This window comes from Euprymna scolopes, chromosome 5, assembly GCF_053919585.1.
Source record: "Euprymna scolopes isolate OS-2025 chromosome 5, ASM5391958v1, whole genome shotgun sequence".
Classification (NCBI taxonomy): domain Eukaryota; kingdom Metazoa; phylum Mollusca; class Cephalopoda; order Sepiida; family Sepiolidae; genus Euprymna; species Euprymna scolopes.
The window spans coordinates 30,142,928-30,287,106 of NC_136486.1; positions in this window are offsets into that span (position 1 = coordinate 30,142,928).

A 144,179-nucleotide genomic window follows, 5' to 3' on the forward strand; every position below is an offset into this window, starting at 1 on the left:
AAGAAAAGAAGAAAAAATATGTCGAGGTAAAACATAACAAATAGTAGATATTTATTTTTAACCTTTTTTTTTTGCTTCAGTAATTTTTGGCTATGGTGGAATCTAGTTTGGTTACATGAACAAGACTGTCATCTTATTTACCCATTTGCCTCATATTCTACAAATAGGATGAGTCTCCTGATGCAATACTCTATCTATATATGAATCAGATCGAGTATTGCTGCAAAATCTGGAGAGATGCCTCTCGAAGACTTCTCTGTTGCCCATAGTTCAAGGTTGTCTTCAAAATCTAGGGTTGATCTTGACGATTTATCATAGTCCTATTTCTACGTTAATGTTGCCACTCTCGCTCTCCCTCCCTCTCTCCCTCTCCCCTTCTCTCTCTCACTCCCTCTCTCCCTCTCCCTATCTCTCTCTCACTCTCTAGTCTACTCCATCATTATTTTCATGGTAGGAGCTCCATAGAGCTCCAACATCTAGCCCCGTCTCATTACATTCACAGAAAACCCTCCCGTTTCACTGCCAGAACACTACAAGCTTTCTCTTCTTTCTACATCAGCCTAGCATCGGGAGGAATTTCCATGGACAGAGATTCTTTGCAAGGGCCCCCTATCTGCGGAACGCATTTCATTGGGGTTTCTTCTTTGGAGGTCACAACATAGTCGTGTTCAAATCCAATGTCGACTAGTATTTGTCGAGAGATTTTTCGTAAATTATCAGTCCTAGTTCGTTACATTAATTAATTTAAAAATTATTAACACTACAATCTAAAAGGTTATGGAAACAAAAAGGTACATCCAAAAAATGTTATTTAAAAATTTGCATTTTTATTAAATGAGGCACATGATCAAAATTATCAGATCATGGGAATAAATTGTTAGATTTATGACAATTCTAATGATTTTGGTTCAGTTAGCAATCACTGTGTAAAGTGTTACCATACCTAAAGCAAGAAAACCAACCGATGTTTAGCGCTCTCGAATTCTAGGATTCCATGAGCAAGGTTTGTTACAGCGAGCGATAGCAGCTAAGATAAATCGCAGTAAGGCTGTTATTTGCAATTTTCTAAAGAATACTGAGAATTATGGAAAAGCTAAATCATTTGGTAGCCCCTCCCCCCCCAAAAAAAAAATTCTCCTGCATTGAGTAGGAGAATCAGGCGCGTTGTTATGAATGACAGAGGATTTTCTTCTAGTCAAATTGAGGCGGTTACAGATGCTGATTGCAGTCCAATAACCATCAGACGACACTTACAACAAAAAGGCATGGTTAACAACAAGCGTAAACAAATTTCTCGATTGATTCCACGTCACAAAGTGGACCGCTTAAGATTTGGTCGTCAATACCAAACCTGGGACGTTGAGAAGTGGAAGAAAGTCCTGTTTTCTGATGAGAAAAAATTCAATTTAGATGGTCCTAATGGCTTTCAGCGATATTGGAATGACAAAAACATGCCCCTTGAAATTTTTTTTCTACACACCATAGTGGTGGAGGGTCCGTAATGGTACGGAGTGCCTTTTCTTGCAGAGGGACGATGGAGCTCTAGGTGGTACGGGGTCGTCAGACAGCAGCTGATTATGTTACTATTTACAATGCCTCCTCACGGGACAGTTAGACACCAGGGTTGTTTTTAGTGTGGAGAAAGGAACAAAAATAAAAATTGTTTTAGTCGTGAAAGATTTCTTCTCCACTAACAGAGAACAAGGAACTGAAGTGCAGCATCTGAAGAATAGATACTACACGTTGATCTTGAGTTGGTTATGTTAGCATGCTACAAAAAAGCATCTTTGATGATGGAGAGTCATCGTTTGTGTGAGGATGAATGATTATTCCAACAGGATAATTCTGCAATCCACACTGCAAGACAGATCTTGAGCTTTCTACAAGAAAATGGAGTGCATCTCTTGGGACATCCTATATGTTCACCGGACTTGAACCCAATTGAAAATTTTGGGGGATGGATGACAAGAGAGGTTTATCGAAATGGCAAACAATATTAAACAAAAAATGAACTTTGTGAAGCCATCTTCAGAAACTGGAGCAGGGTCCCCCGCACCTTAATCGAAACTCTTATTTCTAGCATGCTCCAAAGAATTTTTAAAGTCATCAAAAGTAGTTGAGGTAGAACTCATTATTTAGTTTGATTGTTAAATGTTTTCATACATTTTTCATGCACTTTTTGTACAATTTAATAGAATTTTTGTCTCCAAAAGTTAAGGAACGGGCGATCATTTTCTTTTAAATGCTTCTAACTTTATCTATGAAAAAAGGGGGAAAAAATTGTTTGGTGAATTTCCCAATGTTTAATAATTGTAGTTAAATAAAATTTTATTTTTTTTTATTTTTGATTTTGAATGCATATTAGTTTTTTTACATATAAACAAATTTAATTAAATTACTGGTGTCCAAAAGTTAAGGGACAGGGAAAATTATTAATGAAAAACCAAGAATTCTGTCAGTATTTAGTGAAAAGCCACTTGTTTTCAATCACACTATGGCATCTTTTGCTGCAAGACAGAACTAATCGTTCACATGTTATAAGGGAGGTATTGTTCCAGGATTTTCTTATACATTCCCATAAATCATCAAGATTGGTGGTGGTGGTAGTGGGGGGGTTTCTGCGATCTTATCACCAATAATTTTCCAAACATTTTCAATTGGCTTAAGGTCGCGTTTCTGAGCTGGCCAATCCATAACGCAAATATTGAATCTATTTAGCTCTTCTAAAACTATTTTTGCTTTATGGCACGATGCGCCGTCTTGCATAGAAATATAATAAGAAAGATTAGGAACAACATGTTCTCTAATCAATTCTCTGTACATTCGAGCATCTACTTTTCCATGAATCCTCACAAAGGAGCCAGATTCTTTTGAAGATATCATGCCCCATACAATTATACTACCCCCTTCAAATTTTACTGTACTTTTAACGCGCTTAGGGGACAGTCTTTCTCCGTTTTTTCTTCTGAGATATTTACTATCAAATATTGAGCAGGTCTAAAAGCATTGTTTTTCGGATTATTGAAAATAGAAAAAGGTTACCATTGACTGAAAAGAAAAAAATCGGGCGGACCCCCAATAACAACTAGGAGGATAGAAAACTCACTCGTCATCTCGTTCTGATCGCTTTAAAACCGCGGCTTCGATATCTCTGGATTTTACATCCGAAACTGGACAAAAACTTTCCAGACAAACGATCTCACGAAGCTAAGTCTTTTGACAATCTGGGACGAATCCTCACTCAATACCTGAAATGTGAGACTTACATAAAATCTGCTGCCAATGTCGCTGAAAAAATTGACCATTCTAGAAAATACCGCACTTATGATGCCATCCTTTAACACTATAAGAGCCACATTCTTCCTAAGCTAAAATATTGGTATATCTTTTTTTTATTAGGGGGCGGGGCTTCCTAGATCAATCTTTCTTGTATTGGTAGTGTACAAAAACCGACTTCGAAATCTAAAAAACACTGTTAATAGTTTGTCTTTCTCTCTACGGAAAACTAAACGAAATTTCCATGAACAAAGTTTCTTTCCTAGAACTATACATCTGTTGAACACAATAACGCCAGTTGGTCTCCCATCTGAATAAACATGTTAGTTCTCAAGTTCAACGTAAAAAAGTCTTCTTCTTGGTCGGCCCACTTAAATAAAGATGTTCTTCCCAATAGCCGCCCCAATTATCACTTATGGTATTGTCTCGCCGCCCACCTCGCACTCATTTAATGGTTAACTTCTAGTCGCCTTCAAATGCTTGTAAGTAGTGATACCTTAGTAAGATAGCAGATCATTGCTATCATGCAATAAACACACGGTTAGTTTATCTTGCGGTAATCATTTGCCTGTAATGTAATGAATGAGTTAAATTATCTCCCTTGCGCTTTTTGCAACATATATATAGAAACGTTTAAATATGTGTATGTGTGTGTTCTATCATGAAAATAATCATCCACGGACGTAGTAATGACAAGACACGAAACTAGATCACAAAGATTGTGAAGCGGTGCCCTTAACCTTCACGCCATGAAATCTTCGCCGGTATAATGAGTATTTTTATGACGTAAAAAGTCGTATATCATTGAAACATGGTCGTGTTTGAATATATGGTAAAGTGGCAGTTTTCATCTATATTGTGAAAAAAAAGTTCAATTTTCATTCAGTAAATCAAAAGTTATGATAAATTTACTGGTTTTCAAAATCGTAAAAAAAAACGTAAGGCGCTAAGCGACGTTTTTTATGACTGGTTTCCATAGCAACCATGTCGCTTCAGCGAAGATTGTTGCTACCAAATAACAGCTCTCGCGAAAGGAGAAGTAACAAGTCAAACAGTGAGAATGAAAGAATGAAAGGGAGATAACTGGAGGTATTTTATTGAAAGCAGACGAATGCCGTACATTGTTATTATATATGTGATATTATGTTTATGGGGGCAAAAAATAAGACTGAAATTAAACGAAGAACAAGCTAATTTACTGGAAACCAGGAAAAGTCATTAATTACAGTAGAAAAAGGCGAGCATGAAAAGAAATATGATTAAGCTTAAACATGGAAAAGTAAAGGACTATTTGTTAAATCTGGAAAAGAAAAGGGCAAGATATTCTAGTAAAAAACATAATAAATTTATAACTTCAAATATTGAAGCATAAAGATTTTTTTAATTCAATTTATAACATTATATAATCAATTCTTAATGCTGCAATATTTAAGACATCGTTTTTTATTTGGCTAAAGAGAGGCTATGCGTCTTGGCCAAGCTCAAAATAGACTTCGTAGCCTAGTGGTGGGGAATACCCCTTTCTCTTCCCTGAACCTCCTTTCCACAGAAGAGAGCCTTTCTCTGCTTTATCGTTATTTTCATAACAAGTGCTCGTCTGAGCTCCAATCTACGGTCCCTCCTGGCTTGACTTTCACGAAAAACACTCGTCTAGCTGGAAACACTATCAATAATTTCCTCCAGTTTTTATTTATGCTTGAACCTAAACGTAGATTCCATGAACAAAACTTCTTTCTTGGAATTGCAAGCCTGTGGAGTTGTCTTCCGTTTTCCTGCTTTCCAAGTGATTACATTACGGTCGTTTTCAAGTCCAACGTAAACAAATTCTTGATGAACCATCCTCTTAAGTAACCCAATTTGCCAAATTTCCACTACTAACAATTACTATTGCATTTTTCCATTGATTACTGTACACTCATTAACCCTTATCCTCGAATGGCCTCCGGGCCTTGATAAGTGATGACTCCTTTGTAAGAAAAATCACTACTAATAATAAATTGCGTGAAACTCCATAGTGAGTAAAAAGAAAATAATATACTATCGTTGGAAAAGTATAAAAATGACCTGGCATATTGAACAGACAAATTATTCCAACAATACGGCAGGAATATCAATTGCTATCATGAAAAGTTACCATGAAGTTTAAGTCAGAATGCCGTAACCGATTTCAATATCAAGGCCTCAACTTAAAAGATTTAGAATTACTATAACAGTGGGGAGATTTGCTGTCACCCACATTTCAGGGAAACTGTTTATTTGTATAGAGACCGCTCTAGACAAGGCATAAGGCCACTTGATGTAAGGTGCTAAGTAAACAATAGTTATGAATCCCGTTAGAATCCTTGGTGAAAGAAAAAGAAGCAGAAAAAATAAGGAAGAAGAATCGGGAGACAAAAAAAGATAATAATGAAACGGAAGAAGGAAGAGGCGGAGGAAGAGGAGGAAAGAAGAGAAGGAGGATGAGGAGGAGGAGGAGAAGATGAAAAAGAAATTGTAGAAAAAAAGAAAAAGAAATGAAGAAGAAAAAAAGCAAAAAACAGAAGAAGAAGAAGAAGAAGAAGAAGAAGAAGAAAAAAGGAAAAGAAGAAGAAGAAATAAAAGGAAAAGAAGAAGAAGTTATTAGAAAGAAAACGGAATCTATAAATAGTATAACGGAATTTAAAAAGTAATTGAAGAAATCCAATGTTCTGAATATATTTCGTTGTTAAAGTAATTGATGTGAGAAAAGATGGTTCAAAAAGAACAAAGAAACAAGGAATTGTGATCATGAAGAAAAGAAACAAAAGGAAATGAAAAACGGTAATAAAAAAGAAGAAAAGAACTAAAACCGGAAGAAAAGTAAATAAAAACGAAAAAGAAACAAACGAAAAAAAGGAAAATAAGAGATAACGAGAAAGAAAAAATAAGAATGCAAAGGGATAGGCGGCGGAAATCAAAGAATTTAAGAAAGTCCTTACGACGAAAACAGGAACAAACAATGGCGTTCAATATTTGCTGGATGGGAGGGAAAATTGTCTTGCTACAAAGGAATCTTTTATTGAAACAGTATTTTTCTGTGTAGGTCAAATATTCCAACACTTGAACTTGGTTATTTCATAATATGAACTTTATTTTAGACGAAGAAATATTTTCCCATCTATCTATCTATCTATCTATCTATCTATCTGTCTGTCTGTCTGTCTCTCTCTCTCTCTCTCTCTCTCTCTCTCTCTCTCTCTCTCTCTCTCTCTCTCTCTCTCTATCCAACGTTGCATTAAACGATTTTCCCCTCTCAAATCTTTTGATAATGATACTCCCTATTTAAATCTGTTTACTCAAACTATCCCTCTTAATTCCAATAGACCAACTCTATCTCTAACACTAAGCTTCCAACCAAGGATGACAATATTACGCATTTAAAAGCGTACACGTATACCGCCGTATCGGTAATAACAATTAAGAAACATATCTCATCTCACATGTATTCTTTTAAAAGTATAAATAATAATAATAATAATAATAATAATAATAATAATAATAATAATAATAATAATAATCGTACCTCTTTAACCAATAGAATGCATCTCTTTCCTGTAACCTCTTTCTTACAGAAGAGACGTTGCGAGCCTCTCTGCGTTATCGTTATTTTTATGGCAAGTGCACGTCTGAGTTCCAATTTCTGGTTTCCCCTTTCTGAACTTTAACGAAAAACACTCGTCTAGTTGAAACCGCTATTAATAATTTCTCCCTACTCTCTATCCGTGCCTAAACCTAAACGTAGAGTCCATGAACAAAGCTTCTACAATATGATCGTCATCAAGTCTAACGTAAACAAATTCTTGTTGAACTGTCCCCTTAAGTAATCCAATTTACCAAATTTACACTATTATCGATTACTACTATATTGTCCCATTGACTACTGTACATTCATTAACCCTTACGCGAACCTTGATAATGGTGAATCCTTTGTAATATATATATATATATATATATATATATATATATATATATATATATATATATACTAGCAGGCTGCCCGGCGTTACCCAGGGAATCATTTTTGCTCCTATACGTGACGTCATACGTGACATCATACATGATGTCATCTGCTATTATATCATACATAACATATATGCTATGGCGTCATTGCGAACAAACAAACAAACAGACAGGAATACGGATTTATTATAATATATATATATATATATATATATATATATATATATATATATATCCAGAGATGCCATTGCCTGAAATCCTAAAAAGAAAGTAACCTCTCACCAAAAATATTTTTAAAAACCGTCTTATATTCCACATTCTTTTATATGTGTATCTTATATCCATGCTCTCAAATTGTTATATCTTAGTATTACGTCTTTTAAGTGACAAGCATTATACATGCGTAATAAACAACTCTATTATAAAAACAGAATACCTTATATAATGAAAAAAATATAAAAGTATGAGTAATATGTTTTCCCTGTCTGGGAAATTACCTTCCTTTTTTAAGAGGCATTGAGGATGATCTATTCGAAAGCTTTTATCCATATAAGTAAATAAACATCAAAACGTCTGTGATGTGCTGAACGTACACGTCACATCAAAGAATAGTTAGAGCGTCCATAAACATTGTTTATAAGGTCAAGAATAGAATGACTACGAGCAAAACTATTACGAGGAAGTCTGGATTGGAAGAATGAACAAAGATGTATCAAAATTGTATCAAATTCAAAATCTTAAAAGATACAAATCCATAAGAAAAATGTCAACTTAACTTGAGGTAGGCAACCAGACGATTAGAAATGCAGTTATAACACCATGTACTGCCACACCCGACAACCCGCCGCTCCTACCTTCTTCTATTTTTATTGCTGTGTCGTCATTTTCTCAAACTGGCGGATTTACAAGTAGAAAAATATGAATAAAACACAAGAAAAACACAACTCTGATTCTTCACACTTACGTCGGTTGGACTCTTGATGTTCGTGTCTACATGTTAAGGTTCCCAACTACCTTTGCTGTTGAGGCCATTTCCGTCAGTTAGTTGATCAACTCCTCTTAGTCTATTCAAGGGGTCTTGATCTGGTCTAGATCACGGTCCGTCTTAAACGGCATCCAACTCCAACTGTCTCGTGATACTTCTGAACCACGGTCTATCTTCCTCGGAAACCAAAATCGTACTGAACTTCTCGGAATCAAAGCTTTCGCTGCTGTTAAAGACCACTGACCTGTTGATCGATCGTTTCTGTTGTCACTGACTCATAGCCATTCCCCAAATCTAAAACTATCTCAGACCCATTGCTCGATATCTCTGTTACAGCCGAATTTAAACTCTATTCTTAGTTCTCTTCTGTCCATCTTGGTGAGCAGTCTCCTATCCATTATCTATTAATAAACAATTTTGTTAGTCGTTAAACTTACTTCCTTTCCTTTTGTTACCGAAATTTTGTCATTTTTATCGTAGCATTTAACGACCATAGTATCACACAGTAAAATATGCTTTGATGTACAAAATCCTACACAAGAACACGAAAACACTTTTTGACAACAATTATATATATATATACATATATATATATATATATATATATATATATATATATATATATATATATATATATATATATAGGGCGATGTAAGTGTGCTCTTAATGCAATTATGTTTTTGAGGTTAGTGTCTGTAAACGCTAGAATAAGTACATGTTTTTATTTATGGTTTTGCAGATTCTACACATTTCTTACTTCGCCAACTTTTTATAATTCATAATAATAAACTTTCTGGCATTTTTTTTTTTTTTTTTTTTTTGCAAAAATATTTCATCTCTGAATAGTTATGTAGTGGTCTCCCGCTATTCGACGAAACACACGTAAGGCGTACTACAAAGAAAATTCCAGGCATTTTAAAAATAAATAAGCAAATAAAAACTTATGAGTGTGAATCAGCTACAGGTTTTTAATTTGAAATGATAACTAATGAGATATATATATATATATATATATATATATATATATATATATATAAAATCTTGGAAGTTTATTTAACCTTCAAAACTATATAAAAATATTTTATTTTTATAATTTTATCATTCGTAGGAACAATATTTAGTCAGTGTAAGTCATTTAATCATCTGCAATCGCTGCACCAACTTGCTTTCTTGAATGCACAATAGTTCTAATGTTATTAAAGGGATCATCAATTGTCTACCATAAAACTGTTTCGGCAATATATATATATATATATATATATATATATATATATATATATATATATGAGTGGGGGGTGTCTGTGTCTGTGCGCATGTGTGTGTGTGCAGCAATAAAGTAGATGCATTTTGTCTAATAATTCTATTTTTGATTCTTCTGAATAATGATCTTCATTTTTGCCAGGAACTGGATGATATAATTGCCATATTTGTCGTAAGTCCGAGTACTTTTCAATCCGTCTGGATTCATCGTCCGGGATAGATTAATCACACTTTTTTTAACAATTTATATATATATATATATATGTGTGTGTGTGTGTGTGTGTGTGTGTGTGTGTGTGTGTGTGTGTGTGTGTGTGTGAGCGTGCATCTGTGGGTTATATTTGTATGCGGAGGATACGCCGGCGCGCCCCTGTGCACCCACATCTAACAAAAAAAAAACCACTAATGAAAATGAAAAATTATGTACAGACCCCTTGCAATGAGCTTATGCTCATGTCTATGTATAACCAGATCTACATCGAACGAAAGTATTGCGCCTATGTACCCACAAATGAACTTAGATTTAAATCTATCCAGACGAATATGTCTATACCAATAACTGTCTGTATAACTGGGTGTGTACGTGTGTGTTTGCACGCACGTGTACATCTACGTGGGCGTCCGTGTGTACACTTCGTACTGGTGTGTGTGTGCACGTGCCGATGTATGCGTGTGTGGATGTGAGAGTTTAGATGCCCGCTGCCTGCTGTCCACATAGTGTGTGAGAGCGTGCAGCTGTGTATATATGTCGATGTATGTGCTCACGAGCATTGGTATCTGCATGCGCGCACGCGCTTGAACGTATGCGTTGGGTGCTAGTATGCCTGAATCAATATGCACATATGAGCCCGTATAATCGCCTCCTTGGGGGCGGGGGCGTCGATGTATGTATGTATCTGTGTATGTGCGCATCCATGCCTACGCACGCGCACCCAATCTTAGCACCTTAAAGAAAATTTGACGCAAGCGAGAACAACGCAGGTGCCTATGCATGCAGGCGCACATATGCACATATATTTGCACGCCAGGACGGGCATGTATGTGTACCCGTGACCGTTTCTTTTAAGTATATATATCTGTGTACGTGCGCATGTGTGTACCCGTGGCCGCGACCGCTAGCTAACCCTCTCCAAACAATTAACAACAAAATAAAAACTAAAAAAAAAAAACGAATCATAGCCCCCCCCCCGCCTCCAAACATAAGCGAACAACCTATTTGTTGAGAGACATCGCGTTGTCCGTTGTCGATGCAATTACTCGATTCTATCTAATTCTGGGTTCTAGCTTTATCGTGAAGGGTGTATGTGAACGGGTATTTATATATCTATCTATAATCTCCTCTTAATGTCTAATATGTGTAGAAAAAGCGGTTCATCCTTCGTAGGGACGTGATGTCCCTCAACAAATAGGTTGTTCCGCAATCGTTTCTGGAGAGTCGGCTAATTTCAGTTAATGTCTGTAGATGTGATATCTACCGCCTGCATACCAGCAGTAACTATCTTAGTTGTATGACGCGTTGCTTGTCACATCGTAGAATGTAGAACTGGATAAACATATAAGAATTAAAAAATCGAGGCATAGCCAATAGATTGCGCCGTGGCCCATATGGTTAGGTCGTTAGTATTGCGCACTTAATGAGTGCGACGACCTGGGTTCGCGCCTATGTCGGAGCACGGCACTGATGAGATGCAGTACATCGGAACCCACTTTGGGTCTGGGGTTGTCTGTTTTCGATGCGATTGCTCGATTCTATTTAATTCTGGGTTCTAGCTTTATCGTGAAAAGTTTACGTGAACGGATATATATATATATATATATATATATATATATATGGAGAGAGAGAGAGACATGCAGACAGATATAAATACGTAGAGAGAGGAGGAAAGTGAGAAATATATTAATAAATAGCGTATCAGTTTCGGTTTCTACATGGTATTTAACATGGCAAATCTCATTGAATTTGAAACTCAGCATCACCAATCCTATAGTCTGTGACGATATCCATGATACCAGTTGCACCCCTCTCACAATTTTTAATTAAACAGCAAATCATAAGCTTACAACTACTATTCTAATTTTTTTGATTAGTTGCTCTGTGCTTTTATCTTTATTGATGATGACCATCATGATGATGATGATAATGATGATGCTGATGTCCGTGTCGATATCGTTTTCCTCCTGATCCTGTTGATCCGCAATAAGTCTGTGTGTGGGTGGCTATAAATCGCGCATGCGTGTTGTTTCACTCGGCTCGCAAAGTGGTCCTCAAGTTTGTTTACCGCTGCGCATCAAGTGGGTGGGCGTCTATGAGCGAACGGTTGTGTTAGCTAGCCTTCAAGTGCAACCGATCGCATTAATGTCACTTATCGGGTGGATGTCGCTAGAATGAGCTCGTGTGACCGTGCTCTAGCGCCCGAGACGTGCGGGGGTGGATAATCAACAGTGTATTTTGTACAAAGTAGGAAAGAAAACACATACCTAAACAATTACACTCGTATACATTCGAAATATGTGAAAAATCGTAATAAATGGCCAAAGAATAGATACAGCTTTTGGATGAACTAAACATGTCCAATCTTTGGAACAAATATTCGTATTAATTGCATTCTTCGGATTACTGTTCTCATCTTGAGTGTTCTTTGGACAAGGTTCCGATCGATGTAATTACCGACCTTATTCGGGTGAATCTTGTCAAATTCGGGAACATTCAGGAGGAACTAGGGAACTGAGGAATCTTCTGCCTGTGGATTTTATTAAACGTGTATAGCACGCTTTCGGTTCGTTGTATATATATATATATATATATATATATATATATATATATATATATATATATATATGTTTTATTTTTTATTGCCGTTTTTTTTCTGTTTGGTTACATATGTTTCGGATGTTGGACCATGTTTACGATCCAACAGCCTCATAAGACCTTACAGAAACGGTTGTTAGTATTTGGAAGACGTGTTTTAGAGGAAGTACGAGAAAGAAAAAAGGGGGTAAGAGATAATAAGGGCATGGGAGACACGTAACGAAAATATTTAAGTTTTGAAGGTTAAAATACATTAGATTATCGTGTGTGGGGGGGGTAGCAGATTCAGGAAGGCGTGGGTGGAGATATATGGATATAAGGAGGGGGAGGGGGAGAGAGGATAGTAAAAAATTGGGGGGTAAGGTTGGGAGGAGGGAGGAATTTCAATTTTTAGGTTTTTAGAGTTTTGACTGCTTTTGGTTGTTTAGCCAGGTATATGAAATAGATGAGAGAGAGAGAGAGAGAAGGAGAGGGAGAGTGAGAGAAAGGGTTTGTGTAAGTGTCAATATGTGTTTGACAAGTAAAAGGTTCCAGTTAGAATGTTCGTATTCGCTATGAGTCGACTCGTTCATGTTAGTTGACAATGAGTTGTTTTTAGGTAGTTAAACAACACACGTGCAAATACGCATACATACAGACACATACATATGTACATTTCTACACATCAACATACAGACACATACGCACATAGCACTACACATATATATAAACAATGTATATGCAGACATGCATGCATCTATATGCAGACATACACACACATAAACACAACTCCTATACACATATACATACTCATATATATACACATATACATATATATATACACCCACACACCTACATATATATATATACGTGGAGATATAGATTTCCAGTAAGATATGGATGTACATACGTACATGCATACACACACATGTACCCATGTACACGTATACACATACAATTATATAAGTATATATATTCATAAAAAATATGAATATACAGACGTATTTGCGCGTGCGTTGGCGTATGTATTAACCCTTAACTACCTAAAACAACTCATTGTCAACTAAAATGAACGAGTCGACTTATAGCGACTACGAACAGTCTAAATGGAACCTTTTACTTGTCAAACACATGACACTTACACAAACCCCCTCTCTCTATCTGTCTCTCTCTCTCTCTCTCTCATCTACTTCACATACCAGGCTAAACAACCAAAAACAATCAAAACATTAAGACCTAAAAATTGAAACTCCTCCCCCTCCTCATATATATATATATATATATATATATATATATATATATATATATATATATATATATGTACTCCGATATACGGTGACCCGGAGATTTATGGTGACCCTGGGATACGGATTTTACGGTTACTATGCGGCATACGTTTTTCTGACCCCTGGTTACGGTATTTGCACCGCCTTACAGTGTTATTTACAATGTTATTTGATTATTTACATGTCTATTTTACACTGTACTGTATTTTGTTAATTATCTTATTTTTAATATTTACTGTATAGAATTTTGCTTAGGTCTGAGCATACGGCGATTTTACCTTATGATCCCAACTCCGGGATGGATTAATGCCGTATTCCGGGGTTATACTCTCTCTCTCTCTCTCTCTCTCTCTCTCTCTCTATATATATATATATATATATATATATATATATATATATATATATATACTTCATTTACATATATATATATATATATACTTCATTTTCATTAAAATTAATATACGAAAGCATAGATTTATGCGTAAACTTTAAGTATTTACTTCAAAAGTGCTCAATACGTAGGTAGAGCTAGTTAGTAATTTTTAAAATATATATGGTGATTAAGCTACACTGAATATTCTGCGTTTCATCCACTATAGGATTCGTCAGGCTTATGCGCGAATTCGGTGGTTGTTTCTTGTATTATATATGTTTAGGATTTTAGTTAGCCAATCAGCTTTCTAGTATCCACCGCGCCCCTTCCTATCAGCCAATGGGCATGCATTTTATCGAACAAAGAATCTGTTTTAGAACTAGGTTAGTGGTTTAAGGTAGACGTTTTCCTCCCTTATATATATATATATATATATATATATATATATATATACATATGTGTACACACATACATGCATACATACATACATATATATATACATATATGTGTGATCCTTTGTGTATATTTATGTTTATTTATTTATTTGTTTGTTTTCTATTGGTTTTGTTAGTTTTAAAGCTATTTTGTGTCGCTATCCTAGAGTAAGCAATACAAAATAGCTTTAAAACTAACAAAAACAATAGAAAACAAACAAATAAATAAATAAACATGAATATACATAAACGATCACACATATATGTATATATATATATACATATATATATATATATATATGTGTGTACATGTATGTGTGTACACATATGTATATTTATATATATGATAAAAAAGGGAGAAAAACGTCTACCTTAAACCACTAACCTAGTTCTAAAACAGATCCTTTGTTCGATAAAATGCATGCCCATTAGCTGATAGGAAGGGGCGCGGTAGATACTAGAAAGCTGATTGGCTAACTAAAATCCTCAACATATATAAAAACAAGAAACAACCACAGAATTCGCGCATAAGCCTGACGAATCCTATAGTGGATGAAACGCAGAATATTCAGTGTAGCTTAATCGCCATATATATTTTATAAATTACTATATATATATATATCAAACATGTATTAAACATATATGTGTGTGTGTGTGTGTGTGCGTGTGTTAAACATGTATTAAACAGCTGTACTGTTTTTAAATCTCCGAAACAGCTACATGGTAAGCAGCTGATGATCCCCGGTTTCTATTTACAACATTTTCGTTAAGGTTTTCTCTTTTCATCCTCAGGTAGTTAAATCCTATTTTAAAATTGAAGACTTTTGCGAAACCGGATTATGCAAATGCTAAGTCTATTTCTATTTAACAATTTTAGTTAATTCCTTTTTTTTTCTTTCTTCCTTCATCCTTATATAAATGAATTCTCTTTTGGTCATTACAGACATTTAAGAAGTCAGATTATTTAGGTGCTAAGTTTGCGATAGGTTAAAGTTTAAATATTTTTTTCCTTCCGGAGAAATTAAACTGCAGTCTTTATTTTTATTTTTGCATTTTTTTTTTTATTCAAAGCTTCTTTATAATATATATATATATATATATATATATATATATATATATATATATATATATATATATATATAGAGAGAGAGAGAGAGAGAGAGATATTACATTTTGAAAGAAAGAAAGTGTAAGATGAATAACACATTGTTTTGTCATCTATTTGTATATGCTCTGCAGTTACATTCATGTAGGTTTTGGTATTATGTTTTGGGATAGATATTTTAGACTATTCACACTAGTTTTCTCATTTTGGACACCATTCTCATAACATTTCGGTTGATGTAATCTCTGAACTTCTTCAGGTGCATCTTATCGAATTTGAGAATCCGTACAGAATTTTGAACGTAATGTTCTGCCTGAAAGTCCATACTGACTTCCGAGTTAGACTCGCCTGAAGAAAGTCAAAGTCTACGTCAACTGATTTGTTGAAAGAATAATATTGAAGATGAGAACAGTAGTCCAAATATACAAGGTTTTTACTAATTTATCTTTTTTGTTTAATAAATCACTACGACAAAATTATTACTTTTATTTATATATATATATATATATATATATATATATATATGTATATATTCCAAGACGCTATTCATCTTACCATTTCTACAGTTTGTACATTTACAATAAATTGTAAGATGAATAACACCTTAGAATTTAGAAATATAGCTGTTTTGTCATCTATTTGTATATATTCTGTACTTACATTTAACATACATTGGACTTCATAAATAAAAGGATTGGTATAAATAAAGGATGAGATACAATTGAAAAAATATATTTTTACATGAACATATATATATATATATATATATATATATATATATATATATATATATATATATATACAGTCATATCTTGCTACGATGTGATGACCGTTTCAATCATATTTGATTTCATTTCTTTGTGTGTGTTTGTGTTTTACATTTCCCTACCAAACTACTCTCTCAATTTTCAGTCTACAGACTCGAGATTTGACATAAGGTGTATTGAGATTCGGAAAATCTTTCTAATTGGTTTTCGGCCAGAAATTGGGCTGTCAAGGGGTCAAAGTTAAACGATTTACTATTTGAAAAATCTACCAAACTCTTCCGCCAATTTTTAAGCTAAACACTTGGAATTTTAGATGATGGTTACCTGGACATGAGACAAACTTTTTACTATATATATATATATATATATATATATATATATATATATATATATATATATATATGCACAGAAAGTTATGAATAGTTCATAGGGCCCGAGCTGAACTGCTAGTATATATATATATATATATATATATATATATATATATATATATATATATATATATATATATATATATATTGAGAAAAATAGAAAAACCGATGGAAATTATTAAAATAATCAATGTTTCGTCCTTATTTCAGAGGACATCTTCAGGATATTGAAGTAAACATGCAAGAAAAGAAAAACTCATAGATCGTACGAAAAAGAGAACAGTTTTTGAATCCTATCCATGTCAGGAAGGACAAACATATGTGTGCGTATGGGAAGGTTGGATGTTTAATGTCTATATATACACTTTTAAAAATGCGTTAAATAAATATGTACACTTTTTTTTCTGTAAACTTATATATATTTTTTCTGTAAACTTTATATATATATATATATATATGTATATATATAGGAATAAAGAATACAGAGAGGTGTATATATATATATATATATATATATATATATATATATATATATATATATATATATATATATTAAATTTAAAATGTTGAAGTAAATATTAATATTTATTTTTAGCCATGGAAAAATTTTGTGGTAAATTTACACCCTCCCGATGTAAACGCCAAATCGAACTTTGAACTTGTAATCTCTTATTATCTGCATTAACTGCGTGTCCCAGTAGTCTAGTAGAAATTTTCACAAGAACCAAAGATCGATCGATTTGATCATTCTTACACCAAGTCAGCGAATATACACATACAAACACTGTAGATTTATTGATTTTACCAATTTTTAGGTTAATTTCCTGGATTGAATATTATTGTTTTATTATTAATATCATTTATTTAGATCTAGATGGACAACAATTTAAGTAATTATGTTTTTGGATGTTTTTTTTTTTTTTTTTTTTTTCATCTTTATTTTTTCAAGCATCACTTTCCTTCGAACTTTGTAGTTTTCAATTTGTTGCGCTAACAAACAACTTATGAATATTTTAGCTACTTTATTTGAAGAATAAATTCAGAGTTATGAAACTATGGAATAAGGAAATACCTCTCTGTATTCTTTATTCCTATTTACAATGCCTCCCCACGGGACAGAGTTAGACACCAGGGTCGTTTTTTAACGTGGAGAAAAGGAACAAAAATTAAAATTGTCCCAGTCGTGAAGGATTTCCCCTCCACTGACAGAGAACAAGAAATTGAAGAGGAACATCTGAAGAACAGATGGTATTTATTTGCTCCCCCACTGAGCAAATTAGGCACAAGGCCGTTTTTAATGTGAGGTAAAAACCAGCTCCCCTAAAAGGGGTCACTCTGGTTCCCAAAAATAATAATTGTCCCAGTATAGAGGGTTTCCCCTCCATTGACTGGTACAAATTATCTTAAGTGCAGCATCTGCCGGAACAGATACTACACTTTGATCTTGTCCCGAAGGCCAAAACTTATTCTTTATTTGTATTTCTTGTTCACCAACAATAATTTTGTAATTGTTAATTTGAATAATTTAATGGTCCCATCTCTCTCTCTCTCTCTCTCTCTCTCTCTGACTCTCTCTCTCTCTGTATCTCTCTCTCTCTCTCTGTATCTCTCTCTCTAACTCTCTCTGTATCTCTCTCTAACTCTCTCTCTCTCTCTCTCTCTCTCTCTCTCTCTCTCTCTCTCTCTCTGGCGGTAGCTTATTCTGTAATTGTTAATTTGAATACTTTAATGGTCCCATCTCTCTCTCTCTCTCTGTCTCTCTGTCTCTAACTCTCTCTGTCTCTCTGTCTCTCTCTCTCTCTAACTCTCTCTTTGTATCTCTCTCTTCCTCTCTCTCTCTCTCTCTCTCTCTCTCTCTCTCTCTCTCTCTCTCTGGCGGTAGCTTATATAGCGGATCAGACAAGAAAAGCGTATTGTCTTGAAAGATTCCTCTTGGATGTAGGGTTTTTTTATTCCCCCATTGTTGTGGTTTAGTGACATGATTATTTGCCACATCTAAATGTGGACAGCCATTATTTTCTCGGTTTTCCTGTGTCTCTGAACAGTTTTTTATATGATATGATGAGCGGGGAGATCCAACGTTGCCCGATCAACGAATGTTTCAAACTTCCATATTTTTATTGTCATCAAAATCGGTGAAATCGTCATTTTTTTTTTCAATCAAATAAATTAATTGCCTGCTCTAGTTGGAACTATGGGAAGAAGCTTTACATGCCTTACTTAGTCCATAATACATTGTAGTTTTCATTGCACTGTAGAGAAACTACTGTCGATTTTATCAAATTATTTTTATATATAATGGCTTCAATTAAAGTTTTAAATACAAAAATCAAGTATCATGCTTCAATTTTGTTCTAAGCAGAAACATTCATTTTAAACGCGCCTCAGTCGTACTAAAGAACATACTGTTATATGCCCGGCCTTTCCGCTTTTGTAGTTATAATGACTTAAATTTACGCTTAAAACGAAAGAGTCAAGTATTATGGTTCAATTATGCTTTAAAGAGACGCATTCATTTCGAACACGCATCTGTCATATAAAAAAGCCTGTTGTTTATATACTGGGCGTTTCTGCTTTTGTGGTAATACAATTTCTCAAATGCACTCGTGATGTTGGCTTGTGTAAGGTGTTAACTTTTTTTTTTTTAACATTGCCTGTTCTTTATTTTATCAGATTATTTCGATTATCGATTATCGATACTTATCTTTTTTTTAATTCCGATATAAAATCTATCTAAGAACACTGCCAGTCACATAAAGTACCTTCGACTGAACTTTCATAAAAATCGGTTCAGCCGTTTTCGAGTCCATAGAGAACGCTCTCTCTCTCACACACACACACACACAAACACAAACACACAGACAAACAATCACACAGACGAACAAACACACAGACAAACAAACACACAGACAAACAATCACACAGACAAACAAACACACAGACAAACAATCACACAGACAAACAAACACACAGACAAACACACAGACAAACAATCACACAGACAAACAAACACACAGACAAAGTTCCTTTTATAAAATAGTAAAGATAGAGATTGTCGGCCAACATGTTATATGGTAATTATTTCCGGCTCGCTTTTACATATTTCCGTTTTTACGATAATTCAGAATTAGATATTTTATCTATCCTAACGGCATACACGAGTAAGAACAACTCTTCAAACAAAGAGGGAAAGAAATTGTTTGATGTCGTGCCAACAAAGTTAAAGCTTTCAACAAACCGAAATAGAGAATAAAGAAAAATCCAGATGCAATCATTAATATGTACAACATTTGTTAGACCAAGGTTGCGTGAGTCGAAATGCTCATCATTTACCGTTTCAGTTATTCAAGGCATAAAGGCATTCACAGCAAACACTGGTTTTTCTATCATATCGAAAAAAAAAAGCCTGTTTCTCCATCCATGTGCCCAGTATAAGGCAGAATTTTAATAGACGGATATTTTGCCAGGATAACATGCCTCTGGAATGCATTGCCATTAGACAGCTTTCCTCTTGATTATAATTTTTTTGTCTTCATATCCAATGTTAACAAATACTTGTCATAACCCGTACCGTGAATAAGAAGTTCATATCATTGATGAATGCTTCCATGGTTGTCTATATTTTTCAACTGACAATCATTTCAGAAACCCTTATCCTCCAATAGCTGTTCGTCTTAATAAGCAGGTAATAATAATGATGATAATAATAATTATGATGATAATAATGATAATAATAATGATAATAACAATAATGACGATAATAATAATAATAATAATAATAATAATGATAATAATACTGATAATGATAACAATAATAATAACAATAATGATAATGTCGATAATAATAATGATAATAATGATAATAATAATAATGATAATAATAATTATAATAATAACAATAATAATAATGATAATAATAATGATAATAATAACAATAATAATAATGATAATGATGATGATAATAATGATAATAATAATAATAATGATAATAATAACAGCAATAACAGCAATAATAATATTAATAATAATAATAATAATAATAATAATAATAATAATAATAATAATCAACAAAAGAGAATAGACTCGTAATGGAATGCTATTATAGAAGTCATCCTGAATATAAATATGGAGGTTATCGGAAACGAATGAAAGAACTATTGGACCTCTCCAGTGACCATCAAGCGACAGAACTAAGAATTGCGAACCAAGCAAGACTGATACTCAAGAGAGGTTGGCTCTCTAAACTAGAACTATAAGAAATTCAGAGAAACATAAATGATGAAACTGAACACGAAACACTCCCCAACGGAACTTCCCGTAGAAAAAAACCCACAAGTTGAAGCCTCACCAATAAAAACACCAAAGGCCCAAGAACTACGAAGACCGAAGACGACTAACGTTGAGACCGAGAACAATGAAGCAGAACTAACAGAGAATGAAGCAAATGAAATAAATAAAATAACATAGTTCATGAACGAGGGAAAAACAAAACTTCCGTCGTTAAATAACCAAGATCAGAATAAATTAAAAACAAGAACAGAGAAGGTTAACAAGCTCATCCCACACATCCCAACAAACACAATCACAGACTTAAACAACCTAATTTACGCAGGCGCCAAAATGGTAAGTATGAATCTCAAATCAGAAAAACAACCGGGGGCAAGCGGACCAACAAAACCTGGATGGGAAATAAGACTAGAAACCAAAATACAGAAACATAAAAAAGAATCCAAAATGATCAACAGGAAAAAAAAATGTGGAGAAAACGGATTATTGGAAATGTAACTGACAGGGAGAGGCTAAACAAGAAACCTGAAGAACTGGACCAAAAAATAAAAGCAAAAGAAGCGAGATTGAGACGATATAGAACAATGCAAACAAAACAGAACATTTGAAACTTATGAACGCCAATTCTACCAAAATGTGAATGGAGGAAAAACAAAAAAAGACCAACCAAATCCGACAGAAGCAAAACTCTACTGGAGTAAAATATAGGAAGAGCGACGAGATCACAATAGAAATGCCGACTGGCTGAAAGACATGAAAGAAGAGTTACAACAAATAGAAGAAGGAACAGTGAATGAAATCAGCAAGTAACCCCTAAAGAAAACCATAGGAAAAATGGTTAACTGGACAGCACCAGGACACGACGGGATACATGCATACTGGTTCAAAAAATTCACAACCTTACACGAAAGGCTAGCCCAAAACCTGAGAAGTTGTATACAGGAAGCAAACGTGCCAGAGTGGGTGACAAAAGGTAGAACCACACAGCTACAGAAGGACACGGAGAAAGGAACCGTCCCCAGCAACTATAGGCCAATCACGTGCCTACCCACCATGTGGAAGATACTGACAGCACAGCTGGGGGAACAAATCTACCACTCCCTGAATAACCGTGGACTCATCCCCGAGGAACAGAAAGGACGCCAAAAAGGGAAAGAGGAACACATGATCTGCTATATGTTGATCAAAAGATCCTAAAGGAGGTAAAAAGGAAGAGGAAAAATTTAGCCATGACATGGATAAACTACAAAAAAGCGTACGACAGGATCCGCCAAGCATGGATAATAGAATGCCTAAAAATTTATAAAATACCAAGTGGGATCACCAATATAATAGAAAATGCAATGAAAACATGGAGACTAGAACTGACAGCTGATGGACAACATATAACAGGCTCATTATCACCATTACTGTTCATCATAACCATGATGCCCTTGAATAGTATTCTGAGAAAGTGCAAAGCCGGATACAAGTTCCTCAATACAGAGGAAAAAATGAACCACCTGATGTACATGGCCGGTCTGAAACTTTTTTGCAAGGGCCGAAAAGGAGCTAGAGACACTAATTAACACTACCAGGATCTTCAACCAAGATATCCAAATGGAATTTGGAATAGAAAAGTGCACACTACTAGTTATAAAAAAGGAAAAACTGGAAACGACAGAAGGCATGGAACTACCCAACCAAACAGAAATGAGAGCACTATGAGAACAACACGCCTATAAATACTTGGGAATTCTGGAAGCGGACACTATCAGAGCAACAGAAATGAAAGAGAAAATTGGAAAGGAATACCTCAGGAGAACAAGAAAACTCCTGGAAACGAAATTATATAGAAGAAGCCTAATAAAATGTATAAATACATGGGCAGAATCACTAGTAAGATACTCTGGACCGTTTATACGATGGACAAAAAAAGAACTGAGACAGCTCGACCAGAAAACCAGGAAACTCATGACCATACATAATGCACTACATCAAAAGGACTACATTGACAGACTCTACGTGAAAAGGAAAGACGGCGGGAGAGGACTGATCTGTATAGAAGAGTGTGTGAAGGACACAAAAAAAAGAACTAGAAAAATACATAATGCAAAACACTGAAAGGATAATTATGACACGGAGAAAAACAACAAAACAAAAAATAAAGAGACAAAAGACAAAACGAGAAAGGAGAAATGGGAAGAGAAACAACTCCACAGAAGATTCATAAGAATGACAAAAGATGAGAATACCGAAAACACCGGGACATGAATGCGAAAAGGGCATATAAACCGAGAAACTGAATCTCTAATAACTACAGCACAAGATAACTCGATACGAACCAACCATATACAAAGCAAGGATCGATAAAACACAAGAAAACAGCAAATAGTACGGATAATAGAAGGAGCCCTAGGAACAATTCCGAAAAACTTCGAAAAAAGAATGGCAGAAATTGGAATCAGAATAATAACTGCAAAAGTACAACGCCTAATGATAATGAAAACGGCTGAAATGTTAAGGAAAACCCTAGAATGTGGGGAATAACACGAGACAATATAACAAAGAAACGTTACAGGGAATGAAGAACGCCGAAGCTACATATCTACAAGTTCTACACCACCATCATTCATCCCCCTATTGTCTCATCATTGCCCCCCCCCAATAGAAAAGTGATACCAAAGGGCTGAGAAGGGTCAAGGAGGATGAAAAAACCGAGGAGAGAGCGCTGGCCAGACCTCCGCTGGACAAGCGCGAAGAGAGCTGGGATCTTAGTGCCACTCAAATTCCAGTATAAACCAATGGCCACTACAAGCGAGAAATCAATGGTATGCGGCTGTTGCGATGACGCAAATTTATTTGCAAATACTATCGAAGGAGGTGGAGAGAGCTGTACGTCTGGGGAGACTTGTTGTCACTCAGCTTCCAGAGAATACAACAGGTCTCCAAACCGATCGTTTGCTGACTTCTGTGAAAGCTCCATGTGAGGCAATAATAATGATAATAATAATGATAATAATAACAATAATACCAATGATAATAATAATAATTATAATAATAATAATAATTATAATAATAATTATGATAATAATAATGATAATAATAATAACAATAATAATAATGATGATAATAATATTTTTCGTAATTCTTGGATATGTTACTAATTTCGACAATATTTTTTTTTATAATTTAAACCAACGTTGTCGCCCAACCTTACTAAAATAATAACTTTGATGCATTTGCTGGGCTGATTATTTCATTACACACACTAATCAATTAACCTCCATTTCATCATTTTTCATAATTCTTGGGTATGTTACTAATTTCGACAATCATTTTTCATAATTTATACCCACATTATCGCCCCTCCTTAATAAAATAATAACTTTGAAATATTGTGTGGGCTTATTATTTTATTACAAACATAAATCACATTTAAGAATTTTTCATAATTCTTAAATATGCTACTTATTTCGACAATCATTTTTCATCATTTTAACCAACATTTTCGCCCTTCCCTCTTTACTAAATAATAACTTTGATATATTGCCTAGGCTGATTATTTCCTTAGAAACACACCAATCAATTATCTAATATTTCATCATTTTTTCGTACTTCTTGGATATGTTACTAATTTCGACAATAATTTTTCATAATTTAAGCCCTCCTTATCTCCTTTCCCTTTACTTATATAATAACTTTGATATATTGTCTAGGCTGATTATTTTATTATAAACACACCAATCAATTAAATCAAATTTCGTAATTTTTCGTAATTCTTGGATATGTTACTAATTTCGTCAATAATTTTTTATAATTTAAACCATTCTCGTCGCCCTCTCTTACTAAAAAATTACTTTGATATATTGTCTGGCCTGATTATTTCATAAAAAACACAACTATCAATTAACTCACACTTAATCATTTTTCTTAATTTTTGGATATGTTACTCATTTCGACAATTATTTTTAATATTTTAACCCACATTGTCAATCTCCTACTACTAAAATAATAACTTTGATATATTATCTGGGATGATTATTTCATTTCAAACACACCAATCAATTAACTCACATTTTGTCATTTTTCATAATTCTTGGATATGTTACTAATGTCGACAATCATTTTTCATCATTTTAACCCACATCATCGACCCACTTACTAAAATAATAACTTTGATTTATTGTCTAGTCTGATTATTTCATTGCAAACACACTAATGCATTAAATAACATATTACATTTTTCATAATTCTTGGATATGTTACTAATTTTGACAATAATTTTCATAACTTTAACCCTCTGTGTCGCCTGCCCTTACTTAAATAATAACTTTGATACATTGCTTGGGTTGGTTATTTCACTACAAACAAATCAATCAATTCTGGGTATTCTCATAGTATATATGTTTCACCTATCTTATCCAATCTTAGGTGACGCCGCATATTCTGCTAATATATATCATTCACCTATCTCATTCGATCCCGGGCGACGCTGGGTATTTTGCTACTATATGTTTTCCACCTATCTCATTCAATAGTGGGCGACGCTTTCTGATAGTATATATTTGCATATCTCATTCAATCCCGGGACTGACTTCATATCCGCCACCCCACTGTTGAAAATATACATTAAATAAAGTAATGTTTTAATCGTAAACTGTTTCAGCCATTTTCGGGACTGACTTTATATCCCCAACCCACTGCTAAAAATATACATGAAATAATTTAATGTCTAAATAGTAAACTGTTTCAGCCATTTCCGGGACCGACTTTATATCCAAAACCCATTGCTAAAAATATACATGAAATAATGTAATGTCTAAATAGTAAACTGTTTCAGCCATTTCTGGAACTGACTTATAATCCCCAACCCACTGTTGAAAATATACATGAAATAAAGTAATGTATAAATCGTAAACTGTTCAGCCATTTCCGGGACAGACTTCTTATCTCCCACCCTACTGTTAAAAATATACATTAAATAAAGTAATGTCCAAAACGTAAATGGTTGCAGCCATTTCCGGAACCGACTTCATATTTCCCACCCCAATGTTAAAAATACACATTAAATAAAGTGATGTGTAATGCGTAAATGGTTTCCACCCATTTTCGGGACTGATTTAATATTCCCCACCCCACTGTTAAAAATATATATGAAATAAAGTAATGTTTAAATCGTAAACGGTTTGAGTAATTTCCGGGACTGACTTCATATCCCGTAACCAACTGCTTAAAATATACTTGAAATAAAGTCATGTTTAAATCATAAACTGTTTCAGCAGCTTTTCGAAAATAATACATAATAAAAACATTAACACGGTTATTGATTAGGCAACCATTGCTTCAACACAAATTTCTTAGTGTAGTATCAGTTTCAGCATTCCAGTGACTTAAATCCCTCCTTTTTTGGTCTTGGCTAATGGAGGAGAAATCCTTCAATACTGATACAATTTATATTTTTGTTATTGACCAGAGTGCCCCTTTTGGGGAGCTGGTTTCCCCCTAAATTCATAATCGACCTCATGTCCAATTCCGCCCTTGTGGGGAGGCAAGTAAACAAACAAAAAAGCACTGTGGAGTTTTCACGGTGGTTTTATCTTACAACTACAGAGTGGAACGATAAATTTGTCACTCAAAGAAAACAAGACTATAATTTTTATATTAAAACTTTTATAGAAAAATCAAATCAGGTAACTTGATCATATAGTAGAGCTTAATCTATTCAATGTACTTGCGTTCAGCTTCAATCACCGTCTCTATATGGATCCAGAACTGGGAGCATGCCTTTTCACAAGTGTAGGCGGGAGATCGGCGAATATTCGGTGGATGGCGGCGATCAGGCTGGCTTTGGTGTTGTCGAAGATCATATTCGTAATGTTCTCGATGTATGATCAAACGAAGCAGTCAAGTGAATTCAGATCGGGAAAATAGGAGTCCAGTAAGAGAAGGTTACTAAGTCGTAGCACCTCTTTCTAAAGCCAAGCCTTAGTTTCTTTGGACTTGCATCGAGTCCTGCTGCCACATCCAGGGTTTGCCAGCAGCCGCGTAATTGTACCAGTGGAATCACCACTCTTCAGTACATCCGGGTACTTTTAAGCCGACTTCGAAACGTTTGGTGGCATGATGTGGCCCTCACTTAAAACTACACCAAAGACCATAACCGTGACCGAAAACTTCGTTGAACTGTGCCCGCAATCGTGCAACCGTCCGGATTTGCATTTTGGGGGTGCTGGCAATGATACTGTTGTCGCAAAATGGATCAACAGAGAGCATGATTTGTACAGCGGCGCATCTCCGATCTCGCTCGATGAACATTGTGTCACTTTCACACATGATAGAAGGCTCGTAGGATTTGTACGCAACTAACCAACTAGTAGATGATCTGTGATAAAAAAAAAGAAAACCGGTTTTAATCAAAGGGAAATGAAATCATGTCACCTTTTCTAGGGCAACAATTTTATCGTTTAACCCTGTACAACTAATAATGACTCATTTGAAAAGAAGTAGAAAGGAAATTGTGTAGCATACATACAAGAATGATGAAAAATAAAACGATAAAAGAAAAAAATGCTAATAAAATTATAATATTAATAAGAACGACGCGGAAAGATATATATATATATATATATATATATATATATATATATATATATATATATACATATAACAAATGACAAAAGTCTTCATCTTAGTTTCCTGATGTTGACCATCTTAAAATTAATTCCTTTAAGTACGTTTACATTCACAATTCTTGACAGCACCTGTTTCGTAGCGCAAAATCATTCATTTAATTATTATTTCAATCAATGAATCTATTCTGCTCTAAACTCCTCAACATAAATAGCACCTATCAAAAAAAAAAACTTGGAATATAGACTTTTGTCATTTATTTGTTACATGCTCTGTAATTATATTGAGCTTTATAAATTAAAGATTTCGTATTAATAAAAGGTGAAATATAATTGGAAAAAACATATTTGTATAGAAATATATATATACATGCATATACATATATATATGTATATATACATATATATACATGTATATATATACATATATATATATATGTATATATATATGAATATGTACTTCAGCTAGTATATATATATATATTCATATATATGTATACTAACTGAAGTACGCGGCGTTGCCAGGTTGTATATATATTTTAATATTCAGTCCTCATATGTAATTATCTAATTGATTAAACGAAACATTAACTCATAATGGCTTCTTGTTCCACATCCCCAATAAGGAAGGGGCAGTAGATGCGTTTTATTTTATAGGGGTCTCGCTAGTAGCCCTTATCCTTTTTCTCGTCTAATCTGTTACTTCTTTTTTGTAAATATAATATAAGAATTTCAATTATTATTTCATATTATAATGCATATCTGAAAATTGTTAAATCTCCTTTTCTTTTAACTATTTAATGTACAATACATATAAAGATGACATTAGCAATCTATTCTGTTAATGAAATAATTAAAATTTAGTTTCAAGCAGTTCATATCTGAACACCGGTAAACGTACCCCTAACAGGTGTGTAAATGTAGGACTTTAATGCGTGAGCAACGAACATGCAACTGGCCTTGAGAAAAGCAATATCTGAAGATTAAGTCAAACAAATTTGAGGCTTTGTCCTTAGGCTTTATTTATAGACATGGAAAAACTCATTTTTTATTGAGAATTGTAAACACTTGAACTGAAATGGCATGTCAGAACGAATAAGGAATATCCGAGAAATTGACACTATTTCATCCTTAAATTTTCCAGTTATTATTATGGTTCACAGAAAATTAATTTTCAAAGAATTTATTACTAACCACGTGCCATTACGCAGTTTATGGGGATCAGCATTTCTTAATAATATAAATGGAGCTTGTTTCTTTCAATATCAGGTTCGGATGTGGTATTTTAGGCGGTTGTAGTGAATTATACAGAAAATTCTACTGCCTGATCTTCGGTAATAACACAATCAAATGATCGATAACTCTTGTAAAAGATTAAAATTATCAACAGCATCATTTCTAGGGGCGAATATTGCCATTTCACGAAGCCATCGAACATTGCAGTAATTTAGAGCAATATCTGGGAAAACCTTAGTCATCATGCTAACAATTGGATTTACAGTCTGGATACAGGGTAATTTGTGCAATTGAATATCTCTATTCAATGTTATTGATCCAATGCTGCAAAGTGATGTTCAAATAAGTGTCCTCATAATAATATTCTCCAAACTGAAAACCAACAACGTGGTTACCACGTAGTATTGCAGAAGTGCCGATTTTTCTGATCACATTTTAAATGGTAAGAAAGAAATCTGGAAGAAGAAAGGACAGCAGCATTTTATTCACTAGATAAACTACTTATTGCAGACTATGACGTTCTGTTAGACCTATCTCTCTGCTTTAACATTTTAAGATCCCTTATAGTAATGTCATAATTAAATATTAATAATGTAATTTAAAATAATAGAATTATACTTACACAATGTTAATGACTTGGCAACTGCCGCTTGGCACTTCTACCTGCGCTTATAAAATTTATTGTTTTTGAGCAAATTCAAATTTGATTGAATTTCGTTTAAAAATAATGATTATGTTTGAACGATTGCTTTCGTGTCAACCTCTGATTGGTGGATTTCAATCTCGTGGCGGTTTTTGGATTTTAAATGTCGACTTGAAAACGTTTGCGGGTATGCTGCCAACGAATATCACAGTTAAATTTGGGGCTGATAAGTTGTTTTAAAACATAAGTTGAGAAAACATATGATATCCAACGTAAAAGCTAATGTGATCCATGGCAGCCATTTTGTTTTAACAATCGAGTAATATGTAATGGGCATGCGTGTAACTGAAGCAGACGAAAACGAAAATATTTTTTAATCTTCCCTAATGGAAAAAATGGGGTGCTTATTCCGAAAGCTGTTCTTAACATAAGGAGGTTGGGGGTGTTTATTGCGAAAGTCATTCTTAACATGGAGAGATTAAGGGCGTTTATTCCGAAAGCCGTTCTTAATATTAGGAGGGTGGAGTGTTTATTTCGAAAGCCATTACGCATGCGCATTAGTAATTCTTCGATTGTGAAAAAAATTGTTGCCAGGGATTACATTAGTTTTTACGTTGGACAATAAATATTTTCATATCTGCTAAACTACTTATCAGCCCCAAATTAAACTGTCATATCCGTTGTAAGCATAATCGAAAACTTATAAAAGTCGAAATTTCCGATATGAACGGTGAGTTGTAGTTAATGGGGAAAAATACCTAAAATTTCGTATTTTAGTCAGAGAGACCAATTATTTAAAAAGTTTTATTGAGATTAATATTTGTTTTCTCAAAATTTAATGATTATTTATTTATGTTTTTTAATGACGAAAATTTCTATTTTTTTTTAAATAAACCCTTATTTTGTGTTGTCATAATTTTCTTTAAAACATTTGAATTAGTAAATGTGTAAGGAAAACTTTTTGAAAAACAACACACGCATTCTAAAACTTTAGAATTTTCGTTTGAAATTAATATTTGTTTATATAGTCGATAAATGAATAAAGACGAAAACATATACAGTGAGTTCTTCGTTTTATTTCTTTACAAAAACGGGAAGGATAAATTATTTCTAGAAAAAGAGCGAAGTTATTTAAAGTAAAGGAAAAGCTATTTACAGAAACTAAAATAATCTAAAAGGAACGAGGATACTAATTTAATTTAAAGAAAAATAACACCAGTAAAGTTAGGCTAAACTATAAATATTACCAATTTTAGAATCTCGAGCAATATTTACGTATTACTTGGAAAAAAAGAAAAGAAACGCAGAAATCTGACATTAGCTCCAGTAAGCTTTTCTATCAAAGCTGTACTTAGAATTTGTTCCCTATCGTAGAAGATTTACTTTATAAAAAAAAAAAATTTTCATTGAATTTTGTCTTCGTTCGTGAAGGATTTCTGGCAAAAAATAATTGTCAAAAATATTTATCGTCTAAAAGACAGTTAAAAATTCATAAGAAATTAAAAGATAAGTTTTATTTTCCAAGCCTGTAAACAAATTTTTATTTTGCTTGCCGTAAAATATTTAAAATCATACAGATATTCATAATTAATAATGGCAAAATGAGGTTTTTTTATTTAAATAACTTGGTGCCATCAGCTAGAATTGAAACCAAAACATTTAACGGTCCAACAGCGTTCTCTACCGATGTTGTTATGGTAACATATTAACACACTTGAAGAAAGCAATTTTCTGTGAACATACGCAGAAAGCAGTAAAAACCTGTCGGCCAGTGGAAATGAACATTTCTCATTTCAACTTGCCGATATATGTCTGTACGCGTTAGTCATCAATCCAAACAAAGATTTTACTCGATATAAACACTCCTTGGTATATAATTACTATTCTCTTTTAATTCCAGTGGTATGTGACCAGTCGTTTAAGAGTTAACCTGTTAATCCAGTACCTTTACCATTCCACCATTCGTCCGTGCATGGCGTATTGTTGCCACATCTGGGCTGGTGCATCTACTACTAGTTTCTCCCTCTCAGATAAAGTCCAAAAAAGAGTTGTCAATCTAATCAGTCCCACTTTATCAACTATGTGTTCTGATGAACTCGTTTCACTTGTACCCCCTCGATGTACATATCCGCGACAAATCCGCTTAGTAATAAGATCTCACCCCTTCACTGTTGTTGTCCCTAAAAAAGCTTCTGTTCTAATAGTTTCTTCCCTCGAGCAGCTAGACTTTGGAATTCCCTTCCTACTGCCTGCTTCCCTGGCTATACTGATATGCAGAAGTTTAAATGTAACATAAACAAATATCTTGTTAATCTTGACATGGCCCACAATAGAAGCCCCTTTACGTCCAAGTGGCGATATGCTTTCTAAGGGGTGAACATGAGTAAAAAAGAAAATATTAACACACGCACACACATACATCCACTGTTTTATATATATATATATATGTGTGTGTGTGTGTGTGTGTGTGTGTGTGTGTGTGTGTGTGTGTGTGTGTGTGTGAAATCAAAAAGAAAAATAAGAAAAATGTAAGATGGTGAAATGGAGGAGAAGAACATGATGATGATGATGATGATGATGATGATGATGATGATGATGATGATGATGATGAAAGAGTAGGAGGAGAAATGGAAAAATGGAGAAATTGGAAGCGAGAGTAACCGCGAAGAAGAATAACAACAACAATATATGAAAAAGAAAAAACGAAGGAAGAAAAATGATGATGATGATAATGATGATGGAAGAAGAAGAAGAAGAAGAAGAAGAAGAAGAAGAAGAAGATACGAATGAAAGAAACGTAGTCGGATGAGGCAAAGAAGAACAAAGATGTCTGTATAAAGAAGGAGAAAAAGAACGAAGAAATTGGAAACACAAAAAGTAGAAGAATAAATAATATGTAGAAGAACCATAAGAATAACAAGATATAAGAAAGAAAAAAACAGGAAGCAAAGGTAAAAAAAAAATCAGAAGAAATAAAAAATGGATGAAAAAAGAAATATGAAGAATAAAATAGATAAAAGAAGAAAAATAAGAAAAAAAACGAAAGAGAGAAAAAAGAAAGAAAGAAAGAAAAGAAAGAAAGTTTAGTATTTAAAGGTACTTAGATGAATAGCTCATTAAATCCCACGCAGAAGACGACAGGTAATTCTTCTTAAAAACAAAACTCCTACGCGTAAAAGACGATCGCCGCCATTGTTGTGTCTTCACTTTAGCCATTTATGGAATCAATGGAAAGTCAAAAAGAAAAAGAAAGTTCAAGTTGTGTTTGTTAGTGGTTAATGGCTGAAGAAAAGCGGACATTTGTCAAGCATGGCCGCCTAGGTAATACTACGCCTCCCATCACTCTCTCTCTCTCTCTCTCTCTCTCTCACACACACACACACACACTTTCTCGCTCTCTCACACGCACACACACTCTTTCTTTCTCTCTCTATTTACCTATCTATTTGTCCATCTATTATTCATCTATTTTCTTTACCCCTCTCTTTCTCCCTATCCACCTTTCCTTCTCTCTTTCTCGCGCTTTATCTTTCCATTACCTATCTCTTCCTCTCTATATCTAGCTTTCACCCTATTTTTCATTCTCTCTACATCTATCTATCTATCTATCTATCTATCTATCTGTCTGTCTATCTATCTATCTATCTATCTACTTGTGTATCTATCTATATAATAAACCTTTCTTCTCTATTTATCTAAGTATCTAGCCCTCACTATTTAGCTCTCCTCCTCTTTATCTATCTATCACACTTTCTCACTGTCTTTCTTTTTCTTCCCCTGCTTTCTGTCTCTCTCTCTCTCTATCTATCTATCTATCTATCTATGTGTCTATCTATCTTTAAAATTCCATGCATCTCTTTTACTTTCTCTCCCTCTCTTTCTCTCGGTCTATTTACTTATCTATTTATCCATACAACAATCGAAAGAAAGAAAAAGAAAACGAGAGAGAGAGAGAGGGGGAGAGAGAGAGAGTCTTTACTTAGGTAAATAAGTGGGCAGCTATGGTCCACGATTTCCGGCAAAAAGAATTCCATACAACCCACGTGTTTTTACCCCACCCACATTCAACAATAAAACAACAACTGTAAACGTGTCAGCACGAGACAGTCAACTGTTTCAAATTGTTTTGCTCTCCTTTTATTATTCTTTCCCATGAAGGAGTTCCAAACATTCAATAAAATCCGCTTATTATAATCACAGCTATTGTTATCAATATGTGTTTGTCGCAAAAATTATCGATTAAATATCTTTCTTTTCAAATCGAAATTTTATATTTCTCAGCATACACAATATACCCATCAAATATTATTTGTTGCTGAATCAAATATTATTTGTTGCTGAATCAAATATTATTTGTTGCTGAAAATACGGGGTGGAACGATAAAGTTGTCGCCGTAAAGAAAACAACACTACAGCTTTATTTTTATTAAATAACTTTTTTTTTAATCAATTTTCACCCCAAACAAGGGACAGTGCCACTTTAAAGTAGGGGGCTACTATCGGGGACATAAATTTCAGGGGCATTATGAAGGGCGACAATATCTAAAGGAACACTATTTGGGACAATATCTAAAGAAACACTATTTGGGACCATATCTAAAAGAACACTATTTGGGACCATATCTAAATGAACACTATTTGGAGCCATATCTAAAAGAACACTATTTGGGGCCATATCTAAAGGAACACTATTTGGGACCATATCTAAATGAACACTATTTGGAGCCATATCTAAATGAACACTATTTGGGGCAATATCTAAAGGAACACTATTTGGAGCCATATCTAAATGAACACTATTTGGGACCATATCTAAAGGAACACTATTTGGAACCATATCTAAATGAACACTATTTGGGGCCATATCTAAAGGAACACTATTTGGGAGAATATCTAGAGGAACACTATTTGGGACCATATCTAAAAGAACACTATTTGGGGCCATATCTAAAGGAACACTATTTGGGACAATATCTAAAGAAACACTATTTGGGACCATATCTAAAAGAACACTATTTGGGGCCATATCTAAAGTAACACGATTTGGGACATTATCTAAGAGAAATACTATTTGGGACCATATCTGAGGAAACACTATTTGGGACCATATCTAAAGGGACACTATTTGGGACAATATCTAAAGGAACACTATTTGGGACCATATCTAAAAGAAACACTATTTGGGACAATATCCAAAGGAACACTATTTGGGACAATATCTAAAAGAACATTATTTGGGGTCATATCTAAAGGAACTCAGTTTAGGACCATATCTAAAAGAACACTATTTGGGGCCATATCTAAAGGATCACTATTTGGAGCCATATCTAAATGAACACTATTTGGGACCATATCTAAAGGAACACTATTTGGAACCATATCTAAATGAACACTATTTGGGGCCATATCTAAAGGAACACTATTTGGGAGAATATCTAAAGAAACACTATTTGGGACCATATCTAAAGGAACACTATTTGGGGCCATATCTAAAGGAACACTATTTGGGACCATATCTAAAGGAACACTATTTGGGGCCATATCTAAAGGAACACTATTTGGGACAAAATCTAGAGGAACACTATTTGGGGCAATATCTAAATGAACACTATTTAGGGCTATATCTAAAGGAACACTATTTAGGACAATATCTAAAGGAACACTATTTGGGACCATATCTAAAGGAACAATATTTGGGACAATATCTAAAGGAACACTATTTGGGACAATATCTAAAGGACCATTATTTGGGGCCATATCTAAAGGAACACTATTTGGGACAATATCTAAAGGAACACTATTTGGGCCATATCTAAAGGAACACTATTTGGGACAATATCTAAAGGAATACTATTTGGGCCATATCTAAAAGAAACATTATTTGGGACAATATCTAAAGGAACACTATTTGGGACAATATCTTAAGGAACACTATTTGGGAAAATATCTAAAGGAACACTATTTGGGACAATATCTAAAAAAATACTATTTGGGGCCATATCTAAAGTAACACGATTTGGGACAATATCTAAGAGAAATACTATTTGGGACCATATCTTAAGAAACACTATTTGGGACCATATCTAAAGGGACACTATTTGGGACAATATATAAAGAAACACTATTTGGGACCATATCTAAAGGGACACTATTTGGGACAATATCCAAAGGAACACTATTTGGGACAATATCTAAAAGAACATTATTTGGGGTCATATCTAAAGGAACTCAGTTTGGGACCATATCTAAAAGAACACTATTAGGGGCCATATCTAAAGGAACACTATTTGGGACCATATCTAAAGGAACACTATTTGGGGCCATATATAAAGGAACACTATTTGGGACAATATCTAAAGGAACACTATTTGGGACCATATCTAAAAGAACACTATTTGGGGCCATATCTAAAGGAACACTATTTGGGACCATATCAAAAGAAACACTATTTGGGACCATATCTAAAAGAACACTATTTGGGGCCATATCCAAAGGAACACTATTTTGGACAATATCTAAAGAAACACTATTTGGGACCATATCTAAAAGAACACTATTTGGGGCCATATATAAAGGAACACTATTTGGGGCCATATCTAAATGAACACTATTTGGTGCCATATCTAAAGGAACACTATTTAGGCAAATATCTAAAGGAACACTATTTGGGACCATTTCTAAAGGAACAATATTTGGGACAATATCTAAATGGACACTATTTGGGCCATATCTAAAGGAACACTATTTGGGACAATATCTAAAAGAAACACTTTTTGGGACAATATCTAAAGGAACGCTATTTGGGACAATATCTAAAGGAACACTATTTGGGACAATATCTAAAGAAACACTTTTTGGGACAATATCTAAAGGAACGCTATTTGGGACAATATCTAAAGGAACACTATTTGGGACAATATCTAAAGAAACACTTTTTGGGACAATATCTAAAGGAACGCTATTTGGGACAATATCTAAAAGAACACTATTTGGGGCCATATCTAAAGGAACACGATTTGGGACAATATCTAAGAGAAATACTATTTGGGACCATATCTTAAGAAACACTATTTGGGACCATATCTAAAAGGACACTATTTGGGACTATATCTAAAGGAACACTATTTGGGACCATATCTAAAAGAAACACTATTTGGGACAATATCCAAAGGAACACTATTTGGGACAATATCTAAAAGAACATTATTTGGGGTCATATCTAAAGGAACTCAGTTTGGGACCATATCTAAAAGAACACTATTTGGGGCCATATATAAAGGAACACGATTTGGGACCATATCAAAAACACACACTATTTGGGACCATATCTTAAGAAACACTATTTGGGACCATATCTAAAGGAACACGATTTGGGACAATATCTAAAACAAACGCTATTTGGGACCATATCTAAAGAAACACTATTTGGGACCATATCTAAAGAAACACTATTTGGGGCCATATCTAAAGAAACACTATTTGGGACCATATCTAAAGGAACACTATTTGGGGCCATATCTAAAGGAACACGATTTGGGACAATATCTAAAACAAACACTATTTGGGACCATATCTAAAGAAACACTATTATGGACCATATCTAAAGAAACACTATTTGGGGCCATATCTAAAGGAACACGATTTGGGACAATATCTAAGAGAAATACTATTTGGGACAATATCTAAAGAAACACTATTTGGGACCATATCTAAAAGAACACTATTTGGGGCCATATCTAAAGTAACACGATTTGGGACAATATCTAAGAGAAATACTATTTGGGACCATATCTTAAGAAACACTATTTGGGACCATATCTAAAGGGACACTATTTGGGACAATATCTAAAGGAACACTATTTGGGACACTATCTAAAAGAAACACTATTTGGGACAATATCCAAAGGAACACTATTTGGGACAATATCTAAAAGAACATTATTTGGGGTCATATCTAAAGGAACTCAGTTTGGGACCATATCTAAAAGAACACTATTGCGGGCCATATCTAAAGGATCACTATTTGGAGCCATATCTAAATGAACACTATTTGGGACCATATCTAAAGGAACACTATTTGGAACCATATCTAAATGAACACTATTTGGGGCCATATCTAAAGGAACACTATTTGGGAGAATATCTAAAGAAACACTATTTGGGACCATATCTAAAGGAACACTATTTGGGGCCATATCTAAAGGAACACTATTTGGGACCATATCTAAAGGAACACTATTTGGGGCCATATCTAAAAGAACACTATTTGGGACAAAATCTAGAGGAACACTATTTGGGGCAATATCTAAATGAACACTATTTAGGGCTATATCTAAAGGAACACTATTTAGGACAATATCTAAAGAAACACTATTTGGGACCATATCTAAAGGAACAATATTTGGGACAATATCTAAAGGAACACTATTTGGGACAATATCTAAAGGACCATTATTTGGGGCCATATCTAAAGGAACACTATTTGGGACAATATCTAAAGGAACACTATTTGGGCCATATCTAAAGGAACACTATTTGGGACAATATCTAAAGGAATACTATTTGGGCCATATCTAAAAGAAACATTATTTGGGACAATATCTAAAGGAACACTATTTGGGACAATATCTAAAGGAACACTATTTGGGAAAATATCTAAAGGAACACTATTTGGGACAATATCTAAAGGAACACTATTTGGGACAATATCTAAAAAAATACTATTTGGGGCCATATCTAAAGTAACACGATTTGGGACAATATCTAAGAGAAATACTATTTGGGACCATATCTTAAGAAACACTATTTGGGACCATATCTAAAGGGACACTATTTGGGACAATATCTAAAGGAACACTATTTGGGACCATATCTAAAAGAAACACTATTTGGGACCATATCTAAAGGAACACGATTTGGGACAATATCTAAAACAAACGCTATTTGGGACCATATCTAAAGAAACACTATTTGGGACCATATCTAAAGGAACACTATTTGGGGCCATATCTAAAGGAACACGATTTGGGACAATATCTAAAACAAACACTATTTGGGACCATATCTAAAGAAACACTATTTGGGACCATATCTAAAGAAACACTATTTGGGGCCATATCTAAAGGAACACGATTTGGGACAATATCTAAGAGAAATACTATTTGGGACAATATCTAAAGAAACACTATTTGGGACCATATCTAAAAGAACACTATTTGGGGCCATATCTAAAGTAACACCATTTGGGACAATATCTAAGAGAAATACTATTTGGGACCATATCTTAAGAAACACTATTTGGGACCATATCTAAAGGGACACTATTTGGGACAATATCTAAAGGAACACTATTTGGGACCATATCTAAAAGAAACACTATTTGGGACAATATCCAAAGGAACACTATTTGGGACAATATCTAAAAGAACATTATTTGGGGTCATATCTAAAGGAACTCAGTTTGGGACCATATCTAAAAGAACACTATTTGGGGCCATATCTAAAGGATCACTATTTGGAGCCATATCTAAATGAACACTATTTGGGACCATATCTAAAGGAACACTATTTGGAACCATATCTAAATGAACACTATTTGGGGCCATATCTAAAGGAACACTATTTGGGAGAATATCTAAAGGAACACTATTTGGGGCCATATCTAAAGGAACACTATTTGGGACCATATCTAAAGGAACACTATTTGGGGCCATATCTAAAGGAACACTATTTGGGACAAAATCTAGAGGAACACTATTTGGGGCAATATCTAAATGAACACTATTTAGGGCTATATCTAAAGGAACACTATTTAGGACAATATCTAAAGGAACACTATTTGGGACCATATCTAAAGGAACAATATTTGGGACAATATCTAAAGGAACACTATTTGGGACAATATCTAAAGGACCATTATTTGGGGCCATATCTAAAGGAACACTATTTGGGACAATATCTAAAGGAACACTATTTGGGCCATATCTAAAGGAACACTATTTGGGACAATATCTAAAGGAATACTATTTGGGCCATATCTAAAAGAAACATTATTTGGGACAATATCTAAAGGAACACTATTTGGGACAATATCTAAAGGAACACTATTTGGGAAAATATCTAAAGGAACACTATTTGGGACAATATCTAAAGGAACACTATTTGGGACAATATCTAAAAAAATACTATTTGGGGCCATATCTAAAGTAACACGATTTGGGACAATATCTAAGAGAAATACTATTTGGGACCATATCTTAAGAAACACTATTTGGGACCATATCTAAAGGGACACTATTTGGGACAATATCTAAAGGAACACTATTTGGGACCATATCTAAAAGAAACACTATTTGGGACAATATCCAAAGGAACACTATTTGGGACAATATCTAAAAGAACATTATTTGGGGTCATATCTAAAGGAACTCAGTTTGGGACCATATCTAAAAGAACACTATTTGGGGCCATATCTAAAGGAACACTATTTGGGACCATATCTAAAGGAACACTATTTGGGGCCATATATAAAGGAACACTATTTGGGACAATATCTAAAGGAACACTATTTGGGACCATATCTAAAAGAACACTATTTGGGGCCATATCTAAAGGAACACTATTTGGGACCATATCAAAAGAAACACTATTTGGGACCATATCTAAAAGAACATTATTTGGGGCCATATCCAAAGGAACACTATTTTGGACAATATCTAAAGAAACACTATTTGGGACCATATCTAAAAGAACACTATTTGGGGCCATATATAAAGGAACACTATTTGGGGCCATATCTAAATGAACACTATTTGGTGCCATATCTAAAGGAACGCTATTTAGGCAAATATCTAAAGGAACACTATTTGGGACCATTTCTAAAGGAACAATATTTGGGACAATATCTAAAGGAACACTATTTGGGCCATATCTAAAGGAACACTATTTGGGACAATATCTAAAAGAAACACTTTTTGGGACAATATCTAAAGGAACGCTACTTGGGACAATATCTAAAGGAACACTATTTGGGACAATATCTAAAGAAACACTTTTTGGGACAATATCTAAAGGAACACTATTTGGGACAATATCTAAAGGAACACTATTTGGGACAATATCTAAAAAAATACTATTTGGGGCCATATCTAAAGGAACACGATTTGGGACAATATCTAAGAGAAATACTATTTGGGACCATATCTTAAGAAACACTATTTGGGACCATATCTAAAAGGACACTATTTGGGACTATATCTAAAGGAACACTATTTGGGGCAATATCTAAAAGAAACACTATTTGCGACCATATATAAAGGAACACTATTTGGGACCATATCTTAAGGAACAGTATTTGGGGCCATATCTAAAGGAACACTATTTGGGACAATATCTAAGGAACACTATTTGAGACCACATATAAAAGAACACTATTTGGGACAATATCTAAAGGAACACTATTTGGGACCATATCTAAAAGAACACTATTTGGAACAATATCTAAAGGAACACTATTTGGGATCATATCTAAAAGAACACTATTTGGGACAATATCTAAAGGAACACTATTTGGGACCATATCTAAAGGAACACTATTTGGGGTAATATCTAAAAGAAACACTATTTGGGACCATATCTAAAGGAACACTATTTGGGACCATATCTTTAGGAACAGTATTTGGGACCATATCTAATTGAACACTATTTTTTTTCTCTTTTTTTTTATAAAGGCATCACCACATTATCAAGGCCCAGAGGCCACTCAAGGATAAGGGTTAAAGAGTGTACAGTAGAAATTGGACAATATAGTAATCATTAGTAATGAAAATTTGGTAAATTTAATAACTTATATGGAACGGCTCATCAAGAACTTATTTACTTTAGACTTGGACACAACCATATTGTAGTCAGCCGGAAAGCAGGAAAACGGAAGACAATTCCACAGGCGTGCAGTTCTAAGAAAGAAGCTTTGTTCATGGAATCTACGTTTAGGTTTAGGCACAGATAAAGAGTGGGGGAAATTATTGATAGTGTTTACAGCTAGACGAGTGTTTCCTGTGAAAGTTTGGCGAGGGGGGACCATAGATTGAAGCTCAGTTGAACACTTTCCATGAAAATAACGATACATCAGAGACAAACTCGCAACATCTCTTCTGTGAGATAGAGGTTGCAAGGAGGAGAAAAGGACATCTCCTACGAGGCTACGAAGTCTATTTTGACCTCTATCAAGGCAGGACAAGTCCTTTCTATCAGCTCCTGCCCAGATGTGGCAACAGTATTCCATCCTTGGACGTACCTGGCTCTTATATAGGTAGAGAATAGCATCAGCAGTGAGATATCTACTGGATCGATAGAAAGATCCCACCATTTTTCCAGCGGCCTTGGCAACAGATTTGATATACGTGTTCCATTTAAGATCAGGAGAAATGGTCAAGCCCAGAAGCTTGTCAAAACTTGAGGCCTCCTGAAGACGAGAGCCATTCATTTCAATTGATGACAAATGTGAATTAGAATGTTGATGATGTAAAGAGAGAAGCTTGGTTTTAGATGCATTAAAAGTAACCAACCACTCCTTTCCCCATTGTACTACGTGCTCAAGATCAGAGGAGAGAAAATTGGAGAGAACTTGGTCGTTTACTGTCTTAGATGTGGTACCATAAATGGTAGTGTCGTCAGCATAAATGTCTACAAATGATACCATATCTAAATGAACAATATTTGGGCAATATCTAAATGAAAACTATTTGGGGCCATATCTAAAGGAACACTATTTGGGACCATATCTACAGGAACACTATTTGGGGGCATATCTAAAGGAACACTATTTGGGGCCATATCTAAAGGAACACTATTTGGGACCATATCTAAATGAACACTATTTGGGACCATATCTAAAGGAACACTATTTGGGCCATATCTAAAGGAACACTATTTGGGACCATATCTAAAGGAATACTATTTGGGGCCATATCTAAAGGAACACTATTTGGGACCATATCTAAAGGAACACTATTTTGGGGCATATCTAAAGGAAAACTATTTGGGGCCATATCTAAAGGAACACTGTTTGGGGGCATATGTAAAGGAACACTATTTGGGACAATGTATAAAGGAACACTATTTGGGACAATATCTAAAGAAACACTATTTGGGACAATATCTAAAGGAACACTATTTGGGGCCATATCTAAAGAAACACTATTTAGGACAATATCTAAAGGAACACTATTTGGGACCATATCTAATGGAACACTATTTGGGCCATATCTAAAGGAACACTATTTGGGGGCATATCTAAAGGAACACTATTTGGGGCCATATCTAAAGGAACACTATTTGGGGGCCATATCTTAAGGAACACTATTTGGGACCATATTTAAAGGAAAACTATTTGGGACCATATCTAAAAGAACACTTTTTGGGACAATATCTAAAGGCACATTATTTGACACCATATCTAAAAGAAACACTATTTTGGGGCATATCTAAAGGAACACTATTTGGGGCCATATCTAAAGGAACACTATTTGGGACAATATCTAAATGAAACACAATTTGGGACCATATCTAAAGAAACACTATTTGGGACAATATCTAAAAGAACACTATTTGGGACAATATCTAAAGGAACACTATTTGGGACCATATCTAAAAGAACACTATTTGGGACAATATCTTAAGGAACACTATTTGGGACCATATCTAAAAGAACACTATTTGGGACAATATCTAAGGAACACTATTTGAGACCATATATAAAAGAACACTATTTGGGACAATATCTAAAGGAACACTATTTGGACCATATCTAAAAGAACACTATTTGGGACAATATCTAAAGGAACACTATTTGGGATCATATCTAAAAGAACACTATTTGGGACAATATCTAAAGGAACACTATTTGAGACCATATCTAAAGGAACACTATTTGGGACAATATCTAAAGGAAAACTTTTTGGGACCATATCTAAAAGAACACTATTTGGGACCATATCTAAATGAACACTATTTGGGACCATATCTAAAGGAACACTATTTGGGACAATATCTAAAGGAACACTATTTTAGACAATATCTAAAGGAACACTATTTGAGACCATATCTAAAAGAACACTATTTGGGACAATATCTAAAGGAACACTATTTGAGACCATATCTAAATGAACACTATTTGGGACAATATCTAACGGAACACTATTTTAGACCATATCTAAAAGAACACTATTTGGGACAATATCTAAAGGAACACTATTTGAGACCATATCTTAATAAACACTATTTGGGACAATATGTAAAGGAACACTATTTGGGACCATATCTAAAAGAACACTATTTGGGACAATATCTAAAGGAACACTATTTGAGACCATATTTAAATGAACACTATTTGGGACCATATCTAAAGAAACACTATTGAGACCACATCTTAAAGAACACTATTTGGGACAATATCTAAAGGAACACTATTTGGGACCATATCTAAAAGAACACTATTTGGGACCATATCTAAAGGAACACTATTTGGGACAATATCTAAAGGAACACTATTTGAGACCATATTTAAATGAACACTATTTGGGACCATATCTAAAGGAACACTATTGAGACCACATCTTAAAGAACACTATTTGGGACAATATCTAAAGGAACACTATTTGGGACAATATCTAAAAGAACACTATTTGGGACCATATCTAAAGGAACACTATTTGGGACCATATCTAAAGGAACACTATTTGGGACAATATCTAAAGGAACACTATTTGAGACCATATCTAAATGAACACTATTTGGTACAATATCTAAAGGAACACTATTTGTGACCATACTAAAGAAACACTATTTGGGGCAATATCTAAAGGAACACTATTTTGGGCAATATCTAAAAGAAACACTATTTGGGACCATATCTAAAGGAACACAATGTTGGACCATATCTTAAGGAACAGTATTTGGGACCATATCTAAAGGAACACTATTTGGGCCCATATCTAAAGGAACACTATTTGGGACCATATCTAAAGGAACACTATTTGGGCCATACATAAAGGAACACTATTTGGGACCATATCTAAAGGAACACTATTTGGGGCCGTATCTACAGGAACACTTTTTGGGGCCATATCTAAAGAAACACTATTTGGGACCATATCTAATGGAACACTATTTGGGGCCATATCTAAAGAAACACTACTTGGGACCATATCTAAAGGAACACTATTTGGGACCATATCTAAAGAAACACTCTTTGGGACAATATCTAAAGGAACACTATTTGGGACCATATCTAATGGAACACTATTTTGGCCATATCTAAATGAACACTATTTGGGGCCATATCTAAAGGATCAGTAGTAGGACCATATCAAAAGGAACACTATTTGGGACCATATCTAAAGGAATAGTATTTGGGACAATATCTAAAGGAACACTATTTGGGGCCATATCTAAAGGAACACTATTTGGGGCCATATCTTTAGGAACACTATTTGAGACCATATCTTAAGGAACACTATTTGAGACCATATCTTTAGGAACACTATTTGGGACCATATCTAAAGGAACACTATTTGAGACCATATCTAAAAGAACACTATTTGAGGCCATATCTGAAGGAACACTATTTGAGACCATATCTAAAGGAACACTAGTTGGTACCATATCTAAAGGAACACTATTTGGGACCATATCTAAAGGAACACTATTTGGGACAATATCTAAAGGAACACTATTTGGCGCTATATCTAAAGGAACACTATTTTGGACAAAGATATCTGTTCACATTTAAATTAAACTTCTACATGTTAGTATATTCAAAGGAGACAAGGAGAAAATTCCGAAGTGTAATAGTCCAAGAGAAGAAGCTGTTATAATAAGAAGGCGTTCCTGCATCTAAGGGATTCTCTACGGTTAAGTGGTGGGATTTTGCTGCTAGACTTGTTTTTCTGTGTATGGACGTCGAAGAGATAGAAGTGTAATAAGTTCGTCAAAGCCCATTACATTAAAGTACTTGTGATGCAAACACGGGAATGCAACATTTCGGTGATGGGACAGAGGTTGAAGTTTGGTTGATAGTTAAGAATCTATAAGATTGGAAACTCATTTTTTAATTCTGCTTAAGAAATATAAACTAGTGGTAGATACATCAGCCCAAATGTGCCAAGAATGCTCTATGCATGGGCGAATCATGTCTTTGTAGATATGCAGGATACTCTCAGATGATGTGATCAGACGAACATCACAATTATTTGGGGGGGGGGTTCTATGTTTCTTAGTTTATATTATTAAACGCTGTGATACATTAAAATTATATTCATGTATTTGCAGTTTAGCCCGGCTTTGCTCGGGCCTTATATACTGTTCACAACTTTATGTGCATATATATATATATATATATATATATATATATATATATATATATATATATATATATATATTAAAAAGTTTGTCTCATGTCCAAGTAACCTACATCTAAAATTTAAAGTGTTTAGACCCAAAATTGGTGGAGGAGTTTTGAAGAATCTGCAAAGGTCAACTCTGTAAACTTTGACTTCTTGTTAAATTTCCGTCCAAAAACTGATTAAAAAACTTGCTGCATGTCTGAATACCATTTATGTAAATTTTCAAATGTTTAGACCAAAACTTGGCTGAATAGTTTGCTAGAAACCGCAGAAGTCAAATATTTATGAAGTTGACCTCAATTTTGACCCCATAACTTTTATTTTTTGGTCTCAAATCAAATTAAATAGTTTGTCCTATTTTCAAGTAACCTACATCCAAAATTGTAAGTGTTTAGACCCAAAATCGACGGAGGAGTTTGGTAGAGTTCTCAAAAATGAAGTCGTTGAACCTTGACCCCTTGACAGCCCAATTTCTGTCCGAAAACCGATTAAAAAAGATTCTCCTAAATCTCAATACCCCTTATGTCAAATCTCCAGTCTGTAGGCTGAAAATTGACAGAGTAGTTTGGTAGGGAAATGTACACACACAGAAACACGCATACACAGAAACAATATCACTTTTATAGATATATAGATATATTCATATATTGGATTTAAATGTCGTATAAGGATAACAAGATGAATGAAACCATAATTGCGGAACGTGTAAGCATAAGACTTTAGTAAACTATTAATATAGGTTAAGTTATAGGTTGAATTTATTATATATTGTCATTATAACTATAATATATATTTATGTGTACTATATATGTCTTTTATGTATGCAACACTCAATGCTTGTGTTTATGTGTGTATGTGTGATATTTATATGTTCTTATATCCTCTTCCTCTTCCCTGCAAACTCTTTCCCACAGAAGAGACGTTACGAGCCTGCCTTTGCTCTCTCGTTATTTTCATGGGAAGGGCTTGACTGAACTCTAGTCTATGGTCCCCCTTGCCAAACTATCACAAAACACCCGACTAGCTACAACCACTAGATACGATTTCCCCCACTCTCTGTATATTCATACATCTAAACCCATATTCCATGAACAAATCTGTCCCAGAATTAACCGCCTGTGGAAAACTGCTCTGCTGTCTTTCCCGTCGGAATACAACATGGTAGACTTCAAATCCAATGTAAACAAGTTTTTATTGAGCCGTCCCTATAAATAACCAAATACTACCCAATTTACACCATCAACGATTATTACACTACCATCTGACATGCAATACCCTTTTTCCTCGAGTGGTTTTCCGACATTGATAAGTGGTCCCAATTAAAAAAAATGTTATATAATCTACATAAAATCTAAAAGTGTATTCTTATGTACAATTTTCTTGAGTTAATCTAGTTTCTCGGAAAACGCCAGGATACAAGTAGCTAGTAAAGTATAAAAAGCAACAACTTAATTTTTACATTTTTCCAAACAGATTGAGAATAATCTTATCTTCCATATATATAAAAGGCAAAATGGGCGCAAGAGTCGGTGTATGTCCACGAAAGGCTTTTCAGGTCGGGGTTCCGTTGTCGGTTAAATTTCTCCAGAAGTTTTCCTATACGTCTGAGATATTTGAGATTCGCAAACGGACACAGTTCTTTCTTTTTTTTTTTTTTTTTTTTGATCGAGTTAAAAAAAAATCCCACCGTGCAGTAGTCTGGGGTGTTTGCTTGTCTTTTTCGTGTAATAAAGTGAAACTATTCAAATGCAAACGACAGAAAACAGGATTGGCCACCGGCTAGGTTTAAAAACATCAGCTAAGATATTGGAGTTTTTTATGTTCTTTTCCTCTGTGGCGTTATAGGTTCGAGCCTGCCTACTGCCACTTTTTTTAACATCTCTCTCTCTCTCTCTCTCTCTCTCTCTCTCTCTCTCTCCACCCGGGCTGCCTACGGTTGTATTAATACCACTCCACACTCGGACACCCCCGCTATAACACCTCTTTCCACCCAGGCTATCTACTGTTGTTTTGATTTTCTCTCTATCTCACATCTCCACGCCCGGAAAATGCTGAGTACCCTCGCCAGTCTAATATATAAAAGGCAAAATGTGTCTGTGTGTGTGTTTGTATGTCTCTCAATAACTTCTGATAAAGGCGTCGGAACATGACAAAATCGGTATCGTTTTAAAGCAGGTTTCCCGGACAACAAATATCGAAAAATTGGCCAAAAACATTAATTCCTTCAACCTCAACTCAGCCGTTTTTCACATGGAGGAGTAGCTTTTTTTTGTCGACATTTTTTCAGGTCATCGTCTCCTTTCGATTGACTACTCTTAATTCCAGTGCTCGCGACTTCCGGTTTCGCAATGGACGCATCAGCTAAGGTTAGTTTTTTCCCATCTTTTTCCCTCCTTCGCGTTATGGGTTTGAGCCTGACTGCCTACTACTATTATTTTTTTAACACCTCTCTCCATCCGGGCGTCCTACTCTTGTTTTGCATTCCCTTCACCTCTCCACATCCCCGCTACTACCACTTTTTTAACACTTCTCTCCACCCGGGTAGCCTACTAGGGTTCCTTACTACAACAGCTCTCTACATCCGGACAACGCCAGATACGCCCACTAGTCTATTATATAAAGGAGGCTGTGTGTTTTATATGTCTACTGAAAACTTTCGTTCAGCACATCGGCCCAAGTGAAAACCAGTATCATCTGAAAGAGCAATCTCTCAGACGCATATGAGAACCAGAAAATAAAAAGATTAATTCTGTGGTATAAACTGGGCCGTTTATTTGGAAGAGGTCAATTTTTGCGTCGCATTTTTTGCAAGTCTCGCACACGTACCAAATTGAAATTATGTTTAAAAACGTTATTTTGTAGCGTCATGACGTCACAAGCATTCGTGGTACGATGGGCAAAGGCGTTTGCCAGTGCATTTTCCCCTTCTTTCCGTCTTTTTAAAAAAATATTTCCGTCGTACAGGCGCTCGCTGCTATTTTTATTGAAAGATAAGTTTTTTAATTCATTTATTTACTTTTTAGAGAGGGGACAAAAAAGCTGATTCTCTTCGTATCCCTTTTGCCGAAATATTTGGTGGGGAGCTTGTCATGTACTTCTTCTTTTGGGGGAGATTCCGTTCTTTTATTTTTGAAATTGTTGTGGGGGTATCAATGAAAGTGCTCAATATCCTTAGTGTAGCAGCTATGTCCAAACTAAACTTCATATCTACCCGGACAACGCCGGGCATCCATGCTAGATTATATATAAAAGTCAATCAGATTTCTCAAGTCATGCCTGAGATTACCATCACCATAGCATATATGAGGAAGAAAAAGAAGAAGAAAGAGAAAAACAAAGAAAAAACAAACAAACAAAAACAAAAGAACAAACAAATTTCCTGAAGATGAATATTTTACTAATCGAAAATTTCAAAGAAAAAAATTCAATTTTATTTTTTATAAATAATAATATTTAATAAAAAAAAAAAAAAACAATTTCACACTCTTCCGGGTTTTTAACCGTTAAATTTTAACTTGTTATCGAGTGTTTCAAACAGTGAATTCGTTTTTATAAAAGTCAGAATTTGGACGCTGTCTATTTAAAGAAAGGTAAGATAATCTCCATAAAATCCGAATCCGTATTCGAATTAAATGAATTATCGAAGACAATAGGAGTATTACCGAATATTTTGGGTTTGTTTTGGAAACATTGTATTATTAAGTTTGGGATTATATGAGGGCAAACCCTTTCTAACACATTCTATTTTAATGTAAAGAAAGTGTTAAATTATGGATGGAAGGCAATAAAAATCGACACGATTCTTTTACATGAAGGGGCTATGGGAGCTTGACCTCGTTTAACATTTTATCTATAACGAAAGATACTTTATATGTAAATATGGGGAAATTTTGTAAAGCTTACTTCGTACATATATTTTCTTCATAACTTATTGCTTAGATCTGCGCACATACTGAGCATTGTTGAAGTAAATACTGAACTACACACACACACACACACACACACACACACATACATAAATTACATTATGCCACGGTGATAACACAACTATCGTGTCGGTCAAAATATAACCCCGTCGGATGATTTATACTTCCAGTTATAATGGCAACCAGATCTTAAAAAACTCTGGCTTCCAATGAGACAGGAAGTATAGGTCACCCAATGAGGTCATATTATGAGCGAACCGATAGCTATGTTATCATCGTGACATAAAATAATTTGTTTACTAAACAGTAATTGCTCTTTTTTATTGAGCACTCTCAATAACCTCGTTATATTGTTTTCTTTAGCTTTTTTTTTTTTTTTTTTTTTTTTGCTTAGTCATTCTTACAAAAATATATACCCGTCACCAGCGGTGAAATTTCTATCGCATAAATATAAAATTGTGGCTTTTATAAATAAATATTTGATAAAATTTATTTCATAATAATGAAGTTATACTCCATTTACCAGGCTAGAAAAACATCTCAGCCATGTCAACATCCTATATCTCAACAAAACAATCATTCGCCCAGGTATCGCGTATTGGTTTCACACCTGGACTGGTAGGTCAACAACTAATTTATCATTCTCAGACAAGATCAAAAACAGAGTCTCTAATCTAATAGGTATCTCATTGTTTATCAAGCTCTAACCCGTGTCACATCACCGCAATGTTTCACCCTTGTTTTGTTTTATAAACATTACAATGAAATGTGCTCCGATGAACATCATTCACTTATGCCCGTATATAATTACCCCCGATCAACTGAACAAAAGCCAAATCGCCATTAATTTCCTATAAAGATTCCGAGATACCCCTGTTCATCTTTGATAGCTTATTTCATCGGACAGCTATCTTTCGGAATTCTCTCCCTTTTCCCTATTTCCCCGACTGTAAATAAAATCTAATGCGAACAATAATCTCGCTACAACACTCGCTAACTAGGATGCCTCTATAAATACGGCATTTAATTCACTGTAGCCCCTTTCCTCTCAGCAGCACTGTGTCTTCTTTCGGATGCAAGTTCGTTCGTCATTCGGAATGAGGAAAACAATCTGATAATTCTAGGGCTGATGGGTTACACACACATTTGAGATTTGCTTAAAAGGAAGCTGGTTTTCCAGCAAGTCAGCCTCACTGTCTCGTCCTAACCAGCCTGATCCAGCAGCAGGACAGGGTCGAGACAGTTGGCGGTTCGGTCGGATGCAAGAGCTATTGGAAGTGTCGACTCACTACTATATATAGCGCCTTGTTTTTACAACGGTCATCCATCTAATACTGGGCAGGCTCAACGTTGCTTAACTTCGGTGATCTAACCGAGAATCACTGTGTCAACACGATTATGCCGTGTATTATTAGTATATTATTGAGATAAATATTAGTAAAACTAATATAAGAATGAGGGTCGTTCCAAGAGTAAAACCTCCATTTTTTTACGCAAAAAGTTAAAGAGGTGCGAAGACGGAAGTGGTACCATTTACAAGAGCGATCTTTTTAGCTCCATAATATATTTTTCTACATTATCACAACCATTATCAATACACTTTTGCTGGCGATAAACGATGGCTGTGTATGGGCGTCTGGGGCGCGTTTTGTCATACAAGGGTCGTTCCAAATGTAAAGCCTCCTATTTTTAGCCTAAAAATTTGAAGAGTCTCGAAGACAAGAGTGGCACCATTAAAACGTGTAGATCTAGAATGTATTTTTCTACATAGTCAGCACCATTTTCAATTCAATTTTGACAGCAATTCAATGACGCATGTCCATGACAGGGTTTGCATTTTTAGACCATTAAACCGTCAATATCTGCAACAGAGCGATGAATCAGGTCATGATCAAAGTCATCATGGTAATGCTAATTCGCATCCCATTCTGATCTTTTTTTTATTACATTTTCACCCCAAACAAGGCACACTGCAACTGTGGTGTAGGGGGCTACTATCAGGAGCAGCAACTACTGGGGCACTATGTTGGGATTTGGGCAGCAAGGTGTCGGTTCACGTTACACTTGAACTTCTGCATGTCAGTACAGTTAGGGAAGCAGGGACCTAGAATGGAATTCCAGAGTCTAGCGGTTCTGGGGAAGAAACTAATGGAGTAGAACTATCTTTTACATCTAGGGATCTCTACTGTGTGGGGGTGGGATTTAGCTGCCTGTCGGGTTTGTCGAGGGTGTCTACGTCGTGGGGGCACAAGTGTCTGCAGTTCGTCAGAGCATTCACCATTAAAATACTTGTAGAACAGGCAGAGGGATGCAACGTTTCGTCGATGGGACAGAGGCTGAAGCTTAGACGCCAGTTCAGGGCCTATCAGATTGGTGACTCTCCTTTGAACCTTGTCTAGGAGCTAGAGACTAGTAACAGATGCATCAGCCCAAATGTGACAGCAATACTCCATACATGGGCAAATGGTGGCCTTATAGAAGTACAGGATACTTTCAGGTGTCAGTAGTTTTCTAGCACGGTAGAGAGAGCCTACCTTCTTCGCAGCGGCTCTGGCAATGTTTTCAATATAATTGTTCTAACTCATGTTTCCTGTGAACGTTAGGCCAAGCAGTTTGAAAGATATACTCTCAGACAGGGAGTCACTGGCCATTGCTATTGGTGGTAGAGAAGGTTTCTTGTAATTATTGAAGGAAACCAGTTTAGTCTTGGCAGCATTGAATGTGACCATCCATTTTTGTCCCCATTCCACTACAGATTGGAGGTCATCCTCTAGTGTATTTGCCATTTCTTTAGTTATGTGTTCATTTGTTTTCCTGTCATGCCTGTTATAGAGAGTGCATATATGCCTATCTCAGAGGCAGTATTGTCGGGAAGGTCATTAATAAACATTAGGAACAACAGAGGTCCAAGGATAGACCCCTGAGGCACTCCGGCATTTATATCACACTGTTTAGATGTGCGACCGTCGAGGACAACCTGGATTTTTCTCTTATCTAAGAAGGATTTAATTATGTTAAATATTCTACCAGTGATACCGTATGATTTAATTTTCCTGAGGAGACCCTCATGCCATACCCTGTCAAAAATGTTGGCGAAATAAAAAATAGGAGGCACTATATTTTGAACACCTCTCGTGTATTACTGCACACTATGTGTACTCTAAAACCAACGTGTACTTGCTTTTTATCAATTATTCAACGTTTTGTTATAGGTCCATTTACTCTGATTTTACTATCTTTAGAAATGCAAGAGATTCTCAAATCTTAATCGAGATTTTCTCGTCGGATAAAAGCAGAGAAAAATGTGATTAAAGTGGAAGCCGCTTCGTTTTCAGACAAATCGCTCGACGCGTAGGAATATCAATTTTCGGGCGGAGTTCGAAGTCTTCTAAAAAGGTTCTGGTCTGATAGTGAGATCAAGAGTCGGCTTGATAACGACGCTGATATTAAAACGGTCTCTTCCGCCGGGAATAAAATGTGCATTCTTTGGATACCTCCGATAAAAATGTCAACTCCAACCATTTTTATTATTGTTCATTTTATATATATATATATATATATATATATATATATATATATATATATATATATATATATATATACACACAGGGTGTCCACAAAGTCTAGCTGCAGTATCTACAGGGTACCCCAAAAGTCTGGCTACATAATCTACAGGTACTCACAAAGTATGGCTGTATAATATATATATATATATATATATATATATATATGTATATATATATATATATATATACTTCATTTAATCACATAAATTAATATACGAAAGTATAATTTTATGCGTAAAATTTAAGTATGTACTTCAATAGTGCTCAATACATTGGTAGAGCTAGGTAGTAAGTTATAAAAAATATCTGGCAATTAAGTTACACAGAATATTCCGCATTACATCCACGCTAGGATTCGTCAGACTTAGCGTGGATGAAACGCGGAATGTGTAGCTTAATTTCCATATATATTTTTATAACTTACTACTATATATATATGTGTGTGTGTGTGTGTGTGTGTGTGTGTGTGTGTGTGTGTGTGTGTGTGTGTGTGTGTGTGTGTGTGTGTGTGTGTGTAAAGAGAGAGGGAGAGAGAGAGAGAATAAAAATCTTGACATTGAAAAGTTAATCAAATTAAAAAAAAAACTTCATACACCTGTAAGGACTGTATACAAAATTTTAATTAATCGACAAGGAGTACAAAAAAACAATATATATATATATATATATATATATATATATATATATATATATATAAAGCTGAATGTGTGTGAGTGTGTGTGAGTGTGTGGTCACGACTAGGCTTCTATATGGTTGACTATTTTAAAAAACTGATTACATATAATGATAGATGTATAGAGACACAGCAATGGGTATGTTTGATCTGGCAGAACGGTGGTTCATTAAAATCTTGGGTCTGCGTTCGCGCCTGGTTCACAAAGTATGGAAATAAAAAATTTTAAAATGAAAAAAAAGACGTTTACAAGTGTTTTTGATATAGATGTACATAAGAATACCTTGATAAGTATGTTTTAACTTAAATAGACATGGTATAATAAAATTGTGGGGTCTGCGTTCGGTCCTGGCCTCCATAGAATGGAAACAGACACAGACTTTAATAAAGACTTTTCATATCTATCTGCGTAAGTATATTTTATAATTATGTTTCAGTTTGAAGAAATATGGTATACTAAAATTATGGGGTGTTCGTTCGAGCCTGACCTCCATAGAATGGAAATATGTCACCAAGTTTAAGAAGGTTTTTTTTTAATATTGTGATAAGTGTTTCGGTGTGAACAGGTATGGTATAATAAATTATGGGGTATATCTATTTTATTTTTACTTTCATCATATTTTGATTTGGTTTTGATACCCCCAAATTCGAAGCTATCTCTTTACAACCCTACCTTTTCATAACCTATCATACTTTCAGAAATAGAGTCCATTTTCTGTAGGCTGTTTTTGAACCCAGTCAACGACGGGTACTTTTGCTAGTATATATATATATATATATATATATATATATATATATATATATATATATATATATATATATATACAGAGAGAGAGGGGTAGAGAGAGAGAGAGAGAGAGAGAGAGAGACCAAAATTAAATGAGATACTGAACTACCGTCGGATTACAGATTGTATAATACTGTAAAGATAAAGTCCAAATAGATATTAGTATCAATTTAATACGATTCAAAGAAACTGAAAAAGGTTAAATTAGATAGAATTACAACAAAATTTGTTTAACGAAAGATTATAATTAATTATTAAAATCTTTTTCTTTAATTCATGGATTTTCAAGGAATGGCTCATCTCATCACAGGAAATGTGAATAAAAAATTCAAATTTAATTTTCAATTTATGTGCTAATAATAAAAAAAATAATAATATTTTATCCGATGAGATGAGTTATTTATTGCAAATAAATAAATTAAGGAAATAAACTTTTAAAATTATGTGTATTCATTTGTCAAACAATAAATTTTGTTGTATTTCTACATAACTTAATTCAAAATTTCCATTTATATATGTATATATATTATATATAAGCATATATATATATATATATATACATGTAGATGTATCATATAAGAATACGTGTATACATATATATAGATATAAATGTATATGTATACATATATAGAGATAGATAGATATATAGATAAGTGAAAATTCTGTGTGTGTGTGTGTTAGTGTACATTTCCCTACCAAACTACTCCGTAAATTTTCAGTCTACAGCCTCGAGATTTGATATAACGGTTTTTGAGATTAGGGAAAATCTTTTTAATCGGTTTTCGGATAAAAATTTGTCTGTCAAAGCGTCAAAGTTCTACAATTTGACTTTTGAAAACTACCAACTTTCTCCGCTAATTTTTGGTTTAAATTTTTGAAATTTTAGATGTAGGTTACTTGGACATGGATCTAACTTTTTTATTTGATTTGAACCAAAAAACAATAAATGTTAAGGGGTCGAAATTGTGGTCAAATTCTTTTTTTAATCTTACATTTGCTGTCTCTCCATATATTACTCAGCCAATTTTTGCTCTAAACATTTGAAATTTTACATAAAGTGTATTCAGACATAGGGTAAGCTGTTTAATCGATTTTTGACCTAAATTTCGGCTGCCAAGAGGTCAAAGTTCAAAGGTCTCTAGCAAATTATTCGGCTAATTTTGTGTCTAAACATTTGAAATTTTACATAAAGAGTATTCAGACGTGTGAATTTTAAGGGAGGGCGAAACCTTTCTAAATTCCATAGCCATCACAACATTCCCTGCTTCAGACTCCCCACAAAGTATGCCTGCCCTCATACGCAGTTATTCGCCTCTAAATCTGTCACTAATCTGATTGAATGACCATTTTAGCTGTGCTTAAAGTCGTGTGCGAAATGGGACAGGCGTTTTTCTCCTCATCCACGGTTACCAGGAAAACCGTCTGCCAGCGTCCCTCGAGATGACGGAAACTTTATCTCCGTGAATAATTAAAAAAAAATAAGTTAATCGCAGGGTTGACTCAATCTGCAATATCACAGCATTTTTAACCATTTTTGGTTTATTTGACAAAATATTTCGTGACATCCTATGCGGGGATAATTCACTTGTATACAATCAAATACCTATAAAAATCCGCAAATTTTCCTACAACATTCATAAAGTAGCTGACTTATCAATCACTCTCTCTATCTAATACTCTACTCTCTCTCTCTCTATCTCTCTCTCGCCTCTATATTTCTCTCGCTTACTTCCTCGCTCTCCCTCTCTATCTCTCCTTTCCTCTTTTTCTTACTACTGCTTTCTACCTCTTCTCTCCTCTATCTCTCCCTTTTTTCTTCTATTCCAAACTCTTTCTATCTCTCCTTCTCTTTCTCTCTCTATCGCTCTCTTGTTTTTCTCTATATATTTCTGTTTTAATTTTTGTTTCCTTTTCTTTTTTCTTCGCATTATTTCTCTCTCTCTCTCTCTCTCTCTCTCTCTCCATATATATATATATATATATATATATATATATATAAAACTACTTCATTTATTCACATAAATTTAATATACGAAAGTATAGATTTATGCGTAAACTTTAAGTATTTACTTCAAGAGTGCTCAATACGTAGGTAGAGCTAGTTAGTAATTTCTAAAATATATATGGCGATTAAGCTACACTGAATATTCTGCGTTTCATCCAACTATAAGATTCGTCAGGCTTATGCGCATAAGCCTGACGAATCCTATAGTTGGATGAAACGCAGAATATTCAGTGTAGCTTAATCGCCATATATATTTTATAAATTACTATATATATATATATATATATATATATATATATATATGTGTGTGTGTGTGTGTGTGTGTGTGTGTGTGTGTGTGTGTGTACAAAGGATAAACGATAAAAAATTGTGAAATTATAAATCAGTTAAATGAAGTTTAACCAGGTTAATACCAGAGTGCTCAATACTGAAGTAGAACAGGTTATACTCTCTTTTTAGTTTTACATAGTCTGATGTTATTGTTTTCCAGAGGCATAGTGTATGTATATATATATATGTATATACATATATATATATATGTATGTATGTGTGTGTATAATATATATATATATGTATATATATATATATGATTATTCATAATTATAATTATTTCTGCCCCTTTAACACACATATTTCTAAACTGTTGAGCACTGTTTTTGAATGAAAAATCGGTCACTGTCCCTACGTAGGAGATCGTGACCTGCACTCAATCGACCACTGTAGATCGACATTTAATAACGTTTACGCCTTTTTAACTGTTAAATTCGTTTGAATATCGTTGCGGTTAATGTTGACCATGTTGTTATGTACATTGCTAATGGGGACAGAGATGGCTTCGTTGCGTGGTTCGAATCCTCTAATCAGTGGCAATCGTACGTTTTTACGTCTTGCTGTCTTTGAATACAATCCTCTATTTTATAATAAATGTACATCGTATTAGTCGGAGTTTTTATTTTCAGTGTTAGTTTTACAACGTTTCAGTCGGTGTAACCTCAAATCTTCTTCAGGTGCATCTTGTCGAACTCGGGAACCTTTCTGGTGAACTGGTGGGTTTTCACAGAAGATATATATATATATATATATATATATATATATATATATATATATATATATATATATATATATATATATATATATATATATACTGTTTTAACAAAAACCAGGACTTCAAGAAATGGGTTCATAGCAACAAAAAGTGTATTTCATTGTTTCAAGACCATTTGGACAAATGCAAACATTATGTCGTTTGAAAACTTTCCCAAGCACAGTCTTTCTTCAGACTTATTAAATAAAAAACACTTTAATAATAAAGCATTAAGGAAAAGAAACATATATATATATATAGTAGTAAATTATGAAAATATATATGGTAACAGGAAATAATACACACACATGTATGGCTATATATACCCCTTTCTTTCCCCCCTCTCTATCTCTCTCTCTCTCTCTCTCTATTGCTCCTTCTCACTTCTACATTTATTTTTTATCCTGGGTGTAACTATATTATCTTTATCAATTATACCATTATGCTACCCTTTCATGCTCAATTAGTTTGAGAATAATGAATAATCTTTTGATGCTCAAATAAGAAGATAGTGTATTATCTGTTATTATGATACGATCATTCTAGGCATTAGATTTCCTGTTATACTTTAGAGGATACTGAAGAATTCATTCTGTTTTCATGATAACATTCTTTTCGACATTACCTCCTCATATTGTTAGGTAAACACCGGGCAACGCCGGGTATATAGCATTTATTCAGTTATCGGTTTATCTATGTATGTATCTGTACGTCTAATTGTCTATCTATTTAGTGAAGTAAACAACAGAGTTGAATCGCAGTGCAGAAAGGGTCAAAAAGTAATGTGATTGAGCTCAAATCTCTGGTCCACCCCTCGCCAACCTTTCACAAAAAAAAACACCTGTCTCGCTGAAACCACTGTCAAAAATTTTCCCCACTCTGTGCCAAAATCAAAACGTAGATTCCATGAACAACGCTTCTTTCTTAGAAGTGCACGCCTGTGGAACTCTCTTCCGTTTGCCTGTTTCCCACCTGACTAAAACTTGGATGTCTTCAAGTCTAACATAAACAAATTCCTGATGAACCGCCCCCTTAAGTAAGACACTTTATCAAATCTCCAATACTAACGATTACTACGATACTATCCCATTGATTACTGTACACGCAATAGCACTTATCCCCGATTGGCTTCCGGGCCTTGATAAGTGGTGACTACCATGAGAAAAAAAACTGGGTTACCGTTAAGTTGCACCGGAAGGTATGCATACGCATCTGATGTGTCAACTGTTCTGGTTTGAAGAAGCCAAGTTAAATGTAGGAGTAGGTTTTTGAGACGCCAAAGAGACTAGATGGGGGGGGCGACGGTTTCTGAACGAATGCAGAGAAACCACAAGCGAACGATTGTCATTTACTACAGTTTCTGCTGTGACGAAATGCTTGGGAGGGGATAAATAATATATAAACTTACAGCGTCTTGTGTCTGTCTCGCAAGACGTTTGCGAATTCTCCTCAGAAGGAGCAGCAGAAGACACGTTTCATGTACTATAAATGTACTGTGAACTATATGTGTGTGTCAGGACTAGGGTTGTGGCACGAGAATATTCTTTAAATTATTTTGACGCTCAAGTATATATCAGTTAATATCTTATACGTTTTTAGATAGAGTGATGTGGTTCTCGATTGATTAACTGTTCCTAACTGTCTCAGGTATATACTCGAGAGTCCAAACAATGATAAGAATATTCTCGTCATAGCCCTAGTTCTGACACACAGGCGCATCTACTAGCTGATAAAAAATAATTTAAAAAGACACGAAAGACACGAGAATAACAGTTAAATAAAGTAGTTAAATACACAAACAGATACGAACGAGATATTATATATAACAATTTGTGGCGAGCAGTGTAGTTCATATTCGCTCGTCACAAAAGTGACCGTTTGCTCTGTACTAAGTTTTTTTACGAGTTAAATACATATAAAAGGCACTTTGTGTTTATATGTGCGCGTATGTGCGCGTGCGCGTGTGTGTATGTCCTATGGACCCCAAACGGCAGGGCCGATTCTTTTGAAATTTCACATAAATATACTTTTTGTGTCTGGTAGTGTTATTTGAGAGATTTTGTATCAAAATACTCCCGATATGTTTCGAAAATCGATACTCGAAAAAAAAACATTAAAGTTTAAATTTTGACTAACATTAACACTTTTATACACCTTAACATCATAAGTGCCTTTATGATTTTTTATCACGGCACAAGCAGAAGGACTCGTTATATTAAATCAACAGTATGTGCTTAGATAAGAAGTTCGAAATGAACGTTTCTGTTTAGAGCATAGCTTATCGATAATACTTGATTTCTTGCATTTTAAACATTAATTCAAGATATATTAAAATAATTTTATAAAATGAGCAGTACGCTCTCTACAGTCCAATGTATTTTGAACTAAGTCACTGCGGGGATACATGTGAAGGTTCCTTCCGGTGCACTGCGGTAAGTTCCTGACTAGAGCAAGCAATAGATCGATTTGATTGACGAGTGGGCAATTTCACCGAATTCAATGACAAAAAATGTATCGGGCGTGTGGAACATTTGTTGATCCTCATTCAATCTCGGGCAATGTCAGGTGTCCCTGCAAATATTCAAATAAATATAACCAATATTTATTTACTACTAAAACAATAGTCAGCTACATATTTGTCAAATTAATAAAACGAACGTCATTTTCTGAAAAGTATTTTTTTAAATTGTAATATTTTTTAGTCGATGAGATAAGGTAAATTTATTTTAAAACAATTCATGTTCAAATAAGTAAAGTCGAATTATTTACGTCTTTTGGGAAGGAGTCAATATAGTATATGTCATTCGTAATATATACTCATCATCATATCCTATGAATCCGAGGGTTCTATATTTGGCATTGGTTTCTGTTGTGGAGACGCCTACTAATTAACATAGGTGGGTGAGTGAGATATATAAAGGTATCAATCACCAATACCGGGGGAGTCCGGCAACGACCATCAAATAGGCAAGACGCTTATGCTGCCTCCAGTAAGACATGCAACACGCCACCTGCCGGAATATCTCCAACTGAAGTATATCTGAAGACATGTAAATATGTATATAACTTTTCTTCCTAATATATTATTGTATACCTTTACTTTCGTGTTCTTGTTAATTATTTGTGCAGACACAACAGTGGCGACGGGAATTCGAAAAAAGACTTGCGCGGGATAAAAGCTACTATTAAAACACAACAGCGACGTCGAGAATTCGAAAAAAGACTTACGCAGGATAAAATCCACTATTAAACACAACAGTGGCCTCGAGAATTCGAAAAAAGACTTACGCGGGAAAATCCACTACTAAATTCAACAGTGGTCTAATAAAAATACGTACTCGAGAAAGATTGAAAAAAAAACGTATTCGAAGGAAAAAAAACTACTGTCTGAACATAACAGTAACAACGAGGATTTTGAAAAAGATTTACTCGAGAATTCACTGTAGACACAGCGACAGTATTCGAAAAATAGTTTACGCGGAAAGTTATCACGATCGAAAAAAAAAAACAAAAGAAACACAAATGAAAGTAACTACAAAATTGTCGAACGAGTTATTCAAACACTGGATACTTGAAAGCAAAATACCAATAACCATTTCAAAGTGACTACGAAAGTCAACGGAAAATAAAAAGTTTTTCGCTAGTACACCGTGAACTAAATTATGCAAATTGTCTTGAAGGAGAAAAATGATATTTTTTCAGCTGTACTAAGAAAGGTTTTTTTTTTGTACATAATCAAAGCTTAGCGGATTAAGAGAAACAAATAAAATACGATTTTTTTTGTTATCCGTCAATAGAAAAAGGGAAAAAGAAACGTTCAACGCAGAAAATAAAATATCGATAGAATTCGGTTGACACAATAAAAAGAAAAAAAGCGAACCTAAAAAACGGTTGTTCTTAGTTATTGTAAAAAGTGAATTGGTAAAATAGACTGATTTTTCTAATCTTTGAAAAAAAAAACCAAGATGGAGGAATTTGCTAAAATAATGACACAGTTCATGCAGAATCAGCAGATCTTACAAAAAGGACAGCAAACGCTATACGCAGAAAGAGACGAAAGACAAAATGAACGACTCATAAAATGCCTAGAAAGGCAGGAAGAAAGGTTCGCGCAGATGCAACTTGAACAGAAAAAACTATTAGAAAGATTAACAGCTAATTCCATACAAGAAAGTAATACAACCTTCTCCAACACAACAATTGTTAACAGCATAGATGTGTTCACATACGTACCAGAAGAGGATAAAACTTTTGATGCATACTTCAAGAGGTATGAAGATATTTTCGAAACAGACTGCGAAAACTGGCCAAATGGAAAGAAAGTAAGTTTATTACTTCGAAAGCTTGGTACCAGTGAACATTGCAAATTTGTTGATTTCATATTGCCAAGGAGAACGAATCAGTTAGATTTCGCTTAGACCGTAAAGCTTCTTAAGGAGTTATTCGAACCGAACATGTCTCTTTTCCACAAGAGATGGTCATGTATGAATCTTAAGAAAACTGATGAGCAGGACTACCTGACATGGCGTCAGTAGTAAATAAAAACTGCGACAACTTCAAATTATCGGAACTGACGGTGGACGATTTCAAATGCTTAATCTTTGCATAGGGTCTAGTATCCACAAAAAATTCAGTGATCCGAAGAGGCGTTCTCTCAGAAGTAGAGGCAGAACAAGGCCTGGCATTGCAGAAATTAGCAGAAGATTGCCAAAGGGCAGTATCACTAAAAAAAGATTCCAGGGATATAGAAGAAGCAGGAGTGGCGTACATTAGGAAGATTAAAAAACCTGTCAGAAACTCAGGACAAAGAAATTTTAAGACTAGGCAAAATTCAAAAAAATATCCAAATTATAAATACTCAAATTATAAAAAATACAGAAAACGAAATTACGATAATAATCAAAGGAATTATAAAAAGACAGTATCAGATAATAATTACAGAAGATGTGATAAAAAAACATTTGGAAAAGATTGTCCTTACAAAGATATCAGGTGCTACAATTGCGATAAAGTTGGACATAAGAGTGTTTGCTGCAGAACAAAAAATAGAGTACACCAAATGAGAACAAACGACAAAGGGAAAAATCATTTACGAAAATATGTATCAGTAAATATTTTCGACAAACAGGTGAAATTTTAGCTTGACTCTGGATCGGATTTGTCCTTGATAAACGCCAACACTTGGAAAAAGCTGGGTAAACCGACTCTTCAAAAGTCAAGTAAAGGTGCACGAACAGTGACAGGAGACGAAATAAAATTCGAAGGAGAGGTCATCCTGTCCATTAATTTAAATGGCACGACGAAGAAATTGAAAATCTTCGTAATTAAAGAAAGCAAGAACTTATTGGGAATTGATTGGATTGAAAAATTCAATCTTTGGGAAAAAACAATGAACGCTTTTTGTAGAAAAATAACCAGTTGCACCCCAACATCAGAAAATATCAAAAACGATCGAAAAAAGAAATTCCCAGAAATATTTACTACTGGACTGGGAAGATGCAATAAATTTAAGGCTTCGTTCAAGCTAAAAAAAAAGATGCAACACCGGTGTTTAAGAAAAAACGGAACGTACCGTTCGCCGGTTTAGACAAAATAAACAGCGAGCTAGATAGACTCGAAAACCAGGCAGCTTATCAAAAATCGAAACTAGTGTCTGAGCAGCCCCTACGGTTTACGTAAAAAAAAAATCAGGAGAAATTCAGGACACTACTTCCGGCAGAAAAGGCTCACTCTCAAATAGAAAAAGAGGGTTGAAGCATCATTTTCGCGGTGATGAAATTCCACCGTTACTTGTACGGGAGACACTTTATACTGGAAACAGATCACATGCCCCTAGTGACAATCTTCGGCTAAAAAAGGGCTTGCCAGTACATACGGCAAATCGCCTACTCCGTTGGGGTACGATTTTGCTAAATTATGACTTTCAAATAAAACATCTGGATTCGAAAAAAATAGGTTATGCGGATGGCCTGTCAAGGCTTATACCGAAAATGGAGGAAACCCTTGAGTCAGTAATTGCAGCTATACGTTCCAATTATGAGGGAAAAAAAACATGGTAGTGAATATAATAAAAGAATTACCAGTCACGTTAACCGATATAAAAAGGAAGGTTGAAAATGACGATGTCATCACAGACATTAAGAAAAAAAATAAGGGAAAATGATGAAAAAACGCAAAGCATATTTTCTGTATGCAATGATGTTTTGTTATATAGTGAAAGAGTTGTTATTCTGAAAACCTTGCAGAAAAAAGGGACACCCGGGTATAAATAGGATGAAGGCACTTATGCGGAGTTACGTTACTGGCGTAACATGGATGTGGATATTGCACTAATAGTAAACAAGTGTAAATGTTGTGCGTTAGCCGCAAAGGCACCACTGATAGACCATAAACCTTGGAAAATCTGACCATCCATGGTCACGCATTTATATAGACTTTTCTGGACCGACCGAAGGACAATACTACCTAATCGTAGTAGATAGTTTTTCCAGATGACCTGAAGTAAAGCGTTTACAAAACCCGACGACAAATAACACACATTTTCTGCATGAAATATTTGCACGGTTTGGTGTACCAGACATTATAGTCATCGATAACGGAACACAATTTAAATCAAGTGATTTCAAGGACTTTTGTGACACTTTTCGGGTAAAACATATAACTACACCACCGTTCCAACCTGGATCAAATGGATTAGCGGAAAGATTCGTAGACACGATAAAACGTGCACGTAGAAAATCAATAGGGACCCCGACGGATAAAGCATTACAACAATTCCTGCAAATACACAGGATAACTAAGAACCCAAATACACCGTCGAAATCATCGCCAGCAGAATTAATATTTGCTAGAAAAATAAAATCACCATTTGATAAATTGATACCAAAGCAAGCAATCGTCCATCAAACTACGCACACATCACGTAAAAGGTTTAAACCTGGTGATCGTGTATATTTTAAATGTATGAATAATATTTCATATTCGGAGTTTGGTACGGTAGATAAACGTATCGGCGACTTGGTCTAAATGATAAAAGGTCCAAAAGGGATACGCAAAAGACAACAAAATCAATTGAGAAAACGTCATATAAAAGACAACGAACATGACAAACCTGATGAAAAGGAAGATCCAATTGATATACTATACGAAGCGTTTGATATCGAACCACCACAAACTATGCCCGAACGGAGAAGATCGGGAAGGAAAAGAAAGTTTACAGAACCAATTATAATGAACGCCAAGAGGAAAAGATATTGAAATATGCACGACTTCAAATCTTGGGAGAGGGGTGTTGTGGAGACGCCTACTAACTAACATAGGCGGGTGAGTGAGATATATAAAGGTATCAATCACCAATACCGGGGGAGTCCGGCAACGATCGTCAAATAGGCAAGACGCTTATGCTGCCTCCAGTAAGACATGCAACACGCCACCTGCCGGAATATCTCCAACTGAAGTATATCTGAAGACATGTAAATATATATATATAACTTTTCTTCCTAATATATTATTGTATACCTTTACTTTCGTGTTCTTGTTAATTATTTGTGCAAACACAACAGTTTCCCCGATATTTTTCTAGTCGGAATTCTTTCTATTAAGCCATCGGTAGGGACCACGTGAATGTTACCGCCATCCTAAATGAAAGTGATTTTGGGGGGAATCAACTTGATTTGAACTTGAAACCCTCATATCGTTAGTTCATGTCATTAACCAGTCATCACATTTCGTATTATATATTAGGTTGGTGCAAAAAGAAATGTCGCTTTTGTCGTTCAACTTATATATTACAATAGAAAAATGCGAGCATGAAAAATAATATGGTTAAGCTTAAACGTGGAAAAGTAAAGAACTAGTTGTTAAAACTGGAAAAGAAAATGACAAGATATTCTATTAAAAAATATAATAAATTTTTAACTTAAAATATTGCAGCATTAAGAATTGATTATATAATATTATAAAATGATTTTTTTAAAAAGATTCTTAATGCTGCAATATTTTAAATTATAAATCATTATATTTTTTACTAGAATATTTTGTCCTTTTCTTTTCTAGTTTTAAAAACTAGTCCTTTACTTTTGCGTGTTTAAGCTGAACCATACTACTTTCTATGCTCGCATTTTTCTATTATAATCCATGATTTTTCCAGGCTTCCACTTGTTTAAATTCAGTCTTATTTTTGCCCCCATAAACATAACATACACATATTTAATAATAATGTATGCTACTCGTCTGCTTTCAATAAAATCGTCCCAATTTTCTCTTTCATTTTTTTCATTCTATCTGTTCCACTTGTTACTTCTCTTTTCGTGAGAGCGGTGAATTGGCAGCAACAGTAGTCGCTGAAGCGACGTGGTTGCTATGGAAACCAGTCATAAAAACGTCGCTCACCTCCTTACGTTTTTTTACGATTTTGAGCACCAATAAATTCATTATAACTTTTGTTATACTGAACGAAAATTGAATTTTTTTTTTTTTACAATATAGCTGAGAAGGTGAGCTATGAACTGTAATCATTGATTGAAATTTGGTCGGTGAAGCTTTAAAGCAGTTCTAAATGAGTAAAATTGCCACTTAACCATATATTTAAACACTACCGGGTTTGAATGATAAAAAACGGCATTATTTTTGCACCAACCTAATACTAGAAAAATGCTGGTAATATTAATTATGTAATAAGTAAAATTTCATAAAATCAGATACATATTTGTGTACGATGGCAAAAAAATAGACTTTTTCAAAAATAATAAAGCGATCTTTTATGATTTTAAAGAAACATCGAAATATATTTGCCCTCGAACTTTGGAACAACCACATGCTTACCGTTTTCCTTTATAATATTATCTACTCTTTTATTTTCTGAAGCCAGAAATTCTATGTAGAAACAGATTGTAAAGACCAATGCTTAACAGCTTTCTCCATATTTAGAGATTGAAAAGGACAAAATGGCCGGTGAATGCAGTCTGGGCTAGGGTAAGGGTAATCAATGATTGCGGCACCTTATGGCTCTCGTAGCATAACATCATCATCATTGCTGCGGCAGACACCCAGACGCAGGGGTGGGGGCTGGAGGGGGGAGCGGTCGCCGAAGCCGTTATTGAGGCTAATCTGGAAACAATGACCGCACGCGTTACTACCGCATCGTCCGCCGTGCTAACCTTCCTTCAACCTCGCTCGAAATAAGACAAACAGATTGGTCCGGATTTTACGGTACCGAACTAGGATCGTCTGATCGCCTGTCTCTTGTGCCAATGACAATTCATTGCGCTGTTCAATAAATAGATTCCGCATCACAACTTCTTTTTTTATTTTCTGGTTGAGAGCACGTGAGTTGATTTAAGGAACGGACAGCATTGTCGGTTCATATGAACTTTTATTCGTGTTGATACATCTAAAAAAATATGAGTATCCATAACCTAAAGGTGGTGTCTGACCGTCTGTCTTTTACGTCACTATGTCTTGCTGTCTCGGAATACAATCATCTATAATATAAATCTCACCTGTCTGTTTAAATGTATGTATGTATGTATGTATGTTTTCCTAAAAATCACCACTTATCAAGGCCCAAAGGCCACTCAAGAATAAGGGTTAAAGAGTGTAATTGGACAATATAGTAATCGTTAGTAATAAAAATTTGGTAAATTTGTTAACTTAAGTGGAACGGCTCATCAAGAATTTGTTTAAGTTGGACTTGAAGACAGTTGGAAAGCCGGCACCCGCAAGACAGTTCGACAGGTGTGCAGTTCTAAGAAAGAGACTTTGTTCATGGAATCTACGTTTAGGTTTAGGCACAGATAAAAAATGGGGGAAATTATTGATAGTGTTTTCAGTTAGACGAGTGTTTCTCATGAGAGTTCGGCGAGGGGGGGGACAATAGATTGGAGCACAGACGAGCACTTGCCATGAAAATAACGATAAAGCAGAAACAGACTCGCAACATCTCCTATGAGAAAGAGGTTGAAGAGAAGAGAAAAAGCATCCACTGCTAGGCTACGAAGTCTATTTTGAACTCTATCCAGGCAGGATAAGTCCTTTCTAGCAGCTCCTGCCCAGATGTGGCAACAGTACTCCATTCTTGGACGTACCTGACTCTCATATAAGTAGAGAATTGCATCAGCAATGAGATATCTACTGGATCGATAGAAGGATCCCACCATTTTTCCAGCAACCTTGGCAACGGATTTGATGTATGGGTTCCATTTCAGATCAGGAGTAAAGGTCAAGCCCAGAAGCTTGTCAAAACATGAAGCTTCTCCTAGACGAGAGCCAGTCATTTCAATTGGTGCCAGATTGGGATCAGAGCGATGATGATGTATAGATTTATTTCCCAAACTTCGTGTCACTTCAATCTGTACCCTTGTCAAGATCATTACTAGCTGCATGTTGATGGGTCCTACCCTTCCCGAATTTACCCTGTTAATAGACATGGGCATAGAACGCGGTGGATCTAGAAGAGTAAGCGTCCACCATAACGCTGCTATTCAACAAGTAGTATCACTACCAGTTTACATCATCGAAAAATGTAGCGATTTAACGTATTTTAAATTTCTTTTTACGTGTGTTTTTCCACAAATCCAAATTTGAGGTGCTCACGCATAAGAGAGACTGGTATGCTCTTAACCTATGTTATTAACTATATTACGAAAGATAAATGGGGGGAAGGAATCAAGAATCGAGATCTTAGGGAGGCATTTAGTTTTCTTTTTGGCAATTTCACTTCAAACAAGGCACAGTGCCATTTTGATGTAGATGACTACTATCTGGGACATAACGTGCAGGGATACTATGTAAGAAGTTGAGCATCAAGATGTTTGTTTACATTATATTTTAACTTCTGCATGTCAGTACAGTCAGGGAAGCAGGGACACGGAAGTGAAGTTCAAGTCTAGCAGTTCGAGGGAAGAAACTATTAAAGTAGAAGGCTTCCTGGTATCTAGAGATCTATACAGTGTAGGGGTGGGATTTAGGTGTTTGTCGAGCTTGTCGAGGGTATTTACCTCGGAGCACCTACCATTAAAATACTTGTAAAACAGGCAGAGATGCGACATTTCGTCGATTTGGTGATTATCAAAGTTTTCTTTTCGCTTATTTATTGGCGATGTGTCCCGCGAAACTCCTATTGATAGACTGCTTTCAAATTCACATTTCTTTATCAACATCGTCTTTCTGTTTTACTCTACTCTGACCTCTTTAACCTCACGTGAAATCTCTTCCCGTTCATCTTTCGTGTGAACTCGTTTATTCTCCAAAATTCGTGTCACTTCGATTTGTACTTAGTTCGACCCTTGTCAAAATCAACACTAGCTGATGTAAACGCTGTGTGACAGAGCCATCCACTGCGTAACACAAACAGATGATCTGTTTCTGAGAACAGCTTTGCTTTTTTTCTTCTTTCTTTTTTTTTTTTTACACGGTGGTCACCACTTATCAAGGCCCGGAAGCCACTCAGGGATAAGGGTTATTGCAAGTACAGTACGTTAGTGTGGAGATTTGATGAAGTGTTTACTTAAGGGGGGTTCATTAGGAATTTGTTAACGTTGGACTTGAAGACATCCAAGTTGTAGTCAGGTGGGAAGCAAGCAGACGGAACAGAAGATGATCATATATTTTTGACAATGAGAACACATAACTTTTCGAGTTGGTGAAGTACCATGATGATGCAAAGATTTATTTCTCAAACTTCGTGTCACTTCAATCTGTACTAGTTGCGTGTTGATGAGCCCTACCTTTCCCAAATAGACATGGGCATAGATATTTTTTAATGAAATGCACGTTGAACAAGTGTTCATTATTCAAAAATGCCTCCCTAAGATCTCGGTCCGCAGGTTTGGTGTACCACGTGTACAAACAATCAATCTTTGTCCATTTACTTGACTCGAGTAAAGTCAATAAATAAAATGGCAGTTTGTATACGATTAATCGTCTACAATAAATTGTTTCTGATAGATATTGCATTTCGGTATTAAATACCATGAAAAGAGTTGATATGCCGCAAAACAGATAAACAAAGTACTCAAACAAATATGTGCGTGTATATTCATATTTGTGTGTGTATTAAAAACTTATGTGTTGTTGTTGGCGAGAATAACAGCTTATAAATGTCATATTATAGCGACTGACTTCCTATAGGATGATAGAGTTAAATCCCTTACGTGCATTACTTTGCCGGACATATTTTAATAAATTTATTTATTTATAGATAAAATGTATCCATGTAGATCTGTGTCACGGTATTTACCACTGTTTAGCATAGTTGTGTTCCGTAAGGTTCGAACCCACGACTAAATTTATAGAGCTTGAAATTTTTCCTGTGAATTACGAAGCCCTGTCTGGATTGTTTACGCTTTTTTATCGGTTAAATATAAAGTTATGTCTTCTTGTTTTTTGTTTGTTTTTCTTTTGTTTTTGTTTTTTGTTTTTTTTTCATGTACGTATGCATACGCGTGACAATAACAAGATGTCTTAAATAGATTTTAATGTTCGCTAAGAACGTTAACAGAAGCAATATATAAAGATACGTGTTGGTCTGTGATAAGAGAGCTGGATAGCACGAGTCGCAGATTGTAATTCATTTCACAGCTCGGCGTCTTTGTAAGCTAAGAAAAAGAATATAAGAATTTAAAACAACAAAAAAATAGACAGCTTTTCTGGAGTTTCATTTTGCATTCCATTTTTATTTCCTTCGTTACTATATTAAAGTTGAACGTCAGTTTGTTATTTAAATGCTCCAAAACTACTCAAGAGAAGTTATTGGAGAGAAACCTCGTTCATGGAAGTTCTGTTCAGTTATAGATATAGAAAAGTTAAAGATCTTGCTGTGAGTGTTTTACTGGAGTGACCAGAGATTGGGTTTCAGTCGGGCAGCGACTATGAAAATTACAATAGAGTAGAGAAAGAATGAATGGCTTTCGTCCTAGGAAAATGTTGCCAAGATTGCTGGGAAAATAACTGGATCATTGTACCGCTACTGCCGATGCAATTCAATATCTAAGAGCTAAATGCGCCCTAAAATAGAATACTGTTGCCATATCTGGTCAGTAGCTGCTCGGCTACCCTATTCTGCCTTGATAGAGTTCCAAATCGGCTTCGAAACATAGAAAGCGATGCCCTTTTCTTCCCCCTGCAACCTCTTTCCCACAGAAGAGACGTTGCAAGCTTGTCTCTGCGCTATCGTTATTTTCATGAAAAGTGCTCGTCTGATATCCAATCTATGGCCCCCCCCTTGCCAAACTTGCTACGAGCGGCCCTTGTTCAGATGCAACGAAATTGATGAGAATCTTTTTTTTTTTCTGAAAAACAAATGGACATAGTGTGATGTAATTTATGCAAGCTGTGGATGAAGATTAAAATATGATGAAGAAGAAAATCAGATTAGTTTATTATCTATATCATGACTTCCCAACCTTATTCAAGTTGTGAACGTCTTCAGAGTTGTTTTATTATATGTGGACGCCATATATACATATCTAATTTTTTAAATCAAATACTACTAATAAATTATTATTAATATATACCCAAGATGATTATTACTGGTGCTACCGGATCAGGTTGTCTGAAGGTACTGGCTTTCTGACTTAAAATATACCAAACATTCTTCTTATTTCCATTTACAAAACCGACCATGTTCTGCAAAGTCAAAAACAAAGGCAACACTTTTCTGTTAAATTAATCCTAACCCTAAAAAAGTTGATATGTCGTAAAACCGAATGTTCTGTTGTGTGTATATGAATATGTCCCATAACGACGTACATGTTGAATAGTCGAAACAGTTGTAGACAACAGTTATTTTAACAGGTGAAAATAAACAAACACACAGCTGGAAATATACGAACATTTATTTTCTTGATTCCAGTCGGCATCTTCAGAGATTACGGCGTCTTCCAATTTCGTTCGACTGTCTGAGAAAACGCCGCTCCCTGCGTCGTGGAGAGACCCCCTCTTGTCCGTTCTCTCTGATGTTCAGCTAACGACTGACTAGAATCTCCCCAAATCTACATCTCATCACGTGTCTAAGACCCCAACCGCTGACGTAACATTAATCTGGTTATTTGTTTATCCAAACCAAAAATTATGTTTTCCTTTATTTTCTAAAATCACATTTTTTTTTTTGGCATTTGTTTATTATTTAGTTGTCAATCACATTTTCCCAATCGGGAAATGTTTATTTTTCTAATCATAATAATCGATCCAGCAACCCGTCGTTGCTCAAATCAAATAATAATAATAATAATAATAATAATAATAATAATAATTTGACCCTTGACACTGACTGCCACAGTTAACACAGATACTACGCTATGATCACAGCCAAAGGGTCACAACGTTACACATACAGTCAAACCAAATAATATGAATAAATATTTAGAGTTACAAAGATCCTGGGTTTGGTATTAAATGATTCAAAAAACGGTTGATATGTCGTAAAATAAAACAACCAAACCAAACCAAACCAAACACTATGGATAAATGTTTGAAGATATAAACAATTTTTTTGTATTTATTATTAGATTCAGTGGTAAATAACCAAATATGCTTTAAAACAATGCAACTAAAACAAACACAATGAATAAATATTTGAAGATATATAAAAAACTTATAGCAAAAATACAATGTTTTCGAATTTACTCGATTCGGCATTTAATGACTCCAAAAGGGTTGATATGTCGTAAAATAAAACAACCAAAACTGTCCAATCTATTCGTGAACATAAAGTTCATTTACAGTTGATTAAAGTGTCATAAATGACATGCAAATCCTGGCAAACAATAAGTGCTATTTTAGCTAATAAATACTAAGGATTAAGTGCTACATACGCAGTGATCGTACGTCTAGCAACGTCGCTCTACAATCAATACTAACCAAAGAAGGCCAGTTTAAATAAATCACATATTATTCTATTATTGTTATACTGTCAATGTACTAGCAGAACCTGTAGGAATTCTACGGAATGAGAAATATGTTTAATCAACAATATGTTTGATACAGTTTTAATATTTCTAGATGGCACAAAAAATTATGTTTTTTCCGACAGAAAACAAATAACAAATACGAATTTATTGACAATAAAAATTAGTTTGGACAGAAAAATCAATAACACAGAGCAAATATGAGTTTATTAACATTTCTATGAAAATAGTGTCTAATGTATTTTAAATGTAGAACTGACTCAAATGAGATAAATTAATAAGAAATAAGAAATACTCAGAAAATAATATTGTTTTTAAAATATTCAAAACAAATAACAAAATCACATTTTAAGAGACAATCTTTACTTTATTCTTTCAGTTAAACACCTATTCGCGGATAACATTCTTCGTTTTTATTTTCTTTAATTTTTTTGCGTTGCCATTTTTTTTTCGAATGTTCCCTTTTTACCTTACGGTTTGCTGACTTCTTTTTTCAGTAAAAAAACCGCTGTACGTCGAAATTATTACGAGTTCCTGTCTGACACTATTTCAACAATGACCATTGTCACCCCCCACTCTTTCACCAGTCGGTTGAGGACGATCGTCGACCTCGGAACCTTTCCACTGCCGGTGATAATTCTTGGCCGTCTAAAGGTACTGGTATGGGGAAGTGACCGAATTATCGGTTGATCGTCTAGTTATATATCCTGAACCAATTCGTCGTCGAAAGAGAGCCGTGGATTTTTTTGTGTAGTAAAAGAAAAAAAACGGGATAAAACGATTCTGCACCAAATATATATTAACAAAAAAAAACAGTACAGTTCTTATAATTCTTTCAGAGTCCTGAAGGAAGCGATGTGTTATTATGCTAAGAATCTGGTCGAAGGCATCAGCTTGTAACCTTGTGGAGTGTCGGTCTCTGGGTATCTGAAGAAATGCGTCAAGTCAAGAGTCAACTCTGCTTTGACTGTGTTCCTCTCTGCGCATCTCTTCTCCAAGAAATGCCTGCACATTCTCTCAATTATATCGCCCTCTGAACATCACGCGGATATTTTTTTCTTTTTTGTTTAGAAATTCAATTCTCAGTCCATAATCTAAATTATCATTTAAAAAAATAACACAATGGCTCGCTTCAAATATCTGATCGAACTCAAATAAACAGTTAGTAAATACAGTTTTTATTAACCTTTAACACACAGAGTTCTTAGGTTTCTTAAATAAACAACTTGATACCAAGTGGTTTTGCCTTTCTTCCTAACGAGGGGGGCATCAACCTACTCACACCCTTACTTCGTTACAACCATATATTATTATAATGATATTCGAAAACGAGGTCACAAAAAAAGAAGGTCACTCACATTCTTGCCCGTGGTTACCAGATTGGCCTTTTTTTTAAAAGCTAAATCTCGCGAATTTGGTCTGTTTTGAAACAGTTTGGCTTTCAAAAATTGTAGTTGGCCTTTTTCAAATCGTAATATGCAGCCTATCTAAGAAATGGACAAATAGAATATTGTGTGGATTTACAATATAATTTTTATTAACATTATTAGTTATACAGCTTAAAGCTTTTACAATAATAATGATCTTGAAAGATCCGATTAAAGTCGAATTTTTTTAACGAAATTCCAGCTTGGATATTTCTCGAATTTTATGTATGGATCTGAGTTCCTTTGATAATAGTAATAACCATGCAACATTTCAGCCTAAATAGATTTAAAGCAATTAACGTTTCCTTATCGTCGGAAATGTTCGTGCGATATGAAGAAGTAAGTCTCAAATGAGAGTTTAACCCACCCTTACGTTGTCATACGTAAATATGCCGTTTTGACATATTACGAGGTGCATTCAATAAGTTTCCAGACTTTTTGTACAAGCATCTAATATTGTCGTAGACTCTTGAAAATTCAGTATGTTAATACTATACATCTTATGACCAATTTGTATGATTTCAGGTTCAAATGAACAGCTAAAGTAAGAATTGGAATGCACCTTACTTAAGTCTGATTGTTACAGCTGGTGACTTTCAAAAATGCAATCTGGACGACTTGTCCTCCGTCTGACAATTCAGAATAAGGATATGTAATAAAATTATGTTTTAAACATGGAAAGAACGCCACAGAAACTTATGGAATGCTTCAGACTGCTTTTGGACAATCGTATGAATCGAGCATCTGGTTTTGAGTGGTATAAGAGATTCAAGAAAGGCAGGGACTCTGTGAGGGATAATAAAAGGTGTGGAATGAATAGTCAGAATAGCAGAGTTGATTGGCCAAATAAAGAATTTCATACATGAGGACATGCGTGTGTCTATAAAGACAATAAGTGCACAGTTTGATGTCAGTGTGGGAACTATTTACGAGGAATTGAAGATTGGGAGGTTTGCGCAGAGTTCGTCCATGCTTGTCACAGACTATTTAACCAAGATGGGCATCAAAACAGTTCCTCTCCTCCCTATAGTCCAGACTTCTCCCTGTGACTTTTGGTTATTCTCTAAGTCCAAGGAAAACCTTATGAGACAATTGAGAAGATGAAAGAGGCTGTGATAAGAGTTATTGACACGCTCACACAAGAGGACTTCTATAGAGTCTTTCAGGGGTAGTTTGGAACGGTACAACAATTGCATTGCAGCCGGGTAGCATTACTTCGAAGGGGACTAGGGTTTTTATGTGTGTACTATTAATAAAAGTGCTCACACAGAAAAAGTCTGGAAACTTATTGAAGGCACCTCGTATTTTTTTTTTATATTTACTATGTAATTATGTACCCAATTAACCCTTATCCTCGAGTGGCTGCCGGGCCTTGATAAGTGGTGATTCCTATGTAAAAAAAAAAAAATTCTAGAATTGTGCAAATGCCCTAGACGATCTTACTACTATATCTTTCCGCACAAAACGTCATCATTTTAAAAATCTGTATCGTTTTTCAGTACTACATACAACGTATAATTGCAAAACATTCTCAGACTCTCAGAGATTTCTTCATGCTGCGTACGGTCTCACAGAAGTTGGAAATTATGTGGATCAATGATGTCAGAAAGCGAATACATCTTGGATATGATTTTATTTTAACATTAAAATCCTTCTCGCTAGTCAAAGGTCACTTCATAATTTCATGTAATATTATGCTATTTCGTTTATTTTATTGAATCTTACAAACGGTGTAGGACACCCACAGCATCGACCTTTTTCCTTATTTCTCAATAACACTCTCGTTTAAAGTACACGAATAATTTCCATCTCGGGGTAATAGGAAAGGAGATGCTTGTTAATTTCAATGCATCTAATATCAATCTATCTTTTCATCATCAACGCTCTTACCTCCGTCTGACATAAATTGATGAATGATTCTCATCTTAGGGAGGTTCCATGATTTGACAAGCTTCTGAGACTGACCTTTACTCCTGAGCTGAAATCGAACACGTACATCAAATTCGTTGCCGAGATATTTGGGAATATAGTGGGATCATTCTTCCGCTCTAGTAGATATCTCACTGCCGATGCAATTCTCTACCTGTATAAGAGCCAAGCATGTCCTACGATGGAGTACTGTTGCCACATCTGGGTAGGGGCTGCTAGAAGTCCCTTATCCTGCCTTGACAGAGTTCAAAATTGAATTCGTAGCCTAGTAGATGAGTTCCTTTTCTCTTCCCTGCAACGTCTTTCCCACAGAAGAGACGTTGCGACCTGCCCCTGCTTTATCGTTATTTTCATGGCAAGTGCTCGTCTGAACTCCAATCTGTGGTCCCCCCCCCCGTTCCAAACTTTCACAAAAACACTCGTTCAACTAAAACCACTATCAATTATTCCCCCGCTCTTTATAAGTGCCTAAACCTAAACATAATTTTCATGAACAAATTTTCTTTCTTAGAACTGCACGTCTGTGGAACTCTCTTCCGTATACCTGCTTTCTATATGATCGTCTTGAAGTCCAACGTGAACAAGTTCTTGATGAGCCGTCCCCTTAAGTAATCCACTACTAACGATTACTATTGTCCCATTGATTACAGTGCACTCATTAACTCTTATCCTCGAATGGCCTCCGGCCATTGATAAGTGGCACTCGTTTGTAAAAATAAAAAAGTAATAATTTACCGAACAGCTTCACATTTTCTTCCAAATATTAAAATCACGATATAATGCTACTAGACCTTTTCTATTGCATTTTCACCCCCACCCCCACCCCCAAACAAGGCAAAGTGACATTCTGATGAAGTGGGCTACTATCTGGAACATAATTTGCAGGGATACTATGTAAGGAATTGAGCAGTAAGATGTCTGTGTATATTACACTTGAACGTCTGCGTGGCAGTATAGTTAGGGAAGCAGGGATCGGGGGGGTGTTCAAAGTCTAGCAACTCTAGGGAGTAAACGAATAGAGTAGTATTTATCACCCTACCACGCCTATACAGTAGAGATCCCCCGTGCGGGGATTGAACAAAGAAGCCAACAAACGATAAAAAGAGGCCAAAAATCAAATCGATATATTTCTTAAAGTGAGAACGTGTGTATGTGAGGACAACTCTCAACCTATATACTCAACGAAACTTTGATCTACAGATTTGAAATTTGGTATATAGGGTATTCAGATGTGTGGAAAACTTTTAAATCAGTTTTCATCCGAAAAAAAAACGGGCAGCTAAGGAGTCAAAATTGAAAAATTGGTACGTGGAGGGAGGTTATCAAATTTTTATGTTTATCCACTGTTTTACGACTGCGCATGCGCGAATCTTTCACATGGCAGCCTTTTTATGTTATTAAAACGTAGGTTTGAAAGCACTTTCTAAAGGTCGTGGCAAGGTGGCCTAATGGCTATCATACTTTTCTTACTATCTTTAGGTTTTAATCTGATTTCAAAAAAATAGTTTCGAAAAACATAATACTCTCATGCACATGTCTCAGTTTGTTTCCATTTATTGTACTTCATTTTTAAAGGAATTTAATACAGGGCAACGCCGGGTACATCTGCTAGTATACAATAAAAAAAAATCAGGTTTATCTTGGAGTGGCATTCCAAAAGTAATACCGGGGATTTAGCAGAGAAGCCAACAGAGAAAATGTGTAAAAAATTTCAAATATACAATAAATAAATGTTCCTATTTACAATGCCTCCCCACGGGACAGAGTTAGACACCAGGGTCGTTTTTTAATGTGGAGAAAAGGAACAAAAATAAAAATTATCTCAGTCGTGAAAAATTTCTCCTCCACTAACAGAGAACAAGAAATTGAAGTGTAGCATCTGAAGAACAGATGGTATTTATTTGCTCCCCCACCGAGCAAATTAGGCACAAGGCCGATTTTTAATGTGAGAGGTGAAGGGAGGGGGAAGGGAAAAAGGGGACCAGCTCCCGAGAGGTGGGAAATGGGAGCTGGTTAATGGTCAGGCATGTGGGGTTGCCCCCACATCTGGTCTTTGCTAGTCATAGCTAGTCATAGCTTGCAGCATCTGCCGGAACAGATACTACACTTTGATCTTGGCCCACAGTCAAGAAAACCTACTTTTGTACCTACCTGGCTCACTGTTTTGCGTTTCAAAGTAGTGTTAAATGCTCTTTTTAATCTCAAATATTCCTTTTTTATGAGCTAACGAACAATATGGCCGCACGTTTGTTTTCAATAGAGAAGACTCAGTGTCGCCATCTTGTTTGCAAAGCAGCTTGTAAAAACAGAATATTTGAGATTAAATAAAAAATGCCTTTAAAACTACTTTAAAACTACTTTAAAACACTAACAAAATGAGCCAGGTCTGTACAAAAGTAATTTTTATTAACTACGATAACATTTATTTATTGTATATTTGAATATTTATGCACATTTTATATGTTAGCTTCTCTGTTAAATCTCCGATATTACTTTTGGAATGCCTCTTCGAGATAAACCTGATTTTTATAAGAAATCTACGTAGACAATTGTTTCACCAAACGAGCAATGAACTCAGATTAACTAAATTTATCGGTGAATCATTCGCAATGAAAATTTCATGACATAGTCCTCTCATACTGGACATAGGTTGATCAACTAAGATTTTAGGACAAAAAGGTAGAATAAAAACAAATAACGATCAAACTTAGATTAAATGTATGTGTTTTGTTAATACAAGATTCAAAAAGTCTTTCTTTGCAATACCACTCATGCCATGATCATTGTTACAGTAAAGTGCTTCATTTTAAATTAATACGACCATAAATATTGTATTATGAATAAGTGCTGGATATTTTAATCTATTTCACCGTGACTGTCATCTCTGTTTTTCTATAGATTTTGATGACTGACTCCTGACAATATAAAGACGTCCTCTCAACCGATTTAACAATCAAAAGCTGTTTGATTTAAAGATTGTTCCGGTTCATTCCAGCTTTTAGTTCAATCAATCTTATTCTCGTTTGCTTAGTTATTGCGGTGACGAAGTATCGAATCAGGAATGCTTAATACTTGTCTGCTTCAAAATCGTTAAATTTGGAATTTTGAATTCCAATATCAACAATATAAACAATGGATTTTTCATTATTATTTTGGCGATTATGAACGTATAAGAGAAGAAGACATTTTTGTCTGATGAGATTTTAGTTATTATTAACTATTAATTAAAACATTGTCATGCCAGTGTAGCAAAGTTGCACATATATATATATATATATATATATATATAATAAATGACAAAAATTTATATTCCAAAATTCATGATGTTGACCATCTTATAATTTATTCCTTTAAATCAGTCGATTTATACAATTCTTGACAGTATCTGTTTCGTAGCGCAAAATCAATCACTTAATAGAATATGGTGTAATGGAAAAATATAAAGGTAACTGAAGCTTCTCTTCCATGTCAAATAACATTTCAAGTCCTTTTGACGGATTGATTGTTGCTATTTCTTCTAATGAGTTAAGGGCATAATAGATTCACTAATTGATATAATAATAAATTGATTGATTTGCGCTACGAAACAGATACTGTCAAGAATTGTATAAATCGACTGATTTAACGGAATAAATTATAAGATGGTCAACATCATGAATTTTGGAATATTAATTTTTGTCATTTATTCTATATATTGCTCTGTAATCACATTGAGCTTCTTATATAAGGATTGATATATAATAGGAAAATATATTTCTACAGAAATATATGTGTGTGTGTGTGTTTAAGGGAAAAATATGCTTATTCAATTATATTTCATTTTTATTAATATCAATCCTTTAATTTGTGAAGCTCGATGTAACTAATGAGCATGTACAAATAAATGACAAAAAGTCTATATTCCAAATTCAAAGATATTGTCAATCTTACCGTTTATTTATTTCAGCATGTTAAATGTTCAATTATTATGTCAATTTTTAAATTTATTCAGCCCTGACTCATGAAAAGAAAAGGAATGTGGCTATGATTACAAAATCCGAAAAAATCGGAAGAGCAATATGACGTAACCTTCCCAGGGAACGGTTAAGCTCCCCACGGAGAGGGACGTCAAGGCTCCCGAAATACCGGAGAAGCCGGGCAGATATGATTTGTTTTATTCTTTAATTATCATTGGTGTGCCTTGGTGACGGCAAAAGACCTTGCTGAGAGAAAGATTAGATTTGTGATTTTCAGTGTTATGAAAATCGACCACAATATCATTTTGTTTTTTTTGTAAATGGTACTCCGAACAAGGAATGACTCAGGGTTCAAGACCAAGGATGTTTATAGTTTGAGTACAATGCGCACGATCCTGAGGGTCGCGGGGAATGACCTTTCGGGCATGAGAAGGCTTGCAGATCAACAGGTGCACTCGAGGAGGAGAAGACTTCCCCTAGAATGATGTAACTGGATACAATTGGTCCATGGAGAACCAAGGTCTCACCCCTCCCCTGAGTATATTAACGGGGCGCAGTACCGAAACCGTCAGTTGGAGCAGATTTAGAGCAGTTAAAGCTGAATTTAGAGTCCAAGATGTTGAGAGTCTGAGACTGTATCTAAACTTGTAAAGAGTCGCCACACCCTTTCTTCCCGCATAAGTCCTACTCCGATACCAAGGGAAATCTACCTATCGACTCAGTGGCGTCTGTCAAAATCAACATTGAACTATGGATAATTGTATATAAATATGTATTTGTAAATTTTATATTGAATTTAATCGGTAGAATAGAGTACCGAGTTGTTTTTTTTCTTTTGTGTGCATGAAATTGCTTTTCTTCTAGCGCGACAGATCGACGAAGCGGCGATAAATCGACCCGATTGTGAAATTAAGATCGACCAAATGGATTGGCGGGTCCTGCCACACTAAGACACCTTGATGACCTGCGAAGGACGGGTTACAGTAATTGTAATTGTGTTTTGTTTTAGTTATGTCATCTTTGATTCTTAATGTAAAGTCATCACCGTTATACCAACGTATTAAGTTGACAAGAATGTTCTTGCGGAATTTATAATTTTGATTTCAAATAATATATTTTCAAATAAGTTTCCCTTATAATACCTTTACTTTATATATCATTTTTAAGAGCGATCTTCGCTCTGATCTGATCGTTTAAATTACAATCGCTTTAAAACTATTATGTCTTCTTTTTTTTTTCAGAAAATTGTATACAAGATAGGAAAAAACAAATATCGCACAATTTTCTTATTTCAATTCAAGCTACGCACGCCGGAAAGCTGCCAAAAGAGCTCGCGATATCAACAAAGCATTTGACCCAGTAACACTACTGAACGCACAGCACAATGGTGGTTTACCATACATTAGTTATCCCAGTTTATTAAATAGATTCATACGATTAGAATTAAAGATTCGGTGCCGATCCTGTTATTATTATATTTAGGGTCATTTTAGCTTAATATTTAACCCCTACCATCTATTCGTTATATTTATTTAATGATTTAATTCTTTAATATTATTTTTTAATTAATATGAGTTTACTAAATAGATACATCCCATTTCAAATAAAGATTTAATTGCCATCATTCTATTATTACATTCGGCTTACTAATGTGGCTTATTCGTACTTTACATTTCAACTTCATCCGACCTTGTTATTATTTTATCTTATTTTGTTTTTTTATTTATTTTTATTATTTTTTTCTCTTAGAATTAATTTACGCATCACATCAGGTTTTAGTCGGGACAGAATATATCTAAATGTATGCAAATAATTTTGAATTACCTCCTGTTGTTTGTTGAGTAGACTTTATTTAGATATGATTATATGATATGATTCTAGAGGGTAAATGTTGCAACGACCAGACGTGTGTATTGGCTAGCACTTCCTAGTATAAACCATTTCAATTTGTATTTAATGTTATTTAACTCTCAGTTCACTTATCCATTTTCCTAATGATGTTGTTTTCTCATTAGTATTTACAATAGTTATTTATTTAAATGGTTATTGAATATGTCTTTGAATCGGCACTGTTGACCAAATATATGTCCTGGTTTTGTTATTATTACTGGCTTCACATAAATATATTATATTAGAAATGAGACATTTATCTTCCAGGGGACATTGGGCCATATTCCTACAGTTAAAAAGTTATTTCAAAGTTTAGTGTTTTCATTTCATTCTTCTGATGACTCACGGCTGAACAGATTCAAATATTGACATAATAATTAAAAGAATGATTTTTCGCTAGGAAACAGGTGCTGGCAAGAATTGAACATTTTACGTGCTGAAACAAATAAGCTGTAAGATGGCCATCTTGAGATTTGAATATAGACATTTTGCCATTTATATATATATATATATGTGTGTGTATGTGTGTGTATAATTATAAAACTGAAATGACCTTGTAACGAGTGATGTAACACACTTACCGGTTTAAGACATCCGGTTGCGCATGCACGCATAAAAATTAACCCATAACAACGTAAACAAATAAACACAAATCGCTTCTTTTGCAGATTTTGACATGCGTACTGACATATTAACGTTATTATTTCGAAATTATTATTTAACATGAGAAGAGTGAGGGTGTTTTGCAACTATTCTTTATTACAACTATACTGTCGCTATTTTCTTACAACTAAACACCTTTAACCCGTTGACAAACATAAGAACAATTGTAGTAAAGCCAAGACTACTAATACTACTACTACTACTACTACTCTCTATCCGTCCCTTTTCCTTCCTTCTTTTTTTATTTTTTGTTTACATTTCTAGATACAAAATAGTTGTGTGAGAAGGTGAATTCATTGACACATTTACTAATCTGTTTCAATATTAGTTTTATTTTATTTTAGTTATTTATGTGTTATTTTTTTGCTTCAGGTTTTATTTTTTTTTTAGATTTTAAGTTTCTATAACTTGGTTGAAGGATTCCAATATGGGTTTTTCATTCATATGTTTCTCATCGGTAGGTTCATGTGCGTTTTTGCTGTTAAATGATTTTCGTCGGCGTTCGATTCGTAGGAAAATCATGTTTAATTTTCGATTTTTGAGAGATTATTCGGAAAAATAGGTAACTTTACACGAATAGGGATTTTTTTCATGTTTGAGCGATCCGTCCGTGATTTTTCATTTTAATATACTTTCATAGAAATGTTTCTGTTATGTCAAAAACAAACTATTTTCTTTACCTCACAAGTGTCACGCTCATACATAAATTCCATAACTAATATAACATACTGACCCAACAGGTCACGAGTAATCTAGTATATATATATATATATATATATATATATATATATATATATATATATTAAGTTATAAAAATATAATAAAAAAATTCGTCAGGCTTATGCCTGACGAATCCTAGCGTAGATGAAACGCGGAGATTCTGTGTAGCTTAATTGACATATATATTTTTATAACTTACTACCTAGCTCTACCTACGTATTGAGCACTGCTGAAGTAAATACTTAAAGTTTACGCATAAAATTTAGATTTATTTTATGTAATATACATTCTGCTGCACTTTTTAAAAAAATAATTGAAAATGTTATATCTACATCATTAATTGCACGATGAAAGATAATGTTTCTAAATTGCAACAAAATGTACATTACATAAAATAAATCTAAGGTAATTTTTTGATTCAATTTAAATTAAATTTTTATACCTTACTTTGTAAAATTCATAAAAGTGAACTTTGAAGATAAATGAATTTCAAATTGAATCTTGTACCTTTATCTTTAAAGTCTATAGCAAAAACATTTTGTTCAACAATTTTCATGCCTTGGATGAAATCCTTTTCTAACTTGTATCTTATCTTTTTAAGATTATATTTTAAAACTCTCCTTCTCTCTATTTCAGTTTGTATTTCTCCTCACACCACAACTCATTTTTAACCCCCTCTTTGTAATAACTCTAAATAATGAGAAAATCTGAATTTTTTAACTTAAATTTTAAAATAACTTTTTTAGATTAAATGTTTTAAACTTCTTTCAGAATAGAAAATCTTTAAAATTTAATAAGGAACATATTTCATATAGGTTTCATTAACAAATATTCAGTACATAACGAGAAAAATAGAGATGAAATTTTCAAAAGGAGTGTATAACTGGTTACGGTCAATAGTAGTCCTCGCCATCCAAAGTCTTTGTTATTGTTATTCTATTATTATTATTATTATTATCATTATTATTATCATTATTATTATTATTATTATTATTATTATTATTATTTAAAACATTTTGTGTCCTGCTCTTTCACGCGAGGACTAATATTTCGTATATTAATTTATGTGATTACAGTGCTGTCAAAAAACTTAAATTTAAGTTTAATTGATGTTAACTGTTTAAACATCCTATCCCCCATTTGATTCGTTTTTTTACTCCTCTTTAATTTTACCTGTTCATATTTGACGTTTAAATAAAGTATCCTAATGTTTACGCCAATTAAAAAAAAAATAGCTTCAAATCGAGAAGGCAAAAAGAATCTCCACAGCAACAAATGAGCTTAAAACCAGCTTAAAATATCCACATTTTAGTATATCTGATCGTAATTGTTGTTCATGGTTTATACAAAGTAACATTTAGTCCATATACCTCGAATCTCTCTTAATGATCCTCAGGAGCTCATTAATCTCCACCGTTCTGGTTTATCCAATCGAGAAATCGTCCGCAGATTGAAATGAGATGAGAAAACGGTACGAATAACTGTGCAAAAAAACACCAAAACACCGGCAGTGTTCGTGATGACCCTAAATCTGGTCGTCCTAGAGTTACTTCTTACTAGAAATACAATCCTATCAAGATTCGCACTCTCGGAAACAGATTTGAAACGACTCCCCAAATCCAACAACAGTGCAATCTTGTTAAAAAGTGCTTTCTTTCTACAGTTAAGAACATATTGAAAGAAATTTAATTTGCGAGGCTGTGCTCCGAGACGCAAGCCAGTGATTTCTGTAAAGAAGAGAAAGCACCGTTTGAACTTCGTCAGATGCAATGAAGATCATGACTCTTCATATTAGTCGAAAGTGATTTTTAACAACGAAAGCAATTACAATAATCTAGGCTATGATGGTAGGTAGTACATCTGTCAAAGGAAAGACGACGTATTTAATCATGGGTGCACAGTTTCAGCGCTGCAAGGTGGTGGAGGTAAAGTTTTGGTGTGAGGCGTTATTAGTGCCAATGATTCAGAGGCTATAGGTCGTTTGCAAGATCGAATTAATTCGACCAAGTACATTAATATATTGACTGACCATTTTCTACCCTACTTTGGCCTGAATTTAGATAACAATCCCATCTTCATGTAGGATAATGCTCCCATTCACGCAGCTGGAAATCTCAAGAGGTTCCTTGAAGAGCATGATATTCCGTATTTGGATTGGCCTGCACAATCTCCAGACTTCAATTCTCTGGAAGAACTTTGGACAAAACTTAATGAAAAGTGGGACGCCCTTTCACCGGAGTATTGCCGCAATAACCTTCTTAGTGACATGCAATATGATTTCCCTTCTGCTAGATCTACGGCAGATGTGCCAACAGTTATATCTCATAGAATTAGCGAATCTCTCAACGGTGGCTTTCTTTTCAGGGCAATTGTTCTTGACATATCAAAGGCCTTTGATAGGGTACGGCATGAATGTCTACAATATCTCCAGCTACGGTATAGCTTGAAATGTCTTCTCAATTATTAAATTATTTCTCTCTGATAGGTTCATAAAATTAGTGGTTGATGGACGGAAATCAGAAGCTCACAGTATATTAATGTATCAAGTAAAGCATATTGTTACTGGTTCGTAAGGGGCTACTATTTAGAGTCATGTCAATAAGCGGTAATTGTGGGGAGTTGGGTCGAAAATATATGGACACATTACATTTAAATGTATGCATGTCCGTACATGCAAAGGAACCCGGGGAAGAATTCCAAAGTCTACCAGTTTGAGGAAGGAAACTATTACAGTAGAAGGCTTTTCCGACATCTAGTGAGCTCAACAGTGAAGGGGTGGGATTTTGCTGATTGTCGAGTCGGTCGTTAGTATATACGTCGAAGGGGTTACAAGTGTTATAAGTTAATCAATTCACATTTTTAAGTACTTGTATAACAGGCACAGGGATACAAAACTTCGGTGATGGGACAGAGGTTAGAGCTTGAAAGATAGTGCGGGACCTATTAGATTAGAGACACTTTTAGGAGAGAGATACTAGTGGTAGATGCATCACCTCAGATGTGACAACAATACTCTGCGCATGGGTGAATGGAAGCTTTGTATAGGTATAGCGTAATTTCAGGCGGGATTAATTTTTCTAGCAGGGTAAGGCAAGCCAATTCTCTTTGCAACAGTCTTAGCAATATCGTCAGTGTATTTATTTCAACTCTTGTTGTTTGAGAATGTTAAACTGGACGATTTCAACAATTAGCTCCCAGGCATAGTGCCATTTCTCATAGTAGTCGGTGGTTGAATTCACAGTTGTCTACTCTTTCTTAAATTTGTATTTTGCTGCTGGAATATTTTCACTTTTATACACAGTAATTGATGACTTCCCAAATTTTTGGTTTGTATTGGTTTTTTGTAAGGAAAAAAGTTGTCTCATAAAAGATTATCCCCCTTGGATGAGAAGTCGGTATTCGATGTATAACTATAAATAGTTTTTTTTTTTATGTTTTTAAAAACTGTTAGAGATTATCCAGAATCACCCTTATATCAAAAGATATAAATAAAGGAAAATGTTTATGATGCATTTATCTGTGCTAGAACGAAAAATAATCACATTCCAAAAATCACGTAAATTGATCAGGTAGATAACGAAAAAATTTGTTAAACGATTTTAGGCGATTAATGGGAAATCGTAGCCATATCAAGGCTGATTTCGCAAATATTACTTATTGTGGAGTAATCTGACCTTGTTTTTCAATTTTCAAAAATTTGATTTTTTTTAGTAAAAACTAAAGCTACTTCCATCAATTTACGTAATTTTTGAAATATGACATTTTCGCTCCGTCGCAAGTATACACATTTGTGTGCGTGTGCGCGTGTGTGCGTGCGTGTGTGTGTGTGTGTGTGCGCGCGCGCGTATGTGTGTGCGCGCGCGTGTGTGTGTTTTAAGAAAAAGTAAATTCTAAGCAATGACCGAACTGTTAACTAGTTATTTACTTTTTAGCTGATTTCAAGACTTGTAACAAATCCAAAATCTAGATGGAGTATTCTGGCTGGGTAATAAAAATACCCAAGAAAGCTCGGTAGGCATTTCCCAGAAGCGGTACCTCAGGCGATCAACAATAAAAGACTCCTCCTAAAATAGAAGAGAATACACGTCCAAGGACCAAATCGACTGTACATGATACATCACGACAAAAGAGAAACCTGGCCTGTCAATCCAGCCGTTGGTTTGTCAAAATGATTTACAAGAAGGATACTCGGTTTGTATGAAATTCGCTGCTGGAACAAACGGTGACAGCCATTGTTCGCTGAATAAAGCTTTGTAAGCAATATGGCGATCTGGTATTTTTCTTGGATTGCTGTTTTCTGTTTGTTCAGTTGCTGTAGTTTTTTAAAATCTTTTTATTTTAATTTGTTTGTGGATGGATATGTCGAAAATAGTTTGTACTTGGTGACTCTATGTTGATTCCACAAAACGCGAACATCGAATTAAGTTCGTTTTGTTTCGAGAGAAAAAAAAAACCACACACGCATACACACAAATACACAAACAAACAGAACGACCCAAGAAAAATTGTAAAATTTAAAACGTGGTTTGAAAAAACGACGACCACTCCTTTGCTCGTTTTGAGAGAAAATCGAAAAAAAAATATCGCTATGAGTAGGAGGAGAAAGGGGAGCGAAAAGAAGAAAAAGAAGAAGAAGAAGAAGAAGAAGAAAGAAAGAAAGAAAAAGGAGAAGGAGAAAAAGAGGAAGAAGAAAAAGAAGAAGAAAAAGAAGAAAGAAAGACGAAAAAGAAAGAAAAGAAGAGGAAGAAGAAGAAGAAGAAGAAGAAGAAGAAGAAGAAGAAGAAGAAGAAGAAGAAGAAGAAGAAGAAGAAAGAAACAAGAGAAAGAAGAATAAAGAAAAAGGAGAAGGAGAAAAAGAAGAAGAAGGAGAAAAAGAAAAATAATAAAGAGTGAAAGAAAGAGAAGAAGAGGAAGAAGGAGGAGGAGGAGAAAAACAAAAAAAGAAGAAAGAAAGAAGAAAAAAGAAGAAGAAATAGAAGAAGAAAAAGAAGAAGAAGAAAAAGAAGAAGAGCAGACATTCTAAAGATGCATTTAATTAATTTGCGCGTGACACAGCGAAGGACAGATTAATTGACATGTACTTTTATATCAATGGACGCAGCTCAAGTTCTTAAGCTAGACTTCAGTTTATTTCATATTTAAACGTGACAGACGAACGAAATAATGATTCACATTCAAGTGTTACAGAATAATTAAATCATATTCCAAATTTACGCGTGACAGAGTGACGAAATTCTACTTAATATTATAAAAGTATATTATAAGATGTAAGCGTGACAGAATGATGAATTCTATTTCAAATGTAAACATGATCTACTAATGAACACTTCAACCATAAACGTATATAGCATCACATCCGCATCCTTCAACTCACCGGAAAGTATGATTTTAACATTTAGTATGACAAGCCAGTGGACGGAGTTACAAACAGAGCGATAAACGGAGCAAAGGACAGCACCTCTAAAGAACAACACTTTTTTACGTAATTGGAAATTAGTTCTTCACATCCACAGATGAAACTTTTGTCTTCGCTGGGCTAGTTAGAACTAGTGATGTGTAAAGCTGGCCCAAACATACAGTACAACGAAGTGCGCATCAGTTCAACTAATCCAACGATGCCAACGTTCTCTTCTTCTGTCCACGCGTTACCAACTAAGTTAAGCCACCTAACCGGTATTTTATTACTGAGCCTCCTATTACAGTCCACAAAATTCCCAAGATGGTAGAGGAAGGCAATGTTTTTTCTTTTGACAGGTACACGTCTCTCTCTCTCTCTCTCTCTCTCTCTCTCTCTCTCTCTCTCTCTCTGTATCTATCTATCTATCTTTCGCTCTCTCTCTCTCTCTCTTATTCTCTCTCTACGTATTTATGTTTATGTCAATTAATCTACACAGAGGCGTTCGCGTTTCATCTCCAGTGGAAATGTGTCACAACATATAGTCAGATATTTACGTTAATGAAACTAATATATAACAATAATTATTAATTATAGAGCAATATTATATAAATACAGCAAGGATTCGCTGGATTTTAACCAATAAATGCAAACCTTATTGGATTACTATATACACACAGGCGCACGCACACACGCACACACACACACACACACACACACACACACATGCATACATAATGAAAATCCATTGAATTTCCCATCGAAATCATTTGTCGATGTTTTATTGTCAACTCAACCTTTGCGTTCTTTAATCTTGGTCTTTCTCCATTACAAAAGAAGAAACACATAATGAAAGAATAAGACCAGGCTCTGTCTGCATTAGCATTGATATTGCAATCTGACAGAATGACGACAATCCAACAAAGTCTGGTAGCGTCGTGAGATGATGTTGGGGCGCGCTCGGCTTATGGTAATGATGCTTCCGCCTCCAAGCCATGTCTGAGCCCAAAGTCACCATCTCATTAAGGATTTGTTGAGAGCAATGCTGCTGTACAAGCAACAACTAGAGGATTATATAATAAAAAGAAAACACAAACGTAGTTTTCTGCATCTCTAAGCATATATCTATACAATTCTAAAATTCTGTAGACTGTCCGGGTTTTCTTCCTTGCTTGCTTGCTTGAATCTTGTCTTGACGATCGGGCGATTCCATCTTTTAAAAAATGGATGATAGGTTAATTTAAAATTAACGGTCTACAGAGTTTTAGAATTATAGGTTAATGGATGATGATGGAGAACTGTATATTTTAGTTTCGATTTTAGATGATGGCACCCAAGTCATATATATATATATATATATATATATATATATATATAAATATATATATATATATATATATAGTTTTGATATCACTAGTGCAATATAATAAGCAATAAAGAATTGTCTCTATAAAAATAAATGGGTAATTTGCAGGAATAAAAATATCATATTTAAGCGTATCTTATCACCGGGCATATATATAAGAAAAAAGAAAAAAAAATTAACTATAAATTAAAATTTACAATTAAATTTATTATTCGACAGAATACTCCATAAACAATTCAAAGAACGCCACTCTTGCTATTCTTTTCGTCAAAGCGTACAGTAAGAAATTAGCCAATTATAATTGTGGCAAAGCTAGAATTTGCTGGTTGATGCATTAGATGAAACAAGAATTTATGATAAATTGGTTGGGATTAATACATGTATATATATAAATATCAATATTTATATATAAAGTTCACCTTCGATTATATCGAGTAAACACGTCATTTCCGCTGTATTGAGCGTTTGTATATATATATATATATATATATATATATATATATATATATATATAAAGAGAGAGAGAGAGAGATTCGTATTCCTGTCTGTTTTTGTTTTTTTGTTTACAATTTGTTTAATATATACAAAAGATCCGCTACTTTACTCTCTCCTTTATTTCTATATATAGTATGATTCTTGCAAAATATACACTTAAGAGACCACCTCATTTACATACTGCATTGAGGAAAATCGATTTTACTAAATAGCGGTATGTCAGTTAATGTGTTTAGAGAGAGAACTTTTTTTAAGTGTTCTATTTAAAATTGTTATTCAATAAACTTTAAATAGCAATTTAATTGATAATATATTAAATTTAATTTATTTGGAATTATTATTTCCAACATCGACTTTTTTTAAAGACGTAAAGTTCTCTCCCACCAGAAACTTCGAAACATAATAAACTCTTCACCAAGTAAAATAATTTTGTAATTTCAATAAGTTTCTAGCTTGACAAAATAATTTCGTGTTAACTGAAAAATGTTTTTTTTTTATTGTTGTTGTTCTAAATATTAAAACAAAAAAAATACGAATAAACTGAAAAAATTTAATTTGTTGGTTTTAATATTCTTGAAACGGCTATACAGAAACTTTGACCGCTTCGAATTCAAACTTCAGCCACACTTTTTAGAAACAAAAAAGCCCCCTCGACTCAAAAAAAAAGCAAATCGGAAAAGCCCCCCCCCCTCTAAAAAAATTCCTTTATTTACGAAAAAAAAAGCCAGTGAAAAAAGTGCCTTTACAAACAATAAACAATAAAAATAATGTTTGGCTAATTTTTTACGGTCGTTCGGGCACTCGCTGCTATTCTTATTGAAACAAAAGTTGTGTTGATTTATTTTTATTTATTTATTTATTTATTGGGGGACTTTTTTAACGCACGGACAATAAAAAGTGCTCAATATTCGGAGAATAGTTTCTTCTCTTTGTATACCTTCTACCCAAATAGGGTATCACGTATTTCTTTTTTGAACGATTACATTTACATGTTTTTATCCGTTCTTTTATTTTTGAAATTGTTGCCCATGAGGAAAATGATTAATATCCTTAGGTATGGTCAAACAGAACTTCATGTCAACCCGGGGAATGCCAGGTACTCATGCTAGTATATATATATATAATCATTAATATAATTATTATTATTTTATATCTTGTTTATATCGTCATATGTCATATAATGGTTTCTAGGTTTCTGCGTGCAACGGAAGCGGTGCATTCCGCGGTATGCAACGGCTGGCTGTTTCCATTCCATTGGAATATTTTTGGAGGGTATGAAACTATCTATACTGACGTGTAACCATTCAGATGAGGTAACCCAACGGGCAACATTTTTCGATTATTGAAAGCCTTATTACTTCAAATTCAATATAACAAATCACATAGAATGTTGATAGCTATACTTGTTTTTCTTCCAATATTTCGTGAAAAAAAACTCCTCATCAAAACAATTTCAGAATTATTATTAGGATACTTTTATATAAAGAGTTATTTTTATTCATATTTGTCAGGAGACTCTTGCGCAAACTAGCGTGGTTGTAGGTGGAGATGTCACACTTAGTACTGTATTAGACCGAGAACAAGGACGATAATGCAAGTCATTAAGTAAGGATTGAACTCGCAAGTCCTGGTATGTTAACCTAGTTTGTCATCCATTGCACTATGTACTGATCATCTATATATTAATATCGTAGTACTATTGAAGTACTCCTCATTATAAATTATTCGATCGGGAGCTCCTATTCATTAAAGAGTAGGATAGAAGTTGATAACAGACTACAAACATTAAATTAGTAATTAGATACTCTAAGTTAATGTCCTAAGCATGTATTCACTTTCTCTCCGACTTTTCAATGGGATCTCCCGATTACCGAAGACGCAATATAAAAAGTATATTTTTTAAATAAAAAAAATGTGAATGCGTTTGGGCCGTGCGTGAAACTAAAATATACCTTTTTGGTCTTCTAGCTAGGATCCAAGGAAAGTATATGTTCTGTGTAAAGATGGTATAATGATATCGTGGGATTTTTGTTCCTGTCGGCGTCCATACAATAGAAATATGCTACACACTCTTATAAGGATATTGGAGATGAACCGTAATAACCAGATTCTGACCCACATTAACCAGATTATTTAGATAAATACGTTTATAGTTTTTTACAAAAGGGCTACTTGGTCTTTTGGCCAAGATCAAAGTGTACTCGCTTCCAGGTATTTTCAGCTGGACCGATGGACCGGTCCGCATTCTCGGTGTCTGGTTTGGACCGGGACTTCAGCTGGAAAAGAATTGGTCGGAAGTACAGTCTAAGGTCAAATCGTCAGTAAAGACTTGGATTGGAAGGAAATTGTCCTTGAAGGGTCGGGCGGAGGCGTGTGCTACATACGTCTTTCCGCTCATCCTTTACCGTTTGTCTGTACTTCCTCTCCCTGCAGAACGACTAACCCGCTTACAAGGGCGCCTCGATTCACTTTTGTGGAACGAGGGTAAGCATTATGTCTGCAGAGAGGTCTGTGTTCAAAATCCGAGCGAGGGAGGCCTGGGTCAGCCCAGTCTCTTGTGTCATAGAAACGCCGAGAGATTGGCTTTCCTGGGTCGTTCGCTTGAAGGAGACGCTCCTTGGGTCCCTGTGGTTGAGAACTCGTTTCCCAATCTCAAACCCAACCCTTCGGTAGAAGGTCGTCGTAGACCGAAGGGGGAGTCCAAGTTCTTCTCCGAATGCCGAACCGCTCTTAGAGCTTTGCCGGGGACCAATGTCCTCGATCAGCCAAGGAAGAAACTGTATCGGGATTTAGTGGAGGGGACCGCGAAGGATCCACTTTGTAGGCGGATGGGATGGTCGATGGAGGTTGTCCGTTCTCAATGGCGTTGGGCGCCGGGACGGGAGATTCTGAATAACTCGGAATTCTCCCTGACTTGGCGACTGGTCCGAAATGCGCTGCCCCTCTTCGACGTACTTTTCCGGTATAAAGAACATACCAGCCGCTTCTGTCTGTGCTGTGACGAACGCGAGCCCGAAACAATCGAGCACGCGTTTTTTAGTTGCAGCCGGATACAGCCCCTATTAAGGTACGTCGAGGGGGTAACAGCTCGCATCGATGCCGAGTGTCTGCTCGATCTCGACGTAGGAACTTTTGTGTACAACATGGAGCCGCCGTTCCCCAGGGAGGAAAGTTTGGTTTTCCTGGCGATCCTAGCAGTAGCGCGTATGACCATTTGGATCGCGCGCCTCAAGTTGGTCCACGAAGGGACATCTGTTCCTGATCGGGATCTGATCGTTTACTTTAAACATTTGCTTAAAGTAAAGATCAGATGCGATTGGAAGAGGTTGCCTAGAGTGGAATTTGACAAGAGGTGGGTGCACAGCACTAGTTTGTGCATCCGTCGAGGAGCCAAGTTTCAATACGTGTTCCCTCCTTAGGCATGGCATGGGCGGTGCTGGGTCCTACGGAACCCATCCCGCCTAGGTTAGCATTATAAGTTCAGTAAAGTAACTCTTGACTGGTGGTACAAATGAGATCCTGTTCCTGATTTTATTTTTTGGTATTAGAGAACCTCTGAGTCTGCCCAACCCCCCTGCTCCTCATCTTTATTTTCTGATGCCCCCGGTCATCCCCCTACTCAGAGGTCACCTTCCTACCCCCTCCATCCGTTGCTTTATTTTCTCCCACCTCCATTAAGGCGACTTCCCCAAACCCCATTAGGGATGCTCTGCTTGTTTTCGGTTCCCCGGAAAACAGTGGGGGATCTAGCCACATAGAATAGTACAGGGGGGTCTTACTAACAACACATTAGTGGTTTTTTTTTTTTTTTTTTTTTTTTTTTCTTTATTTTTGAAATGAACACTTTCATTAGTTTTTTCCCACTCCACGAACATTTTCTGCCAATTAATTCAAGAACTCTTTCTAATGAAATCGAACTTTATTTTCTCACACATACACACACACAAAAAAAAAAAAAAAAAAAAAAAAAAAATGCACACACAACATACAGAAATGAATATACAAATTGTACATAGTTAAATTTTACATTGAACGCTGGGGTTATTAGTTAGATTAGGATCCACAGAGTGATTGAGGTATTTTGGTAAATGTTGCCAGTCAAGAGTAAGACTTCAAAGTCTCATCTGTTACATAGTCAAAAAGACCCTGTACCCTCCCCCTCCCAATTTCTTGTAGGGCCTTGTGCCTAATTTTGTTGAATTGAATTTTTTGTACGTTTTTTATGTTCAATTTTTTCTTTCTCAATAAAATATATAAACAAGATCAAAGTGTAGTATCTGTTCTCTCAGTTACTAAACTTTCCGCCACCGGGCTTTCGGGCTAGGTTAAGGTGTTTTCATACTAACTTTCGTTAGCAAGGACCGACCCCCTCCTTTGGGGAGTCAGGACCTAAAGGACCGACTCCACATTTGTGGGAGCTTGGACCCGGAAACCGATCCCCTTTTTTGGGAGACTGGAATCTCGGGACCAGCACCACTAGCTGGTAGTTGAGACCTGCTTTTGTTGTTTTTGTTTTGCATGCGTTTTTTCTTCGTTCCGGTCTCTTCCCTCTAGAGACAGGGGATGGTCTAATTTCTCCACACTTAATTGCCTGAGCAGCACTCTGACCTGCCAGGCCCAAACTTTGTCTATCTTCGCTGCTCTCCCAGTGGATCGAGCAGACAGGGTTCTCTTTCTCGCTTCCGTTGGGGTAAGTTAGTGGGTAGGGTGACGTGGGGTAGGGCGGGTGCTTCGTTTCTGCTCCCCTCTGTGGGCAGGGATGCCTATCCCCTCTCTCTCTTAATTGCGACGCGGCACTCTGACCCGCTAGCACCCACTGCGTCTTTCTTCTCTGCTCTCCCCCCTCACGGGGGGATCTGAGCTGCTAACCCGACATCCCCGTGAGGGGAAGTCAAAAACTCTAATTTCTTCAAAGTCCGCTCCTCCCCCTCCATTCCCCTGGGTTTTCTTTTCCCCCACTACACTTTGGTCCGCGCCAGCGGCCAGTGCAACCGCCACGATGCCAGGCAGGAGGGGTACGTCACCCCAAATGCGCAGCATCTCAACTGCTAACGACTCCCTATGTGAGGGAGCTGATGCATCTCCCGGCGAGACGGCGCCAGGAAACAAGGTAGGGCCCCGGCGCGCGGCGACCTTGGAAGAAAGCGGGAGGGTAGGGCCGCAGCCCGCGGCGACCCCCCGAAAAGCACCTGCAACCGCTCCCCACGAGGGCAACCCAGCGGAAAAAGCTGCCGTTAAGTCACTAGCTGGGGAAAGTGCAGAACCCAGCCAACCAGCTGCACCCCAGGACGGCAGAACCAAGGGAGGAAGACCGGGGAACCCATCCCCCGCTCCCTCAAAGGGCGACTCCCCAACAGAAAAGGAGGAAAACAGCACCGCGGACCAAACCGAGGCGCTGGATGAAGACGTAATAGCCTCCATCTGCTCACTATTTGGCGGGGAAGACAGTGATTGGCCCCCCAACACTCCCCAAGAGGACCAAATACGGAAAAGGGGTGACTCTCCGGCCAGTGGTAACAAAAGCAAGCTGGAAGGAGAGACACCCTTGACAGTACCCACCAAGGCTCCAGCTGGGAACACGGCACCAGAAGGGGAGACACCTCCATCCCCCAAGGGGACAGCCACCCAGCAAAGAAAGAAAATAAGAAAGGACAGCGGCCCGGAGAGCAAACCAAGCCAGGACGAAACAACGCCAAGGACACAATGGCCTACTTTGCCTGGTAACGGCCCAGTTCCGAAACCAAAAATGCCCATAACAGGAGAGAGCCCCACAACACCAGCTACGCCCCCCAACCCGAGTCCAGCTGACACCCACCAGGATGGAGGACCGGCATGGGGCCCCAAAGAGCAGCAAGGGAAGTTGACGCCCGAAGACTACAGAGCACTCTTCGACTCCACTTACAAGGAGTATACCCAGGGGAACAACATCCAACCCCTCCCGGGTCAAGTGGAAGTTCTGGAGAAAAGAGTGCTCTCGCTGATAACTTCAGACACCAAGACAAGGGGTCTGACGGGCGTCAACAAGGACACTATGATGAACGTGTTGCTGGAGCAGAACATTCCCGCCAACTACATCTGTAGAAGGAGTTACGCACAGTGGGATGTTCTGCTCCCCACCTCCGAAGACGCAGTCAGGCTGTCCAGGACCTGCCATCAGAGCAGGAACATAAAGCTCCAACCCATCTATATGAACAAGAGGAGAGCAAATGTTTCTGCTCTAAACGTCCCCTGTTATATGGAGGCCAAACAACTGGGGGCTATCCTAAGCCAGTATGGAGACGTAGAGGAAGTCACCCCGGTCCGCGGATTAAGAAACATCATGACCGGGGACTACAAAGTACAGATGGTCCTGGACAAGGCTGGATTCTACGCCATCCCAGCCACACTCAAGTTCGGAGAGTGGACACTCTCCCTTATAGTGGAAGGGAGGAGGCCTCATTGCTGGCTGTGCACACAACAAGGGCATATGGCGAAGGACTGTCCAAAGAGAAATGGAGGAAAGAAGCCCACAAAAGCAGCGGGAACAAGCGTGACAACAAATCAAGCCGCTGCTCCCGCGCCGGCCGCAAATCCTCCAGAGGCACCGACAGGCTGGGTGACGGTTGTAAAGAAAGGCAAGATCAACAAACAGCCATCCTTGCAGACAGTCACCCAAGACCAAGAACAACCGAAGAGCGAGACGGAGATAATGGACACACAGACACCCTCCTCCTCAAACAAGAGGAAACTACCAGAATCTGAGGAGGAGGCCGCGTCAGAGGCAGAGGAAGAGACAACAACAGTCTCTATGGCCCTGAGCGCAACAGAGATCAGGAGGGCCAGGAGGAGGAAAAGCCGCAAGACACGCGCAAACTCTCCTACCCCCACTGAGACTGAGAAGGACTCCCTCGCAACAACAACACAGGATGAGCCCCCTGTGATCCCAACACCCCAGCAACCCGAACAACCTTCCCCCTCTCCTATAAAGGCCCCAAGAAACTCTTCCCGCCCCTCATCCCGTGACAGGAGCCAAAAAGAAGAAAACGAGCAGGCTACCCCCTCCCCAAGCGCTCAGCCTCCCCATCAACCAAAAGAGGTCCCCTCCCCCACTCCCAAAGTCCGCACTGAACGGACCAAAAAGCTCCCCTTTCTGCCAGGAAGCAGGATTTGTGAAACAGACCCTCTCCAACCGGCTCCGGACCTTAAAGGACAACAGAAGGTCCGGTACAATAAACTCAAAAACTTTGAAAAAGTCGGTGGAGACCTAGTAACAGACCCCACTAAATTCAAGGACGCTCCCTTGTTGACCACTTTCGTTAGGGTCAACAAGGACGGTAGGACTGGAGGAATGTGGGCAATGATTAAGGCAGCGAAGAATGCGATCCCAGGCCAGCAGCTGGTGGATAGGGACCATCCTTCACTGACCAACATTTTCTTTAAATGTGAGGGTAGAATCCCCATGTATGTACACCCATCGCTATACAGGGCACTCAAACTAACCTTCCCCCTGGACGTGGGGGGCGTGGCCAAGGATGGATCACCTTCATCGGATTTACTTACCGGCAGCCTTGGCCAGGCCTGCCATGTCCTCACTGCCCAGGATTTCAGACCCGTCTGTGACAGTGCTTGAGGTAAGTGATCATGTCTTTGAACTTGGCTACATTGAATGTGAGGGGCATCAGGTGTCGAAGCAAGGCCTCGCGCGTTGTGAGAGACTTGGTGTCCCTCAAGGTAGATATTGCCGCTATCCAGGAGACCCACTTTGTTTGTGACGCGGATTGTCAGGTGCTGGTAAACGATTACGATGTCTACTCAGCATATGGCAATACCTATAGTCGTGGAATCTCCTTGCTAGTGAGTCGCACCCTGTCAGCGTCGGTGAATGTTGTTCACGCAGGCGAGGACGGGCGGGCGCTTGTTGTTGATGTTGCTGTTAATTGTAGTGTTTTTCGGATTGTTGCTGTTTATGCTCCCAATGCTGCTGTAGAGAGGGCAACCTTTTTTCGACGGTTGGAGGGCTTCTTAGTGGATCCGAAACGGTTAGTTTTAATGGGGGATTGGAATGCAATCCTTGATCCCAAAATAGATAAGGTCGGGGGGACTAGCGGGTCGGCGTGGTGTGACAGCAGTCTGTCTGACCTGATGGCCTCGTGCGATCTCGTCGACAGATTTCGTCTGGATCATCCGGGGCGGGAGATGTGGACGTGGCATCCTGTAGTGCCTTCCCATCCAAGCACTTACTTGGATCGGATGTTAGTTAGAAGAGGCGATGTAGACTTCCTATCTTGCCCCACGTTCCACTTGCTAGGACACTCGGACCATAAACTTGTTATGGCCCGTTTGAGCTTAAGCGCTAGGCCTAAACTGGCCGGATACTGGAAGTTCAACAGCACCTTGTTGGAGCTGGAGGACTACCGGTTGAAGGTCACTGAGCTAATTCAGCGGGCTTTAGTGGGGGCGGTTACAGGGAGTAAGTGGTGGGTTAGTCTCAAGGCCAAAATTAGGCGCTTCTCTGTCCAGTATAGCCAACGCCTCGCGATAGATAAGGCTAAGGCAAAGAAGCGTTTAGAGGATAAGCTGACCCGGGCGGTGGAGGGGGGGACCCCCTAGAGTTAGCACTAGCTAAACAAGATCTCAACCGCTTGGCTAGCGAGCGGTATGAAGGTCAAGTAGTAAGGGCTAGGTTAAAGAAAGTTTCTAACGAGGCTGTGAATGTTGACGCTGTTGAGCGTAAGGCTGCTTTAAGGCGCGGTTCGGATGGGTACATTCGTAAAGTACATAACCTGGAAGGACACCCCTTAGTATCGACTCGGGAGATCTGCGAGGGGTTTCGGGAGCATCTATCGGTGCGCTTCACCCAACTACCCGGACTCAGGGTTGATGAGTTTGGCAGCTATTTGGCTGACTCGCCCCGCCTCACGGCGGCTCGGGCGGCTAGCTGTGATGGTCTTATTACTGAACATGAGGTCATTACTGCGTTGAAGCAGGTCGGCTATAACAAATCCCCGGGGCTTGATGGTTTACCCTACGAGTTTTACTTGAGGCTGTCGCCCATGTTGGTCCCTATTCTGAAGGATATGTTCAACCATTGGTTTGCCCAGGGTTCCATCCCTGGACAGGTGACCAAGGGTGTGATCACATTGCTGAGGAAAGGTCAACGGCATGGTGGGAGGGAAAACTTTGATGATTTTAGGCCCTTGACTCTGCTAAACACAGAGTTAAAGATTTTGGCAAAGATTCTTGCGAATCGCTTGCAGGTTGTCATCACTGACTTGATCGAACCGGACCAGACTTATGCTGTGAAGGGGAGATCGATTCAAGACAATTTGCACTTGATACGCTCGATCATAGAGGGGACAGAAGACGACGCCGAAGCCGCGCTGATCAGTTTGGATCAGTCCAAGGCATTCGATAGGGTCGACCATCGGTTCCTAGGATCTGTGCTAGAGGCCGCCGGATTTAATCCGGACTTCCGCAAGTGGATCTTTGTTCTGTATGACAGGCCGACGGTAGCGGTGCAGATCAACGGTAAGCTGTCGGAGTCATTCGCTGTCTCTCGGTCGGTGCGACAGGGTTGTCCGCTGTCGCCTCTGTTGTATGTCCTGGCGTTGGAACCCCTCCTTCGCAAGTTAAGGGACGAGGCGGCTACACCAGTCCTGCGCGGAATAGCTCTCCCTGGAGGCACACGAGCCAGGGTTTCCGCGTTCGCCGATGACGTCACCGTGTTCGTGTCTTGCCTCACGGACGTTCAAGCGGTGGTCGAGGCGCTCGCTCGATACGAAGAAGTAACAGGGGCCATCTTCAACCGTAGCAAGTCTGTTGGCCTGCAGTTGGGGGCCTGGACCAGGGTAAACTCGCTTCCAGGTATTTTCAGCTGGACCGATGGACCGGTCCGCATTCTCGGTGTCTGGTTTGGACCGGGACTTCAGCTGGAAAAGAATTGGTCGGAAGTACAGTCTAAGGTCAAATCGTCAGTAAAGACTTGGATTGGAAGGAAATTGTCCTTGAAGGGTCGGGCGGAGGCGTGTGCTACATACGTCTTTCCGCTCATCCTTTACCGTTTGTCTGTACTTCCTCTCCCTGCAGAACGACTAACCCGCTTACAAGGGCGCCTCGATTCACTTTTGTGGAACGAGGGTAAGCATTATGTCTGCAGAGAGGTCTGTGTTCAAAATCCGAGCGAGGGAGGCCTGGGTCAGCCCAGTCTCTTGTGTCATAGAAACGCCGAGAGATTGGCTTTCCTGGGTCGTTCGCTTGAAGGAGACGCTCCTTGGGTCCCTGTGGTTGAGAACTCGTTTCCCAATCTCAAACCCAACCCTTCGGTAGAAGGTCGTCGTAGACCGAAGGGGGAGTCCAAGTTCTTCTCCGAATGCCGAACCGCTCTTAGAGCTTTGCCGGGGACCAATGTCCTCGATCAGCCAAGGAAGAAACTGTATCGGGATTTAGTGGAGGGGACCGCGAAGGATCCACTTTGTAGGCGGATGGGATGGTCGATGGAGGTTGTCCGTTCTCAATGGCGTTGGGCGCCGGGACGGGAGATTCTGAATAACTCGGAATTCTCCCTGACTTGGCGACTGGTCCGAAATGCGCTGCCCCTCTTCGACGTACTTTTCCGGTATAAAGAACATACCAGCCGCTTCTGTCTGTGCTGTGACGAACGCGAGCCCGAAACAATCGAGCACGCGTTTTTTAGTTGCAGCCGGATACAGCCCCTATTAAGGTACGTCGAGGGGGTAACAGCTCGCATCGATGCCGAGTGTCTGCTCGATCTCGACGTAGGAACTTTTGTGTACAACATGGAGCCGCCGTTCCCCAGGGAGGAAAGTTTGGTTTTCCTGGCGATCCTAGCAGTAGCGCGTATGACCATTTGGATCGCGCGCCTCAAGTTGGTCCACGAAGGGACATCTGTTCCTGATCGGGATCTGATCGTTTACTTTAAACATTTGCTTAAAGTAAAGATCAGATGCGATTGGAAGAGGTTGCCTAGAGTGGAATTTGACAAGAGGTGGGTGCACAGCACTAGTTTGTGCATCCGTCGAGGAGCCAAGTTTCAATACGTGTTCCCTCCTTAGGCATGGCATGGGCGGTGCTGGGTCCTACGGAACCCATCCCGCCTAGGTTAGCATTATAAGTTCAGTAAAGTAACTCTTGACTGGTGGTACAAATGAGATCCTGTTCCTGATTTTATTTTTTGGTATTAGAGAACCTCTGAGTCTGCCCAACCCCCCTGCTCCTCATCTTTATTTTCTGATGCCCCCGGTCATCCCCCTACTCAGAGGTCACCTTCCTACCCCCTCCATCCGTTGCTTTATTTTCTCCCACCTCCATTAAGGCGACTTCCCCAAACCCCATTAGGGATGCTCTGCTTGTTTTCGGTTCCCCGGAAAACAGTGGGGGATCTAGCCACATAGAATAGTACAGGGGGGTCTTACTAACAACACATTAGTGGTTTTTTTTTTTTTTTTTTTTTTTTTCTTTATTTTTGAAATGAACACTTTCATTAGTTTTTTCCCACTCCACGAACATTTTCTGCCAATTAATTCAAGAACTCTTTCTAATGAAATCGAACTTTATTTTCTCACACATACACACACACAAAAAAAAAAAAAAAAAAAAAAAAAAAATGCACACACAACATACAGAAATGAATATACAAATTGTACATAGTTAAATTTTACATTGAACGCTGGGGTTATTAGTTAGATTAGGATCCACAGAGTGATTGAGGTATTTTGGTAAATGTTGCCAGTCAAGAGTAAGACTTCAAAGTCTCATCTGTTACATAGTCAAAAAGACCCTGTACCCTCCCCCTCCCAATTTCTTGTAGGGCCTTGTGCCTAATTTTGTTGAATTGAATTTTTTGTACGTTTTTTATGTTCAATTTTTTCTTTCTCAATAAAATATATAAACAAGATCAAAGTGTAGTATCTGTTCTCTCAGTTACTAAACTTTCCGCCACCGGGCTTTCGGGCTAGGTTAAGGTGTTTTCATACTAACTTTCGTTAGCAAGGACCGACCCCCTCCTTTGGGGAGTCAGGACCTAAAGGACCGACTCCACATTTGTGGGAGCTTGGACCCGGAAACCGATCCCCTTTTTTGGGAGACTGGAATCTCGGGACCAGCACCACTAGCTGGTAGTTGAGACCTGCTTTTGTTGTTTTTGTTTTGCATGCGTTTTTTCTTCGTTCCGGTCTCTTCCCTCTAGAGACAGGGGATGGTCTAATTTCTCCACACTTAATTGCCTGAGCAGCACTCTGACCTGCCAGGCCCAAACTTTGTCTATCTTCGCTGCTCTCCCAGTGGATCGAGCAGACAGGGTTCTCTTTCTCGCTTCCGTTGGGGTAAGTTAGTGGGTAGGGTGACGTGGGGTAGGGCGGGTGCTTCGTTTCTGCTCCCCTCTGTGGGCAGGGATGCCTATCCCCTCTCTCTCTTAATTGCGACGCGGCACTCTGACCCGCTAGCACCCACTGCGTCTTTCTTCTCTGCTCTCCCCCCTCACGGGGGGATCTGAGCTGCTTACCCGACATCCCCGTGAGGGGAAGTCAAAAACTCTAATTTCTTCAAAGTCCGCTCCTCCCCCTCCATTCCCCTGGGTTTTCTTTTCCCCCACTACACTTTGGTCCGCGCCAGCGGCCAGTGCAACCGCCACGATGCCAGGCAGGAGGGGTACGTCACCCCAAATGCGCAGCATCTCAACTGCTAACGACTCCCTATGTGAGGGAGCTGATGCATCTCCCGGCGAGACGGCGCCAGGAAACAAGGTAGGGCCCCGGCGCGCGGCGACCTTGGAAGAAAGCGGGAGGGTAGGGCCGCAGCCCGCGGCGACCCCCCGAAAAGCACCTGTAACCGCTCCCCACGAGGGCAACCCAGCGGAAAAAGCTGCCGTTAAGTCACTAGCTGGGGAAAGTGCAGAACCCAGCCAACCAGCTGCACCCCAGGACGGCAGAACCAAGGGAGGAAGACCGGGGAACCCATCCCCCGCTCCCTCAAAGGGCGACTCCCCAACAGAAAAGGAGGAAAACAGCACCGCGGACCAAACCGAGGCGCTGGATGAAGACGTAATAGCCTCCATCTGCTCACTATTTGGCGGGGAAGACAGTGATTGGCCCCCCAACACTCCCCAAGAGGACCAAATACGGAAAAGGGGTGACTCTCCGGCCAGTGGTAACAAAAGCAAGCTGGAAGGAGAGACACCCTTGACAGTACCCACCAAGGCTCCAGCTGGGAACACGGCACCAGAAGGGGAGACACCTCCATCCCCCAAGGGGACAGCCACCCAGCAAAGAAAGAAAATAAGAAAGGACAGCGGCCCGGAGAGCAAACCAAGCCAGGACGAAACAACGCCAAGGACACAATGGCCTACTTTGCCTGGTAACGGCCCAGTTCCGAAACCAAAAATGCCCATAACAGGAGAGAGCCCCACAACACCAGCTACGCCCCCCAACCCGAGTCCAGCTGACACCCACCAGGATGGAGGACCGGCATGGGGCCCCAAAGAGCAGCAAGGGAAGTTGACGCCCGAAGACTACAGAGCACTCTTCGACTCCACTTACAAGGAGTATACCCAGGGGAACAACATCCAACCCCTCCCGGGTCAAGTGGAAGTTCTGGAGAAAAGAGTGCTCTCGCTGATAACTTCAGACACCAAGACAAGGGGTCTGACGGGCGTCAACAAGGACACCATGATGAACGTGTTGCTGGAGCAGAACATTCCCGCCAACTACATCTGTAGAAGGAGTTACGCACAGTGGGATGTTCTGCTCCCCACCTCCGAAGACGCAGTCAGGCTGTCCAGGACCTGCCATCAGAGCAGGAACATAAAGCTCCAACCCATCTATATGAACAAGAGGAGAGCAAATGTTTCTGCTCTAAACGTCCCCTGCTATATGGAGGCCAAACAACTGGGGGCTATCCTAAGCCAGTATGGAGACGTAGAGGAAGTCACCCCGGTCCGCGGATTAAGAAACATCATGACCGGGGACTACAAAGTACAGATGGTCCTGGACAAGGCTGGATTCTACGCCATCCCAGCCACACTCAAGTTCGGAGAGTGGACACTCTCCCTTATAGTGGAAGGGAGGAGGCCTCATTGCTGGCTGTGTACACAACAAGGGCATATGGCGAAGGACTGTCCAAAGAGGAATGGAGGGAAGAAGCCCACAAAAGCGGCGGGAACAAGCGTGACAACAAATCAAGCCGCTGCTCCCGCGCCGGCCGCAAATCCTCCAGAGGCACCGACAGGCTGGGTGACGGTCGTAAAGAAAGGCAAGATCAACAAACAGCCATCCTTGCAGACAGTCACCCAAGACCAAGAACAACCGAAGAGCGAGACGGAGAAAATGGACACACAGACACCCTCCTCCTCAAACAAGAGGAAACTACCAGAATCTGAGGAGGAGGCTGCGTCAGAGGCAGAGGAAGAGACAACAACAGTCTCTATGGCCCTGAGCGCAACAGAGATCAGGAGGGCCAGGAGGAGGAAAAGCCGCAAGACACTCGCAAACCCTCCTACCCCCACTGAGACTGAGAAGGACTCCCTCGCAACAACAACACAGGATGAGCCCCCTGTGATCCCAACACCCCAGCAACCCGAACAACCTTCCCCCTCTCCTATAAAGGCCCCAAGAAACTCTTCCCGCCCCTCATCCCGTGACAGGAGCCAAAAAGAAGAAAACGAGCAAGCTACCCCCTCCCCAAGCGCTCAGCCTCCCCATCAACCAAAAGAGGTCCCCTCCCCCACTCCCAAAGTCCGCACTGAACGGACCAAAAAGCTCCCCTTCCTGCCAGGAAGCAGGATTTGTGAAACAGACCCTCTCCAACCGGCTCCGGACCTTAAAGGACAACAGAAGGTCCGGTACAATAAACTCAAAAACTTTGAAAAAGTCGGTGGAGACCTAGTAACAGACCCCACTAAATTCAAGGACGCTCCCTTGTTGACCACTTTCGTTAGGGTCAACAAGGACGGTAGGACTGGAGGAATGTGGGCAATGATTAAGGCAGCGAAGAATGCGATCCCAGGCCAGCAGCTGGTGGATAGGGACCATCCTTCACTGACCAACATTTTCTTTAAATGTGAGGGTAGAATCCCCATGTATGTACACCCATCGCTATACAGGGCACTCAAACTAACCTTCCCCCTGGACGTGGGGGGCGTGGCCAAGGATGGATCACCTTCATCGGATTTACTTACCGGCAGCCTTGGCCAGGCCTGCCATGTCCTCACTGCCCAGGATTTCAGACCCGTCTGTGACAGTGCTTGAGGTAAGTGATCATGTCTTTGAACTTGGCTACATTGAATGTGAGGGGCATCAGGTGTCGAAGCAAGGCCTCGCGCGTTGTGAGAGACTTGGTGTCCCTCAAGGTAGATATTGCCGCTATCCAGGAGACCCACTTTGTTTGTGACGCGGATTGTCAGGTGCTGGTAAACGATTACGATGTCTACTCAGCATATGGCAATACCTATAGTCGTGGAATCTCCTTGCTAGTGAGTCGCACCCTGTCAGCGTCGGTGAATGTTGTTCACGCAGGCGAGGACGGGCGGGCGCTTGTTGTTGATGTTGCTGTTAATTGTAGTGTTTTTCGGATTGTTGCTGTTTATGCTCCCAATGCTGCTGTAGAGAGGGCAACCTTTTTTCGACGGTTGGAGGGCTTCTTAGTGGATCCGGAACGGTTAGTTTTAATGGGGGATTGGAATGCAATCCTTGATCCCAAAATAGATAAGGTCGGGGGGACTAGCGGGTCGGCGTGGTGTGACAGCAGTCTGTCTGACCTGATGGCCTCGTGCGATCTCGTCGACAGATTTCGTCTGGATCATCCGGGGCGGGAGATGTGGACGTGGCATCCTGTAGTGCCTTCCCATCCAAGCACTTACTTGGATCGGATGTTAGTTAGAAGAGGCGATGTAGACTTCCTATCTTGCCCCACGTTCCACTTGCTAGGACACTCGGACCATAAACTTGTTATGGCCCGTTTGAGCTTAAGCGCTAGGCCTAAACTGGCCGGATACTGGAAGTTCAACAGCACCTTGTTGGAGCTGGAGGACTACCGGTTGAAGGTCACTGAGCTAATTCAGCGGGCTTTAGTGGGGGCGGTTACAGGGAGTAAGTGGTGGGTTAGTCTCAAGGCCAAAATTAGGCGCTTCTCTGTCCAGTATAGCCAACGCCTCGCGATAGATAAGGCTAAGGCAAAGAAGCGTTTAGAGGATAAGCTGACCCGGGCGGTGGAGGGGGGGGACCCCCTAGAGTTAGCACTAGCTAAACAAGATCTCAACCGCTTGGCTAGCGAGCGGTATGAAGGTCAAGTAGTTAGGGCTAGGTTAAAGAAAGTTTCTAACGAGGCTGTGAATGTTGACGCTGTTGAGCGTAAGGCTGCTTTAAGGCGCGGTTCGGATGGGTACATTCGTAAAGTACATAACCTGGAAGGACACCCCTTAGTATCGACTCGGGAGATCTGCGAGGGGTTTCGGGAGCATCTATCGGTGCGCTTCACCCAACTACCCGGACTCAGGGTTGATGAGTTTGGCAGCTATTTGGCTGACTCGCCCCGCCTCACGGCGGCTCGGGCGGCTAGCTGTGATGGTCTTATTACTGAACATGAGGTCATTACTGCGTTGAAGCAGGTCGGCTATAACAAATCCCCGGGGCTTGATGGTTTACCCTACGAGTTTTACTTGAGGCTGTCGCCCATGTTGGTCCCTATTCTGAAGGATATGTTCAACCATTGGTTTGCCCAGGGTTCCATCCCTGGACAGGTGACCAAGGGTGTGATCACATTGCTGAGGAAAGGTCAACGGCATGGTGGGAGGGAAAACTTTGATGATTTTAGGCCCTTGACTCTGCTAAACACAGAGTTAAAGATTTTGGCAAAGATTCTTGCGAATCGCTTGCAGGTTGTCATCACTGACTTGATCGCACCGGACCAGACTTATGCTGTGAAGGGGAGATCGATTCAAGACAATTTGCACTTGATACGCTCGATCATAGAGGGGACAGAAGACGACGCCGAAGCCGCGCTGATCAGTTTGGATCAGTCCAAGGCATTCGATAGGGTCGACCATCGGTTCCTAGGATCTGTGCTAGAGGCCGCCGGATTTAATCCGGACTTCCGCAAGTGGATCTTTGTTCTGTATGACAGGCCGACGGTAGCGGTGCAGATCAACGGTAAGCTGTCGGAGTCATTCGCTGTCTCTCGGTCGGTGCGACAGGGTTGTCCGCTGTCGCCTCTGTTGTATGTCCTGGCGTTGGAACCCCTCCTTCGCAAGTTAAGGGACGAGGCGGCTACACCAGTCCTGCGCGGAATAGCTCTCCCTGGAGGCACACGAGCCAGGGTTTCCGCGTTCGCCGATGACGTCACCGTGTTCGTGTCTTGCCTCACGGACGTTCAAGCGGTGGTCGAGGCGCTCGCTCGATACGAAGAAGTAACAGGGGCCATCTTCAACCGTAGCAAGTCTGTTGGCCTGCGGTTGGGGGCCTGGACCGGGGTAAACTCGCTTCCAGGTATTTTCAGCTGGACCGATGGACCGGTCCGCATTCTCGGTGTCTGGTTTGGACCGGGACTTCAGCTGGAAAAGAATTGGTCGGAAGTACAGTCTAAGGTCAAATCGTCAGTAAAGACTTGGATTGGAAGGAAATTGTCCTTGAAGGGTCGGGCGGAGGCGTGTGCTACATACGTCTTTCCGCTCATCCTTTACCGTTTGTCTGTACTTCCTCTCCCTGCAGAACGACTAACCCGCTTACAAGGGCGCCTCGATTCACTTTTGTGGAACGAGGGTAAGCATTATGTCTGCAGAGAGGTCTGTGTTCAAAATCCGAGCGAGGGAGGCCTGGGTCAGCCCAGTCTCTTGTGTCATAGAAACGCCGAGAGATTGGCTTTCCTGGGTCGTTCGCTTGAAGGAGACGCTCCTTGGGTCCCTGTGGTTGAGAACTCGTTTCCCAACCTCAAACCCAACCCTTCGGTAGAAGGTCGTCGTAGACCGAAGGGGGAGTCCAAGTTCTTCTCCGAATGCCGAACCGCTCTTAGAGCTTTGCCGGGGACCAATGTCCTCGATCAGCCAAGGAAGAAACTGTATCGGGATTTAGTGGAGGGGACCGCGAAGGATCCACTTTGTAGGCGGATGGGATGGTCGATGGAGGTTGTCCGTTCTCAATGGCGTTGGGCGCCGGGACGGGAGATTCTGAATAACTCGGAATTCTCCCTGACTTGGCGACTGGTCCGAAATGCGCTGCCCCTCTTCGACGTACTTTTCCGGTATAAAGAACATACCAGCCGCTTCTGTCCGTGCTGTGACGAACGCGAGCCCGAAACAATCGAGCACGCGTTTTTTAGCTGCAGCCGGATACAGCCCCTATTAAGGTACGTCGAGGGGGTAACAGCTCGCATCGATGCCGAGTGTCTGCTCGATCTCGACGTAGGAACTTTTGTGTACAACATGGAGCCGCCGTTCCCCAGGGAGGAAAGTTTGGTTTTCCTGGCGATCCTAGCAGTAGCGCGCATGACCATTTGGATCGCGCGCCTCAAGTTGGTCCACGAAGGGACATCTGTTCCTGATCGGGATCTGATCGTTTACTTTAAACATTTGCTTAAAGTAAAGATCAGATGCGATTGGAAGAGGTTGCCTAGAGTGGAATTTGACAAGAGGTGGGTGCACAGCACTAGTTTGTGCATCCGTCGAGGAGCCAAGTTTCAATACGTGTTCCCTCCTTAGGCATGGCATGGGCGGTGCTGGGTCCTACGGAACCCATCCCGCCTAGGTTAGCATTATAAGTTCAGTAAAGTAACTCTTGACTGGTGGTACAAATGAGATCCTGTTCCTGATTTTATTTTTTGGTATTAGAGAACCTCTGAGTCTGCCCAATCCCCCTGCTCCTCATCTTTATTTTCTGATGCCCCCGATCATCCCCCTACTCAGAGGTCACCTTCCTACCCCCTCCATCCGTTGCTTTATTTTCTCCCACCTCCATTAAGGCGACTTCCCCAAACCCCATTAGGGATGCTCTGCTTGTTTTCGGTTCCCCGGAAAACAGTGGGGGATCTAGCCACATAGAATAGTACAGGGGGGGGTCTTACTAACAACACATTAGTAGATTTTCCTTATTTTTTAAATGAACATTTTCATTAGTTTTTTCCCACTCCACGAACAGTTTATGCCAATTAATTCAAGAACTCTTTCTAATGAAATCGAACTTTATTTTCTCACACATACACACACACAAAAAAAAAAAAAAAAAAAAAAAAAAAAAAAATGCACACACAACATACAGAAATGAATATACAAATTGTACATAGTTAAATTTTACATTGAACGCTGGGGTTATTAGTTAGATTAGGATCCACAGAGTGATTGAGGTATTTTGGTAAATGTTGCCAGTCAAGAGTAAGACTTCAAAGTCTCATCTGTTACGTAGTCAAAAAGACCCTGTACCCTCCCCCTCCCAAATTCTTGTAGGGCCTTGTGCCTAATTTTGTTGAATTGTATTTTTTGTACGTTTTTTATGTTCAATTTTTTCTTTCTCAATAAAATATATAAACAAGATCAAAGTGTAGTATCTGTTCTCTCAGTTACTAAACTTTCCGCCACCGGGCTTTCGGGCTAGGTTAAGGTGTTTTCATACTAACTTTCGTTAGCAAGGACCGACCCCCTCCTTTGGGGAGTCAGGACCTAAAGGACCGACTCCACATTTGTGGGAGCTTGGACCCGGAAACCGATCCCCTTTTTTGGGAGACTGGAATCTCGGGACCAGCACCACTAGCTGGTAGTTGAGACCTGCTTTTGTTGTTTTTGTTTTGCATGCGTTCTTTCTTCGTTCCGGTCTCTTCCCTCTAGAGACAGGGGATGGTCTAATTTCTCCACACTTAATTGCCTGAGCAGCACTCTGACCTGCCAGGCCCAAACTTTGTCTATCTTCGCTGCTCTCCCAGTGGATCGAGCAGACAGGGTTCTCTTTCTCGCTTCCGTTGGGGTAAGTTAGTGGGTAGGGTGACGTGGGGTAGGGCGGGTGCTTCGTTTCTGCTCCCCTCTGTGGGCAGGGATGCCTATCCCCTCTCTCTCTTAATTGCGACGCGGCACTCTGACCCGCTAGCACCCACTGCGTCTTTCTTCTCTGCTCTCCCCCCTCACGGGGGGATCTGAGCTGCTAACCCGACATCCCCGTGAGGGGAAGTCAAAAACTCTAATTTCTTCAAAGTCCGCTCCTCCCCCTCCTCCCCCTCTATTCCCCTGGGTTTTCTTTTCCCCCACTACACTTTGGTCCGCGCCAGCGGCCAGTGCAACCGCCACGATGCCAGGCAGGAGGGGTACGTCACCCCAAATGCGCAGCATCTCAACTGCTAACGACTCCCTATGTGAGGGAGCTGATGCATCTCCCGGCGAGACGGCGCCAGGAAACAAGGTAGGGCCCCGGCGCGCGGCGACCTTGGAAGAAAGCGGGAGGGTAGGGCCGCAGCCCGCGGCGACCCCCCGAAAAGCACCTGCAACCGCTCCCCACGAGGGCAACCCAGCGGAAAAAGCTGCCGTTAAGTCACTAGCTGGGGAAAGTGCAGAACCCAGCCAACCAGCTGCACCCCAGGACGGCAGAACCAAGGGAGGAAGACCGGGGAACCCATCCCCCGCTCCCCCAAAGGGCGACTCCCCAACAGAAAAGGAGGAAAACAGCACCGCGGACCAAACCGAGGCGCTGGATGAAGACGTAATAGCCTCCATCTGCTCACTATTCGGCGGGGAAGACAGTGATTGGCCCCCCAACACTCCCCAAGAGGACCAAATACGGAAAAGGGGTGACTCTCCGGCCAGTGGTAACAAAAGCAAGTTGGAAGGAGAGACACCCTTGACAGTACCCACCAAGGCTCCAGCTGGGAACACGGCACCAGAAGGGGAGACACCTCCATCCCCCAAGGGGACAGCCACCCAGCAAAGGAAGAAAATAAGAAAGGGGAGCGGCCCGGACAGCAAAACAAACCAGGACGAAACAACGCCAAAGACACAATGGCCTACTTTGCCTGGTAACGGCCCCGTTCCGAAACCAAAAATGCCCATAACAATGGAGAGCCCCACAACACCAGCTACGCCCCCCAACCCGAGTCCAGTTGACACCCACCAGGATGGAGGACCGGCATGGGGCCCCAAAGAGCAGCAAGGGAAGTTGACGCCCGAAGACTACAGAGCACTCTTCGACTCAACTTACAAGGAGTATACCCAGGGGAACAACATCCAACCCCTCCCGGGTCAAGTGGAAGTTCTGGAGAAAAGAGTGCTCTCGCTGATAACTTCAGACACCAAGACAAGGGGTCTGACGGGCGTCAACAAGGACACCATGATGAACGTGTTGCTGGAGCAGAACATTCCCGCCAACTACATCTGTAGAAGGAGTTACGCACAGTGGGATGTTCTGCTCCCCACCTCCGAAGACGCAGTCAGGCTGTCCAGGACCTGCCATCAGAGCAGGAACATAAAGCTCCAACCCATCTATATGAACAAGAGGAGAGCAAATGTTTCTGCTCTAAACGTCCCCTGCTATATGGAGGCCAAACAACTGGGGGCTATCCTAAGCCAGTATGGAGACGTAGAGGAAGTCACCCCGGTCCGCGGATTAAGAAACATCATGACCGGGGACTACAAAGTACAGATGGTCCTGGACAAGGCTGGATTCTACGCCATCCCAGCCACACTCAAGTTCGGAGAGTGGACACTCTCCCTTATAGTGGAAGGGAGGAGGCCTCATTGCTGGCTGTGCACACAACAAGGGCATATGGCGAGGGACTGTCCAAAGAGGAACGGAGGGAAGAAGCCCACAAAAGCGGCGGGAACAAGCGTGACAACAAATCAAGCCGCTGCTCCCGCGCCGGCCGCAAATCCTCCAGAGGCACCGACAGGCTGGGTGACGGTCGTAAAGAAAGGCAAGATCAACAAACAGCCATCCTTGCAGACAGTCACCCAAGACCAAGAACAACCGAAGAGCGAGACGGAGAAAATGGACACACAGACACCCTCCTCCTCAAACAAGAGGAAACTACCAGAATCTGAGGAGGAGGCCGCGTCAGAGGCAGAGGAAGAGACAACAACAGTCTCTATGGCCCTGAGCGCAACAGAGATCAGGAGGGCCAGGAGGAGGAAAAGCCGCAAGACACGCGCAAACCCTCCTACCCCCACTGAGACTGAGGACTCCCTCGCAACAACAACACAGGATGAGCCCCCTGTGATCCCAACACCCCAGCAACCCGAACAACCTTCCCCCTCTCCTATAAAGGCCCCAAGAAACTCTTCCCGCCCCTCATCCCGTGACAGGAGCCAAAAAGAAGAAAACGAGCAGGCTACCCCCTCCCCAAGCGCTCAGCCTCCCCATCAACCAAAAGAGGTCCCCTCCCCCACTCCCAAAGTCCGCACTGAACGGACCAAAAAGCTCCCCTTTCTGCCAGGAAGCAGGATTTGTGAAACAGACCCTCTCCAACCGGCTCCGGACCTTAAAGGACAACAGAAGGTCCGGTACAATAAACTCAAAAACTTTGAAAAAGTCGGTGGAGACCTAGTAACAGACCCCACTAAATTCAAGGACGCTCCCTTGTTGACCACTTTCGTTAGGGTCAACAAGGACGGTAGGACTGGAGGAATGTGGGCAATGATTAAGGCAGCGAAGAATGCGATCCCAGGCCAGCAGCTGGTGGATAGGGACCATCCTTCACTGACCAACATTTTCTTTAAATGTGAGGGTAGAATCCCCATGTATGTACACCCATCGCTATACAGGGCACTCAAACTAACCTTCCCCCTGGACGTGGGGGGCGTGGCCAAGGATGGATCACCTTCATCAGATTTACTTACCGGCAGCCTTGGCCAGGCCTGCCATGTCCTCACTGCCCAGGATTTCAGACCCGTCTGTGACAGTGCTTGAGGTAAGTGATCATGTCTTTGAACTTGGCTACATTGAATGTGAGGGGCATCAGGTGTCGAAGCAAGGCCTCGCGCGTTGTGAGAGACTTGGTGTCCCTCAAGGTAGATATTGCCGCTATCCAGGAGACCCACTTTGTTTGTGACGGGGATTGTCAGGTGCTGGTAAACGATTACGATGTCTACTCAGCATATGGCAATACCTATAGTCGTGGAATCTCCTTGCTAGTGAGTCGCACCCTGTCAGCGTCGGTGAATGTTGTTCACGCAGGCGAGGACGGGCGGGCGCTTGTTGTTGATGTTGCTGTTAATTGTAGTGTTTTTCGGATTGTTGCTGTTTATGCTCCCAATGCTGCTGTAGAGAGGGCAACCTTTTTTCGACGGTTGGAGGGCTTCTTAGTGGATCCGGAACGGTTAGTTTTAATGGGGGATTGGAATGCAATCCTTGATCCCAAAATAGATAAGGTCGGGGGGACTAGCGGGTCGGCGTGGTGTGACAGCAGTCTGTCTGACCTGATGGCCTCGTGCGATCTCGTCGACAGATTTCGTCTGGATCATCCGGGGCGGGAGATGTGGACGTGGCATCCTGTAGTGCCTTCCCATCCAAGCACTTACTTGGATCGGATGTTAGTTAGAAGAGGCGATGTAGACTTCCTATCTTGCCCCACGTTCCACTTGCTAGGACACTCGGACCATAAACTTGTTATGGCCCGTTTGAGCTTAAGCGCTAGGCCTAAACTGGCCGGATACTGGAAGTTCAACAGCACCTTGTTGGAGCTGGAGGACTACCGGTTGAAGGTCACTGAGCTAATTCAGCGGGCTTTAGTGGGGGCGGTTACAGGGAGTAAGTGGTGGGTTAGTCTCAAGGCCAAAATTAGGCGCTTCTCTGTCCAGTATAGCCAACGCCTCGCGATAGATAAGGCTAAGGCAAAGAAGCGTTTAGAGGATAAGCTGACCCGGGCGGTGGAGGGGGGAGACCCCCTAGAGTTAGCACTAGCTAAACAAGATCTCAACCGCTTGGCTAGCGAGCGGTATGAAGGTCAAGTAGTTAGGGCTAGGTTAAAGAAAGTTTCTAACGAGGCTGTGAATGTTGACGCTGTTGAGCGTAAGGCTGCTTTAAGGCGCGGTTCGGATGGGTACATTCGTAAAGTACATAACCTGGAAGGACACCCCTTAGTATCGACTCGGGAGATCTGCGAGGGGTTTCGGGAGCATCTATCGGTGCGCTTCACCCAACTACCCGGACTCAGGGTTGATGAGTTTGGCAGCTATTTGGCTGACTCGCCCCGCCTCACGGCGGCTCGGGCGGCTAGCTGTGATGGTCTTATTACTGAACATGAGGTCATTACTGCGTTGAAGCAGGTCGGCTATAACAAATCCCCGGGGCTTGATGGTTTACCCTACGAGTTTTACTTGAGGCTGTCGCCCATGTTGGTCCCTATTCTGAAGGATATGTTCAACCATTGGTTTGCCCAGGGTTCCATCCCTGGACAGGTGACCAAGGGTGTGATCACATTGCTGAGGAAAGGTCAACGGCATGGTGGGAGGGAAAACTTTGATGATTTTAGGCCCTTGACTCTGCTAAACACAGAGTTAAAGATTTTGGCAAAGATTCTTGCGAATCGCTTGCAGGTTGTCATCACTGACTTGATCGAACCGGACCAGACTTATGCTGTGAAGGGGAGATCGATTCAAGACAATTTGCACTTGATACGCTCGATCATAGAGGGGACAGAAGACGACGCCGAAGCCGCGCTGATCAGTTTGGATCAGTCCAAGGCATTCGATAGGGTCGACCATCGGTTCCTAGGATCTGTGCTAGAGGCCGCCGGATTTAATCCGGACTTCCGCAAGTGGATCTTTGTTCTGTATGACAGGCCGACGGTAGCGGTGCAGATCAACGGTAAGCTGTCGGAGTCATTCGCTGTCTCTCGGTCGGTGCGACAGGGTTGTCCGCTGTCGCCTCTGTTGTATGTCCTGGCGTTGGAACCCCTCCTTCGCAAGTTAAGGGACGAGGCGGCTACACCAGTCCTGCGCGGAATAGCTCTCCCTGGAGGCACACGAGCCAGGGTTTCCGCGTTCGCCGATGACGTCACCGTGTTCGTGTCTTGCCTCACGGACGTTCAAGCGGTGGTCGAGGCGCTCGCTCGATACGAAGAAGTAACAGGGGCCATCTTCAACCGTAGCAAGTCTGTTGGCCTGCGGTTGGGGGCCTGGACCGGGGTAAACTCGCTTCCAGGTATTTTCAGCTGGACCGATGGACCGGTCCGCATTCTCGGTGTCTGGTTTGGACCGGGACTTCAGCTGGAAAAGAATTGGTCGGAAGTACAGTCTAAGGTCAAATCGTCAGTAAAGACTTGGATTGGAAGGAAATTGTCCTTGAAGGGTCGGGCGGAGGCGTGTGCTACATACGTCTTTCCGCTCATCCTTTACCGTTTGTCTGTACTTCCTCTCCCTGCAGAACGACTAACCCGCTTACAAGGGCGCCTCGATTCACTTTTGTGGAACGAGGGTAAGCATTATGTCTGCAGAGAGGTCTGTGTTCAAAATCCGAGCGAGGGAGGCCTGGGTCAGCCCAGTCTCTTGTGTCATAGAAACGCCGAGAGATTGGCTTTCCTGGGTCGTTCGCTTGAAGGAGACGCTCCTTGGGTCCCTGTGGTTGAGAACTCGTTTCCCAACCTCAAACCCAACCCTTCGGTAGAAGGTCGTCGTAGACCGAAGGGGGAGTCCAAGTTCTTCTCCGAATGCCGAACCGCTCTTAGAGCTTTGCCGGGGACCAATGTCCTCGATCAGCCAAGGAAGAAACTGTATCGGGATTTAGTGGAGGGGACCGCGAAGGATCCACTTTGTAGGCGGATGGGATGGTCGATGGAGGTTGTCCGTTCTCAATGGCGTTGGGCGCCGGGACGGGAGATTCTGAATAACTCGGAATTCTCCCTGACTTGGCGACTGGTCCGAAATGCGCTGCCCCTCTTCGACGTACTTTTCCGGTATAAAGAACATACCAGCCGCTTCTGTCCGTGCTGTGACGAACGCGAGCCCGAAATAATCGAGCACGCATTTTTTAGTTGCAGCCGGATACAGCCCCTATTAAGGTACGTCGAGGGGGTAACAGCTCGCATCGATGCCGAGTGTCTGCTCGATCTCGACGTAGGAACTTTTGTGTACAACATGGAGCCGCCGTTCCCCAGGGAGGAAAGTTTGGTTTTCCTGGCGATCCTAGCAGTAGCGCGCATGACCATTTGGATCGCGCGCCTCAAGTTGGTCCACGAAGGGACATCTGTTCCTGATCGGGATCTGATCGTTTACTTTAAACATTTGCTTAAAGTAAAGATCAGATGCGATTGGAAGAGGTTGCCTAGAGTGGAATTTGACAAGAGGTGGGTGCACAGCACTAGTTTGTGCATCCGTCGAGGAGCCAAGTTTCAATACGTGTTCCCTTCTTAGGCATGGCATGGGCGGTGCTGGGTCCTACGGAACCCATCCCGCCTAGGTTAGCATTATAAGTTCAGTAAAGTAACTCTTGACTGGTGGTACAAATGAGATCCTGTTCCTGATTTTATTTTTTGGTATTAGAGAACCTCTGAGTCTGCCCAACCCCCCCTGCTCCTCATCTTTATTTTCTGATGCCCCCGATCATCCCCCTACTCAGAGGTCACCTTCCTACCCCCTCCATCCGTTGCTTTATTTTCTCCCACCTCCATTAAGGCGACTTCCCCAAACCCCATTAGGGATGCTCTGCTTGTTTTCGGTTCCCCGGAAAACAGTGGGGGATCTAGCCACATAGAATAGTACAGGGGGGGTCTTACTAACAACACATTAGTAGATTTTCCTTATTTTTGAAATGAACATTTTCATTAGTTTTTTTTTCCCACTCCACGAACATTTTATGCCAATTAATTCAAGAACTCTTTCTAATGAAATCGAACTTTATTTTCTCACACATACACACACACACAAAAAAAAAAAAAAAAAAAAAAATGCACACACAACATACAGAAATGAATATACAAATTGTACATAGTTAAATTTTACATTGAACGCTGGGGTTATTAGTTAGATTAGGATCCACAGAGTGATTGAGGTATTTTGGTAAATGTTGCCAGTCAAGAGTAAGACTTCAAAGTCTCATCTGTTACATAGTCAAAAAGACCCTGTACCCTCCCCCTCCCAATTTCTTGTAGGGCCTTGTGCCTAATTTTGTTGAATTGAATTTTTTGTACGTTTTTTTTTTTTTATGTTCAATTTTTTCTTTCTCAATAAAATATATAAACAAGATCAAAGTGTAGTATCTGTTCTCTCAGTTACTAAACTTGACCCACCACCGGGCTTTCGGGCTAGGTTAAGGTGTTTTTTCGTACTAACCTTTGTTAGTTAGGACCGACCCCCTCCTTTGGGGAGTCAGGACCTAGAGGACCGACTCCACATTTGTGGGAGCTTGGACCCGGAAACCGATCCCCTCTTTTGGGAGACTGGAATCTCGGGACCAACACCACTATCGCTGGTAGTTGAGACCTTCTTTTTTCATTTGTTGTTTTTGCATGTTGTTTTTTCTTCGTTTCGGTCTCACTTCTCGAGACTGGGATGGTCTAATTTCTCAACACTTAATTGCCTGAGCAGCACTCTGACCTGCCAGGCCCAAACTTTGTCTATCTTCGCTGCTCTCCCAGTGGATCGAGCAGACAGGGTTCTCTTTCTCGCTTCCGTTGGGGTAAGTTAGTGGGTAGGGTGACGTGGGGTAGGGCGGGTGCTTCGTTTCTGCTCCCCTCTGTGGGCAGGGATGCCTATCCCCTCTCTCTCTTAATTGCGACGCGGCACTCTGACCCGCTAGCACCCACTGCGTCTTTCTTCTCTGCTCTCCCCCCTCGCGGGGGGATCTGAGCTGCTAACCCGACATCCCCGTGAGGGGAAGTCAAAAACTCTAATTTCTTCAAAGTCCGCTCCTCCCCCTCCTCCCCCTCCATTCCCCTGGGTTTTCTTTTCCCCTCACTACACTTTGGTCCGCGCCAGCGGCCAGTGCAACCGCCACGATGCCAGGCAGGAGGGGTACGTCACCCCAAATGCGCAGCATCTCAACTGCTAACGACTCCCTATGTGAGGGAGCTGATGCATCTCCCGGCGAGACGGCGCCAGGAAACAAGGTAGGGCCCAGGCGCGCGGCGACCTTGGAAGAAAGCGGGAGGGTAGGGCCGCAGCCCGCGGCGACCCCCCGAAAAGCACCTGCAACCGCTCCCCACGAGGGCAACCCAGCGGAAAAAGCTGCCGTTAAGTCAATAGCTGGGGAAAGTGCAGAACCCAGCCAACCAGCTGCACCCCAGGACGGCAAAACCAAGGGAGGAAGACCGGGGAACCCATCCCCCGCTCCCCCAAAGGGCGACTCCCCAACAGAAAAGGAGGAAATCAGCACCGCGGACCAAACCGAGGCGCTGGATGAAGACGTAATAGCCTCCATCTGCTCACTATTCGGCGGGGAAGACAGTGATTGGCCCCCCAACACTCCCCAAGAGGACCAAATACGGAAAAGGGTTGACTCTCCGGCCAGTAGTAACAAAAGCAAGCTGGAAGGAGAGACACCCTTGACAGTACCCACCAAGGCTCCAGCTGGGAACACGGCACCAGAAGGGGAGACACCTCCATCCCCCAAGGGGACAGCCACCCAGCAAAGAAAGAAAATAAGAAAGGGGAGCGGCCCGGAGAGCAAACCAAGCCAGGACGAAACAACGCCAAGGACACAATGGCCTACTTTGCCTGGTAACGGCCCAGTTCCGAAGCCAAAAATGCCCATAACAGGAGAGAGCCCCAAATCACCAGCTACGCCTCCCAACCCGAGTCCAGCTGACACCCACCAGGATGGAGGACCGGCATGGGGCCCCAAAGAGCAGCAAGGGAAGTTGACGCCCGAAGACTACAGAGCACTCTTCGACTCCACTTACAAGGAGTATACCCAGGGGAACAACATCCAACCCCTCCAGGGTCAAGTGGAAGTTCTGGAGAAAAGAGTGCTCTCGCTGATAACTTCAGACTCCAAGACAAGAGGTCTGACGGGCGTCAACAAGGACACCATGATGAACGTGTTGCTGGAGCAGAACATTCCCGCCAACTACATCTGTAGAAGGAGTTACGCACAGTGGGATGTTCTGCTCCCCACCTCCGAAGACGCAGTCAGGCTGTCCAGGACCTGCCATCAGAGCAGGAACATAAAGCTCCAACCCATCTATATGAACAAGAGGAGAGCAAATGTTTCTGCTCTAAACGTCCCCTGCTATATGGAGGCCAAACAACTGGGGGCTATCCTAAGCCAGTATGGGGACGTAGAGGAAGTCACCCCGGTCCGCGGATTAAGAAACATCATGACCGGGGACTACAAAGTACAGATGGTCCTGGACAAGGCTGGATTCTACGCCATCCCAGCCACACTCAAGTTCGGAGAGTGGACACTCTCCCTTATAGTGGAAGGGAGGAGGCCCCATTGCTGGCTGTGCACACAACAAGGGCATATGGCGAAGGACTGTCCAAAGAGGAATGGAGGGAAGAAGCCCACAAAAGCGGCGGGAACAAGCGTGACAACAAATCAAGCCGCTGCTCCCGCGCCGGCCGCAAATCCTCCAGAGGCACCAACAGGCTGGGTGACAGTCGTAAAGAAAGGCAAGACCAACAAACAGCCATTCTTGCAGACAGTCACCCAAGACCAAGAACAACCGAAGAGCGAGACGGAGAAGATGGACACACAGACACCCTCCTCCTCAAACAAGAGGAAACTACCAGAATCTGAGGAGGAGGCCGCGTCAGAGGCAGAGGAAGAGACAACAACAGTCTCTATGGCCCTGAGCGCAACAGAGATCAGGAGGGCCAGGAGGAGGAAAAGCCGCAAGACACGCGCAAACCCTCCTACCCCCACTGAGACTGAGAAGGACTCCCTCGCAACAACAACACAGGATGAGCCCCCTGTGATCCCAACACCCCAGCAACCCGAACAACCTTCCCCCTCTCCTATAAAGGCCCCAAGAAACTCTTCCCGCCCCTCATCCCGTGACAGGAGCCAAAAAGAAGAAAACGAGCAGGCTACCCCCTCCCCAAGCGCTCAGCCTCCCCATCAACCAAAAGAGGTCCCCTCCCCCACTCCCAAAGTCCGCACTGAACGGACCAAAAAGCTCCCCTTCCTGCCAGGAAGCAGGATTTGTGAAACAGACCCTCTCCAACCGGCTCCGGACCTTAAAGGACAACAGAAGGTCCGGTACAATAAACTCAAAAACTTTGAAAAAGTCGGTGGAGACCTAGTAACAGACCCCACTAAATTCAAGGACGCTCCCTTGTTGACCACTTTCGTTAGGGTCGACAAGGACGCTAGGACTGGAGGAATGTGGGCAATGATTAAGGCAGCGAAGAATGCGATCCCAGGCCAGCAGCTGGTGGATAGGGACCATCCTTCGCTGACCAACATTTTCTTTAAATGTGAGGGTAGAATCCCCATGTATGTACACCCATCGCTATACAGGGCACTCAAACTAACCTTCCCCCTGGACGTGGGGGGCGTGGCCAAGGATGGATCACCTTCATCGGATTTACTTACCGGCAGCCTTGGCCAGGCCTGCCATGTCCTCACTGCCCAGGATTTCAGACCCGTCTGTGACAGTGCTTGAGGTAAGTGATCATGTCTTTGAACTTGGCTACATTGAATGTGAGGGGCATCAGGTGTCGAAGCAAGGCCTCGCGCGTTGTGAGAGACTTGGTGTCCCTCAAGGTAGATATTGCCGCTATCCAGGAGACCCACTTTGTTTGTGACGCGGATTGTCAGGTGTTGGTAAACGATTACGATGTCTACTCAGCATATGGCAATACCTATAGTCGTGGAATCTCCTTGCTAGTGAGTCGCACCCTGTCAGCGTCGGTGAATGTTGTTCACGCAGGCGAGGACGGGCGGGCGCTTGTTGTTGATGTTGCTGTTAATTGTAGTGTTTTTCGGATTGTTGCTGTGTATGCTCCCAATGCTGCTGTAGAGAGGGCAACCTTTTTTCGACGGTTGGAGGGCTTCTTAGTGGATCCGGAACGGTTAGTTTTAATGGGGGATTGGAATGCAATCCTTGATCCCAAAATAGATAAGGTCGGGGGGACTAGCGGGTCGGCGTGGTGTGACAGCAGTCTGTCTGACCTGATGGCCTCGTGCGATCTCGTCGACAGATTTCGTCTGGATCATCCTGGGCGGGAGATGTGGACGTGGCATCCTGTAGTGCCTTCCCATCCAAGCACTTACTTGGATCGGATGTTAGTTAGAAGAGGCGATGTAGACTTCCTATCTTGCCCCACGTTCCACTTGCTAGGACACTCGGACCATAAACTTGTTATGGCCCGTTTGAGCTTAAGTGCTAGGCCTAAACTGGCCGGATACTGGAAGTTCAACAGCACCTTGTTGGAGCTGGAGGACTACCGGTTGAAGGTCACTGAGCTAATTCAGCGGGCTTTAGTGGGGGCGGTTACAGGGAGTAAGTGGTGGGTTAGTCTCAAGGCCAAAATTAGGCGCTTCTCTGTCCAGTATAGCCAACGCCTCGCGATAGATAAGGCTAAGGCAAAGAAGCGTTTAGAGGATAAGCTGACCCGGGCGGTGGAGGGGGGAGACCCCCTAGAGTTAGCACTAGCTAAACAAGATCTCAACCGCTTGGCTAGCGAGCGGTATGAAGGTCAAGTAGTTAGGGCTAGGTTAAAGAAAGTTTCTAACGAGGCTGTGAATGTTGACGCTGTTGAGCGTAAGGCTGCTTTAAGGCGCGGTTCGGATGGGTACATTCGTAAAGTACATAACCTGGAAGGACACCCCTTAGTATCGACTCGGGAGATCTGCGAGGGGTTTCGGGAGCATCTATCGGTGCGCTTCACCCAACTACCCGGACTCAGGGTTGATGAGTTTGGCAGCTATTTGGCTGACTCGCCCCGCCTCACGGCGGCTCGGGCGGCTAGCTGTGATGGCCTTATTACTGAACATGAGGTCATTACTGCGTTGAAGCAGGTCGGCTATAACAAATCCCCGGGGCTTGATGGTCTACCCTACGAGTTTTACTTGAGGCTGTCGCCCATGTTGGTCCCTATTCTGAAGGATATGTTCAACCATTGGTTTGCCCAGGGTTCCATCCCTGGACAGGTGACCAAAGGTGTGATCACATTGCTGAGGAAAGGTCAACGGCATGGTGGGAGGGAAAACTTTGATGATTTTAGGCCCTTGACTCTGCTAAACACAGAGTTAAAGATTTTGGCAAAGATTCTTGCGAATCGCTTGCAGGTTGTCATCACTGACTTGATCGAACCGGACCAGACTTATGCTGTGAAGGGGAGATCGATTCAAGACAATTTGCACTTGATACGCTCGATCATAGAGGGGACAGAAGACGACGCCGAAGCCGCGCTGATCAGTTTGGATCAGTCCAAGGCATTCGATTGGGTCGACCATCGGTTCCTAGGATCTGTGCTAGAGGCCGCCGGATTTAATCCGGACTTCCGCAAGTGGATCTTTGTTCTGTATGACAGGCCAACGGTAGCGGTGCAGATCAACGGTAAGCTGTCGGAGTCATTCGCTGTCTCTCGGTCGGTGCGACAGGGTTGTCCGCTGTCGCCTCTGTTGTATGTCCTGGCGTTGGAACCCCTCCTTCGCAAGTTAAGGGACGAGGCGGCTACACCAGTCCTGCGCGGAATAGCTCTCCCTGGAGGCACACGAGCCAGGGTTTCCGCGTTCGCCGATGACGTCACCGTGTTCGTGTCTTGCCTCACGGACGTTCAAGCGGTGGTCGAGGCGCTCGCTCGATACGAAGAAGTAACAGGGGCCATCTTCAACCGTAGCAAGTCTGTTGGCCTGCGGTTGGGGGCCTGGACCGGGGTAAACTCGCTTCCAGGTATTTTCAGCTGGACCGATGGACCGGTCCGCATTCTCGGTGTCTGGTTTGGACCGGGACTTCAGCTGGAAAAGAATTGGTCGGAAGTACAGTCTAAGGTCAAATCGTCAGTAAAGACTTGGATTGGAAGGAAATTGTCCTTGAAGGGTCGGGCGGAGGCGTGTGCTACATACGTCTTTCCGCTCATCCTTTACCGTTTGTCTGTACTTCCTCTCCCTGCAGAACGACTAACCCGCTTACAAGGGCGCCTCGATTCACTTTTGTGGAACGAGGGTAAGCATTATGTCTGCAGAGAGGTCTGTGTTCAAAATCCGAGCGAGGGAGGCCTGGGTCAGCCCAGTCTCTTGTGTCATAGAAACGCCGAGAGATTGGCTTTCCTGGGTCGTTCGCTTGAAGGAGACGCTCCTTGGGTCCCTGTGGTTGAGAACTCGTTTCCCAACCTCAAACCCAACCCTTCGGTAGAAGGTCGTCGTAGACCGAAGGGGGAGTCCAAGTTCTTCTCCGAATGCCGAACCGCTCTTAGAGCTTTGCCGGGGACCAATGTCCTCGATCAGCCAAGGAAGAAACTGTATCGGGATTTAGTGGAGGGGACCGCGAAGGATCCACTTTGTAGGCGGATGGGATGGTCGATGGAGGTTGTCCGTTCTCAATGGCGTTGGGCGCCGGGACGGGAGATTCTGAATAACTCGGAATTCTCCCTGACTTGGCGACTGGTCCGAAATGCGCTGCCCCTCTTCGACGTACTTTTCCGGTATAAAGAACATACCAGCCGCTTCTGTCCGTGCTGTGACGAACGCGAGCCCGAAACAATCGAGCACGCATTTTTTAGTTGCAGCCGGATACAGCCCCTATTAAGGTACGTCGAGGGGGTAACAGCTCGCATCGATGCCGAGTGTCTGCTCGATCTCGACGTAGGAACTTTTGTGTACAACATGGAGCCGCCGTTCCCCAGGGAGGAAAGTTTGGTTTTCCTGGCGATCCTAGCAGTAGCGCGCATGACCATTTGGATCGCGCGCCTCAAGTTGGTCCACGAAGGGACATCTGTTCCTGATCGGGATCTGATCGTTTACTTTAAACATTTGCTTAAAGTAAAGATCAGATGCGATTGGAAGAGGTTGCCTAGAGTGGAATTTGACAAGAGGTGGGTGCACAGCACTAGTTTGTGCATCCGTCGAGGAGCCAAGTTTCAATACGTGTTCCCTCCTTAGGCATGGCATGGGCGGTGCTGGGTCCTACGGAACCCATCCCGCCTAGGTTAGCATTATAAGTTCAGTAAAGTAACTCTTGACTGGTGGTACAAATGAGATCCTGTTCCTGATTTTATTTTTTGGTATTAGAGAACCTCTGAGTCTGCCCAACCCCCCCTGCTCCTCATCTTTATTTTCTGATGCCCCCGATCATCCCCCTACTCAGAGGTCACCTTCCTACCCCCTCCATCCGTTGCTTTATTTTCTCCCACCTCCATTAAGGCGACTTCCCCAAACCCCATTAGGGATGCTCTGCTTGTTTTCGGTTCCCCGGAAAACAGTGGGGGATCTAGCCACATAGAATAGTACAGGGGGGGGTCTTACTAACAACACATTAGTAGATTTTCCTTATTTTTGAAATGAACATTTTCATTAGTTTTTTCCCACTCCACGAACATTTTATGCCAATTAATTCAAGAACTCTTTCTAATGAAATCGAACTTTATTTTCTCACACATACACACACACACAAAAAAAAAAAAAAAAAAAAAAAAAAATGCACACACAACATACAGAAATGAATATACAAATTGTACATAGTTAAATTTTACATTGAACGCTGGGGTTATTAGTTAGATTAGGATCCACAGAGTGATTGAGGTATTTTGGTAAATGTTGCCAGTCAAGAGTAAGACTTCAAAGTCTCATCTGTTACGTAGTCAAAAAGACCCTGTACCCTCCCCCTCCCAATTTCTTGTAGGGCCTTGTGCCTAATTTTGTTGAATTGAATTTTTTGTACGTTTTTTATGTTCAATTTTTTCTTTCTCAATAAAATATATAAACAAGATCAAAGTGTAGTATTTGCTCCGGCAGATACTGCAAGCAAAGACCACGTGTGGAGGCAACCCCACATATAAGACCTTGGTCAATGTCGGGGCAACCCTATATACCAATTGTCACTATCCAGCTCCCCTACTCCCCGGAGAGCTGGTCCCCATTTCCCTTCACTCCTCACATTAAAAATCGGCCTTGTGCCTACTTTGCTCGGTGGGGGAGCAAATAAATACCAGCCTTTTTGGCCAAGATCAAAGTGTAGTATCTGTTCTTCGGATGCTGCACTTCCATTTCTTGTTCTCTTTCGATGGAGGATCAGTCCTTCACGACTGAGACAATTTTTTTTTACTTTTTTAACTTTTCTCCACGTTAAAAAACGACCCTAGTGTCTAACTCTATCCCGTGGGGAGGCATAGTAAATAGGTACAATAATACTGCGGGGTCTCGATTCACGCTGAATGTCCACAGAATGCCCAGCAGCAATATATTCCATATGAAATATGTCACTGTGGAATTTCCGCAGGGTCCGCTAGTTTTATTAATCATTAAAAAAATGAATGAATAATTACAACGATATAAAAACTATTAAAAGAAATCAATTGATTGCGCATTCTCTGTTATTTATTTCCCAGTTCACAGTTGTTTTTCTCCTGCCTCGACTTATTTTACGCGCTGACGTCGGCAACATTGAATAATTATTTCTCTTTGTCGAAACAATCCAATTTTTGCGTACTTTTTCACTCCTTGAATCCGTACTTAACGCACTGCCCAAGTATGTATAGATTTGCTCGTTTTTATGTAATTATTATTTTTTTTAATTTTCGTTTTTATTGCTTTGTTTTACTTCGATTTTTAAACATTTTTCTAGCGTTTAATTTTCGCTTTTGTCTTCGCCATTTTTAATGTTTTTTTTTTTTTTTTTTCTTCCGATCTGTTTAAATTTTTTTTATATTTATTGTCTTAAGAAGCCAGTGCAATTTTATTTTCAAATATTCTCTCTCTCTCTCTCTCTCTCTCTCTCTCTCTCTCTCTCTCTCTCTCTCTCTCTCTCTCTCTTGCACACACACACCGCACATACACACACACACACACACACACACACACACTTTCCCTCTTGTCCTCTTTCTTTTTTCTATTTCCTTCTATTTTTCTCTCTTTGCTTTTCTGTCTTTCTTTTTCTCATCCTCTCTCTTTCTGTCATCCTCCCTCTCTCTTTTCTCTCTCTATCCCTACTTCCCTCTCTCCCTCAAGTTCACTCTTTACTATGGAATCTTACGTACAAAGATTATTCCCTTTACAATTTCGTCTCTCTTTTTCTCTTTCCCTCGTTCCTTTCCTCTCTCCCAATCACCATCATCCCCTCTGTTTCCGTCGTTTTTTTTTTATCTCAGCCACCTTATTTCTCTCCTCTCGGTATCTCTCTCTCTCTCTCTCTCTCTCTCTCTATATATATATATATATATATATATATATATATATATATATATATATACATATAATTCTTTTCCTCACGGTTACGCATTATTTCTTATATCCATGTTTTTATATTCACACATTTCGTTCCCTTTAAGTTTCACCTTCTCAAGGGGCTTTTTACAATCGAATTATTGCCAAAAACCTGTCTGAAATTTAAGTGCCAGTAAACCTCCCCAAAATTCCAGTACTCTTCGTGCCCTTTCAGTGGTATTCCGAGTGGTGTTCTCCTTCCTCGGTCCTTTCGTCCTCGTTACACGATCATTTTGTGTGAGACCAACCTATGTTGCTATCTCAAACCATTTCCGATAAAAAAAACAAACCAAAATACAATTAAATACCATCCTTTTTGTCCGCTGGACTAAATAAATGATTATCATATCAATTATAAATATGTTCGATGCCACAGAATTCGCTAAAAGAATCATTGTAAAGTAAAACAAAATAAATAATCCGAATTTAAGGGAGCTCTTCGGTATTTCCATCTTTTCAGACACTTCATGATAATTTCCTGTGACACCATATGATACTGATGATGCCACATGCAAGAACCACGATGGTGTTGTCGTCATCATCATCATCATCATCATCATCATCATCATCATCGCCATCATCATCATCATCATCATCATCGCCATCATCATCATCATTATCATCACTGTCATCGTAGTCCTCATCAACATGTCGTCATCATCATCATCATCATCATCATCATCATCATCATCATCATCATCATCATTTCCTACATTGTTATTATTATCATCATCATTATTACCACTGGGAGTTCTCACACAGTTCATCATCAGAGATCGTTTACCCACAACAACCGGTAATGTTCCCTGGAGTCTGGGTGACAACACGTTTTCCCATATTTTTTTTTACTTGGAAGTTATCTTTTATCAAGGCCCATAGGCTCGAGGATAGGGGTTAATGAATGTTACGTGGTAGTGTACTCTTCGTTTATGGTGTAAATTGGGTAGAATTTGATTATTTATGGTGGCGGCACAACAAAAACTTGTTTACATTGGATTTGAAGTCTAGCATGTTGTAGGAAGCGGGAAGCAGGACAGTGGAACAGTGTTTCACAGGCGGGCAGTTCTAGGAAAAAGCTTTGTTTATAGAATCTGCGTAAAGATTTAAGCACAGATGGAGGGTAGTGAAAACCGTTTATAGTAGATGATGACGATGATTCACTGGACAAAGCAGGGGAGTGTAGGGCGGTAGCTCTAGATATATCTAAGGCTTTTGACAGGGTATGGCATGAAGGTCTTCTCAAGAAAATCAGATCATACGGTATCACTTGAAGAATACTTAACATAATTAAATCCTTCTTAGATAAGAGAAAAATCCAGATTGTCCTCGACGGTTATACATCTAAACAATATGATATAAATGCGGGAGTGCCTCAAGGGTCTATCCTTTGACCTCTATTATTCCTAATATTCATCAATTACTTTCCTGGCAAAATTGTCTGTGAGATGGGTATATATGCTGATGACACCACTCTCTATAACAGACACAACAGGAAAACAAATGAAAACATATCTAAAGAAATGGCAAAAACACTAGAGGACGACCTCCAATCCGTAGTGGAATGGGGGCAAAAATGGATGGTCACATTCAATGCTGCCAAGACTAAACTTGTTTCCTTCAATAATTACAAGAAACCATCTCTACCACCAATAGCAATGGCCAAAGACTCTTTTAAACTCCTCGGCCTAACGTTCACAGTAAACATGAGTTGGACCAATTACATTGAGAGCACTGCCAGGACCACTGCTAAGAAGGTAGGTTCTCTCGACATTCCAGTTTTTTTTTTCCAGTGGGCTTTCTACTTCTTACCAGTAGACATTCAATTTAATTCTAGTAGACATTCAAGTTGATTCTAGTAGGCGTTAAAATTCTCTCTTGTAAGCTTTCAAGTTCTCGCCAGTAAGCATTCAAATTCTCTCTAATAGGCATTAAATTTCTCTTCGGTTCATATGTAAATTCACTCATCTATGAATTAAATCTAAATTTGGTATTTTACCACCGAAACATCTTTTGTCATAGTCTCAATCTATAACAGTCAGTCAATACAATAAAGCTCATGCTAAAAGTGTTAACAGTTACTGAGCGTGAAAGTCGCTTTCGTTCTACGTTTTCTATAATGTATTATCATGATATAATATTGTAGATTAACACCGAATGTTTCCTTTTCAATATACTACTTTAGTATGCACTCGACCCTTAAAAGCAACATAACCTATTCGTTTACGAGCATGTTGTTGTGTAATATAATGCTGCTATTTTATGCCGGTTCAGCCAAGCAAGTCATGTATTCAAAAGGAAACAATATTTGTGTCACCAAATCACGCCACGCCCTTGTCACCGTGATTTCTTTCTTGATCGCACGAGCTGAACACTTTCTTTCCCTTTACATGCGTGAGAGTTTCACATTCTTTGCCGTGTAGTTGATTACGTGACAATTTCATAAAGGTTTAGTGCTACTATTTTCTTTCTTATTTTTATTGTGTTTATACAATTTTCACCCCAAACAAAGCATAGTACGACTTTGATGTAGGGGGCTACTATCGGGAACATCTGCAGGAGTACTATATAGGGAGTTAAGCAGCGAGATGGCTGTTTACATTACACTTGCACTTCTGCATGTCAGTACAGTTGGGGAAACAAGAACCCAGAAGGGAGTCCCAGATTCTAGCAGTTCTGGGGAAGAAACTATTAGAAGAGAAGGCTTTCTTACATCTGACGATCTCTACTGTGTAGGGGTGGGATTTTGCTGATTGTCGGTTTTTTTTTAAGTATTTACGTCGAAAGGGTACAAGGGCTTTTAGTTCCTCAGCGCATCCGCCATTAAAATACTTGTAGGACAGGCAGAGGGATGCAATGATCCGTCGATGGACCAGAGGTTTAAGCTTGGATGACCGTTCAGGACCTATCAGGTTAGCGACTCTCTTCTGAACCCTGTCCAGGAGCGAGAGACTAGTAGCAGGTGCACCAACCCAAATGTAACAACAATACTCCATACATGGGCGAATGGTGACCTTGTAGAGGCACATGATACTTTCAGGCGTAAGTAACTTTCTAGCACGGTAAAGAGAGCCCACCTTCGTCGCGGCGGCGCTGGCAACGCTCTCAATGTATCTGTTCTAGTTCATGTTCCATGTGAACGTTAAGCGAAGGAGTTTGAAAGAAGTACTTTTATATAATGTATCTTTAGCCATAACTATTAGTGGTTGAGAAGGTTTCTTGTAATTATCGAAGGAAACAAGCCTAGTCTTGGCAGCATTGAATGTGACCGTCCATTTTTGTCCCCATTCCACTACAGATTGGAGGCCTTCCTCTAGTTTTTCTGTCATTTCCTTGTTCATATGTTTTCCTTTCGTGCCTGTTATAGAGCGTCGTATCATCAGCAAATATACCCATCTCAGAAGCAATTTCATCATGGAGGTCATTTATGAATATTAGGAATAATAAAGGGTCGAGGATAGACCACTGAGATACTTTTATACGCATTTATATCATAATGTTTAGATGTACGACCGTCCGCGCAACCGGGATTCTTCTTATATAAGAAGGATTTAATCATGGTGAGTACTCGTCCGGTGATACCGTAGGATCTGATTTTTCCGAGAAGACCATCGTGCTATACACTTTCAAAAACCCTAGACATATCTATGGCTACCGCTCTACTCTCCCCTGCTTTGTCCAGTGTATGGTATACACGTTCAGAGATTTTTTTTTTTTTAATCTACAGGGATCGGATGCTCTCGTTCTCAGACATGACTTAGTAGAAATCCTAAGTCATTCGCCAATGTATTCTTAGTATAATCCGCACTGAGGATTGAACCATCAAATTCCGGAAGTACTTTATCCACCACGTCATTGGTTCTTGCGGACAATTCTAGTATGAATTTTAGGAATCTTACACCTATGTTTATTTTTAGATCTACAATCTCATTACTTTTATTTCGCTTTCATGTACTATATATTATGTATATCACTACAGATTACTATATATGTACAGAGTGAAACTATATGTTTGTCATTCTAAAGAAAAATACAGCTTTATTTTAAAACTTGTATTGAAACAATCCATTCAAATAACTTGATTATGTAGTGGAGCTGACATCTATCTAATGTAGCCTCCTTCAGCTTCAATCACGGCATCGATACGGATCTGTAACTGAGTGGATGCCTTTTCCACCAGCGCCGGCAAAAGTTCAACAAATACTCCGCGGATGGCGGTGATCAGGCTGGCTTTGTTGTTGTGGGAGGTCATGTTGGTGATGTTCTCAATATATGACCAAACGAATAGTCCAGCAGGTTCAGGTTAGGAGAGGATGGGGAAGCAGTGAGTGAAGGATACAAAGTCGTAGCTTTACTAATAAAACCAAGCATGGGTCGCTTTGGACTTGTAGGTCGGCACCGAGTCTTGCTGCCACGTCCAGGGTCTGCAAACGGCCACCAGATTGCTCCAAAGAATCACCATACTCTTCAGCACATCCAGGTACACTTTGGTGTTGGCTTTCAAACCGACTTTGAAGATGTGAAATGGCACGATGTGGGCCTCACTTGAAACCACACTAAATACCATAAACGTTGCCGGAAACTTCATTGAGCTATGCCCTCAAGCGTTGGACCGTTCGGGTTTGCATTTTGGGTATAAGTTGTACATCGGTGCATCTCCGATGTCGCTCGTTAAACATTGTGTCACTTTCAGGCATGATAGAAAGCTTATGTCGCTCTTGGGATTTGTATACATCTGGCCAACTAGTCGATGGTCTGCAACAAAAAAAGAAAACTGGTTTTCATCAAACTGAAATGAAATCATGTTGTCTTTTCTAGGGGGATAATTTTATCGTTCCACCCTATATACACACACACACACACACACACACACACACACGTATATATATAATTATTTTTTCTTATATTGTATTCTATCCAGTTATGACTAAGGGAATACGAGCATGTTACCTTCCTAGATAAAATTAAGGGTCCCACTCGAAATACCGATTTCCAAGATTGACAAAAAGATTACCGAGTTCGACACTACACTTGAAGAAGTTCAGAAATTACTCCGAATAATCCAAATAATACAAATTATCAATCCTCATCTCAAACAGTCAATAACTTATCTTGACTCCAAACAAGGCATATTAATATACATATTACATGTATATAAGGTATATTACCACTTGGACGAAAGGGGCTACTCATTCGGAGCATATCTAAGAAAGATTAGGATGTTGGTTTACGTTGTATTTGAACTTCTGCATGTCAGTACAGTTTGGGAAGCAGGTAGCAGGAAGGGAATTCCAAAGTCTAGCTGTTCTAGGGAAGAAGCTATTTGAGTAGAAAACATTAGGGACCTCAACTGTAAAATGGTGTGATTTTGTTGCCAAGTGAGTTTGTCGGGGATGTGTACGTCGAGGGGGCACAAGTGCTAAGAGTTCATCAGAGCGCATTCCATTAAAATATTTGTAAAACAGGCACAGGGATGCAACATTGTGGCGATGGGACAAGGATTGGAACCTAATTGACAATGTGGGATATATTAGATTGAAGACCCTTATCCAAGAAGGAGAGACTATTGGTAGAGGCACCAGCACAGATGTGGCAACAATACTTCACACATGGGCGAATGGTGGCCTTACAGATTTACAGGATACTTTCAGATGTGAGCAGTTTTCTAGCACGATAGAGGGAGCCCACGTTCCTTGCAGCAGCCTCCGTAATGTCCTCAAGGTATTTATTCCAGTTTATATCGCCCGTGAATGTTAAGCCGGGGAGTTTGAAGGAAGAATTCTCGGGTACGGAGTTATTTTTCGTGGTTATCAGTGGTTGGAGAGGCTTCTTGTAAGTATTAAAGGAGAGCAGCTTTGTCTTACTCGCATTAAATATCACTATTAATTTACATCTCCATTCGACTAAGGGCTGGGTATCATTTTCAAAAGATTAACCCCTTTTCTTGGATTTTTGTACATCCGTTCTTGACTCATTCATGTTATAGAGCATTGTATCGTCAGCAAATATACCCATCTTGGACACAATATTATTGGGTAGGTCATTGATGAATATCGGGAATAATAATGGTTCAAGGATCGCCCTCTGAGGCACTCCCGCATTAATGTTATGCGACTTGAATGAACTTCTATCAATGACAACCTGGATGGTCTAAGAAGGATGTAATTATGTCTAGTATTCGTCCAATTATATCGTATGATTTGATTTTCATTAGCAGCCCTTCATGCCAGACTTAGTGAAAGGACTTGGCTACACTCGCCTTATCCAGTGCATGGTATATGCGTTCAGAGATGGCTGTTAAACTATCTACAGTAGAATGAGATTTCATAAAGCCATACTGTTTGTCAGAAAGATTGGCTTTTGCAAGGCGGTGGACTAGTGAGTCATTAATTAGCGTCCTAAATATTTTAGCGAAGAGGGGAAGGATATTTACAGGGCGATAATTGAGGGAGTCGGTTCCTTCGCTAGAATTCTTGTACACTGGTACTACAGAGGCTACATTCCAGTTATTAGGAAAGCAGGATTCAGCAAGGCATTTGTTGTAGAGTTTGGAAAATACGGTATCTAGCTCAGCTACGCATTTCTTAATTAGTATAGCAGGGATGAAATCAGACCCACACGCCTTGGCGGTGCCCAAGTTTTTTATGACATCGTGGACATGAGAAGGATATGATTTTCAGATCCGCATAGGGAAATTTGGGAGGGAGTTGTTTGTTGGCTCTATGGTAGAGTTGGTGGCGAACCGCCAAGCAAGCAGTTTTCCCTTTTCAGTTGTCGTGCATGCGACCTTCTGGTTGTTGGATAATTGGGGGAATAATTGATTGTTCTTTATTTACTATTGAAAATTTTCCAGAAATCGCGAATTTCTATCTTCTTCGATTTCATGCCTTCCCTGGTTATTTCAGCATGCCTTCTTTTGGCTTTGGTTATTACTGTCTTACAATAGTCTCTAGCATCTATAAATTTTTGCCTATTTTATTTGACTTATGACATACAAGTGGGCAGAGTGCATGCTGTCTTTGTGAAATGTCAGCTGAACAATCTGTACTGAACCATGGGGGGTGAGTGGGTCTTGCTATTATACTTCCGTGTGAGGACATATGCTTCAATGCCCGCTTTGCACTATTCAGTTGTCTTATTGGCACACTGTTCAGCAGGAAGAGAGAAGATATTGGTCCATGGTGTATCTCTGATATGTTCTCTGATGGTTTCTCAATCAGCCTTTTGTAGAACCTTGTCGTTTTGAGCAATGGCTTCTCGCCTTGGAGATTGGATTTGAGTGCGATTTCTACTAGCACCGCTTGGTGATCTGCGTTTTATTGGTTACACAATCCTCAGATACTGTGGTAAGGTATAAGTTTAAAAGTTAAGTTTGCTGGTGGTCCCTATCTGGACTACAACTTGGATGTGTTCAAGTCCAACGTTAACAAATTCCTAATGAACCGCCCCCTTAAGTAAACACTTCATCAAATCTCCACACTAACGTAATGTACTTGCAATAACCCTTATCCCTGTGGCTTCCGGGCCTTGATAAGTGGTGATCACTGTGTAAAAAAAAAAAAAGTTCTGATGTAGGATGATTTCGGAATACGGTCTAAAAAGCATAGAATTATAATTACAATATTGTAATGACTTGGCAACTGTCGCTTGCCACTTCTAACGGCGCGGGGTTGATAAACATATATTTAATAAAATTTATTGTTTTTGAGCAAAATCAAATCTTATTGAATTTCGTTTCAAAATAATGGGCAAGCGAACTTCTGTTTATGTTTGAATAATTGCTTTCATGCCAATCTTTCAATTGATTGATTTCAGTCTCGTAGCGGTTTTTCTTTTATTGTAAATGTTGACTTTTATAGGTCTTCGGGTATGCTGTCCACGAATATTACAGTTTAATTCACAGCTGATAAGTTGTTTACCAAATATGAAAACATAAAATATCCAACGTAAAAGCGTATGTAATCCCTGGCAGCCATTTTGCTTTCACAACAATGTAGTTAGTAATGCACATGCGTGTAATTAATTGAAGCAGACGATAAAGCAAATATTTTTACTCCTTAAATGGATAAATGTGGTGTTTATTTTGAAAGCCGTTCTTAACAGTGGGGTGTTGAGAATATTCCGAAAGCCATTCTTAACATTGGTAGATTGATAGTGTTTATTCCGAAAGCCGTTCTTAACATGGGGACGGAGGGTGTTTATTCCGAAAGCCGTTCTTAACATGGGGAGGTTGGGGTATTTATTCCGAAAGCTGTTCTTAACATGGGGAGGTTGAAGTGTTTATTCCGAAAACACTTTCGCACGCGCATTACTAATTCCTGTATTGTGAAAAAAATGGTTGCTAAGGTTTGCATTAACTTTTATGTTGGATAACAATGTTTTTTTTTATATCTGGTAAACTACTTATTAGTCCTCCTAAATTAAGCTGTAATATTCGTTGGCAGCATACCCGAAAACATATAAAAGTCGACATTTCGAATGTGAAGGGTGAGTTGTAGTTAATAGAAAAAAAAAATACCGAAAGATTTGTACTTTAATCTGAAAAATTAATGGTTATTTATATTTGATTAGTTACGAAAATTCGTATTAAAATAAACCTTAATTTTTTGTTGTCATAATTTTCTTTAAAATATTTGAATTCAGTAAATGCGTAAGGAAAACTTTCTTAAAAACACAACGCACGCATTCGAAAACTTTAAAATTTTGGTTTGAAATTAATATTTGTTTATATAATCGATGAATGAATAAAAAAGAAAAGGTCAATAGAGATGTGTTCGTCTTATTTCTTTACAAAAAAGAAAAGATGAAATACTTTATAAATAAAAAAAGAAGTTATTTAAAGAAAAAGAAAGGCTATTTAGAGAAAATAAAATTATCTGAAGGAGAACAGAAGCGATAGGTAAATTTAAAGAAAAATAGCATTATTAAAGTGAGGTTAGACTATCCATATTTTCAATTTCATAATCTCAAGGAATATTTACGTATTACATTAGAAAAAAACATTAGACAAAGTAAGCTTTTCTATCAAAACTGTACTTAGAATGTGTCCCCTTAAGATTTACTTAACAAAATCATGATCTTTTTTTTTTATCGAATTTTGTCTTCGTTGGTGAGGGGTTTCTGGCAAAAAAATATTTATCGTATTACAAACTAAAAAAATTAAAAAGAAAAGTTTTATTTTCCCAGCCTTTAAATAAATATTACGAATCCGTATGCTGTAAAATACGTCTAAATATATTTAAGATCATATAGATGTTCACATTTACTAATAACAAGACATGATGACAGAAGTTTAAAAATAAAATGGCTTGGTGCCATCAGCTAAATCGAAACTAAAGCGTTCTAGTGGTGTTCTCTATCGATGTTGTTACCGAGAAAAACTTAATAAAATATAAATATTAAAATACTTGAACAAATGCATTTTATGTGCGCATGCGCAGAAAGAATTAAAAACATGTCGGCCAGTTGAAATGAACATTTCGGATTTCAACTTGTCGATAAATGTCTGTACGTGTTATTTATTAAGCCAAGCAAGGATTTTACTCGTTATAAACCATCTTTGGTGCATAATTAATATTTCCTGTTCATTTTAGTGTTATGTGACCAGTAGTTTAAGAGTTTACGAGTTAAATATTTACACACACACATGTACTCTACTATGTTATTTATATTGCTCGCGTTTGTCTACTTATCCGTCGACCTGTTTGTTTGCATGACTGTTTGTCTATTATAAACTTCATATAGTTGCTATTAAAAAGAATTTTAAAAAAGAGCCAACCTCAAATCGGGGCTGTAAATCGATTCTGAAATTGGGGGATTGATTTACGTTCTATGTGAAACTAAACCCCCTTCCAAATCTTTAAATATTGAATTTTTCAATTTTTTTATTATCTGGTAGCTTACTGTTCAATAACCCACAGAAATAGTTGAAAAAAAAAGACGAAAAGGAAAAAATTGTAAAGGGGTGCGGATTGTTTAGGTGTACCTAAATATTTTTTAACAATATTTAGTTTACCTAAGTTGTGAGTGATTGAAACTAGAACTTGACATTTTAAACAAAAAAAAAACTACGTTTTTTTGTGTCCAAAACTAATTATTTACGATTATTTTATCTGTGTTTTTCATTGCAAGTTGGAATAGTTCTCAACAAAAAAACAAAGCAACTATGTTTTTCTAATGTAAAGAAAACTACTTGATCAAGCGTAGTTTCCCTTCTAAAAATAATTCAAAATCAACTTTTTTTTCAGCGGCCTTTAAAGATAATATAAAAGAAAGATTTTTTTTACTGATTAAAATTTAACAGTTTAGCATGGGGGATCACTTTCCTATATAAATTTAACGTAAAACGATACACCACTTCTTGGCGACGTAGCGAAACATGTATCGTTAGCATTTTGTCAAGTTTGGTGACGGGAATGTGATCAGAAAGAGGGAATGGGGTGGGGGTTATAAGTTCCAAACATTTTTTAAATACATAGAAACACTTGTGTGTACAGTGAGAGATTTGAATATTTTTTTTAAGAGTTGCTTTGAAAAGGTCTCACCGTAAAATATTACTTAATCAGTTAATTATTTCCTGATGTTTTTAAGGCTGGTAACACACAGACACACACACAAAAAAGAAACGGTGTAAGTCCATAAATGGGCCGCAACAAATCTTTTATATAATAAAAATCTGAAAAAAAATCTTTATAATGTACGTACTTGTCACTGCATGAAGATGTCATATTCCAAAAATTACGTAAATCGATCAAGTAGTTTTTTTTTATTCAAGAAAATCAAATATTATCGGAGGTTTAATCGAAGATTTGGCACGCGCCATCTTGTTTGAGAGATAACGCTACTAATGACCCCTGGCGAAAATATGGGTCAACAAGGGAAGTACATGCAGACCATCGAATATTTTATCAATCAAGTACTTTTTTTTTTTTTTTAAGAAAATCAAATTTTACGATTTTTATGAAAACGATATAGGGCAAAATATTAACAACGCCTACCTCTTATTGTACCGAACGAATTTCTAAATAAGAATATTACTATTTAGAAACCCATTTTCAACATGGAGACGGCGTTGAGCTTCGCTAAATATTATGTGCTTTCCTTTTATGAATGTTTAAATTTTATTTTAATTATATAAATTTGGTGTGTTATTAAATTGATTTGCTTTGCTTTAAAAAAAACATGACAAAAACAAAAATGAGATGAAAATAATAACAACTAGGGGGGGCTGTGGAAATTCCACAGGGGGCTCATTCATATGTAATATATTGATGTTGGTATTTATGACGTAAATAGAGATGCTTTGATATTATTGTAACTCATGTTAAAACTGCAAAACTATTTATCTAAAATAGAAGGGACGCCCGACGTACACAGGTCGTAAAGTACGTTTAAATATGATATTTTAATCTTTGCAGATTTCGTATATATTATTATAGAGTTAATGTTCTATCGATTTTTATATATTATAAAATTGCGATTTCAAAAATAAAAAAATATTATATCCATATGACTTTCATGCATAAGCTTGAGTTCCTTCAACTATAATCGAAACCGAAACCAAAATTAATAATTCCTGATACAATTATTTATTAAAAAAAAAAAAGGTGGATCACTGGAGTTCCGTCAGCTATAATTGAAATCGAAATCTAAGCTTTTGAAGAAATATTGGTAAAATCATTTATTAAAAAAATAGTTGACTTAAGTGCCATCAGCTATAACTTAAATCAAAACCAACACTTATGAAGAATTCTTGGTGAAATATTTATTATAAAAAATGAGAAGCCATAACAATTAAACAACAGTCACTCGGATGTAATCGTAACACACAAAATAAATAACATACACGTTATCGTATTAATATATAGTATTGTTAAAAATGATAAAAACCACGCCCCTTTCCTATTACTAACCCTAAGTACGAGTGGCAATAGGGAAAATATAGCAATTACATGTGATTTTATGATTTTGCTGATCGGCCTTAAAATTAATGGTAAAAATGACTTAACTGCTTAAAAGGTTATAATCTACCGAAATAGGATCAGTTTATATTATATTTATATGCACAACTGAATCCCCACTTTAAATTCTAAAATATCGTTACAGAGTGCTCAAACATAATCACCTAAAAAAGTAGAATCTCATATGTTTTGGGTATTTTAATTGTAAATGAAAGTTTATTTTTATTTTTAAATTAACAAACTTCTAAATATTGGCTCTTTATTTGTGAGATTTTCATCTATATTTTCATTTGTGCCAAAACCAAACAAAATATAAGGAAACATGAAATATTTCAAAGGATGTGGTGATCAGATAAAACCCGCACCAGAAAAAAGTCCAAGCATATTAAATCTTTGATATTAAAGTGTGAAGTCTCTAATAAAAACCATACGGCCATTTATCAAATAGGCGCGGAAAGCTTCTTAAATCTGTGATATTGAATAGGCAAGCGAACTCTAGAATATTTACTTTACTTACAATGATAACTAATAAAAACAAATTAAATTTTGTTTGGAGAGTCTACATCTGGGGATGGGTTTTCAAATATTCTTCAAATAACAATTGCCACAGCCGCAAGGATTTACTTGTGCCCAAAACGATACCATAAAACTTTAATTATTTCAGAGGAAGCCGATGACAAACACCTCAATGTACAACTGGCGCCAGCGAAATTGAATCCTCCCCCCCCCCGCCTCGAGCATTTAAAACTTTTTAATAGTCATATGAACTCCCTCGGATGAGGGCACATAGATATTTTAGCGAATAGATGCGAAACGATTGGAAGGAATAGGCAAGTTGTAAATGACCAATAAATAAAACAAATCAAACTCTGCTAATCAATGTTAAATTTGTAAATGAGATTTATAACTCATTCTATGGCATTTCTCAGTTTTATGTTGTAAGACAAAAACTTCTAATAATAATAAAAAAAATTGTGCTTGTTTCATTTTTTATTTTAAAATTTCAAAGAATCGGTTTGGAATCGGAAATTAGACTATATTTTTTTCTACTTACGATACCGATTCCGATACCCCAAAAGTTTCGATTTTTCTGATTCCCGATTTCGATTCCGATTAATCGTTCCAACACTAATATATATATATATATATATATATATATATATATATATATATATACTGCTCTGACTACACATTGAGCACTCTAGTCCGGTTTTTTCACCACTGGTAAATATATATATATATATATATATATATATATATATATATATATATATATATATATATATATATATATATCGAGGAATTAATTCGGAAATCATAACATATGTGAGAAAACGATATTGTTTTTGCACTGACCTAATATATATATATATATATAATATATATATATATTAACCGTTTTTTATGTACGACAAATCAAGGCACGACAAAGACACGATAAATGTTTTTTGCTTATAAACAATTGTTATTCAACCTTAGAAGAAATATTTTTTTAATACTCGTCAAACATAGCAAGAAAAAAGTTTTAAAATATGTGTTTACGTATTTTTAATCATGAATGTTTTTTGTTGTTATTGTTTTTAGTGTTTGTTAAGAACAGTAAATGTTTACTAAACATTTTTTTTTTAACTTAAGGGACGATTTTTTCTCTTTTTTACGTTTGACTCGTATTTTTTTAAATGTTCTTCCAAAGTCTGAAAGAAAGTTTTAAGGGGAAAAAAAACAGTACGCTCGTCCATCTAAAGTAAAATTGGTCGATTGCTTCTTGTTCTTGACAAAAAATCCTAGGTTGCTCGAATGACGTGCCTAGAACAAATAAGCAGCAGCTATTTGCCGTGCCATTTGTCATGCATTGTCGTCCCTTGTGCATTTTCCGTGCATTTGTTGTACATATATAGTAAAACCCAACATCATAGTGTATTGATCATCATCATCATCATCATCATGAATCCGAAGATTGCATTGGTGGCATTGGTTTCCCATGTATTTTTGTAGTCACACTTATTTCTAGAAAGATATCAGGAGGGAACACTTGAAGTTTACCAATATCGTATGTGAAAATTTTCTTCTTTTTTTTTTTCGTGGAGCTAACTGGATTCGAACTTGGGACACTCAGGTCGTCAATCCGCGTCGTTAGCCATTGAATCACTGTCACTTCCCAGTATATAGACACGTAGCTGTAAGCTAATATGGAAGTCTATGAAGGTCGGATCTTAATATCATAATTTGTAAATCTCGCTGTAATTATTTTTCAAACAGGTTAAATGTGTCTTGCGCGTTCAGTTATTTTTTTTTCTTTCTCTTTCCTTTGAAAGCAATTTTTTTTATTATTCGGGAATAAGGATTGGCGCCATTAGATATTCCCTTTAATGTAATGACTTTATTATCATTAATTTATTTTCAAATAATTAATGTTATTCGCCTTGTTGAAAATAGACTCAATTTTCCAATTTCCCATTTCGGCATGATGTGTGCTCTTCATCCGATCACGCACGCCTATAACATTTTTAAACGTTAGTTCGCACGCGGTCGCTTTCATGAACCCATAATTTTGCCCATGATCTTTTTCGCCCGTGAGCTATTAAAAAAGTAATAGAACATGATCTTTATACATACGTACGCGGTCGCTGGACTCGTGCAGAAATACTTGCTGAGGTTTCAAAAGTGTTATTAAAAGCGATTGTTCTTAAAGGAGGCCATGTAACTAATTACATAGTTACTTAATTTTATTAATTTAGTCTTAAGGCGCAGCGGCAGAATCTTGATAGAACATTCACTGAGATTTCTAGATGATCAGGCGTGTAGTGAAGCCAAGACTACTACTAATACAACTACGAAATACCCCCGTCCTTTCTCTCTTTCTCTCTATCCTTCCCCTTTTCCTTCCTTTTCTTCTCTCGACGTCATCAGAGGTTTTCGGCCAATTAGGATCGGGGACAATTTTTTTTTTTAAAAAAGAAGAACGAAGAAGAATTAGACCCGCGTGTAGATTGTACAGATAAGTTTCCCAACGGCATCACGCACAAAAGACAAATGGGCTATAACTAGTCTAACATTTTTAAAAAGGAAATACAATTATGGTATTGGATGAATGAGTTTGAGTTACGAATGGTTATTCCTTGAATCCTTGTTATTTAACTGATTGTCTCGGACTTTTCTTCGATGCTAAACTAAAGACTCCTTATTCAAACATGAACAAAAAAAGAATTCCTCAAACTTTTAATTACTCGGTAAACCTTACCACCTTACTGTAAACCATGAATTCACAAACTTACATAAACATCTTCGTTTTGGAAATCCCTTGTTTTCAGCTATTATTATTATTATTATTATTATTATTATTATTATTATTATTATTATTATTATTATTGTTGTTGTTGTTGTTGTTGTTAGCTCACAGGGAGCTTTCACACAGGTCTTCAGAGATCTTTCCCTGAAAACAGCCTGTGGTGTTCCCTGGAAACTGAGTGACAACAAGTCTCCCCAGGTTTCCAGTACTCTCCACCTATTTCGAAAACATTTGCAAATAAATTTGCATTATCGCAACAGCTGCTTGCCATTGATTTCTCATTAGAAGCAGCTATTGGTCTTTGCTGGGATTTGAGTGGCAATAAGCCTCCCTAAGGTCCCAGTTCTCTTTGCACTTATTCGGCTGAGGTTCAACGGTCTTTCCTTCCTCCTTGACTCTACTTTGTTATTTGGTCTTGCTCTTTTTTTTTGGGGGGGGGCAGTGATGTGGCAATGGGGGTAGGGTTGGGTTAGGGAACTTATAGATATGCGGTTTCAGTGTTCTTGGTTCAATGTAGTGTTTCATGTTTTTCCTTTGCAGCAGTTTGTCTGGTCTGCACTTGTTGCTCCTGTGTGTTAGTTTCCACATTCAAGGGTTTTTCTTAATATTTCAGCTGTTTTCATTATTGTTGTATGTTGTATTTTTCCAGTCATTCCTTTGATTCCAATTTCTCCCATTCTTTTTTCAAAATTTTTCGGGATTGTTCCTAGTGCTCCTATTATTATTATTATTAGTAGTAGTAGTAGTAGTAGTAGTAGTAGTAGTAGAGAATGTAGCTCTTCAAAAATAGGAACAATTCTTTTAATCCCTCAATCTAGCATATTTATCCTTCACTGACCGAGGACAGAACAAATGCAGTTTCAAAACAGATACTACACGTTGTTCCCAGTCAGTTCGTGCCGTTAATCACTTAATCACCGTCACCTCCCACGAGGTGAAATCCACTTTAACTTACAAAAAATGGCTAAATAATCCCTTTGGCATTCAGTATTAAGGGCGTCAGTCGATCAGAAATAAGCCAACCCCTTCACAGAGAGAAGATAAAGCATGGGATGGTGAACATCATAGGACTTAAGAGGACCATACTTTAGCCCGATAGAAATAAAATCGGTTAAAGTCAAGATTGTTTGCTCCTTTAAACTTCCTGTTCCTGTTGTCTGTTTCGTTGGATAATTAGACACCGTCAAGAAAGCGAACGAGAAAGCTTTTCTTAAAAATAAGAAAGGAGGGTCTTTAGCGTTATTTCAGATTCTTTGGGGGGGTTTTTTACAAAGGAGTCACCATTTATCAAGGCCCGGATGCCACTCGAGGATAAGGGTTAATAAGCGTACAGTGGTCTATGGGACAATGTCGTAATAATTGTTAGTAGCGGAAAATTGGTAAATTGGATTACTTAAGGGGGCGGCTTAACAAGAACTTGTTTACGTTGGACTTGAAGACAACAATATTATAGTCAGTTGGAAAGCAGGCAAAAGGAAGAGAGTTCCACAGGTGTGCAGTTCTAAGAAAGAAACTTTGTTCATGGAATCCACGATTAGGTTTGGGCACAGATAAAGAGTGGGGGGAATTATTGATAGTGTTTTCAGCTAGACGAAAGTTTGGCGAGGGGTGGGCATAGATTAGAGCTCAGACGAGCATTTACCATGAAAATAACGATAAAGCAGAGACAGGCTCGCAACGTCTCTTCTGTGAGATAGAGGTTGCAGGGAAGAGAAAATGACATCTCCTACGAAGTCTGTTTTGAACTTTGTCTTTGTCATGGTAGGATAAGCTCTTTCTAGCAGTTCCTGCCCTGATGTGGCAACAGTACTCCATCCTTGGACGTACCTGGCTCTTATATAGGTAGAGAATTGCATCAGTAGCGAGATATCTACTGGATCGATAGAAGGATCCCATTATTTTCCCAGCATCCTTGGCAACAGAAGATACCATATCTTGCTTGTCACCGTCGTTTCATATGTGGAGCAGACAATCTTTGCTATAACCGGAAAACTACTATCAAGCTGATTGTCGATGAACGTATCCGCGATTGGTATAAATAATGCCGACTGTTGTATTTGAACCAGATTTTACTGATTACGT